Source organism: Cetorhinus maximus, unplaced genomic scaffold (genome assembly GCF_964194155.1).
Source record: "Cetorhinus maximus unplaced genomic scaffold, sCetMax3.hap1.1 HAP1_SCAFFOLD_390, whole genome shotgun sequence".
In the NCBI taxonomy this organism is placed as follows: Eukaryota; Metazoa; Chordata; class Chondrichthyes; order Lamniformes; family Cetorhinidae; genus Cetorhinus; species Cetorhinus maximus.
The window spans coordinates 34,002-178,180 of record NW_027596336.1 but is presented as its reverse complement, the minus strand read 5'-3'; the positions used below and the strand labels follow the sequence as shown (position 1 = coordinate 178,180).

The following is a 144,179-nucleotide window of genomic DNA, read 5'->3' as shown; positions in this document are numbered from 1 at the left end:
TTGGCAGAGAACTGAAGAAGAAAACATGCTGAGACTACTTCCATAGGAACAGAGGGAATGAAGAGAAGATTTAATAGAGATGTTTAAAATAACGCAAGGTTCTGATAGGGAGTATAGGGAAAGATTATTTCCTCAGATTATGGACTTGAGGGAGCCATCAATTTAATATTGGGTGGAATCATCCCAGATTTGCACTAAGTGCAGTAGCGGGCGGGTAAGACGACGTTTTACCTGTGGCCGCAATGGTGGGCTTTCACGCCTTATCATCCCAAACCCGCCACATTATTTATGCATTACTGGGAAACAGTCCATTTGCGTGGCGGGCGAGGTCTCACTCACCCGCCCGCCATCACCTCGTCACTTCATCACGCCGGACGATATATTAAAGTTCAGCCGCACGCACACATCTCAGCGCTTCTAGGCCCCAATTGCTGCAGGGAAGATGTCCACGAAAGGCAAAAAGACTGTAGCCCCCAGGTTTAATGATGCATCACTGGAATGCCTTTTGGTTGCCGTGGAGACCCGCTGCAATGTCCTCTATCCCCACATGCAGGATGGGCAGCGGCGTGACCAACCAGGCTTGGAAGGCGGTGGCAGTGGTGGTCGGCGCCAACACCCTTCAAAAGGGGACAGCCACCCAGTGCCGCAAGAGGATGAATGATCTACTCCGTTCCACCAGGGTGAGTCACACTTTTCATCACTCTCAACTCACACTCGCAAACCCATCACACATTCACAGGGATCTCGCTCACTGCCAGTTCAAGGGGCATCATCATTCATTCTCTCGCACACACCTTCATTGTCCTCATCCTGTTCATGGGACCACTCACCACCCACACATAAGATCACAAGACCATAAGATGTAGGAGCAGAAGCAGGCCATTCGGCCCATCGAGTCTGCTCTGCTATTCAGTGAGATCATGGCTGATAATCTTCAACTCCACTTTCCTGCCTTTTCCCCGTAACCCTTGATTCCCTTACTGATTAAAAATCTGTCTATCTCAGCCTTGAATATACTTAATTACCCAGCCTCTACAGCCCTCTGCAGTAAAGAATGCCACAGATTCACTACCCCCCTGAGAGAAGAAATCCTCCTCCTATCTGTCTTAAGTAGGCAACCCCTTACTCTGAGATTATGCCCTCTGGTCCTAGACTCTCCTGCAAGGGGAAACAACCTCTCAGCATTGACCCTGTCAAGCCTCCTAAGGATCGTATATGTTTCAATAAGGTCGCCTCTCATTCTTCTAAACTCTAATGAATACAGGCCCAACCTACTCAGCCTCTCCTCATAAGACAATCCCCCCATCCCTGGGATCAACCTAGTGAACCTTCTCTGGACTGCCTCCAATGCCAGTATATCTTTCCTTAGATAAGGGGACCAAAACTGTTCACAGTATTCCATGTGTGGTCTAACTAGTGCCTTGTATAGTTTTAGCAAGACTTCCCTATTTTTATACTCCATTCCCTTTGCAATAAGGCCAACATTCCATTTGCCTTCCCCATTATCTGCTGATCTTGTATGCTAGCTTTTTGGGATTCATGCACGAGGACCCCCAAATCCCTCTGTGCCTTAGCTTTCTGCAGTCTTTCTCCATTTAAATAATATACAATTCCTCTATTCTTCCCACCAAAGTGCATAACCTCACATTTTTCCACATTATATTCCATCTGCCAAGTTTTTGCCCACTCACTTAACCTGTCTATTTCCCTTTCACTTAACCTGCCTATATCCCTCACAGAATCTTAACGGCACAGGAGGCCATTCAGCATATCATGTCTGCACCGGCTCTCCAAATGAGCATTATGACCCAGTGCTATTGCCCTGCCTTTTCCTCGTACCCTTGCACATTGTTTCTATTCAAATAGTCATCTAACATCCTCTTGAATGGCTCTATTGAACCTGCCTCCACCACACTTCCAGGCAGTGCATTTCAGACCCGAACCACTCGTGTGAAAAAGTTTTTTCTCACATCACACTTGCTTCTTTTGCAAATCACTTTAAATCTGTGGGCCTCTTGTTCTCGATCCTTTTACGAGTGGGAACAGCTTATCCCTATCTACTCTGTCCAGTTCCCTCATGATTTTGAACATCTCTATCAAACCTTTTCTCAGCCTTCTTCTCTCCAAGGAGAACAGTCCCAACCTCTCCAATCTATCCTCATAGCTGAAATTTCTCATCCCTCTGTAGACTCTTTGTGTCATCCTCACAGCTTGTCTTCCCACCTACTTTTGTGTCATCCGCAAACTTGCCGATAGTACATTCACTTCCCTTATCCAAGTCATTAATTTATATTATAAATAATTGTGGCCCCAGCACTGGTCCCTGTGGCACTCCACTAGTTACAGGTTGCCATCCTGAAAATGCCCCCCTTATCCCAACTCTCTGTCTTCTATTAGTTAGTCAATCCTCTATCCATATCCATCTACTACCCCCAAAACCATGGGCTCTTATGGGTTCTTGAGCCTTATGCGCAGTATCTTATCGAGCGCCTTTTGGAAATCCAAATATATTACATCTACTGGTTCCCCCTTATCTATCTTGCCTGTTACCTCCTCGAAGAATTCTAATAAATTTGTCAGGCATGATTTTGACTTCATGAAGCTTTGCTGACTCTGCTTGATTATATTATGCGTTTCTAAATGCTCTATTACATCCTTTATAATAGACTCTAACATGATGGATGTTAAGCTAACTGGCCTATAGTTACCTGTTTTTTGTCTCCCTCCCTTTTTGAGTAAGGGTGTTACATTGGCAGTTTCCAATCCTCTGGGACTTTTCCAGGATCTAAGGATTCTTGGAAGATTACTACCACTGCATCCACTATCTCTGTAGCTACTTCCTTTAATATCCTAGGATGCAACCCATCAGGTCCAAGGGATTTATCAGCCTTTAGCCCCATTAGTTTCCCTAGTACTTTTTCTCTAGTGATAGTTATTGTATTTATTTCCTCTCGCCCTTTTGTCCCTTGATTATTTAGTATTTTTGGAATGCTATTAGTGCCTTCTACCATGAAGACTGATGCAAAATATTTATTCAACTCCTCTGCCATTTCGTCGTTTCCCATTATTATTTCCCCAGCCTCATTCTCCAAGGGGTCTATGTTCACCTTGGCCTCTCCCATTTTATAAATTTAAAGAAGCTCTTACTGCCCGTTTTTATATTACTTGCTAGTTTACCCTCAAAGTTTATTTTCTCCCTCTTTATTATTTTTTTTGGTCATCTTTTGTTGGTTTTTAAAATTTTCCCAATTCTCTGGCTTACTACCAATCTTTGCCATGTTGTTTGTTTTTTCTTTCAATTTGATATTACCCTTAACTTCCTTGGCTAACCATGGTTGGTTTATTCCCTTCCTCACCAGGATATATCTTTGCTGTGAGTCATGAGTTATTTCTTTAAATGTTTGCATTGTTCATCAACCATCATTTCTGGTAAACTCCTTTCCCAGTCCACCCCAGCCAACTCTGCCCTCATTCCTTTGGAATTACCCTTATTTAAGTTTAACACTGCTGTTTCCAATCCAAGTTTCTCATTCTCAACTGAATGTGAAATTTTACCATGTTATGGTCATTGCTTCCTAGGGGATCTCCTACTCTGAAATTATTTATTAAACCTGCCTCATTACACATTACCAGATCCAAAATAACCTGATCCCTGGTTGGATCCACAACATATTGCTCCAGGAAACTGTCCCGAACACACTCTATGAATTCTTGCTCGTGGCTACCTCTGCCAATTTGATTTTCCCAATCTACACGAAGATTAAAGTCACCCATGATTAATGTACTGCCTTTTTTACATGCCTTCATTATTTTCTGATTTATTCTCTGTCCTACAGTATAGCTACTGTTAAGGGGCCTATAGACTAATCCCACCAATGTCTTCTTCCCCTTGTTAATTCCTTACTCCAGCTATATGGATTCCACATCTTCCGATCCAAAATCATTTCTTGCTATCGTACTTATTCCATCTCGTACAAACACAGCTACCCCACCACCCTTTCCTTCCTGCCTGTCCTTTCAAACAGTCACATACACCTGAAAATTTAGTTCCCAGCTTTGATCTCCTTGTAACCACGTCTCCGTAATGGCTATAAGATCATGCTTATTAACCTCTATTTGTGCCAATAATTCACTTATTTTGTTCCAAATACTACGTGCATTTAAGAGCCATTCATTTTGCCTTTTTACCATTTTTCCCCCTTTGACCCTATTTGTTGCTTTTTTTAATGTTTGCACACTCTGTCCCTTCCTGTCACACTCTGGGTATCTACCTAAATAACTGCCCTGCAATGCTGCCATATCCTTCTGCTTTGTGAGCCTATGTATCCCCTCTCCAGAACCCTCCCCTCCTCTATTTAGTTCAAAGCCCTTTCTACAGCTGTAATTATTCAATTTGCCAGGACACTGGTCCCAGCACAGTTCAAGTGAAGCCTGCGCTAATGGAACAGCTCCCTTCTACCCCAGTACTGGCGCCAGTGCCCCATAAACTGAAGCCCATTCCTCCCACCCCAATCTTTGAGCCAAGTATTTAACTCCTTGACTTTTCCTTGACACACATGCCAGGCATACTTATCATCTGGCGTGGCAGGCGTCCTGCTTACACTCTCTCCATTTCTATTCATGCAGGACAGGCTGGCACACAACAACAGGGAGAAGTTGCAGACCGCTGGAGGGATGCCTGAAATCAAGGTCCTCACGGACTTTGAAAACAGAGCCATCCAGCTGGCCGGTGAAAATCTGGACCGTTCCTGTGCTGATGGTGAGGTCGGCGCTGCTCTACCAAGTGAGGATCCAGCTGTGTAACATCCATCAGACAACCATGCTGTGAATGATGTGTCCTCTTTCACAGGCCACTGCCTAACACTAATTATCTCCCCTTGCTTTCGCAGGCACATCTGGGAAACAGCTGACGGAGTGCACTGGGGCTCCAGTCAAGCCCTGAAGAAAGCTCTGAAGAGTAATCTGAATGCATCCTCCTTGAAGTCCCATCACAGAGCTCACCCACACCCTTCACTGGCGCAGAGACACACACTTCGGTGGGACCTAGCTTTAGAATAGCCTCAGGGTCACAATCTGGTGAGCACATTTGTCTCATCCACAGCAGGTGGAGGCAGGGACTTCCCAGGTCTCTGGTACTCAGGGCTGCTGGAGGCCAGAAATTTGCTGAGTCAGACGAGGAGCCTCTGGACTCGGTCATGTCACAGTTGCTGGAGCTGCAAAGGCAAGCTCGGGAACATCAGGAAGGGATGTCTGCTGCACTCCTCAGGTTGCAAGGCACGGTGGAGGAGTCGGTCCACCTTCAGGCTGAGGTGACAGCGCCGGCATTGCCAACACACTGAGGTCAACACTGGCAGGATGGCAGCCGCCATGGAGACCTTGGTCCAGGACTTCGCTTCTGCACTGCTCAACTCCATTACTGATGTCGTAGCTGACCTCCAACAGTGTACACATGAGAGGAGCATGGGGCAGCTTGATCTCACTCCAGCTACTCCTTCTCTGGGAGGGTGGTGGAGGCGGGTTGCCTCACATCCTTTAAAAAGTACCTGGATGAGCACTTGGCACATCATAACATTCAAGGCTATGGGCCAAGTGCTGGTAAATGGGATTAGGTAGGTAGGTCAGGTGTTTCTCACGTGTCGGTGCAGACTCGATGGGCCGAAGGGCCTCTTCTGCACCGTCTGATTCTGTGATTCTGATTCTCCTCCAGGAGTCAGCCTGGGGCCCTTGGGCACCCACAGGGAGGTGGATCTGCAGGTGCATACTCCGGGCCCATCCATCCAGGTGACTCCAATAGTATCCGGCCCATCCGACTGCCCTCTTCCTGTGGCCCCAGCTCCACAGGCTGAGGAGGGTGCCACTGCCACACAGCAGGACACCAAAAGCAGGCTAGGGCATTCCAGATCTCGGCCCTCCAGAGGATGCCTGCCAAAGTTGTCACTCAGCAGGTCTGACAGCATCTGTGGAGAGGAACACAGTTAACGTTTCGAGTCCAAATGACTCTTCATCAGAACTAAGGAAAAATAGAAAAGGGATGAAATATGTGCTGGTTTAAGAGTGGTGAGACAGGTAGAGCTGGATAGAGGGCCAGTGATAGGTGGAGATTGCCAAATGATGTCATAGACAAAAGAACAAAGAGGTGTTGACGGTGGTGATATTAGCTAAGAAATGTGCTAATGGGACATTTTTGTTCTAGATTTCCAGCATCCACAGTATTTTGCTTTTACCCTCTTGCATCCTGGCTGTCTTGGTCCCAGGCAAAATGCACAAAGTTGTGTGCCCTCACAAAGGTGGCAAACATGACCTCATAGATGCATTTGTGGGGGGAGGCTTGTGATATCCCACAGAGGTCACCTGTGGAGCCCAGAAAGGAGCCACTGGGGTAAAAATTGAGTGCTGTGGTCACTTTCTCACCTCTATGTCCCCGTGGTGCCAACTCCTGAAGTAGCTGGCAGATATGACTGACCAGTTCCCTGGACATCCACAGCCTTCAGCTACACTGGTTCTCAGTCATCTGCAGAAATGAAAAGCGGCATCTATAGACCCTGGGTCTAGCTAGGTGCTGACCAGCGATGGCTCACTGCGGCATTTGCAGGAGCCCCAGCCGCCCCTTCTTCCAGAGGGTGCAGCTCCTCCCTCTGCGCAGCCGGGTGTCTCAGTCCCTCTCTTCTCTGTCGTCTTCGTTCTCTGTAAGCCATGAGGCATACAGCTAGTTCACCAGGCTGCATGATCCTGATGTACTCCTCCTGCAGGATGAAAGAGAAAGACGTGTAGGTTAGCATGGGTGTACTAAGAACCTGTCTTGGTTAAGTCTGAAGGCCCCTTAATGCATCCCAGAGAGTGCTGACCACAAAGTTTAGTGTTCTGCATTGCTGCCTGAAACCCTATCCACCTCTGCCCCACTCCACTTGACCGATTGGCGGCAGCTTTGCCCACTGGACTGCATGCTGTGCTCTCAGCTCAGGTGCAGGCATTCTCCTAACCCGCACTGCAAGGCTGCCCTGTTAGCTTGAACCATGGGGGAGACTTGTCCAAACTGGGATGATGACATTGCAAGGGGCTGTGGGCACCTCCACCAGTGACTGCTCCACAGCCAACTTTAGCAAGGAGATTGTACAATGTGCCCAGTTATCCAACTGTTCCGCAGTCCACTAAAGCTCTCATTAGTTTGCAGTCTGTGCCGGAGGTGGTGAAAAGCTCTGGAGCACTTGGTGACACTTTGATGCCTCTGCGTTGCTTGAGTGGGCAGATAAACTAGAAGCCCGACTCCAATCATATCAATGTGGCTGCGCCTGAACTGTCTCAGCTGCAGAGGAATGGTCACTTTATACAAGGTTTCCTAACGCATGGCTGCTTCCCCCGCCCATCCTCCCACCTTGCACGTGCTTGTGCGCTACCTCCAACCACAGGGCAGCCCTTGCCCTCCCCCACCCAATGCGCCTCAGCCTTGAAGTCCAGCAGGCGATCTGGGTGAGCACTCTACAACGTTACTGTGGACTCACTCCCGAGTTCCCCTCAAAGTGCAGCCCGCCAAGTGCACACCTTTTATATGTTGTTGCAAAACACGATGGCGTGTAATCACGCTGACATGGGCGAATGATCCAGCAAGGGCGACGATTCCGGCGGGCTGGGCTTATAATGAAATGTTGACGTATTACAATGAGGTTCCCGACGTCCGATGGCGGGAAATGCGGCCCCGCCATCGGCGGGCAGAGCGGACGATCACAAACTGGTTTCAGGGTGTTGTGAAACCAATTTTTGGCCCTCTCGCCATATTGTCCGCTCACGCCACCAAACATGCCCGACGCCAGGGGACACAGATGCTTCCATCTGTAATCTTTTATGATTCAGACATGATTAAAAATATAGTTTGCTTTGCTTTTAACTGTTCTGGGCTCAAAATTATTCAACTGAAAAGAACCAGTTGTGATTTTCTATAAAACGTCAAACTGTTGAATTGTAAATTTGCATCTTCAAAAATATGGGGACTGCCAACCAATAAGATCAGGAATTTCTAAAGCACTTGGCAAAAATGATCTGTATTTCGCTCTCCTTCACCATTTTCCAACCTTTTTTAATCCTATCCAGCTTTCTGCTCATGACATCGTAATCAGGCCATATCATCCTCATAAAAGAAGAGTCTAAATAGGGCAGGGAAGCAAAGGGACCTGGGGGTACACAAATCTCTGAAAGAAGTGACATAAGTTAATAAGGCTATAGAAAAAGCAAGGAAACACTGGGATTCATTTCTAGAGAAATAGAATTGAAACTCAGAACAGTTATGTTCCGCGTGTATGGAACCTTGGTTAGACCACAACTGTAACACTGTCCTGGTCTACATGTTATAAAAACAATATGAGGATTCTGAAGAAGGTACACAAAATGATTTACAAGAATAGCAACTAACTAAGAAGTTATGCCTATCAGAAAACATTGGACAGAATATTTGGTGTTCTTGGCCAGGATTTGCAGTGGGACCGGGAGATCAGGGCGGCGGATGGGTGTGGAAAATCCCGCCACTTTTCTCTATCAAAGAGAAAGCTCTGATTGGTCTTTAAGATTATGATATAGAGAAGATCTTTCCACTAGCTGGGGAGACAAGGTCTGGGAGCCATCAATACATTAGGATATTCAGGAGAAATCTCTTTACCCAGAGACTATCGAGAATGTGGGACTTTCTACCAAAAGGAGAACTTGAGGCAACTCAATGTCTTTAAGGGGAAGCTAGATAAATACATGAGGAAGAAAGAAATGGAAAGGTATATTAATGGAATTAGGGGAAAAAGGTTGGGAGGAGGCTCATGTGGGGCATAAACACTGGCATGGATCTGTTGGGCCAAATGGCTCCTTTATGTGTTGCAAATAACATGCAAGGATAGGGAGATGTGATGCTGCAACCAACAGATAATTCCATATAGCTTAAAGGTACGATCAAGCACCACTCCTCAGCCAACCACAATATCTAATTTCTAGCCTATGAGTTTCTTTCTTGCTCAAAGATAGCCCTGACAAGATTGGCAAAACTCTGCTCCATTCCCACTCCCCAGAGAGCGGAGTTGACAATCAAGATTGTGATTTAAACACAGGTTTCACTGTCAGGAATCCAATATTTCAGCCTTGTAGATATTGGGCCACCCAGCCTCTTTTGTAAATTATAGAATATGTGTGCTTTACTTGTTGATTGCTGACGTTATTTTTAGAACTAGCCCAACCTTTTTAAGCCTGTTAGCAACATGTAAAACCATTTGCTCCAGCCACCACAAAGAACTCTGCCTTTCCAGACAAATACCTCACTATGTTGGGCATAGCCAATAGTAATGGATGGAAACTATTTCAGATCTCCTCAAAATCAAAAACTTTACACAATTAATTTGATATATAGTATGTTAGCTGCCCTGATTTTCATTGCTGTTGCAAAACCATCTGACTGAAACAGTCTCATGCAATGTAGAGGAAGCACTACTAAAACTTTCCATGACACATACAGATAGTATTATCCAACATGTGCACTAGCTTAGAAATCCCTATTGCCGAGCTTAGTATTTGATGCATTCTAATGATATTCCTCTGTCCTCCTTTCTAATGAAGGCTTGAAGCAGCTTAGAATAAACAGGTTAATATCACCAACAGTCATTTCTGGTCTATTTCTTACAAATAATTGGCTATTCAATTCATGCCCTGAAATTCTTTCAAAGTCATTTTTTTCATAAAAAGCCGTGTGAATATAATCTGAAATGCAAATATAAACAAATATACTGCATGCATAAACCAGTCTACTTAATGACAGTCTCATTTTTTGAATTGTGTTCAATCATTAAAACAAAATGCATAACAAATTTATCATTTCCCCCTTAATATTTTAAGTAATACAAGAAAAAATGTATCTTTAACTTAGACTTATTTAAAACAAATCATAAGATGTATTTTTGTCTGTGTATAGCATACATTCATAATGAACTCTTGGTAGCTATTTCAGCACAGAGCTGAAGGGGTTATAAGTGTTTGTGAGCTCAGTCACCAGAAAACTACGTCTTTCAGCAATAATAAGCCAATCTAATCTACTTAAAGTAAGCAATATTTACTAATCTCTGTAAAACATCAAGCTGTTGATCTTGCGTGATGATGTAGCTTTAAAGGCCAGGACCTAATTTCCAGAATGTATGTTTCCGCCTACCCTCCAATTCTACTAAGTTTAGGATTAAATCCAATGATATTGGATTGCCTTAAAATCATCAATAAATTTAGATGAGGGTTTCATTCCCTTTCAATGAGAAACTATCCTCACCTCACCATGAAAATGGCCATGATAAGGCACATATGGCATTTTCATACATCCCAAGGTGCACCAGGACTTTCACAAGATGATAGCCCCAGTCAGCCTATTAACTTTTATCTCTGGCCGTCAAGTATTAATGATCTGGTGTCTTCACCTTCACCATGTTTATCCTTGCCCTTTGGTTTCTCTTTAATCAAGACAGGACAGCTGAGCATTTTGCCTAAGTGTTAGCCAGAGAGCCCAGTTTGGAAGCATTATCTGTCAAAATATGAGAAAGTAATTCACAAATAAATAACTTTGGGCTGTTCATTAGCTGAGGATTTTTGTGTAATACACTTAAAAGATTTTTCCTTAAAACATTTTCTGAGTTCCAGATGATGGACTAGTATAGTATTATGTATTAGGGTATTAGATCATCAAAACCAACCTTTTATGTATGTGTTTTTAACAATTATATCACACAAAATAAAAGCATTCAGTGAACTTTTAAAAATTTAACTGATAATATTTTGCCACCTTCAGCTACAGTTCATCTTCTTTTTGCATTTCAGATCTCCACTCTCGTTGTCCCTGAGCTCTTGTACATTCTCAGCTTCCTTCACTCCATTATTGTTGGCCATGCTTTCAGGTACTAAAGCCCTAAATCCTGGAATTCTCTCCATAAACCTCTCAGTATCTTTCTCTCCTCCTTTAGGTTGCTACTTAAAACCTACCACTTTGACCAAGATTTTAATCATCTGTCCTAATATCTGCTGTGTTTCAGTGTCATGTTTGTCTGATAATGCACCAGTGCTTTGAATGTCTCACTATGTTAAAGGTGCTACATAAATGTACTTGGTGTTGTTGATGTCTCTGGGGTAGGGTTTCCACAGGAGATCCCCAATCTCCCATTTTTAGCTCTGAAGAAGAGTCATGTGGGCTCGAAATGTTAACTCTGTCTTTCTCTCCATAGATGCTGTTAGACCTGCTGAGTTTTTCCAGCATTTTCTGTTTTTGTTTAAGTGTAAATTGTTGTTTTCCCCTTATGCTGGTATTCTTGCGAAATGTCCTCATGAGTGCAAGACCAAAAACTTCAACATGTCTCTATTTTCAGCCATACTCAAGGCTGTCTTCACTCAGGCCAAAGAAAGAGATGGAAAAGAAGTAACAGGCAAACGTGGAGGAAAAGGAAATCCAACATACAAGCATAACTCGCCAGGTAACAGACTGAACAGCCCATCATCAGACACCAATTCAATGACATCTTGACATCTGAGGTGGAGGTGGTGCTACATGGTGTGATGGGAAAGAGGGAAGTCCTGTTTGCTTAGTCCTCAATGTATAAGCATAAACATTAACAAACACAAACAGCCCCATAGATCAGCATTGCAGCACAACTGGAAGGAGAGGGATGCAAGCTTGAAGTTGAAGCTGATTATTTCCTTATGCCAACCGCAGGTCACAATTCTGCATCCGATTACCTTAACCCTGTGTAGACATTTCCCATGGTAGTACTTTGGCCAATACTTTTCCATCACTAAAACAGATTATCTGGTCATTATCATGTTGCTGTATGTTGGACCTTGTTATGTGCAATTGAGCTGCCATGTTTTCCACATTATAACAGCGCTTACATTTCAGTAGTGCTTCAACATGTTTTGGGATGTCCTGAGGTCACTAAAGCTGCTATATAAGTTATTTTCTTTAATTTGAACTTTGAATATTATGATCACTATTTCTTGATTTATCCCATTTTTCCCCTTACACTTTTCAACTGGGGTGGGGGCGGGGGGAGTGGTGATCTCCATTTTGGACTTCGACCTTCGTCTAAACTTCTCAATTAATTTTTTTAAAATCCCAACAGCACTTAGCAGTTACTAGGTTTAAAGTGGAACCGGTTCCAGACTCTGACTGTCATCATCCCCAGTTGAGCATTGAGAAAGCATGTTCACACCCCATAGAGTTAATTCCTTCTAAATCTCTAAGATGTGCAAAAATTATTTTTCCACTAGCAAAGCAAATTTTGGCACAAGCTCAAGGATGATACTTCAACAAATTATCTAGATCAAAGAGACACTGTAGCATTTATGTAGTAGTGACGCACAAAAGCTTGTTCTCCAGCTGATAAGCAATCGTATCCAACTCATACACCCACCTGTCTTGTCTGGATTAACCTGGTGCCAGTCAAAACGTCCATCTCTTAATCAGTCAAGATACCAATGAGAATCTTTCAAATGCTAATTCTCTGTGCTGAAGCATTTTCAGCTCTCCTAATGCTTTTAATTTTCAAGAAGAAGAAAAAATTGTTGGGGCTGGTGTCGGCAACCTTAAAAACAAGAAGAGCCATTTTTAAAATTTAGTCAAAAAGGCAATAGCTTAAGGAGTTGTAATGCTGAGAGACATTTCAACAACATTTTAAAGGATTTTATAAACAAGTTGTTAATTGAATGATACTTTTCACACATACAATCGTAATTCAAGTTTAAAAAAAATGAAACAAGCCATTTAAGTATCATCAAAATGGGTTTGGTCAATCAAAGTTGGGAGCAGCACATGGATCCTGAATGAACTGTGTGTGGCCCTGGGGATTCAGGTTGTTGACCTGTGAGCTTGCCACCTGTTCAATGGTGTTCAGAGATTACAAACAGAATGGTCCAGAATTGATAGTCAACCATTGTACTGACTAACAGCCTAATATGAAGTAAGCTTTCTGGGGGAAGGCAATGGCATACTGGTATCATTACTAGACTAGTAATCCAGAGGCCAAAAATAGTACTCCAGGGACCTGGGTTCAAATCCTGCTATAGCAGATGCTGGAATTTGAGTTCAATTAAAAGTCTAATGGTTGCCATGAATCAATTGTCATAAAAACCCATCTGGTTCACTGATGCCCTTTAGGAGAGGAAATCTACTGGTCTGAGAAGTCTTCCTAGAAAAGCTCATTTTATTGTGTAATTGTAGCTCTGATTTTCAATTTGTCGTGCTTCATGACAGTTTAGGCTGAAGAATCTGTGCTGGATGCCAAAGATCAATGCCAGGCCCCTTTGTGATCAAATGCATGTTCCAGGAACCCAAAATCAGCTTATAAACGAATGTCAACACACAAATTAGCCGCATTGCGTAACTCCCTATATTGCATCAGGGACCGCACTTCATTAGTTCCTCATTGCTTGTAAAGTGCTTTGGGATATCATGAGGTGCTGTGTAAATGCCAGCCCTTTCATTTACATTAAGTTGTGACCACAAAATGTCATGTAAAGTGTGGTAATGTGAATTCTATATTACTTTGCCATCTCGATTCTCTGACTGATAGCAGGATCGTTAAATGCTTGGCAGTCTGAAGCTGTTGGGCTTGCAGGACGTACAATCCACAACCAGCTCTTCTGGACTAAACTTAGGAAAATGATGCAAATAAAAGAAACAAGCAAAAACTGATTTAAAGCCAACTCTAACCTTGCAGCTAGAGCATCAGTTTGGCTCATTGGGGCTGCTTTTTCCTCAAAGTCAGCAAGGGCAGGTTGCTGGAGTCAAGACCCACACAAAAGTTTCAGTGTGAAGTGAAGGCCAGTACTAACAAAGTGCTACATTGTCAGAAGCGCCGTCTTTCAAATGAAGTGGTGAACTAAGGCCCTGTCTGCCAATTCAGATGGATGTAAATGATGCTGTGGAACTGAAGAAGAGTAGAGGGTTTTGCCTTGGCCAACTATTCATCCTTTAACCAAACCAGATTAATTGACCAATTATCTTCCTGCTCCTTGCAGGATCTTCCTGTGTGCAGATTGACTGCTGCAATTTCCTGTGTAACAACAACACATCAAAAAATAATTATTGACTGTGGAATGGCCTGGGGCATCCTGAGGGTGTGAAAGATGTTTTTTAAATGCAAACCCTTTTTGTCCTTTATTGTCTCTCAGATTGCTCTAAATGGACAGAGACAGAAGAGTCATACAAATGAATAACCTTAATGAGCAAAGAAGAATCGTTGTATGAAGTGGTCACATAAAACATTCCATATATTGGGAATGCCAGTATTTGTCATAGTGACTACTTTCGATAAAAAAATTTTTTTTTAAATGTATCAATGCAGTGGGTGTCTGTTAGATGTGATGTATACATTTTTGTACCACAGATAACCTTAACCAATGTCACTAACTTCATTGCTCATTAATCCTGTGCTCCAGTTCCCTTACAGTACAAAAAGACAAATGACAGCTGGAGTCCACATGTCCTGTCTAAGTTAACAAAGAAGACCTAGTTCCATTTTTACAACTTCAAGACTGTAATCAAACAAAATGCACCTGTTCATGGGACTGGAATTCAAATCAACCATAATTTTGGTCAAAGTAGATTTCTTCACAGCACAACAGAAGTTTATTTATGTTTGTAGACTTATAGGTCTTGGGTGGTACTGCAAAATGAGCATTACCGCATGGGCTGCCTGTTATACACCTCACTTGACATGCAATATTGAAAAGGTCAACTTGGACCAAAATTATGGTTAATTTGCAAAACACAAGAGAAAGGATTTACAGTAACATAAGCGTAGAAATCAGCCCATGCCTCATCCAATTGCTGGACACTAAATAAATTTTAGCTGCTATAATCCCATGCCTGGTACCCTGGAAGGGCACTGGCTGCCAAAGTTGTAGCTAATGGTTAGGACACAACCTGAAACAGATCCAGCAGAAGGCGCTGGTGAGAAGTGACTGAAGCATTCTGGGAGAAGTCACTGCAGCCACCGCGACTCAGGAGGGAATCGAGGAGAAGGACTCTTGCACTCAACAGGAGGAAGAGCATCCAACAGAGAGCACCGGAGCGGTGAGTATAAATCTAGCTTACCTCAGGGATTCGCCGCCTTGTCTCCAGGGAGCAGACTCGGAGGGAGGAGCACCGGAGTGGTGAGTATAAATCTAGCTTACCTCGGGGATTCGTGGCTTTGTCTCCAGGAAGCAGACTCAGAGGAAGGAGCACTGGACTGGTGACCTCGGGGCACAGAGTAACTGTAGCCAAAACTGAAAAAGTGACATCACAGGAAAGCTGTGACCTGATTGGTTGGTAGGAAATCTGCACCAAATTTGAAACAAAAAACACTGCAAAGCTAATTAATAAATTAATTATCTAAGTCGAGATGGCTGGGCAGGTGATATGCTGTAGCTGTATGATGTGGGAGCTGGCAGATCCCATTGCGAGCCGCAGTAACCACATCTGCATCAAGTGTTGGTTGCTGGAGGAACTCAGGCTCAGAATTGATAAGCTGGAGTCCGAGCTCCGGATGCTGCGGCACATCTGGGAGGGGGGGAGTTACCTGGATGCCTTGTTTCAGGAGGCAGTCACACCCGGTAGATTAAGTACCTCAAGTTCGGTCAGTGGTCAGGGTCAGCAGGGTGTGACTGCAAGTGAGGCAGGTAGAGGGATCCTGTGTTCAGGAACAGAGGAGTCTCAGCTCTTGACCTTGTCCAACAGGTACGAGTTACTTGCTCCCTGTGTGGATGAGGAACAAGGCTGTAGGGAGGATGAGCCAGCTGACCACGGCACAGTAGCACAGGAGGCCATTCAAGAGGGGGGAGCAAAAAGACAAGTGGTTGTTGTAGGGGATTCTATAATTAGGGGAATTGATAGCATCCTTTGTAAGCAGGATCGAGAGTCCCGTATGGTATGTTGCCTGCCCGGTGCCAGGGTGAGGGACATCTCTGACCAGCTTGAAAGGATATTGGAGAGGGAGGGGTAGGATCCAGTTGTTGTGGTCCATGTCGGGGCAAATAACATAGGTAAGACTAGGAAAGAGGACCAGTTTGGGGATTATCAGGAACTAGGAACTAAATTAAAGAACAGGTCCTCAAGGGTTATAATCTCCGGGTTACTACCCGAGCCACGTGCAAATTGGCATAGGGACGCAAGACTAAGGGAAGTAAACACGTGGCTAAAGGAGTGGTGCGGGAAAGAGGGGTTCCATTTCGTAGGGGCACTGGCATCAGTATTGGAACAGGAGGGATCTGTACCGTTGGGATGGTCTCCACCTGAACCGATCTGGGATCAATGTTCTAGCGAAAGGGGTAAATAGGGTGGTCAACAGGACTTTAAACTAGAAAGTGGGGGGGAAGGGAAGGGTAAAACTCCAAGAAGTAAGACTAATGGGAAACAAAGCAGCAGGTTAGCGTGTGGGGGGGTGGATTCAACTTCATGGAAAATTATGAAAAAACTGAAAAGAAAGGAGAGCCCAGGAGAGACTATTAAAGTCTCTAGAACACAAAATAGAACAGAGTGTTTGGAAAGGGCTAGGAATCTAACTTCAAGCACATCAGATAAAGGGACGACAATGAGAAGGGGGACGGGAAATACAGGACTGAAGGTGTTGTATCTGAATGTACGCAGTATACGAAGTAAGGTAAATGAGCTTGTGGCACAGATTGAAATTGGCAGGTATGTTGTGGTGGGCATTACAGAGACATGGCTGCAAGGGGATCAGGACTGGCAACTAAATATCCAAGGACATACATCCAATCGAACAGATAGGCAGGTTGGCAGAGGGGGTGGGGTTGCTTTTAGTAAGAAATGAAATTAACTCGATAGCAAGAAATGACATAGGGTCAGATGATGAGGAATCTGTGTGGGTAGAGTTGAGGAACCGCAAAGGTAAAAAAACCATAAAGGGAGTTATGTACAGGCCTCCGAACAGTAGTCAGGATGTGGGACACAAGATACACCAGGAGATAGAAAAGGCGTGTAAGAAAGGCAAGTTTACAGTGATCATGGGGGATTTCAATATGCAGGCAGACTGGGAAAATCAGGTTGGTAGTGGATCCCAAGAAAAGGAATTTGTGGAATGTCTACGAGATGGCTTTTTGGAGCAGCTTGTGGTGGAGCCCACTAGGGAACAGGCAATTCTAGATTTAGTGATGTGTAATGAGGCAGATTTGGTAAGAGAGCTTAAGGTGAAGGAACCCTTAGGAGGAAGTGACCATAATATGATAAAATTTACCCTGCAATTTGAGAGTAAAAAGCTGGAATCAGATGTAACGGTATTACAGTTGAATAAAGGCAACTACAGAGGCATGAGGGAGGAACTGGCCAGAATTGACTGGGAGATAAGCCTAGCAGGAAAGACAGTGGAACAGCAATGACAGGAGTTTCCGGGAGTAATTTGGGAGACATAGCAAAAATTCATCCCTAGGAAGGAAAAGCATACTAAAGGGAGGACGAGGCAACCATGGCTGACAAAGGAAGTCAGGGACAGCATAAAAGCTAAAGAGAAAGCATACAATGCGGCAAAGAGCAGTGGGAAACCAGGCGATTGGAAAGTCTACAAAGACCAACAGAGGACAACTAAAAAAGAAATAAGGAGGGAGAAGATTAAGTATGAGGGTAAACTAGCCAGTAATATAAAAGAAGATTGCAAGAGTTTTTTTTAGATATATAAAGGGTAAGAGAGAGGCAAAAGTGGACATTGGGTCGCTGGAAAATGACGCTGGTGAAGTAGTAGTGGGGAACAAAGAAATGGCGGAGGAACTGAATAGGTACTTAGCGTCAGTCTTCACGGTGGAAGACACGAGTAACATCCCCAAAGTTCAAGAGAGTCGGGGGGCAGAGGTGAGCATGGTGGCCATTACCAAGGAAAAGGTGCTAGGAAAACTGAAAGGTCTGAAGGTGAATAAATCACCTGGACCAGATGGATTACACCCCAGAGTTCTGAAGGAGATAGCTAAAGAGATAGTGGAGGCGTTAGTGGTGATCTTTCAGGAATCACTGGAGTCAGGGAGGGTCCCAGAGGACTGGAAAATAGCTAATGTAACCCCCCTGTTTAAGAAGGGAGTGAGGCAAAAGACGGGAAATTACAGGCCGATTAGCCTGACCTCAGTCGTTGGTAAGATTTTAGAGTCCATTATTAAGGATGAGATTTCAGAATACTTGGAAGTGCATGGTAAAATAGGGCAAAGTCAGCATGGTTTCATCAAGGGGAGGTCATGCCTGACGAATCTGTTAGAATTCTTTAAGGAGGTAATGAGTAGGTTAGACAAAGGAGAGCCAATGGATGTTATCTACTTGGACTTCCAGAAGGCCTTTGACAAGGTGCCGCACAGGAGGCTGCTCAGTAAGATAAGAGCCCATGGTATTAGAGGCAATGTATTAGCATGGATAGAAGATTGGCTGTCTGGCAGGAGGCAGAGAGTAGGGATAAGGGGGTCCTTCTCAGGATGGCGGCCGGTGACTAGTGGAGTTCCACAGGGGTCAGTGTTGGGACCACAACTTTTCACTTTATACATTAATGATCTAGATGAAGGAACTGAGGGCATCCTGGCTAAGTTTGCAGATGATACAAATATAGGTGGAGGGACAGGTAGTATTGAGGAGGCAGGGAGGCTGCAGAAGGATTTGGACAGGTTAGGAGAACAGGCAAAAAAGTGGCAGATGGAATACAACGTGGGGAAGTGTGAGGTCATGCACTTTGGTAGGAAGAATAGAGGCATAGACTATTTTCTAAATGGGGAGAGAATTCAGAAATCTGGAGTGCAAAGGGACTTGGGAGTCCTTGTCCAGGATTCTCTTAAGGTTAACTTGCAGGTTGAGTCGGTAGTGAGGAAGGCAAATGCAATGTTGGCATTTATTTCGAGAGGACTAGAATTTAAAAGCAGGGATGTCCTGCTGAAGCTTTATAAGGCTCTGGTCAGACCACATTTAGAATATTGTGAGCAATTTTGGGCCCCATATCTCTGGAAGGATGTTCTGGCCCTGGAGAGGGTCCAGAGGAGGTTCACAAGAACGATCCTAGGAATGAAAGGCTTAACATACGAGGAACGTTTGAGGACTCTGGGTCTATACTTGATGGAGTTTAGAAGGATGAGGGGGGATCTGATTGAAACTTACAGAATACTGAAAGGCCTGGATAGAGTGGACGTGGGGAAGATGTTTCCATTAGTAGGAGAGACTAGGACCCGAGGGCACAGCCTCAGAGTAAAGGGAAGACCTTTTAGAACAGAGATGAGAAGAAACTTCTTTAGCCAGAGAGTGGTGAATCTATGGAATTCATTGCCACAGAAGGCTGTGGAGGCCAGGTCATTGAGTGTATTTAAGACCGAGATAGATAGGTTCTTGATTGGTAAGGGGATCAAAGGTTACGGGGAGAAGGTGGGAGAATGGCGTTGAGAAACTTATCAGCCATGATTGAATGGCGGAGCAGACTCGATGGGCCGAATGGCCTAATTTCTGCTCTTATGTCTTATGGTCTTATGGTCTAAGGTATTAAGTACTTTGAATATGCTGATCAAGGGCCTAGCACCTATTTCAGGACCCCAGTCCTATATTTGGCAGAAACTGTGCCGAGCTTGGGCCCTGCAAGTTTTGCTCAGCTTTTCTTGGTCTACTACAACCTAACATGTGCTCCTCTTTGTTCCACAATCACACCGTGGGCCACTGCTTAGCTGAGCTCATGGGCTCTACTATCCCAACTCCATCCACCCATCTGTCTCCCCTGTCCCAGGAGGTCCTACCTGTAGGCTTTCTTGGCAACCAAACCTACCTGTGGGAGACATTTAAAGAAATAATTCAAAATGCTCAACAAAAATATATTCCATTGAAAAACAATAACTCAGCAAAAAAGATCCATCTGTGGCTTACTCAGGAAGTTAAGGGTAGAATTAGATTAAAAGAAAAGGCTTATTATGTTCCAAAGAATAGTAGCAAACCTGGGGATTGAGAGTGTTTTAGAAACCAACAAAGGGCCAACAAAAAGTTGATAAAAAGATAAAAAAAGAAAATGAGAGTAAACCTGTAATATAAAAACAGATTGTAAGAGCTTTTTCAAGTATATGAAAAGGAAGAGAGTAGCTAAAGTAAACATTGGCCTCCTAGAAGCAGAGACAGGAGACATTATTGGAGGATGAAGAAATGGTAGGGATATTGAACAAATATTTTGTGTCTGTCCTCACAGTAGAAGACACAAGTGGCATACCAGAAATGGAGGGTAAACTAGGGGCTAGAAAGAGTGAGGAAGTTAAGGTAATTAGTATCAGCAGAGAAAGAGTATTGGAGAAACTCAAGGGACTAAAATCTGAAAAGTTCCCAGGACTTGATGGCTTACATCTTAGGATTCTAATAGAGATAGCTGCTGATAATGGATCCTCTGGCTGTGATTTTCCAAAGTTCCCTAGATTCTGGATTTGTCCCAGTAGATTGAAAGTTAGCAAATGTAACACTGCTACAATATTCAAAAGAGGAGAAAAAGAGAAAATGGAACTACAGGCCAGTTAGCCTGACATCAGTCATCAGGTAGGTACTGAAATCTATTAAGAAAGTATTAAAAATATACTTAGAAAATCATAGACTAAGTCAACACGGTTTTATGAATGAAAATCGTGTTTGACAAATTTATTTGAGTTTTTCAAGGATATAACTAATAGGGTAGATAAAGGGGAACCAGTAGATGTAGTATACCTGGATTTCCAAAAGGCATTTGATAAAGTGCCACACAAAAGGTTAATAGGCAAGATAAACGCTCATGGTGTTGAGGATAATATATTAGCATGGATAGAGAATATAAGGGCCAGAAGCAAAGAGTAGGCATAAATGGAGCATTTTCAAGTTGGCAGGCTGTGACTAGTGGAGTGCCTCAAGGATCACCCTGGGGCCTTAGCTATTTACAATCTATATAATGACTTAGATGAAGAGATCGAGTGCAATGTATGTAAGTTGGCTAATGACACAAAGCTATGTGGAAATGTAAGCTGTGAGGAGGACACAGAGAGGCTGCAAAGAGATGTAGACAGGTTACATGGGTGGGGAACAAGGTGGCAGATGGAGTATAATGTGTGGAAATGTGAACTCATTCACTTTGGTTGTAAGAATAGAAAAGTAGAATATTTTTTAAAAGGTTTGAAACTTGTAAATGTTAATTAGAGAGAATTGGTTGTGCTCGTACAAGAAACACAAAAAGTTAGCATGCAGGTACAGCAAGCTATTTGGAAGGCAAATGGCATATTGGCCTTTATTGCAAGGGGACTGGAATACAATAAAGAAGTCTTGCTTCAATTGTACAGGGCTTTGGTGACATCACAACTGGAATACTGTGTGTAATTTTGGTCTCCATATTTAGAAAAGGATATGTTTGCATTGGAGACAATAACCCAGAGGGTTGTGAATGCTCCATTGTTGAATATATTTATGGCTGAGATAGACAGCTGTTTGGTCTCTCAGGGAATCAAGGGATAGGGAAGGGGGCAGGAAAGTAGAGTTGAAGCCCAGGATCAGCCATGATCATATTGAATGGCAGAACAGGCCCGATGGGGCTGTATGGTCTAATCCTGCTTCTATTTCTTGTGTCCTTGTTTCAGTTTTGAGTTGGTCTCAAATGACAAATGCTTCAAGTGGTGAATGCAACTTTATGGAAGAGACACCTGATTTGGAACAAGTGTCTAGGTGACATTTGCAAGCGTGCATACCAGATTTGCCATCTATCTCATACCAATATCTGGATGGAACCAATTTCTGAACTGTAGCTATATATTCAGAAATATCTACTAGTGAAATCTCAAAGAGTGTATAATCTTTCATATAAAGCAGTTCTAATTAATTGCTTCTAACTTTTTTTATTTCCAGCCCAGTACTGAAAGGACTGCCTTTTGCTGGCATACAGTTTTGTTGACAACCATAACCCATCCAAGTGACCGATCTCCATGTGTGAAATTAGATGATGAATGTTGGCAATCTACTTAACAATAGAGACTTCTTTATGGGTCAAACTAATTTGATATCCACATATGAGCGCTATGAAACAGGGCTCACTGGATAGGAACCAAAAACTACAACTGTGGCTCATCTTCCCCTTCCCAGCCCAAGTATTTGAGGCTAATTCTAGCACCCAGCTCCTTGCCTGGTCAAGATCAGTTAACTCAGCCATGCCAAACCCGAAACTTTCTGGTGTAAAGGGCTCATAACAGAGATTATCTTATGAAATTACAATACATTAATTATTTACTGCATTTGCCACTTAGTTTCTAAACTAAAAATGGACTCTCGGTATCTAGGTTGCAAATTTATAATAATTCTTTGTGCCACATGTTAGTCAGATCTACCAGGTTTTGCTGATTGGCTTTCAGTGGGCCCTAGATAATGAAATATAGAGCCTTCATTTCCCCATTCATTGATCCCTCTACCCACCCTGAGAAAAATGCAGCCGATTTCATAACTTCCTACCAGATCTCCTTTAGTGGGAGTTGCAAGCCCTATGCTGAACCACCCAACCAATCATGGCTGCATTTACCTAAGTTGGAAACATAATTGAATAACCATCCTGATGCGCAATGTTTTTCCTCCAGTGAGAATTGGATGTTGAAAGGTGTGGGCATTAGGAAGGGAATGGGGTGATGGATGAGATACTGCAATTCATGAAAGATAATTTATTTGAGACAAGTACGGACAATAACTGGACAAATATTACAGCAGCAAAATATGTTTATTTAATCAGAATGTCATAACATTCTTTGTATTAATTTGCAGCTTTGGGAGTTCCATTTGAACAAATCGAAGGACTGTTTATTTTATTAGATCATTACCCTTGAATATAAATTTTGTATAATGCTGTCTTTGAAAGAAATGTTAATGTGTGTTATAAAGACCAGTCTACAGTGGATAGGGTGCACTATAAAGTCTCTCTCCTCATGACAGTGGCAAAAATATATTGTAAGGGACATTAGAGTGAAGATTTCCTATGGATATGAACTTAAAGAGTGCAGTGGATAAATGGTTTTTGGAAACTATTTTCTTTCTTCTATTGGCTTCTATGTGTAGCTCTTCAACTGCATTGTTTAGTGAAATGAATAACTTGCTTAATGCTACCACTTCCAGTACCTCCATTGTATCAACAGCCAGAATCAATTTATAAAAGCAAAGGTCAGTTTGGAGCAGCCCAAATTGTATGTTTTGTATGTTTTCCTCACGTGAGAAAGATCAGAGGTGATTTTAATTGAACACTGGCCCCAGAGGCCAACTTATTAGAATCCTTCAGAGTAGAGACCCCAATTCAGCAGCAACGAGCTCAACACAACTTTAACAAGTGATTGTTCCTCCCACGTCTGTAAATATTTTGCTATGCAAATCACCAAAGGTAAATTTGAATCTGAAAGGAATTAACAACACAGAGCATGAATCATGTAGATATCTGGATGCAACATTGCATGCAGGGGAGAATGGGATAGAACTGAAAAAGAAAAATGAAAGGTTGCCACATAACTGCAGGCCTAGGTCCTGTAAACACCCCACCACACGTCAGATACAATGAATTATTTTGAAATCCAGTGAAGTTCTATCAGAAATATCATTTTGCACATGACAAGACACAACGTGATGAATGGACAGTTAAACTGGTGCTAATTGAGCAATAGTGTTAAGCAGGACAGCATGAAAACTCAGAAATAAAAACAAAAAACTGCGGATGCTGGAAATCCAAAACAAAAACAGAATTACCTGGAAAAACTCAGCAGGTCTGGCAGCATCGGCGGAGAAGAAAAGAGTTGACGTTTCGAGTCCTCATGTCCCTTCAACAGTTCTGTTGAAGGGTCATGAGGACTCGAAACGTCAACTCTTTTCTTCTCCGCCGATGCCGCCAGACCTGCTGAGTTTTTCCAGGTAATTCTGTCTTTGTTCAGCATGAAAGCTCACTGTTCTTTAATAACAACATGGGATCTTTAACATCTACTTAAATGGAAGCAGATACATCGGTTTAACATCATATCCAGACATTGGTATATACAACCATGTAGCACTCCTTCATCAGTGCACAGACTGGTAACCTAAAGGTGAATGTAATATAAGGGTCTTGCACATACAGGGTTAATGTGGGACTGAGTACAGTGCCGCCCACACTGTGATGTAAGAAGGCACATGATCCAGGGGTCATTGTGGTGTTGGACAGGGATGTGTAAAGACCTAAACATGGAGGTAGTTCCTAGCCTATACTCATCATTGTACATGTGTAAATAGTTCTGGTAGTTAATAAAGACTTACAGTTGACCTACTGAAGACTACGAAGGCTTCTTTAAGAAACGCAATTCTGTAACTAATACCCTCCCAACATGGTGGCAGTTGGGGATCAAAAACCTTCAACCTCGCAAAAATGCTGAAACAAGTTGAAATTCTGGAACACTAAGGCTGGAATTTTCCAGCTCCATTGATATCGTGCGTCATGGCAGGCAGGGGGAGGGACAATATGCCGAGAAGGCCAAAAATCACGCTATTGTGAAACCAGTTCACGATCGTCTGCTCCAACCGTCAATAGCAGGCCACATTTCCCGCCACCACGCATCAGAAACCTAGGGCAGAATTTTACTCCTGCCGTGTGGGCGAGCAGCCGACCCACCCGTGCGTGAAATAAAGTGTGTTGGTGTCGGACGAGTGTCCTGGCATCGGCGTGCACTCTCGCGATATTTCGCTAGGCGGGCGTGTGATGAAGAAGGAGGCGCACCCACCATTAATTAACTGGCCAGTTAAGGCCCTTGAGAGACAAATTGTTTCCGTTCATATAGCCCATGCAATTTTCAGGCCATCGCACGGGCAAAACGGGCAGGCGGACAGGCCACAATTTGCAAAACCCCATCCAGAGGCAGGATAAGGGGGTCAGTGGGCTTCACAAAGTGAATAGTAAGTAGTTTTTGGATATCACTTGCTGCTGCTTGCTTCTGTGAACAAGGACAGCTTCGTTTCACTTCAGAGCTACATTCAGATATTTTAGAGGCTTCACTTCAGGGCTCAGTGTTGTCTTCCAGGTCCCCGGAGGATTCACACCGTGTGGGGCCTTCCAGGTATCAGACAGCCTTCCGTTACCCTGGTAATGGGGATTGTGGTCTCTGCTGGAGGCACCTCCTCTGACGAGGAAGAGAGGGGCAAAAAGGGGAGGAGGCCAGGTGCCCCTAATCAACTTCCAGGGGTGCGACCTGTGGGAGGAGAGGTGCAGGCACAACAGGAAGGCCAAGGTGGAAGGGGCTGCAGGAAATGCCACTATCCTGCTGCCAGGGTTTACAGGCGGCGATGCAGCTACCTCAATATGTCTGAGGTGCAATGTCGAAGGAGGCTCCGCCTCAAGGGAGACAGTGACCTCCATCTGTCAGATGATCGGCCCTGAGATCAGCTCTGACTGTCTGGGTGGACACCCCATGCCAGTGGCTCTGGAGGTCACGGTGGCCCTAAGCCTCTATGCCTCTGGCACTTTCCAGAGCTCAGTGGGGAATCTGTGTGGAGTCTCCCAATTAGCTGTCCACAGTTGTGTCAAGCTGGTGACAGACGCTCTGTTCAGGCGTGCATTGACTTTCATTCATTCCCGTATGGACAAGGCCAGCCAGGCAGAGCGAGCCAGAGGCTTTGCAGCGATTGTTGGGATCCCCGTATCCAGGGTGCAATAAACTACACACATGTGGCCATCAAGGCGCCAGCGGGTCAGCCGGGAGCCTTCTTGAACAGGAAGGGCTTCCACTCCATGAACGTGCAGATAGTGTGTGACCACAGGATGCAGATTCTGCAAGTCTGTGCAAGGTACCCAGGCAGCACCCATGACGCCTACATCCTCAGACACTCCCAGGTGCTGAGACTCTTCAGTGCTCCGGCCCAGCTTGATGGATGGCTGCTGGGTGACAAGGGTTATCCCCTCAGAAGGTGGCTCATGATGCCTCTCCACCATCCAAGAACAGAAGTCAAGCATCAGCACAACAAGAGCCATGCGTCCACAAGGGCGGTGGTGGAGAGAACCATCAGTCTTCTCAAGATGCGCTTCCGATGCCAGGACTGTTCAGGGGCCGCACTGCAATACCCCACCAGATCATGTGTCACTGAGAGTGGTTGCATGCTGCACTCTCCACAATCTGGCACTGGAAAGGGGAGGAGGCAGTGGAGGAAGAAGATGTTGACACAGCTGCTCTGGAATCAGACGATGAGTCCAGGAGTGAGTCCGAGGACGAGCACACTCAGGAGAACGCTGAGGGGATAGACACTGACCTGGGTAAACTCCAGGGAGCCAGGGATACCTGGGATGCTTTGACCCAATGCTCCTTCAGCTAGCCCACCAAATAAGAACCACCACCACATGCCAGGGCTGCAGGTTCCATACTCAATAGCTGACAGGACCAGGTCCTTGGTCAACAACATACACTATGTGCCACTACAATAAAGTTTAAGGAGACACACGTCCATCATAATATCATGGCTTACTCTGCACCCACAGAGCAAATGAAGCATCCAGAGGCCAGTTGCAAAAAAAAAATCTAATTTCCCTCTGAGTGACAAACACAGCAGAAATTAACATTCACCGGTGTTTCACATCACATCATTAAAAAAACCAGAAAAATGGGGGAAACAAATATCACCCATGATCAGGCCATGTTGTGCTTAAGGTGCTTTAAGTTTTCGCTTGCAAGTGCTCCATTTAGGTGCTCCCTCCTCGTTGGCACCAGCATTGGAGACAGCCTGCTGACTCTGCTGTCTTGTTGGCCTTGATGACCTTGGCGGGCGTCCCTTGGCAAGTGGAGCCTGTGCTGGGTCCGCCTGGGAGGGAGCGGCCAGTGCCATGGCTGGCATCTCCCCAGTCGCAGCAGTCTCATCAGATCACTGGCAAAGGGGCGGAGGAGTTGATGCCGTCATCCAGAGCGCCCTGAAAGGAGCCCACAGAGACGACAGGCAGCTCGTGCACCAACGTCAGGTCACTCTGGACTCCCTGCTCACCATTGATGGATGGGCACCTAGCTGGGATACTGGGTGTCACACATTGACACTGACCAGCTGAGGTCATCGCCGGTGTAAGGACTTGCAGCTCTGAGCGCATCCCCAGGAACCCCTGATTCTGTCCCTGGAGCAGCCTCTCCATGAGAGTCGCCGCTGTCTCCATGGAGGAGGCATTGCGCTTGGCCATGAGGGTCAACGCAGTGCTCACGCTCCGCATGGACTCCTCCACAATGGACATCATGGCACACATTCCCTCATGTATCTCCGTCAGATCCTCCCGCACACCCTGCTGGACTTCCAGCATCTGCAGCCTAATGGACGACTCCAGAGGCCCAACATCAGCCATCGACTGAGCATTGTCCTGGTCTCCAGCAGTCCTCCGACTGCTGGCGCCCTGGACACTCTCTAGCTCTGCCTGCACCTCAAGTGAGTATGAAGTGCCCTCACCAATGTGCGCTGAGACACTAGACGCCGATCTTATGCCCACCAAGGTGCTGGTATCTGTGCTGGTGCCTGCTTGACAGAGGGTGTGACGCTGGTGCGTGCTGAGCATGCTGGTCCTCAGGGGTCAGGGGTGGGCCTTCAGGCTCCTCACAATGAGGGGCTGCTGGTGAGCCTAAAAGGGAGAAGAAGGACATGTCATTAGTCTAAGTTGTTACACTGTCAGTGTGTATGCCTGGAACCCTGATGAGACAGAGACCTGCATCATGGTGCCCTCGTCTTTCCATTATCAATGGACATTCCAGGTCGATGTTCACATCAATATACAGACTACACTGCAATGGTTGCAAGAAGCCACATTCTCAGCTCAGTGCACTGCACTCTTACCTACCTCTGGCACCCCAACCTCACCGCAGCCGCTAGACTGAGGTGCATGGCACCCCTTCAGCTCCAGGGCCTCCTGCTCATATCTACTGAGGATGAGGAGGTGTGGGGGATCCTGCCAATCCACAACCTCTCAATTTCGTTATGGGATGTTTTCTCCTGGAAGGATAGAGGAGCATTGAATAGTCCACCCTCTACCTGCAGCGCCAATGCTGCCTGGCCAATCCCACCTGAGGAACAGCTCGCAGGGCTCAGCCGATTCCTGACCCTGGAGCCGCCAGGCACTCAGTCCAAGCAGCCAGGGCTCACCCCCTTGGCCATATCCTGCCTCATTGACCTTTGCCACTCACACTGTAAGACCTCTGAGGTCCACGGAGGGATGGGTAGCTCTTACCTGTTCTACAAAGTGACCCATGCCAACACGGTACTCACCCTTCCCAATCGCATGAGATGGTTGAAGCGTTTCTGGCACTGGACCATGTGCGCCTCACCACGTCGTGGCTGCTGACCCTGGATGCCACCTTCTCCCAGGCTTTTTTTGTGAAGTAGTGGGGGGCCTCCTCCTCCCATCCCTGGGGACAAGTGTTTCTCTCCTGGCTGCCACCTCCTTCAGGAGGGCACCAAGTCTCTTGTCTGACTGCTCCGCTGACCAGCCCTCAAGCCTGCCATGCCCACCTGCTATGGCATCCACGCATACGGCTTACGTGTCCTTTGGTGGCAGCCTTCCCGAAGCTGCCGAAACTGCATTTGAATCGGCTGCCGGGTCACCATTGAAACGCTGCGTCTTTAATATCTTTAGCACCTCATTAAAAGTCCTGCTTGTTGGAATCATCCCCCCTCCCCCCCACCCATGCTGGGTCATCCAGGCACATCAACGTGATTGCACGGTGACATGTTTCATGACTGTACACGAGCGGCGTGCACCTGGCAAGCTGTACTTCATTCGGGACTTCGAGGTTTGTTTGCCTTCCTTGCTTCAGGCAGCACTCGCAGTCATCAGCGCCAGGCTTCACAAGCAGCATCACATCACTTTTAGGGGGGCTAACAGGCAGGTCTCTACCTACCAGACCAGAAGCAGGGCAGGGGTGGCTTTTCAATGGCTGCAGGGCTAGGGCTTGCTTGGGGAAGGGGAGAAGTGGCCTCAGGCAAGAGAAGAAGCTGCAAGGTGAGGACTGTACTGGGGAAGGGGTTTAATCCCAAGGTGTGTATGGGGGCACCTGTTGATCTGTGCAAGTGACCACAAGATGGTGAGGGCTGAGGAGGTAGTGTCCAGAGGAGATGAGGCCAGATGGAGGTGTGATGGTATGTGTAAGAGAGTGAGTGGTGATGTCCCTTGAGTGAGATGCCAGTGAATTTGTAATGGCTTGTGGATGCGTGAATTTAGAGTGATAAGATGGTTTCTTTAGCCTGGTGGCACAGATGAGATCATTCATCCGTTTTCTGCACTGATGGTCAGCCCCTTGTGTGTAGCATTGGCACTGACTGCCTCTGCCACCACCTCCCAAACTGGAGTGGTGAGACCGATGGGCCTCCTGCGGCCAGAGCGGGGGTAGAGGGCATCATGGCCGGCCTCCATGGAGTCCAGAAGGCATCCCAGGGATGTTGCACTGAATCGGGGGACTGCAATCTTCTTGCCTTTTGGAGCCATGTCTTCTCCGGAGCAGGTCTTGGGCTGCAAGCATTGAGAAGTGTGCAGTTTAAATCTGGTACCCTGCGTGTGGAAGCGGGGAGGTAACGGTATGGTGGGTAAATCAGAGGCTGCCCGCCAACGTGACTGTGTGTTTCCTGTAATCACTGAGGCAGGGATAAGATGATATGGCGCAAAACCTGCCATTGCAGCCGGCGTGTAAAATGACATTTTTCCCACTCACTACTGCACTTAGTGCAAATCTGGGATGATTCCGCCCTCCTAAGAAAGAAATGAAAGATATGACCGGAGAGAAACTCCCAACAGAAGCTGAAGGCGCAGGGAAAATTCCCCAGGAAATACCCCAGAGAAGAAGCTTGGAAGCTGAAGGCAGAGATTTTTACTGCAGCAGAAGACTCGTTTGAATCTCCTTTGGAAGTCCCACTCCAGAGAGTGCAGAGTCCACTGAGCCGGCGAGGGTGAGATAATTCTTTTAGGGTTCCAGGCTGCAGTTAGTCCTAAGAACCCTTTCCCTGATCTAGTGCCAGAGTTGAAAGAAAGCCCATGGCTAAAACCCGATTCCCCAGCATGTGGCTTCCGAATTCGTAAGATGAGAAAGAAGAATTAATAATTTAAATCTCTCGGGAACGTCGCAACTATCCAGCTCGGAAAACAGCGAGCATAACTTTAAATTCGAACGCCTCGTTACCCGTCATAGCAAACTGCAGAACGAAAGGTGTTGGCACACAGACGGTCCAGGCAGCCATTGCTGAGAGTCTTCTCCAAGAAGTGTGCCATCACTATCTTGTGGAGTCCACCAAAACCGACAAGTGCAGGAAATCCCTTTGTCTTGGAGTCAATGGCAACGCAATCTTGAAAAGTCTATAAGCCCTTAAAGCTGCACATACAATTAAAACATCTTTAACGTGGATTGCAACTCAATTTGGACTAACCCAAGGCCCAGAACCGTCACAAAATTGTGGTCTTTGGAGGAAAGGATTTTTAAGATACAACATCGCTTCTGGTTTAAATAAAAAGTCAGAAGAAGAGCTACTTTACTCTATAGGCCCGATTGCAGACAACATCGCTGTAAGACATGGTATTAATGAGTCATCCACCAAATCCAAGGGTGTTTTAAAATCTTCTGACATTTATTTTAACTTGCAAAGCAATAAAATACTGGAGAGAGCTAAATTCAATAAGAGAGTCCAACTGCCAGGAGGACCCATCAATTCCTTCATATATGGTCTCTACAGGATGGCAGAGGCATGAGAACATAGAGAGTTAAAGCCTGAACTCATCAGAGACAGAATTGTGGTGGGTGTAATAGACGGTGCACTCTCTGACCTCCTACAAGCTAAAGGAGGCCTAACCCTGGCCAAAGCGATCCAGATAGTGAGACTGTCTGAACTCTTAGAGTTCAGGGAAGAGAATAGAACATGGGGCAGAAGCCAACCTTTAGTCCAGCTTATCCGGCCACAAAGACATGGGGACAATCCAAGTCAGCGAAAGCAATTCCATCTTACGGGGCGGGGGGGAGTCTGACTTCCAGTCATGGGCATGTTCATGGAACCACTGAGGCATGGTGGTAAGCAGATCTTTGAGCTGTGTCATCCATAATTACCCTTTCTCTCTCCTGAGCAGGGATGCCTGCATAGACCTGGATCTCCTTCAGACGGCAGAGGATGTCAAGACAACCAGCGTCGTTAGCCAACCAGATCTGCATGGTCTCGATTACTCAAACACTAAAGAGTATTCAGACTCGGACTTCAGCTCTGAACTCTCTTCTCCCTTTGTGGAGCAGCCTTGTCCATTCTTGTATCAGGTGCCAGAAAACCCCCATTGGTCAGGCCAGCCTGCCGCCCATGAGATAACCATGACATCTCCAGTGGAAGTGGTACAAGAGAGTAATCAGCAGTCTGAGGAGCCCCTGCCTCCAACTAGGACAATGGTACAGCTGGTGAACACAGCAACCACTGTGCACCCACTGCAGCTTCCAACCCGCATGCCATGGCCACAAGTCTTCCACCATTGACACAAAACACAGAGGTGAGCATTGCCACTAAGCCTTCTTCTCACCAAGGAATGGTCTTCCTCAGCCACAGAGGGCATTGAGATGGCCTACACATAGAAAGAAGAAAAGAAAGAAGCGACACGGAGATGAACGCGATGCTTGTCCACCCCACAAGAAACAATTTAGATCATCAGCAACCATTGATCAATGCAACAGCCGAACCGACCAAGTGCGGTTCAACGCAAAGGAATGGAAGAAAAGAATGAAAGCATACCCAAAGACCAGTCCAACCTCTAAGCCAACAGGAAGAGCCAGAACCAACAGAGCCTACCACTCCTTCAACAGAATGGAAGGACCATAAGGCCTCTAAATACCTGAACCTGTAAATTCAAGGACTTGAACGGAGGAAGACGGGATAGTTGGAATGTTGCAGTAGTGCTAATACAGTAATATCAATAATGTAGTAATAACAATAATGTGGTAACAACAGTGTAGATGCATGAGACTGATAACAAGATAAGGCGTGAAGTAAACTAGTGTAACTCCACATTCATCGGATAAAGACTTAAGGGGAGGTATTGTATAAGGGTCTGGCACATACAGGGTTCATGTGGGACTGAGTACAGTACCACCCACACAGTGATGTAAGAAGACACATTTTTTTCTTTGGAAAAATATGCTTTATCCATAAAATATCTGAAAGAACATTAAAAAACATTTCAAAATGGCCAGAACAAAAAGTACAATCAGATTCAACTTTTCCACATAGATCATGAGGTGCTTTAATACAAGCAATGAACATTACAGACATTTCAATATGGTCATTACAGACAGTCAGGCAGTGCAATGGTATTTAAGTTATCTAGATAGATCATGTTGCTCTCTGAGGTGCTTCAATACAATTGTGACACATTTGGTATTCACTGCATACATTCCTTCTGAGTCATACAGCCCAAGGGGCCTATACAGTTCCCAGCCCCTCGGTGCACTATGGCTGAACAGTCTTAGACAGCGACCTTTCCCCATTGTGCCTTTGCGGCGGCTGCCCCAAGCTTTAGTGCATCCCTCAGGACGTAGTCCTGGACCTTGGAATGTGCCAGTCTGCAACATTTGGTCGGGAACAACTCTTTACGCTGGAAGGCCAACAAGTTTTGGGCAGATCAAAGAGAATCTTTCACCGAGTTGATGATCCTCCAGCTGCAGTTGATGTTTGTCTTGGTGTGTGTCCCTGGGAACAGCCCGTAGAGCACAGAGTCATGTGTCACAGAACTGCTCGGGATGAATCTCGACAAAAACCACTGCATCTCTCTCCTGACCTTCTTTGCAAAGGCACATTCCACAAGGAGGTGAACAACGGTTTCTTCCCCACCACAGCCACCTCGAGGGCAACGTGCAGAGGGGGTGAGACTCCTGGCATGTAGTAAGGATCTGACGGGAAGAACCTTTCTCACCACCAGCCAAGCTACATCTTGGTGCTTGTTGGAAAGTTCTGGCGATGAGGCATTCTACCAAATGACTTTGACAGTCTGCTCGGGGAACCATCCCACAGGATCCACCCTCTCCTTTTCCGGTGGGGCCTCTAAGACGTTACGTGCCGACCATTGCCTGATGGATTTGTGGTCAAAGGTGTTTCTCTGCATAAACTTTTCCACGAGGGACAGGTGGTATGTCACGGTCTGACTACTTGGAGCGTTCCGCAGCAGTATGGCCAGACCCATCCTTCACAACGTTGGGGACAGGTAGAACCTAAGCACGTAGTGACACTTGGTGTTTGCGTACCGAGGGTCTACGCACAGCTTGATGCAGCCACACACAAAGGTGGCCATCAGAATGAGGGCGATATTGGGCATGTTTTTTCCCCCCTTATCTAGAGGCTGGTACATCGCGTCCCTGCGGACATGATCCATTTGTGACCTCCAGATAAAGCAAAAGATGGCTCGGATGATCGTCATCACACAGGAGTCTGAAATGGGCCAGACCTGCGCCACGTACAGCAACAGCGAGAGTGCCTCACACCTGATGACCAGGATCTTACCCGCAATGGAGTGGGAGCGTCGCTCCCACATGCCCAGTTTTTTTTGAAAAATATGCTTTATTCATAAAGTATCTGGAAGAACATTACAAAACATTTCTAAATCGCCATCACAAAAGTACAGTCAGATTCAACTTTTACACCTGGATCACAAGGTGCATCAACACAATCAATGAATATTACAGTCATTTCAATATGGTCATTACAGACAATCAGACAATGGTATTGGAGTTATCAACATACATTATGTTGCACTCTGAGGTGCTTCAATACAATTATAATACAATTAGTATTCAATGTATACATTCATTTTGAGCTGTACAGCCCAAGGGGCTCTCAGCAGTTCCCAGTCCCTCGGTGCACTATGGCAGAAAGGTCTTAGACAGCAACCTTTCCCCATTGCACCTTTGCGGCGGCTGCCCCAAGCTTTAGTGCGTCCCTCAGCACGTAGTCCTGGACCTTGGAATGTGCCAGTCTGCAACACTCGGTCGGGGACAACTCTTTGCGCTGGAAGACCAACAAGTTTCGGGCAGACCAAAGAGCGTCTTTCACCGAGTTGATGATCCTCCAGCTGCAGTTGATGTTTGTCTCGGTGTGTGTCCCTGGGAACAGCCCGTAGAGCACAGAGTCCTCTGTCACAGAACTGCTCAGGATGAACTCTGACAGAAACCACTGCATCTTTCTCCAGACCTTCTTTGCAAAGGCACAATCCACAAGGAGGTGAACAACAGTCTCATCCCCACCACAGCCACCTCGAGGGCAACGTGCAGAGGGGGTGAGACTCCTGGCATGTAGGAAGGATCTGACGGGGAGGGCTTTTCTTACCATCAGCCAAGCTACGTCTTGGTGCTTGTTGGAAAGTTCTGGCAATGAGGCATTCTGCCAAATGACTTTGACAGTCTGCTCGGGGAACCATCCCACAGGATCCACTCTCTCCTTTTCCCTCAGGGCCTCTAAGACGTTACGGGCCGACCACTGCCTGATGGACTTGTGGTCAAAGTTGTTTCTCTGCATAAATGTTTCCACGAGGGACAGGTGGTATGGCACGGTCCAACTACTTGGAGCGTTCCGCGGCAGCGTGGCCAGACCCATCCTTCGCAACATCGGGGTCAGGTAGAACCTCAACACGTAGTGACACTTGGTGTTTGCGTACTGAGGGTCTACGCACAGCTTGATGCAGCCACACACAAAGGTGGCCATCAGGATGAGGGCGATGCTGGGCACGTTTGTCCCCCCCTTATCTGGAGGCTTGTACATCACATCCCTGCGGACACGATCCATTTTCGACCTCCAGATAAAGCGAAAGATGGCTCGAGTGATCGCAATCGCGCAGGAGTATGGAATGGGTCAGACCTGCAACAGCGAGATTGCCTCACACCTGATGACCAGGTTCTTACCTGTAATGGAGAGGGACCATCGCTCCCACATGCCCAGTTTTCCTTGCACCATAGACATTTACTCCTTCCAGTTTCTAACGCATGGCCCAGTCCCTCCGAACCATATCCCCAGCACCTTCAGGCCATCAGCCCTGACAGTGAAGGGGACAAATGATCGGTCAGCCCAGTTGTTTTCTTTCCACACAGGGGTCAGCAGATTGTTGAGCTGAGATGTGTAAAGGCCTAAACATGGAGATAGCACCTAGCCTGTACCCTTTACTGTACATGTGTAAATATTTCTGGTAGTTAATAAAGATTTACAGTTAACCTACTGAATCTACGAAGACTTCTTTAAGAGACATTGTTTATAACCAACACCCTCCCAACAATGAAGTGCAATCTATTCTTAATGAAAAGTTGTTTATTCAAATAATCTGATAATTTAAGGTTTTTAGCACTAAGTTTCCCCTTTCATGTGTTACTTGTGTTGCTTAATTCAATAATTGTTTTTTGTGTAAAACACTACCTTGATTCTTTAGATGTATTTTAATCTTGGATGATATGTTTCTGTGGGAATTAATAACAAACTCTAACTATATAAATATTGGACAATCAACATTTGACACGATCTGAGTCTAATTTTGCCTTCCTTAACTCATGGGGAAACCCACCAGTGTAATCGTCTGTTAATGAGCTGAAATAATTTACTTTAAAAACAATAATATTGTTCCTAAATGCGATAAATTATTTCCAGAAAGCTAAGACATGATAAACATTTCAATGTTGTAATTCTGTGCAAAGGATATGAAGGAGTGTTGCTTAGCCAGATGGATGCATAGGTGTAAAGATCAACTTTCATTGTGTAAACCTGCCAATGCGCAGCTAAGACCAACAGATGCGATTCCCAACTGGACTTATTCAAATCTTAGACATTTTGATGTAAAGCGCTTGATGGATTGTGTTTTCACCTGTAGAATCGGACCTTGAATTTAGTTCAGACTGATAAGCTGAAAGTCTCCTTCCACTCTGTTGACGGCAAGGATGAGATTAATTTGGTTACCTCAACTCAATCGTTTGAAGTCCCAGGGCTCGTGCACAAAACTGATCCTGATGCAGCACTATTAATTCGGCAGCTTCCCTCAGGGGGTCAAGATAGACAGATGAGACAGCGAGAGGAAATCGTGTTTTGTAGGGTCCACACCTGTTGTCTGAGCTTGGAGCTGAGTTACAATGCTTTAGTATCTTAGATAGGGGTTTAGTCTGTAGTTTACGTATGCATATACATTACGTGCATTTGATAAATCCAAATACATCTCTTTAGGCCCAAGGATTAGGCCAGAACCTCCTCTTCCTTGATCTTACATAGAATTTACACCACTTAAACAGGCCATTCAACCCACTGGTTTATGCCAGTGTTTATACTCCACAGGAGTCTCCACTCACGGTACTTCATCTAACCGTGATAGCGTTCTGTTACAGTTGGGAGTTCAGAATCAAGGATTAAGGATCATGGAGAAAATATAATGGGACTCTCTGAATGCACAGACAAAACAATTTCGCATGATGTATTTTGCTTTAGTCATAGCAGAAAACTTCCAGGAATTCTGCTTTAACCTACATGGGGGTGCCAGGAATGGCTTAGCTAAAGGAAGATGCCTCGACATTCAACTCCTAGGTGATTTTCTCAAATGAGCTCAGCACCTTCACTAAAAACCAATACATTAGTATCAAGTTCCTCCTAAGTCAGAATATTGTTTAGCGTTTGGGTTCAGGTGGAATTTAGCCTAGACACCATTTTCTGAAATGAGATGGTAGGTTGGTGAGCATTATTTCTGCGGGAATTCTGCAACATTTCATTAGAAAGACAGCAGTGCAACATGATCTTAGAACTGAAATATTAGCCCTAACTGCAGATCTTTGACTTGGAGCTTGAATCTTCCAACTCAGAGGTGGGAATGCGACCATTGAGCCATGTAATCTGCTAGAACTCCTTACTACCTCCTTTGGCATCCACACTATAAGAACATAAGGACATAAGTACTAGGAGCAGGAGTAGGCAATTCAGCCCCTCGAGCCTGCCTCGCCATTCAATACGATCATGGCTGATCTCATTTCGGCCTCAACTCCAATTTCCCACCCTCTCCCCATAATCTTTCGACCTGTTACTAATTAAAAATCTGTCTATCTCCTCCTTAAATTTATTCAGCGTCCCGGCATCCACTGAACTCTGAGGTAGTGAATTCCACAGATTCACGACCCTTTAAGAAAAGTAATTCCTCCTCATCTCTGATTTAAATCTACCACCCCTTAGCCTAAAACTATGGCCCCTCATTCTAGAATGCCCCATAAGAGGAAACATCTGCTCCACGTCTACTTTGTCTATCCCCTTTAGCATCTTATATACCTCAATTAGATCTCCTCTTATCCTTCTAAACTCTAGCGAGTATAGGCCTAAACTGTTCAATCTCTCCTCATTAGACAAGCCCTGCATCTCTGGAATCAATCTAGTGAATCTCCTCTGAACTGCCTCTAATGCAACTACACCCTTCCTCAAGTAGAGGGACCAAAACTGTGCACAGTACTCCAGGTGCGGTCTCACCAATGTCTTGTACAGTTGCTACAACACTTCCCTATTTTTATACTCTATTCCTTTAGCAATAAATGCCAAAATTCCATTTACCTTCTGTATTACCTGCTGTACCTGCATACTAGCTTTCAGCGATTCATGCACGAGGACACCCAGATCCCTCTACACTGAAACATTCTGAAGTTTCTCTCCATTTAAATAATAAGTCACCTTTTTATTCTTCCGACCAAAATGGATAACCTCACATTTATCCACATTAAACTCCATCTGCCAAATTTCGGCCCATTCACCTAACCTGTCCATATCCATTTATAAATTTCTTATTTCTTCATTGCAACTTACTTTCCCACCTATTTAGGTGTCATCTGCAAATTTAGCTATAGTACCTTCTATCCCTGAATCCAAGTCATTAATATAGATTGTAAATAGTTGGGGCCCAAGCACCGAACCCTGTGGCACCCCACTAGTTACAGCTTGCCACCCAGAAAAAGACCCATTTATCCTGACTCTCTGCTTTCTGTTGGTTAGCCAACCCTCCATCCAAGTTAATATATTACCCCTAACTCCGTGTGATCTTACCTTGTGTATTATATATATATGCCAGCTCAAAACAAGCGTACGATTGTGCTAGGAACTGGTCCTAGTGGAAGTGGAACCCACTATTATTTCAAAGGTTATTTCACAGGTAGGAGTGCAACCATTGAGCCAAAGACTGACACTGAAATGCTTTAGGATCTAGAAGAGAAAATAACAGGTTAATGTTTCATGTGCAGAACCGTCAAGAGAACTGAAATTGGAAGAGGAAGTCTTGGAATCCTTGGAAGGACTGAACAGTTGGATGCAGCTTTATCCAACCTGTTCATTAATGTTGCTTATAAACAGTGCAGCAAGATATTGAAACCATATGGTTAAAGTGATTTTGTGTGAACCTGCTTATTAATATTTTGACATGTTATGGGCTTGTTTTAGTGGAGAGACAATATTTCAGATCATAAACTGATCTGGCAAGTGCATATTGAATGATTGTCATGTTTTAGTGTTGAAGATTGTAAGACTATTGGTGAGAACAGGTATGTTTTTAAATACAGAGGGCGATTGATAACAGATTTGCACAAAGTGCGGTAGTGGGTGGGAGAAAGTAATTTTACCCAGGTTTTTGTGCCGCATCATCCCATTCCTGCTTCAGTAATTATGCAGCCACAGGAAACACGCCATCTCGCTGATGGGTGGACTCCGACTTGCCCGCCATGCTGCTACCATGCCACTCCTTCACGCAGGGCACTATATTTAAACTGCAGCCATGTGCACACTTCTCAATGCTTGCAGCCCAGGACTGCTTTGGTGAAGACATGGCTAAAAGCCAAGAAGACTGCAGCCCCTTGATTCAGTGATGCGACCCTGGGGATGCCTTCTGGGCGCCATGGAGGCCGGCCGCAATGTCCTCTACCCCTACTCTGGCTGCAGGGGGCCCATTAGTCTCACTATTCTGGCCAGGGTAAGGCAGCCATCTTATCACACTCAATTCACACACTCACAAGCCCCTCACACATTCACTGGCACCTCACTGACTGCCAGCTCAAGGGACATCACTGTTCGCTCTCTCACACACACCCTCACATCACCATCTGGCTTTATCTCCTATGGAGGCTGCCTCCTCAGATCTCACCATCTTAAGGCCACTTGCACAGATCAACATGTGCCCCCACACACACACACACACTGGGATACCCTCCTTCCCCAGTACAGCCCTTGCCCTGCAGCCTCTTCCCTTGCCTGAGGCCACTTCTCCCCCTTCTCAAAGCGAGCCCTAGCCCTGAAGCTATTGAAAAGCCACCACTCCCTTACGGCTAGTCTGGCAGGTAAAGGCCTGCCCGTGAGCACCCCATAAAAGTGATGTGGTGCTGCCTGTGAAGCCTGGCGCCGATGACCACAAGTGCTGCCCGAAGCAAGGTGGGCAAACAAACCTCGAAGTCCTGAGTGAAGTGCAGCTCGCCAGGTGCACGTTTCTTATGTACAGTTTTGAAACACATTGGCATGCAATCACGCCAGTGCGCCTGTATGATCCAGCAAGGGGGTGATGATTCCGGAAAGCAGGCAGGGCTTATAATGAGGTGCCAAAGTATTGAAATTAGATTTCTGACATGCGGCGCTGGGAAACGTGACCCGCCGTTGATGGGTGGAGCGGACGATCCCAAACTGGCTTCATGATGCGTAAAGCTGATTTTTGGCCTTCCCACCGTATTGTCTCCGCCCCCACCCATCCACCCCCCAAGCCTGCCACAACGCCCAACACCAACAGGGCTGGAAAATTCCAGCCAAAATCTTTTGCTCAGTTAGCAAAGTGATCTTTTAGTGCCAGCTGGTGGAAATAGATGGCATTGCTTGCTTTCCCATGGCACATGTTGATTCTGAAACAACTACGATTGCCTCCATGAAAATAAAATGCATTATAGTGCTGGAATTCTAAATTGATGGCAGCGCAACTGTGTAGTCTCTGCCCCCATGATCACCCACTCCCCAGCCCAACTCGTTTCTTTGCAACAGTTTCAATACCATTAATATCTCCTTAAGGCCTTGGATTGGATTTCTCCCTTTTGAGGTGGGAATCTGGAGTCAGGCCATTTCCCAATGTTGTGATCCCGCCCCTTGAGTGGCAGTGCCCACCCTCTGTATTTTCACCCTGCACAGTCAAGGGCAGGCCAGAGTCACAGCTGCCACCTCCCTAGGCAGGAACCACAAATGGAGATGGCCAGATGTGAGGCAGGCAAGTTAGAAGGCCCACCTACATTTGCTGGGATATCAGCCCAGTTTTGTAGGTGAGTGAGGCCTCCTAATCCTCAACCCCATAATCCTCACCCACCCCTCACCCCATGCCCCTGTCATACCCATAACCCCTCTGTTCCCCACCATATACTGTCAATATCCCTATGCCCCCTCATCCTCCCTGCCCAGCCCTCCACCCTCCATACCCCCTCAACCCCCATATCTTCCCATCCTCCCCTCACCCCCAATGCCACTCACCCACCCCTATATCCTCTCACCCTCCCATGCTCATTCACCCAATATCCACTAGGTACAGAAATCTTGAGCCTTATAATAACAAGGGTAGTATTTGAGATACTCATAAAACTGTCAAGATAAACAAACCCACAATCCCCTTGATAGCTACATCAACAACTCCTGCTGAGCTGAATCCATTAGTGGGGTTTGGAACTTAGCCAAACATTCATAATGAGATTCAATTGCATAGCTGTATAAACAAAACCTCCAGAGCTGAACATATTAAAACTCCTGAATTCATTGAAGGAGCTCAGCCATCTGTTCAAGCTTTAAAGAAGGGAACAGATGTCTGAACTGTCAATCAAAGAGTCAGCCATCTGTTCAAGCTTTAAAGTATAGGAGCAGATGCCTGTGCTGTCATTCAATGAAAATATCAATGTAGAAGAGCACTTTATCCATTAGCTTATGTGCCCTGATGCATTTGAAGACTTTCCTGCCTTCACAAAGCTGATCAATTTAATGTTTTTTAAAGAACAAAGCTCTATTATTTATCATTGCATTAAAACATATTTAACTTATCATACAACATTATATTATGACATGTTAAGTTGTCAATACCTTTTGAATTTATCTGTCAATAGATTTCAGACTCCAGATTAGGGTTCTCCCACGGTTTATAACACTTCTGAGCTGGCATGAACCTTGTTGCCTTCTGAAGCTTGCCTGAGTACATCAAAATTGTGGAGAGCCTAAAATGCCCACTCTTTCAAGCTCAGGAGTGCTGCATGCAGGTTGGTAACACAACACCTTTTCCCTGCCACTAAAAATTGCCAGAATGGGGACAGGGCTTCTTCATGTAGGTCCCAACCCCTCTTTCTCTGCCCACCCGGTGCAGGTTTGTCCTGCACCGGGATAGGAAAATCTGTTCCCTTGAGCTACCCCACTTTCCCCACTCTGAACCTTTGCAAACAGGTCTTTTTGGTATTACAAAAGCATAATAATTTTCATTATATTATTCTGGTTTATTGTCAAGTAGGGTTATGGGTGTGAGTGTGTATGATTCTGTCTGTGTGATTTAATTACTTTTGGAGCCTTGAAATTGTCAAAAGAAGCTAGGTGTAGAAATGTACTTGAAATGCTAATGATAAACATGGAAGCTGTCTTAGCATGTAAGGTGTGAAGGGAATTTGCATTTTTAGATAAGTGATGGGATTGTTTGGATTTCAAAGGGATGTTAGTCTGTTTAAAACTAGCCAGATAAGCAAGGCTAAGGAGCATATTTATTTTTCCCCAAAGGTTAGTGACAATATTGTCCACATAAGAGTTTTTATATTATGAGAAAGGTACAGTTCCAAAGATATATGGAACAATGGAATTTACATATTAAAGAGAAACGTATATAAAGGAGAATGAAAGGCTATGTTGAAGGCCACGTAAGATCTAACAGGAATGTGTTAGAATGATGAAGCCTCCAGCCATTTGTGCATAAGTTGTTGTGTCCAGTAACTGAAGTTGGAGAAAACCCATTTGGAATTCAACTGTCAAGTGGGTACTGTGTTAACTTGCTGGCTTGTTTGTTTTAACTCTAAAAATCTATTTTGGGTTGCTGCCTTAAAGGGTGTGTGTAACTGGGAGTCAGTTTAATTAGGAATTTTAGGAGTCGTTATAGTATAAAGTAATTGTAGTCTTATGTATGTTCTTGAAGTCTTTGCGTAATAAATATTTTAATTTAATTTTTAAAATCTCTAAAGGTCTTGGGCTCATTACTTCTGAATTCAGTGCACACATCTTGTAATAAATACAAATTGCAAAACCATTGTGATAGCATGGCCAAATTTCCCTGGTGGATTAATTTGGTCGGCCTGGCACACATCATCTGCCACATCATAACATTGTACATATAGGGAATAAACAGCATTAACAACATGTATTGAGATTGTGTCACTGAAATTCCTGTGGTAGCCGCTTGAGGTTGGATCTGGAGTACAGCAGAACTTATGCTTTTCCACTTGATGCTTTGCAGGTTCCATTCCAAATCCCAGATTGAAGACTATTTATATATTTTGGGTAGGTTCCTGTACCTTCTTTGCTGTTACAGTGAAGGTGGAGTGGAGAATGAGGGTGAGGGTGGAGGAGTAAAGAATACTTTGCTGGAGCATCTAGGCATGTTGTTAGTGAACTAATTGACCAAGCTGAAGGCCAGTAGAAATATTTCAAAAGATCTCAATTTCAAAGATGCTACATTTACAATGACGCAATTCCTCTGTGATTGGTTGCTAATGGAATACCAACCTTTGAAATAATTCCACACTTTGAAATAATAACTTCCACCAGGATCAGGTCTTAGCATAATCATATGCTTCTTTTGCGCCAGGGCAGGCATACATAATGTGGAGGCTAAAGGAGGTGAAACTTTCAGGAGTGCTGACAGATTACGAGGTCACGAGCCCCGTCTTTTCCTCTGATATCCGCATGAGAGTGCGGGTACAAGAAGGGCCTGTCCCAATTCTGACAGAATTTTACAATACGGGAATCCAATATAACGAGTCCTGTTCCAAATTCCTCCTCCACTCAACCAGATTGCAGCAGTGTTATGCCTAGAAGAGTGGAATTTCAGAGCTTGTATCTTTAATGCGATAAAACATCACATGGAGCTTCACACAGGAGACCCCAGAAACTTAGCAGAAGTAGAAGAGTTACGGGAAATGGCAAAATCACGGTTGAGGAAGAGTTTTAGGTTGGGAAGAGAAGTGAAACAATGAATAGTAACAATGTCAATTGTATAAAGTATATACAGGCGAGGGGCATTGATTGGATGAATACTTGAGCACATATAAAGAGACACTACCCCTGGAAATATTTTAGTTTAATTGGCTATTTCCTTTCATGTTTTTGTTTTAGTTACAGTGCCCCAGCAGGGCTGTCACCCCATCTCATTCATTGATTTTTGTTTAATTTATTGATTTTTACTAAAAAGAGTATAAAGAGACACTTCTTGACACCAGAATACAGGAGTAATTAAGGGCTATACGCTTGTAATGTTTCACTGAGTAAATCTAAAACTGTGCAAAGATTAGCTTCTAGTCTACTTCATCAGCTGGATATCAGGGATTTAACAGCAAGGTTGCTAAAGAATCTTCCTCTAAAAGAAATGTCATGGAAAAAGGAAATGTATTAGAAGCTACAATCTTAATGATTATTGGTTTGGAGGAAATAGGGTGAAATCTGAGTGATTTGTAAATCATTTTGAATTCAGTGCAACAGGCAGTATAAGGCAGCAAGGACAGGCTGATACAGCAATGGGAATCTGTCCAACACAACTTGGATCGGAAGAGTTTTGGATATGTTAGTGTTAGGCTCGAGCTGGGAAGACCAGGGAGGTAGCTTTGGAAGAGTTAATGAAAGTATGGATATTATGGATACGTTACCACCAGTGATGGGAAGGGCAAAGCTTGAGCAAGGGAGTAATATTACAGAAGTGGAATTTTGTGGCCTTAATGGAATGCATATGGAGCTTGGAATTCAACTCAGGATTCAACAGGACACAGAAGGAACATGCATGCAAGTAACTATCCCAAGTTTAAAGAGGTTCAGACATGAAAAAGGCTAAAGCAGCTTAAATTTTATAGTCTAGGAAAAAATGTCAGGGCTCACCTCTTTGATATATACATTAGTATACTACCAATTATTCAAGCATTGTGGATATATATATTTCCCAAGGCAAAACATACTTCATGTGATACTGATGAACAGCTAACATGGTCCTCACGGATTAACAGATGTATGAAGTGCCTTTGGCATGATCACCACAGGCAAGTGACTTTAAAGGTGTGGCCTGAAGTGATTTTAAGGCCTGAACCTTTTCCTTGTTGGGTGCGCGCCATCAGCAGTCCCAGGAGCGGTCGGGGGCATGCTGGCTGGCCAATTAATGGCCAGCCAGTGAAACACATGCTGGAAAGCTCAGTGCTGCAGGGGTAGGGGTGGGAAGAGAGCGGGCGATGACATCATGGCGGGTGCAGCCGAGTGCTTCGAGAGAGCTCCCTGAAGACAGACAGCTGCCTCAGGGAACTGCAGATAAAATAAAGCACAAGACAGCTGCAAAAAAAAAGTCTATGCGCCACAACCAAGCATGCCTCAAAGATGCTGTCCCCAGATATTTTTTATTTTATTTCCTAACGGAGATTTCATGCCACCCTTGGATGAGGTTTCATCAAAAATGTAAAGCCCACCTGGCCGACTCACCCGTCCGCCAATCGGAAGGTTGGATGGGCCAAAAAAGACAATTGCGCCATTAATGGGCTTAATTGCCCGTGGGCGCACTTCCAACTGCAGCGTGCGCCCACCAAGCAAAATATCGTGCGATGACATCAGGACACTTGCCCAACATCATCTTGTGATTTTACACCCGTTCGGACTGGGTGCACACCCGCCTGTGGGACGTAAACCTCTGCCCTAATTGTCTGCCTGCAAAAGCCAAAAATATTTTCCTAAAACATTTCAGTAAACAGTGCCTCATTAAGTGTTTTTTCAAATTTTCTGCACTTTGAGAACATCACAAAGTGCTTCACAGTCAATGAGTTACTTTTGAAGTATAGTTATTGGTCTTAGATAGGCAAATATGGCAGACCATTTGTACATGGCAATGACTCGAAACAAGGTGCATCTCTTTTGGTCATGTTCATTGATAATACACGTTGGCTCAGATACTTGGAAAATGCCCCAACTTTTTGAATAATGCTGCAAGCTCTTTTACCTCCACTTGAACACTCATTAGGGCCTCAAACTACCTCCCACAAGGTACGACTCCGTATGACTCTCCTGAGTACTGCAATAAATGTAATTCTAGATTTTGTGCTCAAGTCTGTGGAACAGGACTTAAATCCATGAGCACTGACTCATAGGATGGAGTGTGACCACTAAGCCAAGTTGACTGCAATAACTCTTGCATGGTTTTAGTTTCTAATCAAGAACGGCTTCAATGTTTTTGTATTTTGTAACCTTAGATATGTGTGCGTATACAAGAGTGCGTAGCCCTAGCCACATTCCCAGTAAACATTCTGCAGCACGGAAGTCCATGGCCTCAACATGTTGCTTTATAACTGGAGTTTTTGATTGCACAGCAAATGGTCCAGACTCACATCTCTACACCAGACTCTAGTCTTGTGTATTAAATAAAGTGTGGCAAAAGACTATTAAGGCAGCGTTGCACTGACCAGAGAAATAGCCAAATTGCAAGTACTAAGTACTAAAAATATGGGTTTGACTTTGATTGAGGTCAGAATCTGAGACCCTGTTTACTGATTCAAATGGATTTATGGAGAAATAGTTTATCTACTAGAGTTAAGAATCATAAAACAAAAATGGATAAACACTTACAATGTATATAACACAAACATTTATTTTGTATATTCAAAAACAGGCAGGAAAAGGTTCCCCCACTGCTAACATATCCCTTTTAATCGGACAGTCTTCAGTAACTTGCAAAAGTACATGATTTTCTTTTCCTGCTTTTGATCCAGGAGATATAGCTGGTAATCCGTGCATAAATATTCGGCTCAATCTGACCTTTGCCAAAGGAAAAAAAATAATCCTTCAACCTCATTCTTTTTGAAAAACAGTGGATCAGCAGAATTCCCCCCCCTGGAAAATATACAAGAATGATATTTTAAAAAAATTATGTATAATTACAATAAAGAAAAATACTTCATTGACAACAATGGAGCCAAAAATAAAACACTGCTTCAGGACAGGATTAATTAACAGTTAAATTTATTGTAAATTTTTGGAACAAAACTTTGACAAAGCAAAAACTGCAGATGTTAGAAATCAGAAACATCTGGAGAAAACATATAAGTTAATAATTCAGTTGTAGACTGTCAAGACTGGAAAATATTAGAAGAACAGCATTTAAAAACGAACAGAATAAAGTGAGAAGGGAAAGCCACAAAAAGAATGATAGCTTTACGTACGATATTATAACAGACAGCAGGAGACCTGAAGAAAGAAATTAAAGACATTTACAAGATATAGAACATGTAAACAACCAAGGTAGTGGAGAGTGGGGAAGGTGCAGTGGGGTGGGTGGCAGGAGAAACAGAAAATTGCCCTGGAAGAGGCTCCACTTCTATGATACTATGGTGGCAGGACAATCTACATCTTTGGTGTCAACCTGCTTTTTCGCTTCTCTAAGGCTTCTGGGCAACTGGAGCTCACTCTATTCATCAACATTCACTTTCCATGACAAGAATAATATAAAAGTTTATAGGTGGGTGACAATGACACCATGGATTCAGTCTACGGTCCTTACAAAGGGCACTGCCAGTGGCATCGCAAAATGCAATGAATGTCTTCAGTCTTCATTTTTTCTTGTTTAAATAAAAACCAACAAAATGGTAGGACTGGATGAGTCTGGGTCAAACAGGAGGTCTGCACTGCAGTGCAGCTTTGGGCTGCATTAGAGTGCTTCAGTTGGAGTTTGGTGAGAGACTTTTAAGGGTGAATTTCTATCTAAAGTGATCTTTCTTTAATTTAGCAACGGACTAAAATTTGCTCTTTGGTGTTGGGAGAAGGCAAGCTTTAGTCCGGCTTTAAAATAAGGGTTTGCAGGCTCTGCTTGCAGCTGCAGCTAGTAAATTAGTTAACTTGCTTAAATAGGTTTTTAGAAGCTAGATTCATACAGCATAAAAGCAAGCCATCTACAGTGCTGCTTTTGTCTGCACTGGAGTGTTGCTTTGGGCTGCATTAGAGTGCTTCAGTTGGAGTTTGGTGAGACAGGGAGTTCGCTGAAGAGAGGTGATCCTTTCATTTTCTACCTTTCCTCAGTAAGAAGAACAGCAGCCTTTGTAAGTACGACCTGGTAAATATTTCTTCTGTCCTTAATATTCTCTAAACTAGAGGTAGTAAAAGTAAAGGGAGTAATTTAAGACTAAGTCATGGCAGGGGAGCTCAACCAAGTGGAATGCTACTCCTGTGCGATGTGGTAAGTCAGGGACACTTCCAGTGTCCTGGGCGACCATGTGTGCAGGAAGTGTCTCCAGCTGCAGACACTAGAAATCAGTATTTCGGAGCTGGGTCTGCACCTAGAATCACTGTGGAGCATCCACAAGGATGAGATCTTTGTGGGATAGCACATACAGTGAGGTGGTCACACCGCGGATAAAGAGTGCACAGGCAGAAAGGGAATGGGTGACCGCCAGGCAGACTAAAAGCACTAGGCAGGTAGTGCAGGAGTCCCCTGGGTCCATCGCCCTCTCCAACAAATTTTCTGTTCTGGATACTGCTGGGGAAGATGGTTTCTCAGGGGAATGCAGCAAAAGCCAAGTCCGTGGCACCAGGAGTGGCTCAGCTGCCGGGGGAGGGGGGAAAGGAGAAGAGAGTGGGAAAGCAATAGTGATAGGGGGTTCTATCGTAAGGGGAACAGGTAGACGTTTCTACGGCTGCAGACGTGACACTAGGGTGGTACGTTGCCTCCTTGGTACCAGGGTCAAGAATATCACTGAGTGGCTTCAGGACATTCTGAAGGGGGAGGATGAACAGCCAGAAGTTGTGGTCCATATCGATACCAACAACATACGTAAAAAGAGGGATGAGGTCCTGAAAGCAGAATATAGGGGGCTAGGAAATAAATTGAACAGCAGGTCCTCAAAAGGTAGTAATCTCAGGATTACTCACAGTGCCATGTGTTAGTGAGATCAGGAATAGGAGAATAGACCAGATAAATGCGTGGCTGGAGAAATGGTGTAGGAGCGACAAATTTAGATTCCTGAGGCATTGGAACTGATTCTGAGGGAATGATGGGGCCTGTACAAGCAGGATGGGTTGCACCCCAGCAAGACTGGGACCAATATCCTCACAGGGGTATTCGCTAGTACTGTGGGGGAGGATTTAAACTAGATTGGCAGGGGGATGGGAACCTGTGCGGGCAGACACAAGAGAGGGAAACAAAGATAGGAATGAAAGACAGAAAAGTAGAAAGCAAATCTAAAGGCACTGTATCTGAATGTACAGAGCATTCACAATAAGGTAGACAAATTAACAGCTCAAATAAATGTAAACGGGTACGATATGATTGCGATTATGGAGACATGGCTGCAGGGTGATCAAGGCTGGGAACTGAATATCCAAGGGTACTTGATATTTAGGAAGGACAGGCAAAAAGGAAAAGGAGGTGTCGTGGTGTTGCTAGTTAAGGATGAAATCTGTGCGATAGAAAGGGGGAGGATATTTGCTCAGAAAATCTAGATGTAGTATCAGTCTGGTTAGAGCTAAGAAGCAACAAAGGGTGGAAAACATTAGTGGGAGTTGTCTATAGGCCTTCAAACAGTAGTGATAGGGTAGAGGATGGCATTAAACAGGAAATTAGAGATGCATGTAACAATGGTGCTACAGTAATCATGGGTGACTTTAATCTACATATAGACTGAGCAAACCAAATTAGCAATAATACTGTGGTGAATGAATTCCTGGAGTGTATACGATGGTTTTTTTTAGACACTATGTTGAGGAACTGACTAGGGAACAGGCTATCCTAGATTTGGTACTGTGCAATGAGAAGGGTTTAATTAATAATCTTGTTGTGTGGGGTCCTTTACGGAACAATGACCATAACATGATAGAATTCTTCATTAGGATGCAAAGTGAAGTAGTCCAATCTGAAACTAGGGTCCTAAATCTTAAAAGAAACTATGAATTTAAAACAAGGAAATCGCAGCAGAGCAATTAAACGGCTACTTTAGTTCTGTCTTCACAGAGAAAGACACAAATAACTTCCCAGAAATACTAGGGAACCAAACGAGGAGGAATTATGAAAATTAGTATTACTAAAACAATAGTGCTAGAGAAATTAATGGGACTGAAAGCCGATAAATCTCCATAGCCCGATGATCTACATCCCAGGGTACTAAAAGAGGTGACCATGGAAATAGTGGATGAGTTGGTAAATTCTGTAGATTCTGGGAACTGTCCTGGCAGATTGGAGGCAGCAAATGTGACCCCACTATTTGAAAAAGGAGGGGGGAGAGAAAACAGCAATTGCAGACTGGTTAGCCTAACCTCAGTAGTAGGGAAAATGCTAGAGTCTAGTATAGAGGATGTGATAACACTTAGAAAATATCAATGGGATTAGACAAAGTCAACATGGATTTATGAAAGGGAAATCATGTTTGACAAACCTACTTGAATTCTTTGAGGATGCAACTAGCAGAATAGATAAGGAGAACCAGTGGATGTGGTGTATTTGGGTTTTCAGAAAGCTTTATTGATGAAGTCCTACATAAGAGGTTAGTGTGTAAAATTAAAGCACATGGGATTGGGGATAATATATTGGCATGGATTGAGAATTGGTTGGCCAGACAGGTAACAGGGTAGAAATATGTGGGTCTTTTTCAGAGTGGCAGGTGGTGACTAATGGGGTACTGCAGCGATTAGTGCTTGGGCCCCAGCTATTCCCAATGTGTATCAATGATTTGGATGAAGGAACCAAATGTAATGTTTCCAAGCTTGCTGATGACACGAAACTTGGTGGGAATGTGAGCAATGAGGAGGGTGTTAAGAGGCTTCAAGGCGATTTAGACAGGTTGAGTGAGTGGGCAAATACCTGGCAGATGCAGTACAACGTGGATAAGTATGAAGTTATCCACTTCGGTAGGAAAAACAGAACGGCAGAGTATTATTTAAATGGTGATAAGATTGGGAAATGTTGATGTACAAAGGGACCTGCGTGTCCTTGTACACCAATCACTGAAAGCAAGCATTCAGGTGCAGCAAGCAGTTAAGAAGGCAAATGGTAAATTGGCCTTCATTGCAAGAGACTGGAGTACAGGAGTAAGGATGTCTTACTGCAGCTGTACAGAGTCTTGGTGAAGACACACCTGTGCAGTTTTAGTCGTCTTACCTAAGAAAGGATATACTTGCCACAGAGGGAGTGCAGTGAAGGTTCACCAGGCTGATTCCTGGGCTGGCAGGATTATCATATGGAGAGAGATTAGGTCGACTAGGCCTGAATTCACAGGGGTTTAGAAGAATACGAGGAGATCTCATTGAAACATAAAAATTTTGATAGTGATGGACAGGCTGGATGCAGGGATGATATTTCCTCTGGCTGGGGGGTCTAGAACAAGGGGTCACAGTCTCAGGGTAAGGGGTAGGTCATTTAGTACTGGGATGAAGAGAAACTTCTTCACTCTGAGGGTGGTGAACCTATGGAATTATCTAACACAGAGGCTGTGGAGGCCACGTCACTGAATATATTTGAGGAGGAAATAGATAGATTTCTGGACTCTAAAGGTGTCAAGGGGTATGGGGAGTTGAGATAGAGGATCAGCCATAATCATATTGAATGGCAGAGCAGGCTCGAAGGACCGAATGACCTACACTCCTGCTCCTATTTTCTATGAACTACTGATTTGAAAAATGAGCACAAATCACATCTGTAATGCAGGTGAAAATAGAGAACAAAGTGAAAATAAAAATGTGCAAGTATGCTTACCATACAGAAATCATTTGTCCCCATTAAAATCATCAGCACATATCATTGTATCCTTCACCAGAAGATCAAACAAATGCAAGCTATTGAACTTTGCACTGTTGATTATAGTTAGATTCATTTTTTTCAGTTCTTCAGGGTATTTTCCTCATCATCCAGTTTCATGGCATAAAATTCCATCACAAATATTTAATTAAAAAAGATTGGTGGTTTTCAAAAATTGCCAGGGGCCCTTTCTTATTAACCTGCAATCAGTCACAACACATAAGAAATATTAAAACAGTAAGCTTGCATTTATATAGCACCTTTCAAATCCTCAGGACATCACCACTTGGTGTGGTCACTGTGGTAATGTAGTCAAACATGGCAGCTAAAATGAGATAAATGATCTGTTTTAGCAATGTTGGTTCAGGGACAAATATTGTCTATGAGTCCAGAATTCCCCTTTTCTTCTCTAAATAGCAGCATATAATCTTTTCCTTTAGGTACATTAAAATGAAGGAGAATTTAACTAAGCAGTTGACGAAAATTGGTTTATTTTAAAATACATTCAAATTACTCCTGATAATTTAAACTCCTGATAATTCCAAAATATCCAATGCTTCAAAACAAGCAATCTAAATAACAAAGTGGCAATTTAGTGCTAGAAATCAAAATTATTCAATAATTTGAATTAAACTACAATAAATCAAGAACAGACTTTATGTTGGTAAATTGCTAGGTTGCTAGGAGAAATGCTAGGTTTTCTAATTCTTACACTACCTTGGGAAGCAGGTTGTTGTTTATTTTTGTGATGCTGTTATTTTCCAGGTATGAGGGTAACCCTGAATTATTTTGCTTGTTCATCTTTCTTTCGAAATGACCACAGCCAACACAACCTCAAATGGCTATTCTGATCTGTTAGAAAACCAAAAAGAAATATTATCCATTATGAACTGCAAGCAGATCTTCAGTATTATCCATAATTTAAGCTTAATCTTTGAAAGCAGAATGCATGTATTTGATCCTTTAGTTCTAAAGTATTTTTGAGTCTTACTGCACGGCAAGAAGAAATCAAAATAATTCCTCTTAGCTTATGTCACTTCCAAATTAATTGAACACTTCTCCATTTTTACCTCTTCTCCAAGTGTGATCATTGGGTGTGATCTTATTGGGACCTGGAGTCATCCTATGCCACACTGATGCTTATTTTTCACATCAGCACAAGCAGTGTGTACTGAACTGCACAGAATACTGCAGCTGAGTCATGCCTATATCTGGTACGCATACATATGCCTCCTGGCAGAACTGATCCCTCCCCCTATACTACCCCTCACCAGCCCAGGCATACCAAGGTCAACAGTAGCACTTTACAGCTACCACAATTTCAAGGATTTAGTGGTGAGATCAAAGCTCTTCCATTTTCATTTTTTCCCTCTTCACTTATTTATGACTACCTCTTGGTTCTTGGAATTTTTCTCAATTGCTGCTGGTGTGAAGCTACAAGCAAAAAAACTCAACTACAGGGGACTCAACGTTTAGAAGCTAAATGCAATTTTCGTAGAAGTCATGTGATCAGGCATGACAATACATCAGATAATCAAACCTTTGGGAACGCCTCCAGTTGAGAACTCTATTTACAGGTTCACTTGCTTTCTCAACTTTCAATTACAATCTAACCCTGACTATTCAGCGTTTGTACTAAAACAAATCATCCAAATCACCTGAATTATGCAAGGTGGAAATAAGTGTTCAAGAAAAAAAAACATGACCAGATATTTAGAATAGCTTCAAATTAATAGGAGACGTCCTGTTCAAGGAAGCAAATGGAAAACAAGATCGGAAATACAAATGTACAAGCGGAATAGAGAGGAGTAAATTACAAACTAAAATAACAATGGAGGTGGATGGAGAAAAGGTGGCAGAGGAAGTAAGTTGAGGGGCGGGGCAAAGAAAGAAGGGAGGAGAGAAAAAACCACTCCAGACCAGGTTACGAAGCAGTAGTCTTCACCCACCAGCAGCAAGGCGAGTATCCACCTTCACTGCTGGACAAGCACCTGTAAGGTCCAGATGCAATTAGTAGTACATACAAGCTTAGCTCCAGCTCACCCAAACAGCCTAAAAAGCACAGCGAGTCCAATGCATGGACAATGAAGGCAGGATTAGACAATGTTAACCCTCCCACTGACCGAACAGCCTGCTGACATTCATTGCCTAGAAAATGGCTGCTTGTGTCTGGTGACAGAAGGCAGCCAACAGCTGCAGAAATGAAGTCTCTGCCTGTCAGAGGTACAACAGATGAGGAAAAAATTGAAAGAACATAAAAACAATTCCATGGCAGCAGTTTAAAGCCCAATTCATGTTTTAATAACAATATTGCTATTTTTTTTAAGTTCTCCCATCCATCCAAAAATGAAAACTTATTTACCTTCCTGCAAGAGGCTTTGGTAGAGTAAATTGGGAGAAACAATTCAGGATGGCAAAAAAAAATCTAAGGAGAAAATGAGAATTTTTTGGAAATGTAAGTTATGATCTGGAATGCAAAGTCTGGAAAGATGGCGGAAGCAGATTCAATCGTAACTTTCAAAAAGGAACTGTATAAATACTTGGAAAGGAGAATTTTTTTTTAGGGGTGTGGGCAAAGACCAGCAATAATTGATTCAGAGCACTGGCAAACATGATGGGCTGAATGGCCTCTTTCTGTACTGCAAGATTCTGTTCTACATTACCTAGGGCTACAGAATAAAATGGTGAATATCTTCAAACTGAAACCATCTGCAATTAAAAGTTATATTCAGATGAATTAGCCCAATTTCTCATTCTTCCAGGATATTAACTTTCATTTCCTCCAATTTCAGAACCTGGCTATTTATTTAGTGCCCAAAGTACTAATTAAACATGAAGCACTTTGAAATGCTGTGCAAGTTTAAGTCACTATTTAAATACAATTTGCTTTTTGGGTTTCAACCGTGCTTTCTAGCAATAACAATGAGTCAGTTGAGGATTTATTCAACTGAAGTGAAGTAATTTCACGCACTACCTTGGCTTTAACTGTATACTAGAATTCAGTAGAGTGTAAAATAAGAAAAGGTAAAATGCTGGGAATAAAATTTAACACTTGTTGTACTTTATCATGTTACCAAGAAAGGTCATAAACAAGGAAGTCAAAAGCTAGAAAGGTAATTTTTCCCATCAAATTTATTCCTAGGATTTCAAATCATCCTTTGAATGGATGTATCTGATCCATTACCTCATCGAGTTTGATCATTTCAAATGCTTTTATGATTCAAATAAAGATGATTTCCAAGAATGATTTTAAATTTACATGGTACTAAATTCAGAACTATTTTGCACTTACGTAGCGTTTTACCTTAAGTATTTTACATACAATGGATTACTTGTTTTGAAATGTAGTCACAATTGTATGTGTGCACAAAGGTCCCATTAACATTAAAACAAATGAGGTCATATTTTTATTGTCGTGATACAAGGGGGAATGATACACAGGAGACAAATTCCCTGATCTTCATATAGTGGTATCTTTTATCACCTGAAAAGAGCTTTGATTTAATAATATTTGAAATAGGGAACATTTGACATAACATCAGTCCCTTGTTATCTTGGATATCTGGCTAGTAAATGCGTGAGTCAATATTGGGGTATGATCAGACAACATTCTGACTGGAGGTGGGAGTGCTACTAAAATGAGTCAAACTGATTTTAATAATCGCTCTGGGATTATTCTTGTTGCTTTTCTTTACACCCTTTCCAATACATGCATCTTCCTTTCAAAGCATGGTAACCAGAATCAGGGAAGTGTTCCAACCTGATGCATTAAACCGTTTTCAATTTTAGACATTGATAAACCAGTTGTATATTTCCATAATTTTCTGCTTGAACTCATTTCTTTAATTTAGTTTTGCCTTTTAGGTTCTGCCTATGGACATACACATTTTGCAACTGCCACCAAGAGGTGCAAGTTTACCCAGAGATAGTGGACTAACCATCTTAGAAGTGCACTATTGTAAATGAGTATATCATCTTTTTAATCAATTGTTAAACAATTGAGACAGCCTGACAAGTTTCTAAAATCCACAGTATTATCTCATGTGCGCAATGCAGCAAGGCTGGAATTACACACAGGGAAGAGGGTGGCTGAAGACAAAATGCTCTGAAAAAATTGAGACACAAGGAATCACGCATACATTATAGTGCAAAGTGGCAAAGTCACTGCAGCATGATGGGTTGGAAAATTGTAGCACTTATGGCCTGAAGTGAAATGCAAATATTTCTAGGCCACTTCAAATGGGTGGAATTATTAGACTTCATGTGGGTAAAAACATTATTTTCCCTTTGTTTACCTTTTATTGCTGTCAAGAACATGAACCAATGCATTTGTATAAAATCACCAAAGTGACCTCAGCATTTCAACGTTTCAGCTTTTCATTCAGTTAGTATATACAAAACTGGAGTCAATGGGAATCAGGGGGAAAACTCTCCCCTGGTTGGAGTCATACCCAGCACAAAGGAAGGTGGCTGTGGTTGTTGGAACACAGTCATCTCAGTTCTAGGACATCACTGCAGGAGCCCCTCAGGGTAGTGCCCTCTGCCCAACCATCTTTAGCTGCTTCATCAAAGACCTTCCTTCCATCATAAGGTCAGAAGTGGGATGTTCACTGATGATTGCACAATGTTCAGCACCATTCGCGACTCCTCAGATACTGAAACACGTCCAAAGGCAGCAAGACTTGGACAATATCCAGGCTTGGGCTGACAAGTGGCAAGTAACATTCGTGTCACACAAGTGCCAGGCAATGACCATCTCCAACCAGAGTGTCTAACCATTGCCCCATGACATTCAATGGCATTACCATCGCTGAATCCCCCACTATCAACATCCTGGGAGTCACCATTGACCAGAAACTGAACTGGACTAGCCATATAAATACTGTGGCTACAAACAAGGGCAGGCCAGAGGCTAGGAATCCTGCGGCGAGTAATTTATCCCCAAAGCCCGTCCACCATTTACAAGGCACAAGTCAGGAGTGTGATGGAATACTCTCCACTTGCCTGGATGAGTGCAGCTCCAACAACATTCAAGGAGCTTGCCACCATCTAGGACAAAGCAGCCTGCTAGATTGGCACCCTGTCCACAAACATTCACTCCCTCCACCACCGATGACCAGTGGCAGCAGTGTGTACCATCTACAAGATGCAATGCAGAAACTCACCAAGGCTCCTTAGACAGCACCTTCCAATCCCACGGCCACTACCATCTAGAAGGGCAGGGGCAGCACTTACATAGGTACATCACCACTTGGAAGTTCTCCTCCAAGCCACTCATCATCCTGACTTGGAAATATATCGCTGTTCCTTCACTGTCGCTGGGTCAAAATCCAGGAACTCCCTCCCTAACAGCACTGTGGTGTACCTGCACCACAGCAAGTGTAGCAGCTCAAGAAGGCTGCTCACCACCACCTTCTCAAGGGCAATTAGGGATGGGCAATAAATGCTGGCCTAGCCAGCAACGCCCACATCCCATAAATGAATTTTAAAAAAACTAACAACTAACAACAGAACATGACCTTTGTTGGATTATGCACATCATGGGCAAGGAAGCTTCAGTAAGGGGAGACAATGTCACCATCCTTAAACTAAGGCTAACATCTGAAAAGTCTGTTCATCACCTATGAAAAAAAAAGGTGATTCAATCCCAGTCAAGGAGTTTAGGATACTATTCTTCCTTAGTTACTTGGTATTCGCTCAAATTTGGATTCTAAATACAATTCCCAATTTACAATAATAAACTAGGATCAGATTCATCTCAAATTCCAACAATTTGATGCAATGAAACAGAAATCAGGCAGACATTAGCAGTTTATGTGAACTAGTTACAAACCCAAATGAATTTCTGCATGGTTAATCATTTCTCTTCGCCTCCCTACTCAACACCACAACAGGGATATTTACTTAAAAGGTAGCAGTCAAGATCCCAAAAAACCTAGCAACCTATCCAGTAGTCTCAAATCAGGAAGTGCCCAGGTTCAATTGCTTATCTCTGAACTGGCTGATCTTGGCTGATTCAGTGGAAATATGCTGCAGTCAAGAATCAACAAATTCAAGTGTCAGCTTGATTTAATGCCATGGGAATGAACGTCGCCTAATCCAATATTCCCATATCATCCCTCACTTTATAATTTTGAACACAACGAGGCTGATTCTGCCCAACTCCCAGCTTGCACTCTGGGTTTCTGGTCCCCTCCTCACTCTTTTTTCATTTTCTGCTTCTTCTCCTCAGCCTCCCGATGAATGTCAAATGCATTGGATTCATCATCCAGCAGTTGGTTGAAGTGCAGCCAAATGTCCCTTGCATGGCAGCAGCAGGACTGGCCAGAATAGCTGCTCCTTGACCTCCAATTACAGATTCTGTCTCTGGAGGAACAGCAAGAGTGGGAAAGAACCTGTGATTGGAGGAGTTGGAGCAGCGAGCGAGGGATACAAAATCTGTGATTGGAGGAGCAGCTCCTCAGATTGTCTCTCCCACACTTGCCGTTCCTCCAATCACAACTCTGCATTATTTTCTCACTCTGCCACTTACACTTTCAATTGTTCAGCACTGTTTGGACTAGAGGTTCGAGATATATTTAAAATGGCAGAATTCAAAAATGTCGGGAATCCACCAACAGTGGAAATCTTTCATCCCTGTATATTGCGTGGAGTGCAAACTCAAACCAGTGACACACACAGATGACAGCTGATCCTATTAATTGATCACCAGGAGATCGCAAATTTAATACCTTGTAAGTGAAATGATCAATATTGCATGCACATAGATTTCCAATTGTATTCCCCAGTGAGTAAAATACATTGTATGATGGGGAAAGCATGACATGTCTAAGCACACCCAATGCATCTCATCTCATCCTCATACAGACATCTCTAGTTCCACATGGATGTCATTTCTCAGTCTTCATCTGTACGCTGTCCCTTGAGGACATCATCTACTGCTACAGCATCAGCTTCCATGTGTTTGCTGAGAACATCCAGTTCCTCCGTAACTCCCCCCTCTGCGGCTTCCCTTGACCACTCAAGTGCACAGACTGACCAATCAAGTCATGGATGAATCAAAATTTCCACCGAATAAACAATCAAGAAGATCAAAGCCACAGCTTTAACCTCTGGATTATACTCAGCTCCACTAGCATCAACTCCCAATGATTTCCTGTGCCACTCAAGTACCACCAAACTGCACCCCAGGTCTTTATCCATCAAGAAACGTCACTGCTATGACTGCAACACTGCTCAGCTTGTCACTACCTCATTCTCACATAAACCCTTACCCATGCGCTTTTGCCACCTCCTGGTTCAATATTTCCTGTCCTTTTTGCTGACATTCTATATTCCAGCCTCCACAAATTCCAACTCAGCTGCCTGTAAATCATGCTGTACTATGACTCAATGATCCCTATCATCACTGACTTTATGTCCTTAAATGCATAAAAATCACCACCCTCAAAAATATTTTCATGGTTTTGCCTCATCTCTACAATATTCCAACTCCACATATCCTTCACTTCTACCTCTAGCCTACCATACACGCCACCACCTTCTATAACTCCTTTGCTAAAATCTGCTTCACCACCTTTATAAACCTTTGCAAAACTCATCTTCTCCATCAACTTTTCAACCAAGTTTTTTTGTTCCAAAATTGTTCCTTTAACTTTTGCATTTATTTCCCCCCACCTCTTCCAACTTCACAAAGCACCTGGGGATATATGCTACAATTAAAGCTTGTTTGCTGATGCAAACTGTTATGGACTTAAAACATACGTACTGTAAGAATTCTACATATGAGATCATCACTTAAGTAACTGAAGTTGTATCAGTATATATTGATGAAAAAGTTAGTTTACTGAAGCGTCAGGAACAAGATAGGCAGCAGCCTTAAAGCGTTGTATGCAAATATCACAAACTTAGGATGCAAAGTAATGATCTGTTACATTATTAATGTTTGATAAAGGTGGTGTTCACTATAGTGTTGAACGAAACTGATCAAAGTAGAAATAATCATCAGATGCCAGAAGAGGAGAGGAAGATCTACAAGATGCACACAAATGAAAAGCTTTAGAATTTCAATGCCTGAACTGAGGCTGTAATAGCAGAAGGGAAGCTGTTATAGGAGTATCAAAAACCTAGCTGACCCAAAGTCCAATGTAATGATAATAGAAAACACATGGTTCAGCACCCAAGAAGGGCAGCAATGTTACTCTATGGATCAGGGGTACTGAGGAAATTAAATTAAAATCTCTTGGGAGATGGATGGTTACACAATTTTGCTATTCAGGTTGGATATTTTTAAAGCTAACACTACAGGGTTAATAACATAAGAGTACATGGCTGTGACAAGAAACCATGTCCACAGCCAGCACATGTGCAAAAACAACTGTAATTTTCCATCCACAGATTTCAATAGACAAAATTGGAGGCAGCACACCCACAATTTTCCAATATATGCTGACAGTTGGCTTGCAGCTAAAAATTTGGCATAGATGACAACTACAGATTGCCAGATCAGAATGAAACGAGAGCACACACAAATGAAGATCAAGATGGGTATGTGCTAAGATAAAAGTTATTTTATTGGGGGCTTCAATTAATCAAACAAAAAACTGGGACTACACACATGGCTCCGAATCGGGAGTTGGTGCAGCATGGAGTCAGTTACTAAACATATTTTATGACCCACTGAAGCCAGGAAGCAACTAGAGGCAATGCATTTCCTGGCTTAGTGATAATTGACCCAGATAACATGCAGGAAGGTAATAACAACCACAAAAAGCTCAAATTCAGTATGAACTGGACTTCAGAAATTGAGAACTAGGGAGCACATAGATTGAAGAAATGAGAGAACTTAAATAAACTGTTGGCTGGAAGCATTGTTTAACAATACATCAATAAAGAGCAAGTGGTATACCTCTTCAATGCATAATGCTAGAATGCGAGATGAACTCATTCCAGCATTAGCGGGTATAGATTTGAATACATACAAAAATGTATTAAGATAGTGGGCAGAAGGGCAAACAAAAGCATAGATGTAGGTGGAAAGCATAACAGTAAAGAACCTCTTCAACATCGTAATAGTAAGAACACAGCTGGAGAAGAGACAAGGATCTCAAAATGAGGCTGATGGGGCATTATATAGTTAATACACAATGAATATATCCTCCAAGTTTTCATTAGGGAACAAATAATTTGTCATGCTAAATAACATTAATCTAAGTAGAATTAATTTGTATAAAAAAATTTTAAATTCCAGATGGGTTTCAAAACAAATATAGAGAAGGGTAGTAATTGTGTGACAGTATAAGACAGGCAAGGGATATGATTCAATGACACACTGAACTTTACTACGAGGGAATTGTTCAACACTGGAGATTATGCTAGGTTAAAACTAGTTGATGTGATACCAGTTTTCAAAAGAGACAAAAGCAGACACAGGCAACTACAGGATCATTCGTCATATCAATATCAAGTAAAATAATGGAATCAACTATAAACTTGATTATCTGCATGTAGTATAGTAAATAGCAATCAAAGAACTTGACCAACTGCTGAATTTATTTGGAGGAAGTAAGATTCAAATGGTCTATGGAAAGCCCCATGATGTGGTGTATTTGATCTCTAAAAAGCATTTGACAAAGTTCTGTATGAAAGACTAATATTTAAGCTTAATGCTCAAAAATTGGCAATAAAGGATAGAAGGCAACAGGTCCATGTAAGAAGAGTTGTGCAATGTCCGAGTCTAATCAGAGATAACAATGTCATTTAAGCTCTCGAGGCAACTGGAAGATCCATGAGGGCTGAATTGTGAGGAAATAGGGATGGAATTGTATGCTGCAGCCTAGAAAGAAGGCAACTGACAAGCATATAGTCACATAAAAGTTAGGAACTGATACAAAATTGATCCTGAACACTACCTAAAACAAGAGATTAAGGCATGGGAGCATGGGTTCAAACTGCTGAGATAAATTTAGGACCAAAGTCAACCAGTTTAATTGCACATAAAATGACAAACTTTTAGAAAGGGTAAGAGCCACAAACCTTAGAACATTTAAGAAACAGTTGGATACCATGATGGAGTTGGGAGGGTTTTATGATTTTTCTGGAAAGATGAGCTAGTGGGAGTGTAAGCTTTTCTCATTTTATCTATCTTGCGCTCTCAAATGTCTTCCATTATTTGTCGCCAACTAGCCATGAGGCTATGTAAACAAATTCTACAAATGAGTGAACAAATATTACAATATTACACTTAATGGTCTTTATAATGCATAAAAATACAATTTAAATAAAATGAATGGATGCAGCATGAAACACATGAACAGTTGGCTCACCTTGGAGTACACTTCAGTTCACTATATATAGGGCATTTAGAATTAGTGACTTCATCTTTTTCCATGGTCTATTTACTGTTTTCCATTTCTGTTCTTTTGCTTGTGTGGCACACGGCCTACTTCAGTTCCATGTGATTAGGCATAATGAATATCAGTATTGATTTTACTGGCTGATAGAGGATTACACTACATTCCTCTGTGATCATCTAACAGCAACATAATCTCTCTTGAGATTTGAAATCCAGTCAATGAATATCTTAGATTTCCAATCTGCTTTCCAATCAGATGGCCAGTTTTTTTTGACAAATCCTGTGTCAGATTGTTAAAAGCTTTAACCTTTTGTTGTTTTGCTATAAATATATACACATTTTAAATAACTGCTTGCTGCAGTGTGTTACTTTATTCAAAATAACACATGCTGACACCATTCTAATAACGGTGGCACTAGGCACAATCCATTTCTCAGCAAGGTTTCCTAATCCTAAAGGCATGACTAATCCAAAGATCATGTAACAGCTAAAAGTCTTACCATATAGTGGCTGCACAGAGTAGTACTGAGTCATACAGATGCTTAAATACTTGGGTTGTGTAAAATTAGTGCTTGCATAGAGTATTAATGAAAATGTGCAATTTACCCCAATGTTTTCCGAATTGGGGGAAACAAAAACAAATATGGATTCTTGCTTTTCTCCAGCCAAATGTGCGAACAGTGACTCCATTTTTTAAAAATTCTCATGAGGCTCGAGGTTTGACCCATTTTCTTGCTGAGCATGTTTTATTGAATCATATGTGAAGCAGATGGCGGAAGAAGTTCTCATCAATATGTGCACAGTGAATACTTTTAGAATGTAACAAATTGTTTCCTCCTCTCCATCAACAGTTAATTGTTCAAACTGGCAAAATTAAGTAGCTCACCCATGTAGTTTGTTGATTTATATGATCACATCAGACTGCTTAGCACAACCTGCAATGCACAATCCAAGATGGAAAATTTGGTAGACTAAATTCCTCATCATCAAATAAAAGTTTGTTCCAATCATCCACACTCCTGATCTGCTATTAGTTTTACAAAGAAACAAAAATCTAGTGGCTATTGTCAGGAAGATATCATTTTCATGTTATTGGAATTTATTGTAGAGTAATCGTGGGGTCTGTCTATGGGATCTGTGTGCATGTGTGTGGGACTTAATTGAGTTAAAGGCAGCTGGTCTGAAGGCTTTGATGTATAAGATAAGCTAGGTTTGAAATGTCAAGTAGGTAAATGTGGTGGAAGTTGCAGGATGTGAGGTGTGAAAGGAAAATGATCATTTTTAAATAAACTAGAGAAGCTTGAATTCAAGAGAGGGTGAAATGTTTCAACTAGCCAGAAGTTAAGAAACAGTGTTTCTTTTTCCCAAATATTACTGGCAAAATTGATACTATGATAGATTTTTATTATTGGGGGGGGGGGGGGGTAAAGTCCAAAGACATTGTGAAAAAATGGGAATCTGCATTCAAAGGGGAAAATATGTAAAAAGAAGGCTGTGTGCAAGAGCAGGCATTCAAAGGTCTAACACAAGTGTGAAAAGCCTCCAGCATTTAAGTCTCAAGCTGCTGTCTACAAGGAACTGAAGCGGAGAAAAACTCACTTTGAATTTGACTGTTCAGGGTATTGAGTACTACTTTGCCTAGGTCTTTTAAAATCTGTCTTACTGTTGCCTTAACGGAGATGTAACTGGGAGTAAGATTAACTAGGGGAGCTAGGAGTTATTATAGTAGTAATTTGTAAACCTATGTACGTGCTTACAATCATTTTTTTTTAATTAATAAAGGTTTAATTTAGTTTTGTAAGAAACCTATAAGACTTGGTGGTCTTATTACTACTGAATTCAAGGCATGCATCTTGAAATAAATACAAACTGTGAAAATAGTTGTGGCAGTTGTTTCAAATTTCCCTCTGGGATTTGAACAGCTCAGCATTTACCATCCACTGTGCCATAACAACATTGGGGGCTCTTTGTGGGATATATATGATATTCCTCGATTAGTTTGGAGTTGGTGATTCTTAAGGTTACGAATGCGAGAAGCACTTTGAATTCAGGAGGTGGTGAGAAGTTTTTTTTTGAAATGGAGAGACTGTAAAATGGCTTTGATAGTTGCTAAGACTTGTCTGGGAGTTTGACTGGTTTACAAAAGGTAAATAAAGTGAAGTTAATGAAATTGACAGACCAGTTACAATTGGGATTACCTGCAGGGGTAAAGAAATCAGACATAATTGAAGGTATAGCACAGCATTTAAAATTGGAAGGAATACCCAAGAGATCGAATTCTCCAAGGGATGGGTCATGGGAATGGGCTTAAATTCAGTTGCAAATGAAAAAATTGGAAGTAGAGGCAGCAGAAAAAAAGAAAAAGCACTTCAAAAGGGAACAGGAAGAAAGGCAGGAGCGAGAAAGAAAACAGGAAAGGGAATTAGAAACGGCAAGGTTAGAAAAGGAGGAAAGAGAAAAAAGAGAGGATGAGAGAATTCCAACTTAAAATGCTGGAGGTTAAAAAAGTGTCAGTAGGTCAGGGAGGACTTATTTCCAGATCAGAACCCAGTGGAGAGATGTTTAAATTTGTACAAGCTCTTCCAAAGCTTGAGTAAAGAGGTGTTGAAGCATCTTTTATTTCATTTGAGAAGATAGCTAAACAGATGAAACAGCCACAGTAAAACTGGACATTGTTGTTATAATCCAGATTGGTGGGTAGAGGAGAGATTTATGCTTCATTGGCAGAAGAAATGTTGGTGAACTATTATGTGGTTAAAAAAAGACTATTTTGAATACATACGAGTTGAGTTGGTTCCTGAGGCATACAGTCAGAAATTTAGGAATGTGAGAAAACAGCCTAAACAAACTTATATTGATAAAAGCAAAATACCATAGATGCTAGAAATCTGAAACAAAAACAAAAATTGCTGGAAAAACTCAGGTCTGACAGCTTCTGTGGAGAGAAAGACAGAGTTAACGTTTCAAGTCCGTATGGCTCTTCTTCAGAACTAAAGTAGTAAAAATGTGGTGAAATATATACTGTTTAAGGGGGGTGGGACAGGTGAAGCTGGATAGAAGGCCAGTGATAGGTGGAAGCAAAGGAGAAATTGCAAAAGATATCATAAACAAAAAGGTCGAAGGGGTGTTGATAGTGTATTATATTGAATTTGAGAAAGTAAAACAAAGTAATTCTGGCTGGTGAATGCGGGAATTAAAGATAGAGACAAGATATGCAGCTCTTAGAGAGGTAATTCTTTTGGAAGAATTTAAAGATTCAATTCCTTCGGTAGTGAAAACTCATGTGGAGGAAGAGGGTTGAAATGGTAAGACAAGCAGCAGAGGTAGCTGATGCTTTTGTTCAGAGAGCTAAACCATTTTAAATCAGAGAAAGATAGAAAGTGGAAAGGTGAAAGGAAGGTGAGTAGTCAGGGAAGAGGAGTAGGTGGAAATTCCCAGGAAGTTTTTTCTCAGAATAAAAAAGGTGCTGAGGGTAGAGGTGACACCTGAAAACAGTTTCATTGTAATAAAGTTGGACACAGGAAGTCAGCGCGTTGGAAATTACAGGGAAATTCTGTTGGAATTATAGGGGTGCAAAAAAAGTACTAGAAATAAAAGTACTGTGGGTTCTGAGGTTTAGGTACAGGAAAAACCAGTGGTTTATGTAGAGGTAAAACAAGGAGAATCAGTGATAGGTAAAGAAGTGGGAATGTGTTCTGAGGAGCAGATTGCAGAAATGTTTAAAAATTTTGTATGTGAAGGAAATTCTTCCCATGTGCACAGGGTGGAGTAAGTAAAGATGTTAAAATTTTAAGAGACATAGGGGCTAGTCAATCCTTAATGTTGTAGGAGTGATATTTGTTGATCAGAGGAAGTACTGCAGGTACAGGGGTTCATGGAGATGATAAACCTATTCCATTCTGAAGGTAAATTTAAAGAGTAAGTGGAAAACAGGTGAGGTGATTGTTGCACTGGTGGAAAAATTGCCCATTGCAGGGGTTCAATTTATTCTGGGTAATGATATAGCTGGGTCCCAGATGTGGGTGTTGCCTATGGTAGCTGAGCAGCCTGCATAAATGTTTTCAACAGAGTGTTGCAGAGAGCGCATCCTGAATTGTGTCCAGATTGTGTGATAACAAGGTCACAGACTCATAGGTTGAAAGAACAGAAAATTAAAAGATAGAGAGGTGTGGAAATCCAATTAGCTGACTGTGTTTAATAAGATTATTCAGGAAGAAAGACTGGAAGACAATGTAGCTGAGGTGTTTAACTCAAGGCAGTTTTGGAGTTACAGAAAAAGGATACACAAATAAAACAATTACATCAGGCAGCTTACTTAGGAAGAGAGCCAAAATGTATTCCAGAATGTTATTATATTAAATGTAACGTTTTAATGAGAAAATGGAGGCTGTATCATGTTTTAGCAAATAAAAACTAGAGGGAGGTGCATCAGATGGTAATACCATTTGGATATAGAAATGAGATTCTGGGGCTAGCTCATCAAATTCCAATGGGGGAACATTTAGGAATTAGAAAGACACAGACGAAAATAGAAAAATATTTTTATTGGCCTGGATTGCATAGGGATGTAGGCAAATTCTGCATAACATGTTACACATGTCAGGTGATAGGGAAACCATAAGCAGTGATTAAGCTGGCACTTTAATTCCCATTCCAGCATTTGAAGAACCTTTTATTGGGTTATGATTAATTGTGTAGGGCCCCTCCCCAAGACTAAAAGTAGAAATTAGTACTTACAGACAATAATGGATGTGTCTACCAGGTTTCCTGAAGCAATACCTTTGAGAAATATTACAATAAAGAAAACAGTGGAAGAGTTGACAAATTATTATTTTTTTTTACAAGATATGGTTTACCTAAAGAAATACAATCAGATCAGGGTTCAAATTTCATGTCACAGCCATGAACAATTTTGGGGTAAACAAATTAAGTCAACACCTCATCATCCTGAGTCATAAGGGGCTTTGAAAAGATGGTATCAAATTTTAAAAACTATGATGAGGGTGTATAGTCAGGATTATCCAGAAGATTGGGTTGGGGAATTTCATTCTTGTTATTTGGTATTAGGGACGCTCCTAATGCATCGACTGGTTTTAGTTCTTTTGAACTAGTTTATGGTCATGAGGTAAGGGGACCACTGAAATTTATTCACGAGAAATTGGTAGGTCAAAATTCAGAAACTAGTCTCCTGGATTATGTATCAAACTTCAGAGAGTGAATGGACAGAGCATGCGAGTTGGTTAAGGAACATTTAAAGATATCACAGCAAGTAATGAAAGTGAAGGCAGACAGGAAAGATAGAGCTCATAGTTTTCTTGCTGGGGAGAAAGTGCTAGCTTTGTTACCAGTATAAGGTGACTCATCAAAGGCAAGGCTTAGATGGGCCTTACAGGATTGAAAAGAAATTGAGAGAAGGAAATTATTTAATAAATATTATAGAAAAAAGCAGAGGACGTGTCATGTAAATATGCTTAAAAAGTACTTTGACAGGGAAGAGGGGCCAAAAGGAGGTATTAGTCATGGTACATAATGAGGAAGATAGAGATGAAGGATTCAAAATTGATTTTCCTCTAATTAAATTGGACAATGATGGGGTACTTGAAATTTTAAATATAACATTGAGTTACCTTCCAGACAAGTGTCAAAGTGATTTGGGGAAGCTATTGAGGTCACACAAAGATATTTGTGGGAATAAGCTAAGATGGAAAAATTTAGCTATACACGATGTATGTGTAGGAGTTTCATTTTCGATAAAGTTGCATCCTTATAGATTAAATCGACAAAGTTATCACAAATACAGGAAGAAATTGAATTCATGCTTTAAAATGATATTGAGTCTAGTTGCAGTAACTGGAGTTCGCCTACTGTGCTGGTACCAAAACTGGTAGAACACAGACTGTGTGTGGATTATCGAAGGTGAATGCAGTAACAAAAGCAGATTCATATCCGATACCATGGTTAGAAGATTGTATTAGAAAGTGGGATAATCAAAATTTATCACAAAGATTGACTTGCTAAGAGGATATTGGCAAGTACCGTTATTGGAGGGAGCAAAGGAGATATTGGCTTTTGTGATGCCAGATGGACTATGTCAGTTTATAGTCATGAAAAATGCATCTGCAACATTTCAAAGACAAAGTAATTGCAGGTCTGGGCAATTGTGCTGCGTATATTGACAACTTGATAGTTTTCAGTCAGATGTGGGAGGAGCATTTACAACATCAAAGAACTATTTACTCGATTACAGGAAGCTAATTTGGCGGTGAGCTTGGCTAAAAGTGAATTTGCAAAAGTGCAAGTTACCTATCTAGGTCATACCATTGGACATGGTAAGGTGGCTCCAAGAGATGTGAAAGTCAAGGCTATTGTAGATTTCCTCTTGCCTACAACAAAACGAAGTTTTGAGATTTCTGGGCATGAGTGGGTTTTATCAGAAATTTGTACCAAATTTTAGTAGTGTGGTTGCTCCATTGATTGAACTATTAAAAAAGAACAGGAAGTTTCAATGGACACAGGAATACGAGAAGGCACATGACAGTTTGAAACTGTATTAACTACAACACCCGTTTTAGCAGTACCCAATTATGCCAAGCAATTTATGTTGCTTGCATCAACAGCCAACTTAGGCATTGGGGCCGTTCTGTTAGAAGGTAATGACACTGAAATTGAAAAACTGATAGGGTATTTTTCACGGAATTTGAATATGCAACAGAGAAGATATTTAACCATCGAAAAGGAAACTCTGGGGTTCCTGTTAGCATTGCAGCAATCTGAAATTTATATTGCAAAACCATTTGTGAGAAACAATTGTTTATACAAGCCGCAATCCTCAAGTTTCTGGACAAATTCTGAGACAGAAATGCAAGGCTATTCAGGTGGAATTTATTACTGCAACCATTTAATCTACAAATGATAGATGTGGCTGGGTAGGAAAATTTGATTGCAGATGCACTGTCAAGGGTTTGAAGCTTAAAGGGAAAATTGGACATTTAAAACCTAGACACTGGACTGGAATGCTTTCAGTTGATACCAAGGATTTGTATATATATTGTTCTGTTAATGCAGGCACCTGGTAATGCAGTCACGTCATAAGTATAGGAGGTAATGTAAGATGGGTTCAGAAAATGAAGCCATCTTTTTAAATTATGACGGCTCATTTTTTTCAAAAAAGGAGGGGGATGTCAGGAAGATACAATAATTTTCATAATGTTATTGGAATTTATTGTAAAGTAATGTGGGGTCTGTGTCTATGGGTGTATGTGCATGTGTATAGGACTTAACTGAATTAAAGGCAGCTGGTCTGAAGGCTTTGATGTGTCAGAAGATAAGCTAGGTTTGAAATGTTAAGTAGGTAAACATGGTGGAAGTTGCAGGGTGTGAGGTGTAAAAGGAAAATTTGCATTTTAAAATAAACTAGAGTAGCTTGAATTCAAAAGAAGGGGCGAAATGTTTCACCTAGCCAGAAGTTAAGAAAGTGTTTATTTTCCCCCAAAGATTACTGGTAAAATTGGTACTATGATAGATTTTTATTATTAGAGAGGTAAAGTCCAAAGACATTGTGAAAATATTGGAATCTGCATTCAAAGGGGAAAATACGTATAAAGGAGAGAAGGCTGTGTGCAAGGGCAGGCAAAGATCTAACACAGGTGTGAAAAGCTTCCAGCATCTAAACTTCAAGCTGCTGTCTATAAGGAACTAAAGCTGAGAAAAAAATCACTTTGAATTTGACTGTTCAGGGTATTGAGTGTTACTTTGCCTGGGTCTTTTAAAATCTATGTCTTACTGTTGCCTTAACAGAGGTGTAACTGGAGTTAGATTAACTAGCGGAGCTAGGAGTTATCATAGTAATAATTTGTAAACGTGCTTAAAATTATTTTTTTTATTAGTAAAGGTTTAATTTAGTTTTGTAAGAAACCTATAAGACTCAATGGTCTTATTACTACTGAATTCAAGGCACGCATCTTGAAATAAATACAAATCCTAAAAATAGTTGCAGCAGTTGCTTCAAGTTTCCCCCTGGGGTTTGAACACTTAGCATTTACCATCCGCTGTACCATAACAGCTTGGTGACCAAATTGGAATGAAGTGTGGATAGACCAATGAATTGTAAATCCTTGGTGTTAGTTCTTTAAATACAGCAATAAACACTAACATAAATTAGGAGATTTTCCATTCTCCTGTTTGGCTACATACTCTAACATTTTACTGCCTTTACAAAAATGCTTTGCCACATTATCTGGATTTTGGAAGTGACATTCACTGTTTCTCTCAAGTCCCAATCTCACTTTTGCCAAATCTTTTCATCAATAACCTGTACTTTCTCTCACTCTCAGCTCACTTTTATATTGATGATTCCCCTCTACATCATGAAATTACTTCTCATCAAGCACCCTCTCAGCTCATAGGAAAATAACAGCAATTTGGCATTTGGCTCCTTGCCATTTGATTACATCGATGATTATTTGTATCTCAACTCCACTTACCTTGATTCCATCAGTTATAACCTTTACAGAGAAAAATCTATCAATCTTAGCTTTGAAATTTTTGATTGATCTCACCAGTTTTTTTGTGGGGTTGCAGGTAGAATAATAATTTTACATTTCAACTAGCCTGTCTGTGAAGTAGTACTTCTTGACATCACTCCTGAATGGCCTAAGTCTAATGTTTAAGAACATGCTCCCTTACTTTGGACTCATCAGAGAAAATAGTCTCTCAATGACATAATCAAATCCTTTAATCATCTTAAAACACCTCAAAAAAATGGGGTACTTCTTAATTTTCTACTGTCAAGAGAACACAAGCCTCCTAAAGCAAATTATTACAGATGCTGAAAATCTGAAATAAAAACAGAAAATGCTGGAAATACTCAGTAGACAGCATCTGTGGAGAGAAACAGAGTTAATGTTTTTGTACTATGGTCGGAGGCCTTAAATGAATACAAGTCTAGTCTATGCAATATACCCTCGTAGCTTAATCCTTTTAGCCTCAGAAGCTTTCCAGCAAACCTGCACTGCACCCTGTGGTATAATAAACAGAAGAGAACACAGTACTCCAGATGTGATCCAACTGGTGCTTTACATAACTGTCGTATAACTTCCAGCCCTTTGAAATAAAGGCCAACATTTCAATAGCCTTTCGTACCTGTCCATTAGATTTCAATGATCTCTGCACACAAATCCCCAAAACTTCTTGCTTCTCCAGTTCCTAGCTTTTGATTGTTTAGAAGGTACTCTGATATTTTAGGTTTGCCTTCTAGCTTCCCACACAATTCCAGCTGCCAATTTACACACTCACTATGTTCCTTTGCAACTTAATTCCTTTATATACCACCTACTCTGCCACCTAACCTAGTGCCATCAGCAAACTTTGATATATGTCTTTGTCATGGATAAAATATAATCTCCATTATATAAACAAACTCCTTAAGAATTCCCTACCAATGTGCCTTTATTTTTGCTGGAAGTGGAATTGTGTGAAATGTCATCTTAAAATCAAAATCTATATAATTAACATCCTTAGAGATTCCCTAGCCTAGCACCTTACTGAACCAACTAGGTTATACATTATTTTCTCTTTACAAATCCATGCTGAGTTTATGATCAGTTCATAATTTATCCAGTCAGTCAGCAATTCATGTAACAGATATGTCCGTAAAAGACCTATAGCTTTCTCGTTTCTCTCTTCCACTCTTAAATAATGGAGTGACATTAACAATACTCCAATCCAGACTGTCAATTCTTAACTCAAGAGATTCTTGGAAGGGCATGACTAAAGCATCTATAATTTCTTCACCTCCTTCTTTTAATACCTTGAAGGGGAAGAAATCACAAGGTACTGGAAATTTGTCAATCTTCAGCCTCATCATTTTTGCCATTATAGTTTTCTTCTCCATCTGCATTAAATTTCTCCATGATTTATTTTTTTAAGATTGCCTCATATTTTAGGCACTTTCTTAGTCTTCCTCTATTGTTAAGACCAATACACAGTAATTATTCAGCAAGTCCACAATTTCCTTTTCAATTACAGTATTACATCTCTCTTTAAAAACTAAATCACTGATCTCCATATCCTTCAATGGAAAATAAATCTCGTTTTACAATCCTTCAGACAGTTCCTTCAGCTTGCTCAAGTTTAACTAATAGCTATTGTCTTAGTTTCAGAATGGGCCAATAAAAGCTATCTACCATGATTTCACCAACTCTTCCACTTGCTACTAATGCTGTGGCCAAGATGTCTATTTTCTTCATTCAAGAAAATAATTTTCCTCTCAATATTTCTTCAATGTCCAAGTGTAAGCAACAGTTAAATACTGACACAATATCATAGGGTGTTCTTTTTCTTCACAGGATAAAAGAAAACATTTGACAATTGATAAGTGATCCTTCTTTTAACTTTGGCCTCAACTCCTTTCGCTACAAAGTTCAAGCCAATTCAAAATTTGAATATGCATAGGGCACTAACTCATGCTGACTAACACACTCTTGGACTCCTATGCAGGATACAAAAAATTGACAGGTGATCTGTCTCTCATCTCAAGCTTCACAGCTCTGCATGACAATCTACTGTATCTCTACTTATGATTTTTTTTTGGAGTTAACTCCAAGCTGACAACATCTAGGACCAAGGGACACAATCTCAGAATAAGAGGTAGGCAATTTAGGACTGAGGTGTAAAGGAATTTCTTCACTCAATCTTTGGAATTCTGTCCTGCAGAGGGCTGTAGTGGCTCAGTCATTGAGTATATTCAAGACAGAGATATGAAGGGATATGGGAATAATGCAGGAAAATGACGTTGAGGTAGATGATTAACTATAATCTAGCTCAATGGTGGGCAACCTATGCTGGTGAGTGGATCACATGAGAGGCCCTCCTTCATCTCAATGGGCCGCAAGATTGAAATTGGGGGCATGTGCACTAATCATGGCCCCATGAACAACATTAAATACATGCCGAATATTTCATAACGTGTTATAGAAAATATTTCCATGGCTTCCTTCAGATTTGGAAGCTGTCGAGCATGTTGGACAAAACCTTCCGTAAATTTTGCTATGTGAAGAATGGCGTGTTTCATATTGGTCTCCTAACATTGTATTTTTTTGGAACTAATATCACCTCATTGCAAATTAAGCAAAATGGTCTCCCTTTCTGTTCAATAACAAAATAATCCAGCTCCCAACCCTCTTTTACCATTCTGAGCTAGTTATCAATTTTTGTCTTTTTGGCTACTACTTATTCCTCTGTGATTTTTGATTTTGCACGATTCTCTTCCTTTATCACGCCACTTCAACACAAAGCGATCCATTATATAAATAGGGGCAAATAAAATTAATGGCAAAAGTAACGCAAAAAAAAAAGCGCGCAACTTCTCACATCCACCTGCTTCGTAACCAAGACAGTCTCCCGGGATAGGGTAATTTTGCATACCTAGAACTTGCGGGGCGTCCTGATTGAACCATAGCAATGCCTTGATTGGACATTGACTGGACACGGCTCTCACAGTCAATGTTGTGTGCAATCAACACGCACCTCACTTCACATGCCCTTACTTTGTGTGCGTAATGCCGGTAGGAAGCAAACTATGTGGGCGGAAACCAGTGGAATCTGGCAACCCTGTGCGTGAGCAACAGTCCACACAATGTCTCACGGGCTGCACTCAGAACCCTGATGTGCTACATGTGGCCAACAGGCTGCCCACCACGGATCTAGTTGAATGCCAGACCAGACTCAACTCCTGCTCCTATTTCCTTTGTTCTAGAGACTGAAATGGAGTTGATCCAGTGCAGTATCTGTCAGAAACCAGTCATGAATGTTTGCAGAACTCCAAAGAACTATTAATTAACTGACCAGCTTGGTCCATGTTTATTATTTTGTTTAGAATGTTCAGAATCCAAGATTGAAGCTAGCCTTCAAGAAAATAAATTCACATGTTGAGTCCTTTATCTGAGTTGAAACAAAACATTACAATTGAACAGAGCATATAAATAGCAGTCACTGAAATGAATCCATAAGCCAATACAAATTTGACCTGAAGAGTTTCTTTGCTCCCACAACACAATATATTTATATATGCAAGCATACAATTACCATTCCATTAAGTTAAAAAATGTACCACTTTCATTACTTTTTTTTTTAAATTAAAAAAAAGTACTGCAGTCAGGTTTAAGTTATCCGATGCCGTATACTATATCTAGTCGGACTGAACAATTAAAAGAATGTGACCGCATGAACTGTAGTAAACGTGGATTTCAAAGTTAAGGGTTGCATGATTAGGAAGTAAATACCAAGTCTTAGTACTGTCAATTATAACCAAACAGCTGTTAAAAGCACTTTATTGAACCAAAGATATAAGAACAAAAAATATTGGAAATTCTCAGGTCAAGCAGTATCTGTGGAAAGAAACAGAGTTAAAAGTTCCAGATCGATGATCTTTCATCAGAGCCGCTGGACCCATTCCAGCATCTGGAGTATTTTGCTTTTGTCTTATAAAAGAAAGGACAGCTTTGTAATTCAACAATTTTCAGATATTCCTTAGGCTCCAGAAATCATGTCTTGCAGTACTTAGTGTTTTTAGGCTATCCTCAGCCAGCAACCTTCCTCCCCCCACCCCCCAACCAAACACACAATGATGCAGCAAATTTATCAAGTAAGATGCTAGACAATACAAATTAGAAAGGCTCAAAGATGTGCAAATGTTTTGCTAGCACTGGCCTTAATACATCTGGGTTAAGATAAATAGCATGATACACTTTTGATTACTGAACAGTGTTTCATGCTGGAAGTGCATGCCTGTAAACAATGGAAGAAGAAAAACATCAGGTTTAGTTGCAATAATCCCCTTGCAAATAGTCAGCTGCCATTCACCAAAAGAACATAAGAAATAGGAGCAGCAGTAGGCGTTACAGCCCCGAGCCTGCTCTGCCATTCAATAAGATCATGGCCAATCTGATCTTGGCCTCAATTCCACGTTCCTGCATGTCCCATAGACCTCAATTTGCCTATAATTCAAAACTCTGTCTACCTCGACCTTGAATATACTCAATGACTCTGCCTCCACAGCCTTCTGGGGTAAAGAATTTCAAAAATACAAGATCAGCATTGTACAACTTGAATGATGATGAATTGGGAAATGCGCTGAAGGGCAACCATCATCTGAGAGACTAAATAATGGGTCAAAGTTTTAGAGAGACAAAAAGAGGCAGGAAAATGGGGGACGGGGAAGCCTTAAGTCAAGTCTATCTCTCATTTTTTAAACAAGTCAACATAATGGAACAAGACTACACCATTCAAGACACTAGAAGCTACAATGGATTATGGTTTCCAAATATGACCATAATGCATTGCAAATCCAACACCATTGGCTTAGCATAATCTACTGGAGAACGTTAAGAAATATTGTTAGGCTGTTTATCTCAGTTATTTTAACATATCCCTAAAGTTGAACACACATGTAGTTACTGTGGTAAAAATGACTAATTCTGGTACTAATATACTGAATACCAGTATTTAGTACAAACCAGTTTCTGGTGTATTAAAAAGGAGTGTCTCTGGAACAGTTTTGAATTTCAAAGCATTCCTTTGGGTGTCTTGCAACTACATTTTTATTTGCCTGGCTCAGTGGAGCAAGACAATTCATCTCTTATTTAAGAAATCTAAAGGTGGCAGCTGTAGGCACAGCAAATAATTATATTACATAGCAAGTGGCTTATTTAACTAAGTGATCACCTATACTAGTTTTAGCCTTAGATTAAGTGAAATACAGTAGATGGGCAATTTAGGAGTCAAAAATATTTACAGGATGTTTATTCATCCACAAGCTCTTAAAGTTAAATTGTAACCACATATTCAACAGCCTACCGCAAATGTGAAGTCAAACATACCACATATGCTTTCCTCTGCCTTCAGTGTCAATGGGCAATCAACATCATTATTCACTAATGAAGTCATCACTCTGTTTCATTCTGCAATATGAAAACAGACCGTTAGTTAGGTTTGGATATTTGAAGCACCTCAGCAAAATATAAACTTTTCAGGCTTAAAAATGTGATTACACTAACATGGCGAGTTTTACAATTTTCAGAAAACAGTCACTAACAGGCAAATCCTAGTTAAGGGGACAAATTGTGCCGCTAACCGCACAAGATCTAATTTTCTTTTCTTGAGGGGGGAAAGAGTGCTCACTTTGTTATACATCAATGGAGTAGAATACAGCAAGCAACTTAATGAATAGGTCAAGGAATGAAGCTTTATAGTAAGGTTTGGTGTGGTGTTCAATCTTAAGAGTTGGATTCTGCTAGAGAACTAACCCAATAAAATAAATGAAATTTCACAAGCATATTATTTCAGAAGCGTTTTGAATGAACAGTCAACGCAAACTGCCTATGAGAGTAAAAGGAGTTACCTCAAATCTAGGACTATATCCACATATGCACTTAGCCATGTGCTGTTTTCATCTCAGGTTTCATTGAAGAAGGCACAGCACTTCGTTCTCCATGGCCATTTCTTTCCAAATGTTAGCAAAGATCCTTAGGAGTTGTGAAGCGTTATAAAACCTTTAATGGACTTGAACACTTTTCTGAAGACATTTGCACCAAATTTAGCTGTGCCCAATTATTTTGTTTTTAAAAAAATTATAGCAACAAAGACAGATTATTTTTGAACTGCTGGTAACCTTCATCCTGATGTTTCTGATGATTGAACTCCAAAAAACTATTGCAGATCATCCAGCTGCTAGTACTAAGTTTATCACTTCAGCTATACAGCAGCAAGTTTTGGAACAGAATTTTTCCATTTTGCTATCAATTACCCCATGTGTTGTCAAAGTCATTATAAAGCTACCCGTTTTTGAGAAATGGGGAGAAAGGATTTTTTTTAATAGCAAAGTTTCAAACAGAAACTGATAGCCTTTTGATATCTGACATTAAAAATAATTATTTTCAAGCCAATTTGGTAAGACAGAAAACTTCCACTTCAAAATTTGCCTTTCTGCACATCTGAAGTGATACAACTTAGCACTACAAACTTAAGTTTATATGCATTGAAAATGGCTGATCTAAAATAAAAGCCGAGGAGGAAGGTTCAAAGTAAAACCTAAGGAGTCATTTCGAATAAACACCATCGCTGGCAATGACCTCAGACATGTCAGCTACGTGGGAAAACAATGTTACTAGAATTCCTACAACTGTTGCAAAGGGACAGTTGAGATTTCAGTTTAGATCAATTGGTTAATACCCTTTTGACAGTACTTTATAAAGTATACTACAAAATCATGACAATAGATTGTACTTGGAAAAACTTTTGCCATAGGTTGCTGATTACTAAGCTAGCAATTTGGTCACATAACTAAGCTGTCAAGGTAAGTGGGGCATCAACTGCAGTGGCAATACATCTACAACTGAATAGCGATACAAGGCTTAACTGCTAGGTAGAATCAGTTCCTAATATCTCCCAATTAGTTATTTAAAAAATTATCTTCTTCCATCTAATTTTACCTTTACAGATTGCGGAATTAATACCTACCTATACCCTTTCTACTACATCCCATCCCACAAGAATCCAACTACAGGAAAATCAGGGTTATGAGTCAAGTATTTAGTTTAATGAGGCTTCGTGAAGCCTGTTTCAGTACAAAAAGGTCAACTCTAAACCACTTGAACATACAACACAAAGAAAGCCATTTCCAAATATTTCTCATCCAATACATGTCAGCTTATAAAGATACATTGCTCAGGACTTCATTTGTAAATTTTGAATTTGGAACATGATTAACTAGTTATTTACAATGTACAGAGCTCTTGGAACCACTGAAAGATGCACAAATGTCCAATTGCAAGTTAAAAATGAAGCCTTTTATCTTCAGCAGTATCAAGGCGGTTTGTGAGGCAGAGAATATCTTCTGTTCCCGTGTTGCTTCCCTACCTCGCTACACTAAAGGAACGTTTCAGTTGACAATTTTTACAAGAATAAGTGGCTATGAAAGCCTTTATTTTAAAATAAAGACCACAGCTTGTTCAGCTTCTATAAAACATCAGTTTGCTTAGCATAAAAATAGATTGAGAACACACTATTAACCCCTTTTACGTTTGTTTTACTAGAATTCCAGTCAACCCCGCAACTTCAATTCAGAAAAAGCTAGACTTTATGGGAAGCATTTGAGCAATGTTAAGACAAAAAAGCAGATCTAAAGTGAAAGAAAACCTCAAAACATTACTAAAAAAATATTGAGGGCTCTGCCAACTGCCTGAGAATGCTTATTATTCGATTGTTTAATTCCAAAATTACTGAGCCAACACTTAGTGTGCATCCTCATGTCAGAAGCTGTCAGGCTGTGATTAACAAGGCCAAACTGAATTACTACAAGTCAGTGAGAATACAAGTACACAATACGATTCCACGAAGCTCCGAAAATCTTTATAAATACAGCCATAGGAAGGACGATCTTGAGCCAGGAAGATTTATTTATTCGTTGTGTGTAGCTGAGAACAAGAAGCAGGTACAATGTAAAAAGACTGCAACAGTAATCATAGCTTCCTCTTCCTATTGCTAGATCAGTGGTATGGACTGACTTGGATCATGGTTTAGAGCTATCGGGGTTGGCAGAACATTACCTGATGCATCATGTAACATTGAAAATTATTGCATTGACATTGATGGGAGTGTAAATGCAATCTCAATGAATATATTATGGGAAGACACCAGGGAACTGGGCTTGAGGTTTTTGATACAAAGTCCAGGGCTGAACTTTTAAGATAGCTTCAATGCTTTAGAAATTTAGAATACACTGCTGCTTTCTTGGTTTTGGTTCAAGATGGGAATACATATAAATGGATTTATTTAGGAGAGGGCAAATCTGTTCAGCTACGTAAATAGTGGGCGAAAAGTCTGGCATGCAGAATAAGAGCTAAAAGCATACTAGTCCAAGATTTCAATGCAAAAGAATGCATTAAACGATGGCACTATACAATTAACTTCAAGATTTGTAATCCATTTCTCAATATTGCACTATTCCAGTTAACTTATAGAACTTAGTAGCAGGGATCAAGCACTGTGGTGCAGCACAGACCAAGAACCTGTTCTTTCCGCCTGGACCCAACAGAACTGCAAGGCCAGAACCTACCATCAGTAGAACTTTCCGCCCCCAGAGGTGCACTGTTGACTGGTACTACAGGAAGAATAAATATTACATTGTACTGAGCTTTCAGTATTCAGGTTATGGTTACTCAAATCCACATGGATAATGTTGACATGCAGATACACTGCTTATTAGCAATTCATTTAATATAATTTTTCAGAAATCCATTACCAAGATAACTATATCTTGTCAGAAGATCAGAGTTGCAACCCCAACCCCCAACCATTTTTCACTTAATTTCCATTTTTAATCACACCTACCTTAACTGTCATAACTGTCCCTGTAGGAACCACCGCCGCCATAGCTCCCTTGACTCCTAGGAACAAACAAAATCCCTGTAGTGTTTTGCATATCATTTCAGGGCAAACAGCTAATTATAACAACATGTACCCAAACATAAATTGAACATAAAACCAAACTAAATAACAAAGAAACATCTTTACCTATCTCTGTTATAGTAGTCTCTTGATCCCGAGTAACCACTTCTTGAATCATAGCGTGCAATATACCCTCTATCTCCTCCACCTGTGTAAGAATCCAAATAATGGTGTGAATACAATCAAATGGACAAAAGTGCATTAGTATTCAAGTAACCACATGAAATGGTTAGAAAATTCCAGTAGTGGTTCCACATCTGGGGAGGCAGTGTCATAGTGGTTTCCAGAGACCCAGGGTAATGCTCTGGGGAACCAGGTTAGAATCCCACCACAGCAGATGGTGAACTTTGAATTCAATAAAAATATGGAATTAAAGTTCTGATGATGACCACGAAACTACTGCCAATTGCCATAAAAACCCATCTGGTTCACTAATGTCCTTTAGGGAAGGAAATCTGCTGTCCTTATCTGCTCTGGCCTGCATGTAACGTCAGACATACAGCAATGTGGTTGACTCTTAAATATCCTCTGAATAAGTGTAATTAGGGATGGGTACTAAATGCTGGCCTAGCTAATGACACCCACATCCCACGAACGAAAAAAAGGGCTTCTAGTACTGCTATGCAACAACATATTACATAGCAAAGGGACCATTGGCACTCTACAGAATCAATCCTTTTAACTTTCATTGTGCGTAGACGAAATTCTTTTAAACCATATCCGTAACATTATATACCTCTGGAAAACCCACGAGCTCTACGTCCAGACCCTCCACGGAAAAATCCACGACTGCTTGCATTTCCACCCCTGTAGCCTCGGGATCGGTCTCCGGAGGATTTTCCAGCTTGATCCACCCTAATCTGACGTCCATCAATAGACTAGAATCAGAGGAAAGTTAAAACATAAATTATTTGTTAAATAATTTAATTTCTAAATAAGATAACCTGCATTTATACTATGCTTTTCACAATCACTAGACATGATGTGCTTTATACAGAAACACAAGCAGGCCATTCAGTTCCTAGAGCTTGTTTCACCGATAAATAAACTTATGGCTGATCTTACACTTTTAATAAAAATGCAATTGGGAAACATGGTAGCTGGCTTGCAATTATTCCACCAACAACCTGCATTTATACAATACTACAACAAAAGTCCAAAGCCACTTCACAGGAATTCAATAAGGCACAAATTGACACCAATCCAAAGGGAGAGATAAAACAGGTGAGTAGAGCATGATCAAAGAGGAAGACAGGACTCTTGGCCAAAAGAGCATTGGTCAACCGGAGTTTGGAATTAAAAACAGCAGGTAACAGAAGTCTGGAAATAGTTTTAGTCGGTGGCCTGAGGAATGGGTAGTGATAGGTGTTATTATGGAGATGGAAGTAGAAAGTCTTGATGTTGGATATGGGGTTGAAAGCTCAGCATCAAATAGGATGCTGAGGTTGCACACAGTCTGGTTCAGCCTGAGACAGCTGCCAGGAAGACTGATGAAATGGCCAAGGAGTGGAGTTTTTTCTTAGTAATGTTGATGGTTAGCTATTAGTTAGGACACCAGAGCTCCCCTATTCTTCTTCCAATCGTGCCATGCGATCTTTACATCCACCAGGGGAGAGAGAGATAGGGCCATATTTAACATCTTATCGGAGGTTGGCACCTTTGACATTACTCTCCCAGTACTGTACTTAAGAGTCATCCTGAATCATGTAGTCAAGTCTCTGGAATGGTGGGAGACGGATGGCATGAACCCATTACTTTCTCACGTTGAGGCAGCAGGTACCACTTGTGACACCTAAACTATAAAGCTTATAGAACTGATGGGTATTTAAAATGTACCTTTCCATTCATAGCTAACATAGCATCCTTTGCATCATCAGGATTTTCAAAGGTGACGAAACCAAACCCCCTCGACCTCTGCGTCTCTCGGTCCTTAATTACAATAACTAAAGCAGATAAGGGAAAAATTGTTCAAGTTATGAAATGCCACCTCACAACTGAAAGAGTCTGTAAATAATTTTTTGGCTACTATGTAATTCACAGCATAGAAATGGGCCACTTGGCCTAAAAGGTCTATGCTGGCGGTATTTATGCTTCATACAAGCCTCCTCCTACTCAATTTATTGCATCCTGCCCCAATTACTGCTGCCCTCCTCCAATTATCTGCCTGAGCACCTTTATAAAGTATTAAAAAAAAATTTCAACCCATTTAAAACTGTGAAATTATAAGGAATCGATAGGCTGAATCTTTTGTGGAGTGGCAATCACCGCCAGATTGCCACTTTGCTCCTATTTACTTACCTTAGACTGGAGTTCTGCATTTCTTGCCTGGACTTCCAACCCGGGCCTGCTGAGAAACGCGCAGCGTAGCAGCTCCTGGAGGCTTTCAGTGTAGTGTAGGATTGTTGGGAAAGCAAAGCCATGTCCCCTTTTAATAGCACTAGCTGCTGCATTCCGTTAAGTTTAGATGTCTCAGCCCAAGTGTGTAAGGTATGTGGGTGAAGGGGTAGTCAGATGGGTAGTTGGGGTATGGGTCAGGAGGTAGTTGGAAGGATAGTCATGGGGTCAATAGCATATAGTTAAACAGGAGTTAGAAAGGGTTTTAAACCTTCTAACATTTCCTGGGTAACTATTCTGCTAAGTGAGTTGGAACAATCCAAAGTCTAACTTGGTGTTTTGGAGGATTCCAGATGCAGGGTAACTGCCCAACATAGAAGTTGAAACTTCCTGGGCAATTCCCGTGCAGTCCTCGCATGGGGACTTCGGAGGGGTCCCCCAGCGCATCTTCTGGGGTGCCACCATCCGGAGACCTGAAAATCTGGGCTGATGTGCACTGAACAGTAAAAACAATCAAGTGCTTAATTACAAGCTGAAAACGGAGAATGTAAAGAAAATACCCATTTCAAAATAACCTTCCAGAGACTCAGTCACAATTAAGCTGCTGTGGTCCTGAAATCGTGCACTGCATCAGCGTGGCTGACATGGGCGGATTATATTTAGATGCCACAACAGATACCAACCTTCAGAGATCTGTCCATATTTGGAGAAGACGGATTCCAGGGACTGCTCGTTAGTGTCGAAGTTAAGACCACCGACAAAAAGCTTTCCTTCGTCAGACATTTTGCTTTACCTATTCGGAGGGGGGGTGGAAGAAAAAGAGAATTTCGTTTGCTGGGGGGATGGGGATGGGGTTTTTTTTTCCCCCTATAGAGACGACTTGCAACCAACCACAGGGTATGAAGATGGAAAAGCAACACCCACCCCCCTCCCCCGATAGAGTGGACAGCTTTGCTGCATGGAGCCCCCCCCACCCCTAAACTGAGCCCCTCGGGCGGCTGGGCCAGCCGGCCGGCTCTCTCTCTCTCTCTCTCCTCGCAAGCAGATGGAGTGCCGCAGTGCGGCAGGATCCGGGTCCCAAGGCAGTGGCCATCTCGGTGCCCGGCCCCGGCTTCTGTGGCGCTGCTGCTGCTGCTGCTGCCGCCGCCATTTTACAGGCCACCCGCCTCTCATCTCCCCCCGCAACCCCTACCACAAAACCGCTCGGTCCCCTCCCTCCATGTCTTCACAGTCCGCCCACCTACAACATAGCATTTTTGCATCGAAGCCAACCGTAGGTCCAAACGCAACAATAGGGTGAAAAAAAAAACGTTCAGAATGAATTATTTTTGCAATTTTCTGCAGCTGATCGAATAAAACCCATTTCTAGTTGGGTTATTTCAGTTATCCGAGGCCCGCCTGTTTTTTAAAAAATAATTACTTGGCCCCACCCCTCGGTCGGTTCAAAGGGAGCCGCTCGGCTGACCACACCGACTGGAAAGCACATCAGAGTCGTCTCTTCCCCCAATCTCTGGTCAACCGGGAGCAGGAACCGCTCACAAACAACCCCCGCCCCCAAAAAGGGTCGCAAAAGCTTCGTGGCGGCATTTGCGTCGCATTCCTCACTCACTTCACACAAAATTGCTCCAACAATAACACCAGCAGCACCGCCAAACTCCAGGGTGAAAATGGGAGCAAGTCGAACACCGGCTGCTATTTATAGCTACAGACCCCCCTCCCCCACAACCCCTCTCCATGCCCCGGATCCAGAGGCTCTGCGCATCCTCCAACAGCTCCAGACCTCCCCATTGATGGATGAGACCTCAACTCAACACAGCCACACTGCCAGCAGCAGCTCCAGCACCTCTCAGGTCACAGGTACCACCACCACCACCACCAGCAGGAGGGGAACCCACAAACAAAGCTACATCGCCCGGTCGTTATTTTTAACACTTATTTACTTGTTTTTGCAAGGCAAGGAAGGGTCGAGGTCTCTCTTATCAACAAGCATTGCACACCTGAGGTTGTTAAAAAAAAAACACAAAAGCCCCACACACAGCATTTCACGGGAAGGTTAGCAAACAAAATCTGCTAGTCACATCAGGAGATAGGTGGCCAAGGAGCTTCGTCGAACAGGTAGGCTTTATAGAACGTCTTTATATATAAAAGGGGATGGAAGCGACAAATTTTAGGGAGAAAATTATGGAATTTTGGGCCTAGGCAGCTGAACACAAAGCCACCGGTGCTGGAAACACTCAGGTCAGGCAGTATGGAGAGAGAGAGAGAAAAAAAAGTGTTTAACGGAATCAGAAATCCTATACTCACCGTTCGCTCAACATCAGAACAATTCTCCAGCTTAGTCGCAAATTGTTTCGGGGTGGCACAGGTTGACACAAACTATACACAAATACAAGAGCAGCTTGTCAGATGCATTTTAAATTGGTGATTGGTCAAACACCATTTTATTACATTATGTTCAGTGATCCGGCAAGCCATGTCAAGGGTACTGTATCCAATATATTTTATGCTGTGACACCACGAAACATCTTTTTTAAAGTAACTATGATAATTATTAAGAACAGCTCCACCACCGATATTCACTATTGCAGGACAGCATATATCTTACTCTTAAAATCAACAATGCCAGCAAGAAGAATGTTAAAATACAGGATTCTTTAAAATCAAGTCTAATGTGAAATTCAGGAATTTTACTACATTTCAATGTGAAGCATAGGCAGCTCTTTGCCTGGCAGTACTTCATCTTCAATTGAAATAGTACACTTACTTCCTTGTAGATGAGAGCAGAGGACCAATTTATAGTAACACTTTTGTTTACTGTATTTAATATAGTCCTGCAATCTCCTACATTAGCAGCAGGGCTTTGTGTGAAGCATCTTTCATAATAGATATTAGTTGTAATTTCACTTTTTCCACTTCAAGTTTAGTTCTCCATCAAACAGGATTTGCTGAGAATTGTCATAGGTATACACAAGTTCCAAAGACCCCCGCCCACCCTAGCTTGCTCTTTTAAAGTACTCATGTTCAGGTGCCAAAATCAGTACTTTGGGAAGTTCAGATTTAACTGAGACCAAATTAAACAGCTCTCTGATTAACAAAGCAGACTCTGTAATGAATCAAATATATCATACCTAAATTGAGTCGGAGAGGCCAAACTCAGTTAAAGGACCTATCATTGACCTGAAATGTGAAGTCTGTTTCTTTCACCACTGATGCTGCCACACTGGCTGAGTATTTCCAGCATTTGCAGTACTTTTTGTAGAAACTGCATATCAGTTACAACTGCAGTCTTTAATCTATTAGAAATTATTCATATATGCACATGGTCTTGGAATTTGTAATGGAAACTTCACATGTGAACCAGTCAGGTTTTAATTTTGCATATTACCAATGGAGGCACAACACCACTTTAACTTGCAGGAGGGTATAAATTACCTGTGTGACAATAATAATGGAAAGAAACTTATTGGCTATCCCTTGCTAGTGAGGGTGATTGTCTTCCATGAGTCCAATTCAGGATCTGTAGACTTTATAGCACATAGGGCATTTATTGTCATATGGAATGTTAAGTCATGTTCAGGTCATGGCATATTCCTTTTGCTTTTCCTTTTCATTTTGTTGTCATCGGATCTCAGAATGCTGGAATCCTTCTCAGGCTCTGCCATCACCTGAATTGGTCCAAAGCGATGATCTCCCAGGAGTTGATGTCAATGTTGCATTTTTTCCATGTTGGTTTCAGCACATCCTGTTCTCGCACTTAATATAAGATCTTCCACAGGCAGCGTTGATGGTATGACGCAATGCTTTGAAATGTCTCATATACATGGTCCTTACTGTATGGGGCTGAAACATGAACATTGAGCCTAGTTTCAGTTTTGATGTTATCTTCACTCGCTTCCTCAGGTGGTTAAAGGCTGCACAGCAGATTTCAGGCAATGCTGGATTTCTTCGTCAATATCAACCTGTGAAAGATAACTTGCAAGGTCCTGGAAGTGCTTCACATTTTCCAGGCACTCATCGTGCATCCTAATCAATGGGGCTGGGAGTGTGTATTTGGAGCTTGCTGATGGACAACTTTGGTCTTCTGAATGTTGTGTGCAAGTCTTCTCAAATGCTCCTGTAAATAAGTCAATGATTCTCTGAAGATCCATTTCCGATACTGCACTTACTGCAGCATCAGTGTTTTGGAGCTCAACGACAGAGGTCAGAGTGGTCTTAGTTTTTGATTGGAGTCAGAAGTAAATAGTTTACCGTCCATTCAAATAAGCTGCACTCCAGCAGGGAACTTGTCTCTAGTCAAGACGGAGAATGTCAGCAAGGAAGGTCAAAAAGAATTGGAGCGATGACACAGCCTTGTTTGACTCGTGCCTCAACCTTAAGAGTCGGTAATAGAACCATTAAGGTTCTTCACTCATCACGAAACAGGTGAAAGATGGTAACGAGTTTTGGAGGACATCCTTATTTCAGCAGAATCTTCCAAAGTGCCTCATGATTTAGAGTTGAAGGCCTTTGTCAAATCAAAGAACACTGTGTAGAAAGAGGTTGATATTGTTCAGAACAATTTTCTTGTAGTTGGCGAGCTGTAAAAATCACATCAGCCACGCCTCTTGATGGCCTAAACCCATATTGAGATTCAGGGAGTAGCTCTTCAGCAAGTGCAATAAGTCGATTCAGAAGGTTTCTTGTAATGGTCTTTCCTGCAATGGAAAGCAGGGAGATGCCTCTAATTTCCATAGTTGGATTTGTCCCCTTTCTTGAAGATTGCCACAATCACAACGTCCTTGAGATCATTCATGACTCTTTCATTCCGGATCTATAGGATAAGGGCATGGAGCTGTAATGTTAGTTCATCTCCTTGGTGCTTAAAGATTTCAGTGGGGATTCCATCACCTTCTGTTTTGTTGTTCTTCATTTGAATTATGGCTTTCATAACCTCCATAGGCATTGGCAGAGCTGGTTGAAATTATTGTAGGTATTAGCAAAAGCTCTCAATACTCCATTGTTAATAATAATAATAGATTCTAGGATTTTCCCTTCTAGCACTATCAGGCTAACTGGCTTTAGTTGTTTTCTCCCTCCTTTTTTGAATAGAGGTGTCACATCACATTTGCTACCTTCCAAACCTGTGGGGACTGTTTTAGAATAGAGAATTCTGGAAAATCAAAATACCCCTTTTAAAACTTTAAAATAACCCTTCAAGTTGTTTATCTCAATGCTCAAATTCATACAACATATCTTGGAGGAGATGACAGCAGCAGTAATGTCACTGGACTAGTAATCCAGAGGCCCAGGCTAATGCCTTGGGGATATGAGTTTGAATCCCACTATGGAATTTAATTTAATGAATAAATCTGGCGTATAAAGCTAGTCTCAGTGATGGCGACCATGTGACTATAATTGATTACTGTCAAAACCCATCTGGTTCACTAATGCCCTTTAGGGAAAGAAATCTGCCATCCTTACCTGGTCTGGCCTACATGCGACTCCAGACCCACAGCATTGTGATTGATTCTTAAAAGCCCTCTGAAATGGCCTAATATACCAGTTAGTTCAAGAGCAATTAGCTCTTGCGTAACAAATGCTGGCGATGCTCAAATCCCATGAAAGAACCACCAATGCATCTCTGTACTTTCCTTCTGTTGTTAAAGACAAAAATAGTGTACCAATGTTTTCAGTGTGCGCTTTACATCTTCAACCACTGCTTACTGGTTGAGTGTTAAAATCCATAACATGGGTAAAATAGCTGCATATCAGTACCATGGAGACACCATCAACATCCTACAGGGGAGTCGTAACCTTTGATTAGCACAACTATCAGAATAACTATTCCAGGAAAGCAAGCCAAACGAATAACCAGCAGCTTCAACCATGTGCATCTTGGCTAACTTCAAGCAGCATCCAACCACTGTTGAGAGCAAAGGGTCTATCACATCTCATTGCTGAGAATGTTGACTCAGTCACTCTAAAGTCAAGCACCACTCAAGTGTTAATAAAAAATGTAGATGCTACTATGTGCTATGTCTGAGTTCCAAACTTTGGTGAGAGACTTTCTAGTTTCACTGAAAAGTGGCAGATGCGTGTTATGTAAACATACACATGAAGCTCAACCACCTAATTGTTACTTCCTTCAGCTTCTTTGCATTCAAACATCTTGCCCTCTTTCACATTTTTCTAGATCCTCAAGTGCCTTACCAATTCTGTTCAGTTTACCTTCAGTTGCTATATCTCTCAACCTCCACCTCCATTTGGTTATCCTTCCCCACTTCTAAAAGTGAGAGAAAGCAAAATGTTATGCTTAAACCTCTACCTTGTTCCGTCTTTAATTCTGTCCCTTTGGCTAAGCTTTTGCTCACCTGTCTTAATACCTCAACTTGGTTATCAAATTTCATCTGACCATGTGAAGTGTCTTGGAAAGTTGGACCATGTTAAAGATGCTATATAAATTCCAATAGTTGCAATTTCATTTCACATAGCTCCCTTCATTGCCAGTCCTTCTGGACTTTATTATTCTGCAGATGTGCAAACTGCGAAAAGTTGATGCACATTTCAGTGGACAACAAATCAATGCTGATAGTTTTACCATAATTACCACTACAATATTTGGGCCATTATGAAGACACAACCCAAGACTCCTTTCACATTGCCTGAATTAAGTCAAATATCATTGTTTTAATTGGCAGTTTGGGATTTTAAGTGTTTCAGTTCCTACACCTCATGAGCGGTTCCAATCAGCAGCTTTGATCAATTTGCAGTTTTTTTGGGCAACTAGTGAAATATGTTGGGAAAAGATCTTCCCATAGGTAATTTGTTCTGAATGTGCCAAGACACCTCAGATTAGAGACAAAAACTAATTGAGCTAACATTTATAGTTGATCCAGTTTACCCCAGAGATAAACCATTGTGCAAACATGTTGACTTTTCCTGACAAACCCAGATTTGAACCTTTTGAGCAAGTGGACATCTAAGGGTGGTGGCAAAGGTAATTTTCAACAGCACCTTTCAGAAATCTGAGCATTGCTGGGACAAAAATAAGCAATTAGCACCAAATTAACTTTTAGTGATGGTCAAACATAATACTTATGATCCATCCAATTAGCCCCAGAGCATGTTTTGCCATTTTATATCATGGCTGATCTGTACCTCAACTCCCTACAACATGAAAGAGATCAATTAAAAGCATCAAGGAATATAGATAATGGATATTAAATGAATGAGGTACAGATCAGATGGAGGCACAGGTGTAAGGGAATAAATACCCAACTCCTGTTTTTATACCCCTATGACAGTTATGCATTTCCACTATTCTTGAGAGAAAAAGTGGGGCCTTCTGCACAACAGGTGACATATTTAAAAAGGACAATAAGTTCAATCACTGGGATAATAAAAATACCAGCACAGACAATGGGACAAATTATCTCTTTCTGTGCTCCAATTCTATATAAATACTTGGAAGGCAGGTTTGAGTGCACTCAGGTAACCTTCTAAACTGTAACTGGTCATCATGACAAAGGCAGTCTCACAAACAGAAGCATATCTCAAATTCTTGCGTATGGCACAGAAATAAATAAACAGGTCAATACAGCTCAGTCTGAACAATTATGCTCTCAGCCATCTCTAAAAGAGACTTTAGATAACAGCCTGAGAAGTCAGGTTTATTTTCAATTTAGATAATTACACAGCATGGAATTAACATTGAATATCATATGCAACTCAAAACGACAGATTGTCATTTTTCTAATAGCTTTTGATTGTCAGTCACACAAATAGGTAGTATAAAGAGATCATAGGGCAGCTGATCAATTACATATTTAGCTATGTTGAACTTCGCTCAGTTGAAGACAATTTCCTGATCATTCAGAAGTTAAGATTCGCCGTTTATAGACAATTAAGGCATCTACTGGACATCAGGTGGTTCATTTACTTTTGCCACATGGCCATATTAGAAACTAAGTAAAATGTATTTCCTTACTATCACAACTAATTCAATTATCTCTTTGGAGCAAACCTTGTGTCTGGCCCTTGCATAGAATTATTTACAGGTCTAAAACAAAGTCTTCTTCAGTCAGTAAAGGGTTAGCTTCTCTGTTTAAGAATCTTTACAATGGGGATTAAGATTTACATAACTTTTCTAATCCAGTTCAAAACCCCCACACAAACTTGTGTAAAGTGTTTCCAGGAAGTTACATTTCTTGATAATTCAGCATAAAGCGTTAAATTCCAACTACAATTTTACCCTACTTTACCCAGTTACATCTGAATACCAGCAAACATTAAGAGTTTGAGATTGTTGTATGATATAGTGATACAGCAGGAGCAAAGAGAATGGAAAAGCCAAAACCAAGGATAATGCTTTAAAAAAAATACTTGCAGTTCAGAGATAACACAAAAGCAGAGGAGCGTGACCTAATATGGTAATGACACTAATTTATTATTGAATTGCAAAATGACTTTTCTGCCTTTATAAAGAGCAGCACTATCCTATTTGTGGGTAACAAGTGCGGAATGTCACTTTCAGGAAACCAAATGGCAAAGCACCTTTTAAATACTCTACTTCAAAAGCAGAACAGGCTCCATTCATCTTATCTACAAAGTGCTCAAAAGTAACCAATTCATTTCAGAAATGTTTTATTATGCATATGCACATGCATAGTGTAAATTCTCAGTTAAAACATTGTTTAACTGACCAAAGTTGCCACCTGCCAATGATGTGATTTTTATGATAGCTGAGTTACTGCAACTAGCAATTCCCACTCAGTCAGTACCTCATTACTTAGCGCTAAAATAGTTTGGAAATGAAATGCTGCAAGGACAATCTTTAGTGTAATGAATGTCAATTCAGATAATGTAGCTTTTAAGTGTCCTGTCAGCATCTGCCATCCATTCAAAGCAGTCTTACTCTAGACAGCAAATAGGCTTTTTTTGTAGCAGCACAGTAGATATTTCAATTGTAAAGCACAAAAATGGGTCTTGACCAGTTAACAAGTAAAAACACTAACCACATTCAACAGAACTACAACATTTAATTGACAGTTTTGAAGTACATTCTATAATTTTTTTTTTTTACAGTACAAGTCCTCATTTACAGTACATTTTAATTGTTTCTTAAAGTAACCAGTGATGCAGAGTCAGGATTGGTTTGGTAGTGCTCAGCTAGAGATGGAATTGGACAGGATTTGGTGCATAAGAGATTGAAGGAAAAGTTCATCATTTAACAGTGTGCACAGACACAACTCTTCAGATCAGCATATTGTGCAACAACTGGCATAGTTTTTTTTTAGACTTTGGGGGGGACTTGGAGCACTCAATATGTTAATTATAATGCTTTCAAGAATGTCATCTCCACAATTTTAATGTCTAATGAAATAGGAGGAGAAAACTGTAGGCTGGACACAAACAATTTAATCCAACAAAAGTATTGGCCAGTTACCTGAAAACATTAACTGCAACTATGCTAAAAATGTTTTTCTTTTTTTCTTCCTTTTCTTTCAAACAGAAGAATCAGCCTGAAATGAGTGAACACAGCATTAACAAAGAGTGAACAATCAAATGTGCATCAGACCCAGATCCAAGAATTTGCTGACATACTTTCAAAAAACTTATGACAAATCTTACGGTATCAAATATTGAAAATCCATATTTACAACTGGTATTTACGATGGTGAACTAAGATCTTGCTTAAATCCAATTATATTTTGTTATTAGATGCAATATTCTACAAACAATAGCTTGAAGAAACCATTCAAGGATCGACTCATTGACCCCAATACACTGCTGGAACACATGGAGGGCTAAAAGAAGTGGGAAATAGAAGGAACTCCCATGTTTACCTGTCAGAATAGGTATTCAGTAAAAAGCAAACTTATAGAAGCATTCAAAATCTTGGATTAGGCTAAAACAACATCGTTAATCACTACTTAACAGTAACCAATGTTGCATGATGAGCAAAATGTCACTTTTCCCCCAAAGGTGAAATTCTCTTCTCCCTCCCCAATCCTGATTAATTTATACCAACATAATGAACAAAACTCCAAGATAAGGTTGGTCAAGAGGCATAGGCATTAATTAATTTTTGATCTCCACCTAGTAGGGGATTCCTAAATCTGACAATATCATGTAAATAGTCACTTGATTGCATGGAAAAGACAAAATTGAAAGAGGCAAAAGCTTAATTGCAATTAATATCCTAGTTTTACAATTGAAAAAGTGGAGATCTCAAAATTGTGCCCTTTTCTCTAAATTTCTATTGTCAAATGCAGATGTGAGCAAAAAAATTAATTTACTAGTAACAAACTCACTTGCTGTATGAATTTTATTTTAAACTAATGAAAGTACAGGGTACTTACATTACATTTCATGAGATTTCACCTCTTCCTCTCCAAACTTTTAAACACAACAATCTTCTTACTTCAGCTTTGCTCATTCTACAACAGAAAGTCAATAAGTTAACCTTTTCTTACATGTTATTTCAAATATTAATCCATTAACTAATTCTCTAACCAGCACAATTTCTAATTCTACTTCAGCACAAAAGTTTAAGCAGGTCATCAGAAAGCTAATCAAAGACTTTCTATAGTCCTTGCTTTCAAAATGTGTTTAGCAAATCCAAAAATTCATGCATAGTATTTGCACAATTGAGAAATTCAAGCATGTTCACAAGTACAACCCAGTATGAATTAAACATTAAATGGGTTAGTTTTCCAATTCAAAAAGTTGTGGGGAGAATCAAAGTCTGCATTTTAGAAAAAACTGAAGTGTCCACTCATCACAATCTACAGGTACATTTCCAAATTATGTGGAGACTCTGCAATATTCCAAACCCTAACAGATCCTCCACTCCAATTTCCTGTAGAGATTAGCTACCCAAAAGGGAATAGTGGTAGAATTGCAGAAAACAATACTATTCAATGATAAACATGCAACTAAATTAAATACAAAGAAAACAAAAACAGAATTCGAACCATTGCTTGTGGTATGCTGGGCCCCAGACTGAAATCTGGGGACCTTGCGAACCCCAGTTTAGAAATGTCTGCTGTGTAATATTGGGAATAACTTGTGAACTGGGATATTTGTAAAAATCACTCAAGGCACAAATTCCTCTCCCTTCCACTTAACAGCACAGTTGACCTTAGCATTCATATTGCTGAATTTGACAAGTTAAGGTCCAGGGTATGAAGTGGACAGTTTCACATCAAGAGTCCTTCATTGGTTTTTTCATCCAATGGCAACAAGCCAACTTGATTTGGGTGTATTTTCCAAACAAGGGAACAGTAGTTTGCTTGAACTGAATATATAGAGATGTACACATTAAGGAGGCCAAGGAGGAAATCCACTCAAGTTTATTCCAAGTACATCACCAGAACATTTAAAACGGATCAGCTTAACGAAATGGGAAAGTGGACATTGTACGAGAGCAAAATGAGTTACCTCAAGGCTATGATTATGTCCACTGATGCATTAGCCATAACCAGCTGAAGTTTCCTTGCAGGAGGAACACGTCATTCTTCAATGCCACTACCTTCAGCAAAGCTAGCAAAAATCTTGATATTGTGAAGTATATGACATCTTTTTGACAGGTAATATGGGCTGTTATCTTAATTCATGTAATTGTTGCACAAGTTTTGACTATTAAAAAGGACAAAACTAAGCAGGAAGTGCTTTCAGATAAGATGGTCTGAGAAAAAGTTTCACTTAAATGCCTGGTGAAACAGGATTCTTGGGCAGGGAGAAAGAGAAGGGAAGAATCTACATTCCACATGAGAATTGCTTAATTTAAAAAAAAACACATTAGCTTTGGGGCTAGGGTTGTAACTTTTCTGAGATCAATGATTTTATCTAAAAGCTGAATTCTAGGATGAAGTGTCATTTGGACTCCTTTCAGGACTGATTTATATGTCCTTGAACAGTTATGTGAATTTAGTTTGGCATGTTTCAATCTCAGCAAGCTAGCTTTCCCTACTGAAAGAAACATGTCGGTTTTAATCTATGACTACTAATTTTAGTTACCCAGAAAAATTATAGTATTATTCATACAACTCGGAATGAAGACGGTTTAAAAAATACATTTAGGCAAGCCATTCAAAGGAAAGATGGAAATGGATTACCACATTTGTATTGAGCTAGTGGACCAAACCCTAAATTACACCGCACTAACTACGAATCAAAATTACTTATTCATGCCTTTTCAAAAATAGTCTAGAATGATGCAGATTTATCTTTAATCTAAAAAAGAGAATCTGGTTTGCTGGGTCAAAATAAGAAGGATGGGGACCTGAAGGAAGGAGGAAACCACTGAAAATGAACAAGATCAATATAATTCATCGCCCCTACATAACTGGATTCCAAAGTCCATCACTCACCCCCCCCACTTCAAGTTTGGATCAAAACGTCATCAACGTTTTAAAAAAAAGTTAGTGACTTCAATTGCAGAACACATTATAGAACAGGATGTCTGTCATCTCACTTGCACTTTTAAACACACAAGAATGATGCACTACATATTTCCCTTCAAATAGGTGAGTATTTTTTTTTATAAGAAGTGCTGTTTCTAAAAGCACTTATTAGTTATAAAAGTTAGCCAGGAAACAAAGCAGTCTTGTTTTTCTGGCAACCTCCATTACACATTAAAAAAAATTGAGCTAAGAAATTATGTAGCATGTAGTTATTTAAATTATAGGTAAAGATAGAAAATGGAGTTCTTTGTCATGAATTCAGTATTTAGAATTACAGAGGTAAATAAAGGATACAATAATTAGAATGTCACATGTTTTAAAATGGAGAATTCAACATCCAATTTCAGTTGCTACATTTTATCCAAATTGGATGAACTTCAGTTAACAGGGTTCACTGTGACACTTAAGGTCGATTAAAGGCAACAAGAGATCTTTGGGCAAGGTTCTTTAATCAGTTTCCAAAAAGCCAAGTTTATACAAAAAAAAGTGTTTCATCCTTGCACATGAAATACAGCATGAACAAATGGCCAACTTTACCAGTATATAATTTTCCAAAAACAAGCCTCCTATATTAGATTGAAAATGAATGCATTTTTTTTTGCAAATTGTATCTTAACAGGATCAATGCAAAATACTCAAGATCCAGCAGTTTGAACATTCCACTGCAAGTTAATTTTTAATGACAGGCAGAACGACTGAATGCTGATTTACCATCAGGAAAGTAATCTGCGTAAAATTGTATTTCAACAAATAAGCTCGAAAAAGTCAATACTCTGCAACATGCACAGCTTTTGTGATCTAGCTCAAACTGGTCTTTTTATGGCCAGCAGAGGGGAGAGAGAAAAAAAGAGAAATATCAAAATTCTGCAAAAACTGTGGGTTGGGAGAGGAACAGATGAGGATTTCAACAAGATAAAAATAAGACCAAGTCTGTTCTTTACAGGTGTAGGCCTGAAAGTGAAAACTTAAAATAAATAGGCTCAATAGGTCTTTTTTGACCTAAAAGTAAATGCACATTCAAGTCAGAAGCTATCAGACTGTCAATAATTTTGATAATGTTAAAACAGACAACAAGTTCAGAAGATAACTGCTTTCTGTAGTTCCAAAACTCAAGAGCCAAAAGGAGGATGATCTTGATTCAAGGAGATTGATTATTCATTTGTAGCTGGAGGAGGAGAAGCAGGCACAATGTAAAGAATTTGTAATACATTTTTAATTCAGCTTCTCCATATTCTATCAGATTGTAAAAATAGCAACTGATTGGTACACACTTTCCTTCTTTAACACCATTAACTTTAAGTACAAACTGCATGAGGTGCTAGTACCAGTAAGGCTCAAACTTAAGTACATTCAAAACAAGCAACTGGGCAGACAGCGCAAAATTCCAATTTGGGGATCTATTTCAACTGACAAGCTCTAATGTTTGTCAGAATCTTGGATGAATATTTCATTCCAAGTCTCTTTCTTGGGGTTATAGATATAAGTCAAAAGGGGAGGAAGGAGGTAGAGAAGAAAGAAGGCTAGCATATGAAGCACCCACCTCTTAATACTTCATACAGAATGCCATTGAAAGATATTATGGCAACATCCACAGCCAAGACAATTTCCTTTCGTTATAGTAATGTTGTAGACAGAAATTGAGGTACCAAGAGAAATATCAAAGCTAAAGGATCTTTCATGATGTTGCCCATTGAAAATCAGGACAAAACAAATGCCCTTCGAGTGCATTAGTGATGCTGTAGGTACAAATGCGGATAACCTGGAGCTTCCGAAGCTCCTTCTAAGTGCAGAAGTATATAGCTGCAGCACTGTAAATGCCCAAATAAAGAATGTGCAACATGCATTGCCAATTAGATAGACAGTTCACTGATAGGGCTGGTAGACCCACTCCTAAAGCTCTGTGAACAAAACTCAGCAGCCAAAGCCCCAGGGAGCATAATGCAGAAGAGGTTATTTCATGTCAGTCATCTCCCTCTCCTTCAATATACTGCTGATTAAATAGTGCAAAGGGAGTTCAAACACCAGTAGCAGAAGCCATGGTCTCAAAAATAATGCACTAGAAAATAGTGCTTCAAATTTGTCATCAAGACAGGCAATACATTCATAATTTCTTCAGTCCTGGAGGAGAGTTGAAAACCAAAATTTCATTTGAATTTTAAGCTGATTTGATACATTTGCTTTACAAATGTGCAGCAAAAGGACTCTAGAAAACAATAATTAAGGGTAATCAGCACTTTTTTTGTAATCAGGAGCGCTCCATTTATCCAGTTGTTAGAATTGAACTTAACTGATCAGAGACAGAAAACAAGTGATAACGGAAAATTTAGATCCGTAAAATCCAGATTATCCAATCTAGATTTTAGATTTCACGTTTTGAATCTAAAAGAAGTATGTTGAGTTAGGCGATTACATAATTATAGTCCTATTATAAACACTATTAAAAACGCTTTAATAATTGAAGGGTTACAATTCATCATAGAATTTTATAAAACATCAGGTTCTTTCATATTAGTTTGTAAAGGAAATTGCTATAGTAAAATCCTAAATTACAATAACATCTAAAATGCAGCTTCTCATCAGAATTCCCATCTCTTCCTCCTGCTTAGTTTTGTTTTCATCTAATTCACTGTAGCCTTTTAGAAGTTTTGTCCTTGCTCTCTCTCCTGGCTTCTACTTCCAGGTCAAAGGAAGGACTACATTTCAAAAACTTAGATATATGTGCAGGGAGAGGTTGAAAACAGCTTTTCAGCTACTTGAATCTCCAAGTCAAAAGTCGACATTTGTGGCAGTAAAATTTCCAAAGAGTAAAATATGCCCAACAGCGGTGCTACACATTAGTAATCTTACAGGTTTAACTCCTTCCAAAAATCCCATACCAAACACTCCTGGCTGGCACATATTCATTTCAATACCGAATTTTGGCAGCCCGTACTATTGTTCACTGGTATAAAAGCTTACATTAAGCTTGATGTATTTAAAAATAACTTCACGTCAAGGCATTATTATCGCAGTTAAAACCCAACATTGCAAAAAGGTGAAAAAGGAACTTACAACTCCACATATCCCATTTACCCCAAGTGAGATATTAAGAAAGCATGAATTTCATAAAGCTGTATGTAATTTTTCACATTAAGTTGAAGCTCATGTGCTAGTCGGCACTAATTTTTCAGTTGGATGGGAAATCTGTGTCCCAATAAGATGAGGTTCCAAGATTTTGTGGAACAACTGAGAACATTTTAAATACAAGATTAAATGATAATCCACATAGCCACAACTACACTGTTCTAAGCTTATGATTTTCAGTGTTCCAGTGCAAATTGCACTGGAAGCTTAACAAGAGGTTTATACATGTACTTACCATAACTATCATAGTCATCCCGGTACGACCTTCCAACTGAACTGTTATAGCCATAACTGCTAGAATTTTGACTCCTACAATTAAAAAAATGTAGTTACCACAATGCAATACAAAATATAGACTTACTGATATGCAGGAATGCAATTATTTACCTATTATAGTCATTTCTGTAATTGCTTCGTCCACTTCTGTCACCATCTATTGAAAGATTGAACAAGTTAGCCTTTAAGTACATGTTGCAGGTGGCGGGGGATGCTTAACCTCTACCGTATATTTTATTTGCCTATTGTATACAATTGAAAACAAACATATGGTTTCAAATTTTCTTACAAATGTGGGTGGAACCATGTGTTAAACTCTGCCATGCTGAATGTCACTGATCTCCCAGACATCCTGTACAGAATCGCATCCAATACTAGCATCAAAAGTTTATTGTTCGCCATTAGCAAAGCAGTATTTATCACCTGCCCCTAGTTGCCACAAGGGCACAGAAATTACATGTAGGCCAGTTTAGATAATGCTATTACCTAAAAGACTCAGATAGGGTTTCGGAATAATCTCAATCTACTTGTGCCAATTGTTTTTTGCAGCAAGCCCACAAAATACCAAATTTATCAATTTCATCTTCACAAACTGATTGCTGGGATTTGAACTCATCTTCTGGTTTACTAGCCCAGTACCATAAACAATAAGTTACCATCCCCGATTACATTCACAAATCAGCAAGCTACTTTCCATCATTAATCACCTCTGTAAAATCCACGGCTGCTTCTCCCACCACGGGATCCATAACCTCGTGATTGCCCACTTTGGTAATTCCGTGATCGCCCCCCGGAGCCTTTTCCTGCCTGGTCTACTCGAATCTGCCGACCGTCGACTGACTGAAAGTGTCAAAAGAAATGAAACAGATGAATTGCCATACTGGAGCACTATCGATAGTATAAACTGAGTACAATCACAATACTTCAATTTGTTTTCCTCCAACTTTAGAATTCAAAATGAACCCTTGTTCCATTCAAGTAATCTTTAGGTGTAAGGAAGGAAAAAATGAAATCTGGAAACAGGCTAACCAAGTAGGAGATAACTAGTCCACTAACCTAATTACAGGGAGAAGGCGGGAGAATGGGGTTGAGAAACTTATCAGCCATGATTGAATGGTGGAGCAGACTCAATAGGCCGAATGGCCTAATTTCTGCTCCTATGTCTTATGGTCTTAATTCACTGGTTGAATATCTGAGTAAAGTTATAAAGTTACTTCAAAGAAATTAGAACGTATGTAATTAGATAGGTTCAGACAGTATACAATGGTGTAAATGATGTTTGTTCTATGGAAAATGAGGCTCTATGGTACAAAACACTTTCATTACTTTGAATATATCCCAGATAGACAGTTTAACATATCTGAAGTAATGCCTACCATTTAACCTTTAAAAGACCCTCATCTAGAAATATATACCTTTCCATTCATGGCCAAGGCATCTCTTGCATCATCAGGGTTTTCAAAAGTAACAAAACCGAATCCTCTGGATTTGTGTGTGTCTTTGTCTTTGATCACAAGGACTGAAAATGGGCAAGGAGAAAAGAAAACAGCATCAGATGAAGTGCTCAAGTTAAAAATATATTTAAATTTTCAAATTAAGCATCTTGCATATATTTATTGACCAGTTATTATTGTGGAGTTGTATTTTTTATTTTTAAAAATACACAATTTAAAGGGCCGCGGCCCAGACAAGATTGGTTGACTTGAGGACTGATCATACCAGGAACCATTTTCTGTAACAAGGAAGCCTGCTAGCCTTCAATCGGAGCACAAGATTTGTCAGTAGTTAACCAGATTTTATTCACTACCCTGGCCATTTGCTCAAGCCAAACCACATCTAAAAATCTTCGTGCCATGCCTGAGCCACAGCTATGCTTCCCACATCCCATTTCTAATGTCACCCACCACCCTACCTCTGCTTTGTAATTTCTTCAGTGTCCTCTCTTTCAACATGCCATCCACCACAAATTTCAAGTTGCTGAAAATGCAACTGCACAAATGCTGTCCCACACTAAAGCCTACTTAGCCATTACCCAACCTCACAAACTGACTTTTGGCAGTCTGTGCCACAACGCATTAAATTTGAAACATACCTCACAATCTTCCAGGGGTTCATCCCAACCTACTTCCCTCATACTCTTCAGTGCATCATTTGAACAGTTCAAATGTTCATATCCTTCACATCCCTTCATCCCAATACTTGAAGATACCTCAACCATCTTGAATCACCTCTTCCTTGCCTAAACCCTTTTGCCTGCACTTCAAAAAAAAGGCTTGGTGAAGGTTATCTTTTCAAACATGATTTCAGTCACCTCTCCTAACGTTCATTACGGCTCAGCAATTGCAGATATCATTTATTCATTCTCTCTTTTCTTCTCAACACCCCCCACCAACAAAGCGCCCTAGATTGACAACACAGTATAAACAATGTAGAAATAAACACAGTATAAATAACAAATCATTATTTTTCAGTCTTGATTGAAGAATGCAGGCTAGGAGTACTCTAGACATTTCTTGGGCTTCGAACATCTGCAAATAGCACACAAGGGGAATTTTTTTTCTTTTAAAGTAGGCATTATAAAACACACCTAACTTGCGCTCCTTGGCCTGACCTAGTACACTTGCTTAAAGAAACATGTTTAAGGTAGGAAGGGGAGTATCTTCAATTGGGTGTGAACCTAAACTTGTGTGCTAGGAGTGGGGCTCGGACTCAACCTTTTTATTCAGAAAAGAATATCAACAGAGAATCTGGTGAGAATTATAGCGGTTGGGTATTAATCCAAAATAACCAGCTTCGGTACATGACTTCTCCAACTTGAGGGTGTTAAGTTTTTCCACAAAAACTGAAGTAGTCACCATCTCATTTAAAAATGCTGGTAGTATATTGCTGCCTCAATATGTTCAATCTTTTGAGCCCTTCTGCATTCCAGGCAAATACCAGCCAATTCTGACAGTCTCCTTTCCTGGTTGTCATCTCCTTCAGCACATTATTTTCGTTAATATACCAAATGCTATCAACCAGTGACAAAAGCATATTTGGCACAGGCCTGCAATTCTTTTTCTTAGTAAGGGAATGGCCACATTAAAATTGTTTCAAATGAACATACTGTACATATTAGCGCCTTACCATCACGAACCTCTCCGTACTTAGAAAACAGTTGCTCCAGTGATTGCTCATCTGTATCAAAGTTGAGTCCACCAACAAAAAGCTTTCCTTCATCAGACATGGTGTTTTCTGAGGGATACACAGACCACTTAAGAACATAATACATTTACAATCTCAATGAAAAATACTGCAATAATTGAATTGTATTTTGCGAGGGAGAATCTATGCAAAATTAAAACTACTTCCTGTTCCTGCCCACTTAATTGGAGCATGTTCTTTTTAAAGAAAGGAATACAGCAGAAAAGTCACATCACACATGCAATTAAGTTTTGCAGATAAATTCTGGAGACTAAAATTATAGCTACAAAAACAAAAATTGCTGGAAAAATTCTCTCCACAGATGCTGTCAGACCCGCTGAGTTTTTCCAGCATCTGCAGTATTTTGCTTTTATAAAATTATAGATACATGCTTCCTACTCCTGCAAATAGTGATGTATTTGGGAGGCCTAATTCAATTCTTAAACACGTGCCATTTAAACACGTGCATTCGGTATGGCTACAGAAAAGGCAACTTTTGTACTTAACTACACTGTGCAATGGCACTTAAGAGGTGAGAATTTTCCTAAAGAATGAGGAAATGAAGACAGTTCATATATGCCTCAGTGGGCAACATTAAAACAACCTGACCTGCAAGCCAGTTCTCATTTTCACATCCCAAATATTTAAATGACATAAAACATTTAAAATAAATTAAAATGAAGATGTTTTTAAGAGGAGGCAGTATAAGTAAAACATCTAGATTTAATATTAAGTTTACAGATTTCATGAGTTTTCGATGTTTTAAATGTAGTTTGGGCAGGGTCGAAGATCAGAGGGGATAACCCTCATTTTTCTTAAAAATGAACGTCTGGAAAGTTTCTGAAAATATTAAAGGGAAACATTGCTATACTTAAACAATTTTCCTCCGTTAAAATTAAAACAATGGTCTGTCAGAAGGGCAGGGAAAATTAATATTGCACACTTTAATGTTGTACTTATGAAAGTGTTTAGATTCGAAGTTGTGTATGTACTTCCCTCAGACTGAGGATGTGAACAGTTAATAAAAGGAGCAGAGACGTTGTGTAGCTCTTATATATAATCTAAACATGGATTAGTTAAACTAGCTTAAATGCCACCGAGCCAAAACTTCAAATGACAAAAGATGTTTCACTGTTTGGAGAGAGGGCGGGGGATGCATTATTGTGCAAGAGGAAGGGGAGGGGAAAAAGGCAGAATGAACCAGTTTTAATTCCAACTACGACACGAAAGATGGAGGCGGCTGCCCTGCCCACCCGCCCCCCCACCGGATCCTCAAAGAGTCGGAGACACCCCCTCTCTCCATCCCTCCACTCTTACCCATTTACCCCTCCACCCCGAGTCCTCAAGGAGCTGGTGGCAGCCCCCTCGCCACCCTGCCCCACCCCCTTCCCCGAGTCCTCAAGGAGCTGGTGCCACTCTCCACCCTCCTCCCTCAAGAGGCTGGTTGGCAGCCCCGCCGCTCTCCAGAGGCTGGCTGGCAGCCCCTCTCCACCCTCCCTCTCCCTCAAGAGGCTGGTTGGCAGCCCCTCTCCACCCTCCCTCTCCCTCAAGAGGCTGGTTGGCAGCCCCTTTCCGCCGCCCTCCCGAGGCTGGTTGGCAGCCCCTCTCCATCCTCCCTCTCCCTCAAGAGGCTGGCGGCAGCCCCTCTCCGCCCTCAAGAGGCTGGTTGGCAGCCCCTGTCCACCGCCCTCCCGAGCCCTCAAGAGGCTGGTTGGCAGCCCCCTCTCCACCCCCTTCCCCGAGTCCTCAAGGAGCTGGTGCCACCCGCCCCCCCCCCCCCACGCAGCCGCCGCCATTTTACCACCTCGCCGCCATTTCAGAAAAAAAAACATCACCGGACCCTGGCGACTTTCAACGTTCACTGGCGACTTTCAACATTCACCTTCGCTCGCCTCCTGATAATTTTCCGACAGCGCACCTCAGAGCGCAGGAACCGTTAACAAATGAGCGCCTTTCAGCGCAAAAAAAAATTACTTCACAAAGCGGGGCTGGGCGGGGTTGTCGTCCGGGCTTCGCAAAATATAAGCATTTAAGTCACTTTTTAAAAAAAAATGAACCTCCCTTCCTTAATTTCGATCGCAATATCTTAACCGGCAGCCTCACTCACCGTAATATTTATGCACAAACGACACACAATATGTTTATTCCCCTCACCACCCTGTTTCCTCTCTCCTTTCCACGACGAACAACAGGACGGAAGACAGAGAGAAAAAAAATCCGCCCGCCCTATTTCCTCGATACTGCGCAGGCGCGGCGCCTTGATTTTTCCCATCCCCCACCAACCACCGGCGGTGCGCAGGCGCAGCGAACCGATTTTTTTTTTCCCCAAAAAAAACCGTCACCTGGGTGCCCCGACTCCGATTGAGGCGGGCGGAAGCGCGCAGGCGCAGTGCGCAGACGCAGGCGGGGCTCCCGCCCAGGTTTGTCTCCCTTGGACATGTTCGGCAGGTAAGGCTGCGGAGTGGGGAAGGAAAGAAGGCGGCCCCGAAGAAGGGTCAATGTGGACGCGAAGCATTAACTCCGCCTCTTTCACAGATGAGATTTCTGGTTTTGCTAAAAGAACACTGACAAAAAAAATTCTCCACTCACAAACTTTAGATTTCCAGCATCCGCAGTAGAAACATAGAAAATAGGAGCAGGAGTAGGCCATTCGGCTCTTCGAGCCTACCCCGCCATTCATTATGATCATGGCTGATCATCCAACTCAGTAGCCTACTCCCACTTTCTCCCCATATCCTTTGATCCCTTTTTGCTTTTAACTGAGGAAATATTCATCCACCTCAAACTCTGCTTCTCTCTCTCTCTCTCTCTCTCCCTCTCCCTCCACGGGTGCTGCCTAACCTGAATTCCAGCAATTGCTGCTGCTCTTATTTAAGATTTCCAGCGACCAAAGTATTTTGCTTTTCATTGACTGATTAAAAAGGTGGCCGTTCGGCCTGTCCTGCCTGTGCTGGCACTTTGCAAGAACCTTCCCCCACCACCCATAGCCCTGCATTTTTTTTTCTTTTCAGGTAATTATCTAGTTCCCTTTTGAAAGCCTCGATTGAATCTGCCTCCACCACACCCTCTCAAGCAGTGTGTTCCAGATCCTAAACGTTCATAAGAACTAGGAGCAGGAGTAGGCTGTTCAGTCCCTCGAGCCTGCCCCACCGCATATAAAAGCTTTTCCTCGTGTGGCCATTGTTTCTTCCGCCGATTACCTTCAATCAGTGTTGTCTGGTTCTCGACTCTTCCGTCCATGGGAACAGGTTCTCCCTGTGTACTCAAGTCAAGACCCCTCATGATGTTGAACACCTATCAAACCTCTGATTATCGAAGGAAAGTAGCCCCAGCTTCTCCAGTCTATTCACGCAACTAAAGTTCCTCACCCCTGGAACCATTACAAATTTTTCCGATGCATTGGCATGCCTCCTGATTAAGTTGCTGTGAACTGGGATAGAAACCCATGTGAGGCCAAACAAGTACCTGACTTAACAGGTAAGAGCGCTGCCACCTGGTGAAAGCTGACACCCAGGTCCCCACGTCGCATTCATTGTTGTGAAACAATCGCAAATAAATAATGCATACTGTTCTTAACAAATAAAAAGCGTTGTTAGCTGTGTAATTTAATTCCCAGGACATTGGGAGCATTGTTGTATTATTAATATTGGTGGAAACTGAACTCTATTCTGGAGGGGAAAAGATGGCTCATGGCTTTTCATATAAGCTAATCAATCTCTCCTGTTATCACCTCCATACACATGGTAATTTTAAGAACAAAATAGAAGAAAGATTTGCATTTTTATTTAATCCCTTTCAAGGCCCCAGGATATCCCAAAGCCCTTTACAGCCAATGAAGTACTTTTGAAGCGTAGTTACTATTGTAATGCAGGAAATATGGCAGCTAATTTAGACACAGCAAGCTCCCACAAACAGCAGTGTGACCATGACCAGATCATCTGTTTTATTTATATTGGTTGAGGGGTCAATATTGGCCAGGTCACCTGGAGGAACACCTCTGCTCTTCTTCAAAATAGTGTGGTCAGATCATTTACATCCACCAAAAGGCAGACAGGGGGTGAAATTTAATGTACATGATGCAGGTTTAGCCCACTGGTGGAGAGTGACAGGTCTCCCACAGAATTTAGTCCTCAAGTCGGTCAAAAATCCCGCCCCTGGGAGCTGTCGGCTGATTAGAAGCCAGCAACTCAACATTACAGACAGCACCTTTGGGAGCAGTGGCTGTTGCTGGTAATTCAGTGAGGCCTTCATCAGAGATCATTGATGGATCACTGGAGGCAGTTGTAGGCGGGTTGGGGTCACGGGGAGGGGGGTCGCCAGTGAGGGGAGGTCAAATGAAAGGGCAGCAGGTGGCTCTACAAGGCACTCCCCTTCCCAATGCCGGATCGCTCGGGCACTAGTGCCTTTGAAAGAGGGGCCCCTGGGCGACTGCTGGCAAACCCAACAGACTGGCCTTCAGAAGGTCACGGGAAACTGGCACGAGTTTGGGAGAATCTCTGCGCCACCATTAAATCTGGTGGGCTCAGGGATAATGGCCTTTAAGTGGCTTGATAATTAGCCTAATTAGTTAGCAGGTGGGTTTCCTGCATTGGCCCATTCCCGCTGCTGAATAAATGGGGGTCAGTTTTCCCTCCGGCGGGAATAGGACGCGTGATCTCCCGTACGATTGTGAGGGCTCACCTGCCACTTAGTCCACTCTGGCGGACTCCATTAAATCCGGTCTGGGCCTCAGTTTAATATCTCATCTGAAAGGTGGCCCCTCTGATAGTGCCTCACAACTGCCCTTGAGTGTCAGCCTAGGGTTTGAGCTCAAGCCTATGCAGTTGGATGTACTTTTGACGAAAGGTCACTGAACTGAAACATTAGCTCTGTTTCTCTCTCCACAGATGCTGCCAGACCTGCTGACCTTTTCCAAAAGACAGGTCAGATATAATGGGCAACATGATTTGCCATTGCTCCTTCTAAACTACTGCTAAAACAATATAATACATTACGTCTTACTTATTGCTTAAATAACAACAAAATCACACTTTGCAAATAAAGATATTTTGGAAGGGCAGAAGAGACCACGCTCGAGGCAGGATTTTTTTGGGTGGTGGAGCCCAGGACTGATAATGTCAGCAGACGGCAGGGAATGCATCCCCACTGAATCCGCAACCCCTCAGCCATTTCGGTGGATGGCTGAGGTGGGACTTCTGCCCTCTCACTCATGAGGAAGGCCACCTCCACCTGATTGTCTGGCAATGCCCCGATTCTAAGTACCAGGACGTGTTGGGGTTATCGTGATGAGGATAGGAGGGGACGCTCCAGGGTTGGTGGGTAGGGGGGAGGAGCAGGGTGGTCAAGGGGATTTAATTGGAAAGGCCAGATGGAGGAGGGAGCACCTGGCAGAACTTGGGACGGGGGGGTTCCCGATTATGAAAAAAAAAGCCCCTAAGGGAGGTATCCTCTCTTTCCTGCCTAAGCAGGCTAACCTGCCAGGCCTTACCCTGCCCCCACCCACCCACCATCCATGACCTCCTCCTGCCACTTAAGGGTCTCAACTGGGGTGAGGGCAGGTAGCCCAGCCTAGGCCTCACCCGCACCTCGCCGCCGCCCCACCCCCCTACCCACTGGTCAAATTTCAGACAGGTCGGGGGCCAGTAAGTAGACAGTGGAAAGGCTATGTGGGAAACTTTTCAGGCTCCCCCCCACAGTAGAGTAATAGAGTGGTCAGGACTGAAGGGGTTAATGTGGGATTGAAGAAACAGTGCCACCCACATGATGATGTAAAGGGAGTCACATGATTAGTAGTCTGAATGGCGGTAACTCATGGCTTGGACTGAAGAAGCCTACTTACTGTCTTGTATATCTGTGCATAGTAATGCTCTACAATAAATAGTTACTCTATGCCTCGGAACCTCTTCCTTAGACAACAGCACCTCCTACCTGAAAACTCATTAGTGGAGCTCTGTAAAATTCTGCCCTGGGTTTTTTTGAGGAGGGTGTAATGGCTGAACTTTTTCAAAGGTTGGGGGAGAGTAACTTGCCTCTTGTGTCAAAATCCTGTAAGGGAAACTGGGCATTCATCACTTTAAAGGGAATTGGGTCATGGGTGTAGGAGGTAGAAAAAAAATGAACTCAAAAGAGGACATGAGGAAAGATGGAGAGAAAATGTCAGTTCAGGACTGGCCTGGGGGTAGCGGTTTGACTTTCTGAAAACAGTTGTGATGAGGTGTGTGGAATCAGCAGGGACAGTTAGATGGATGATCTTAATCTCAGTGATAAAGAAGCCCATGAGCTTCTTACATTTATTTTTAGGTATGATGGTGGAGGTGGAAGGGAAGAAGTGATGTTTGGTCGTAGAGAAAATTAGTCAGGGGGGTTAGCTTTGCTCTGCAGTGGGCCTCTTTGGCAAAGGAGGTTTGGTATTGCTTGACATAGTCTAGGCCTGATGATGGATGACTGAGCCAATTGTGCACCAGATATGTTCGAGTTTGTGCCTCTTCATGGACTTGAGAATGCAATGACGCGTGTCATAACTGGGGATGGGAGAGTGTTAAGGCTCACCCTTAAGAGTAAGACCATCAAAGGTGGAGGTGAGGTAGATATTGAGAAAGTCGATGGCTGCAGAAGTATCACAGAAAATGTTGGGCTGATAGGAGTTTAAAGGTGCAGTATGTGTCTAGGGGAAAGTTCTTTCCAGAGCCAATGCAGAAAGAAAAGTTGGGGGGAGTTTAACGGGGCCACCAGGAGAGGAAACTTTGGTGGACAGGCTGATTTAACCAGGTGGGAGCCGAAATCTTGACTTCTTGGCAACAGGTTGCGTATAAGGGATTAGTTCAGCAGCATTTCAACAGCAGGTTGGGACTCACGGTGTCCAGTGGCAGGAACATCTTTTCCCTACGCATGCATTTCACGACTACTCATTAAATTACAACTTCTCCAAATTAAGTCAGACCTTCAAGGTTAAGTCAGCAGCGAATGGGAAACTTGTGCCACCTGATTTACATCTGGTTAAAGATGGTGTGCATCAGGCGAGGTGGTCCATTCAGATCATAGGTGAGTGGTTGCCTTTGTTGAATACCGAGGAAAGGGAAGGGGTGGTTCAGAGGAATGTTCACAGACTTGGACTGTTAGTAGTGGCAAGGATAAGCAGGGTTGGGGGAGGGTAATGTGGGGCGGGGGGCAGGGGGTTATTGGACTGAAGGGGGGTTGGGAATGATGAGGGTTCCTAGGGGCAGGATTTCCCAGTCGGTGTGCGATGGGGGAAGGACCTGCAAGCCGACGCAGGATGACGTTGGGCAGAACTCCCAAAGTCACCCCATGTCGTTTCAATTTTCAGGTCGGCAGGGGCGCAGCTGAATCAGCTGTGCGCCCGCCAACCTGTCAACGGCCAATTGAGGCCATTTAAAAAGTAATTGCAGTAGTTAAAGGACCTGTCCGTCCAACCTTAAGGTTGGTGGGCAGGCCGGGAGCCCTGGCGGGCTTCAGAGAAAGCATGAAACCTCAACCACGGGCGGGATTAGGTTTCATGTAGGTTTTTAAAAATTTAATAAAAGTTTAACTATAGTGACAGTGACACATGAGGGGACATGTCAGGGAAATTTTATTTTTCTATTTTAAACATTTTTGAATTTGGCGCCGATCGCCCTGAGGCAGCACTCAGCCTCAGGGAGATGAATGCGCTTCTTCGCACACATGCGCGAAAGAGCACACTCTCGGCTTAGGGAATCCCTCCCTGCCCGCATAAGGGAGCACATAGCGCTTCCTGGTGGACGTCACGCTGGGCAGGCCTTAATTGGCACACGCACGTAAAATGGCAGCGCGCCCCCGATTGGAGGTGCCGATCGCAGGTACGCCCACTCCTGAACTCCCCCCCCAACGAGGGGGGGGGGGATTCTGCCCCAAGATGTGATTGAACTGCAGGAGTAGGGTGTGAGTGATGGGAGGGGAGTGGGGGGGCTAGGCCAACATTTATTGCCCATCCCTAATTGGCCTCTAGCCAGTGATGCCCACATCCCATGAATGAATAATAAAAAAAAATGAATTGAGGGGATAGAAAATTTAAAGTGCAAAGAGGGATGAAGGCTTCCAGAAGGGATGATATCTTTCCAAATCTGCACATGTTGTCCTCCAGTTGACCTGTTCCTTGCCTGCAGAGCCTGCAAGGCTAACCCTTGGGGGCTCTCTTATAGTCTGCACAGAGCTGCACCTCAATCTCTTACCCGCCCCCGCCGGCTCATCGTTCGTGGCCGCCGCCCGCCCTTTGAAATGAATAGTGAATCCTGTTCCCGCAAGCGGAAAGTGCGAATGCTTCCACCACTGGGACCCGCGCCTCCTGGGTTAAATTCTACCCATTGTGACTGTATGTGGATGAGGAAGGGTCTAATGTCTATATACAAAAAAAAAGTTTGATTTATTTTGTTTCCTAATTTTGGCTGTTCAACTTTTTTTTTTATATATCTCGCTACGGGCCCGATGTCCAAAATCCGGCAACTTCTGGACCGAGTGTGTGCCAGCCAGATCTCGTATTTTCCCTGATGTTGGATCATCCGTCGGTAGAACAAGCAGCTTTGTGTTCAGGAAATAGGGAGGGCCAGGGGGTGGGGTGGAGAGGCGGATGTTAAAGAGCTGCAATGGACTCAGCTCTGAGTTTGTGAACTAGAACACAGCACAGAGATAAAAACAAAAAAAAAACTGCGGATGCTGGAAATCCAAAACAAAAACAGAATTACCTGGAAAAACTCAGCAGGTCTGGCAGCATGCTGCCAGACCTGCTGAGTTTTTCCAGGTAATTCTGTTTTTGTTTTAGAACACAACACAGCCTGACACAGAAGAAAGACACCGGACTTCAGTGCTTGTGTGATAAGCAGTTACGTATTTGAACTTATTATACAAATGCTGTTAAATTTTAGGGCCCATGTAATATCCTGTATTTTCGCTCCAATTATAATGGCCATGGGAGTCTATTGAAACCATTCTTATTTTGGAGGGTGATGCTTGGGAAGTATGTATGTCATGGGATAACGAATGAGTGGGAAGAATGAACGAACAAATGGTTGAATCACTGTTCTTTCTGGGAGCAGCGCCCAGGTTTCCTGGCCGGTGGGGGGTGGAAATGTCTGGTTTTCGGACAATTGCAGTTTTCGGACAGCGGATTTCGGGTAATGTACGTGTCTACCTATCTAAAGGTATTGTATCTAGCAAGGTCTGTCACACTTAAGATGTCACGCTTCAAAGTGTCAAAAGTAGAAAAAGAGCGGCAGAGGAATTTACATCATGCTGAGTTCCCTATTGGAAATTTGGACTCATCTGTAACCTGCAAACATCCCTTTCCAACGGCAATCTTCCCCCCAAGCATTTGCAGCAATGGGATTTTGTCATTGTAAAGGCTCAGTTAGCCCAGGGGAAGGGCAGCTGCACTTTAGTAACAGAATTGTACATGATGTGTATGACATTACAAAACATATCCACCTGACTTGCCATGAGCCATGCGAGGGTCTGCTTATACATGCAATACATTATTTGCAACCATGTATGGACTGAGCCGAATGAATGAAGTTTGGAGCATTACATATTAGCCATTAGTAGAGGCGCAAGATGAGTCAATATGAATTTGGAAATTTCCAGAGAAAAAAAAAATGAGAGCATGGGACATCTTAAAATGGACAAGTAACAATGCAGCTTTTGAAAGAGAAGCCAAGGATTCTAGTCTCTCAGCACAGTTACCGATGTCAGACAATTCCAATGAGATAGGTTACAAATGAATAGGAGTGTGTTTATTTTTTTTTTCAGTACCTTACACAGAAATGGGTTAGATGAAAGTAAGAGAGACTTGGCAGGTGAATGGGATATTTAACTTCTTTAACTATGACTGGATGAAGATGAATGTTTGGCACACTTCTATATCTGTACATTTTTGCCATTCAGGACAAGAAGTCCTTTGATTACTCTGCATCACGGAATAAGACATATTGGAAACAAAGGGCCCTTGAAAAGAATACCAAGTGCAAAGTTTGGCAATGTGGCAGGCCAAACTGGAATGGTCTCAGTCAGAAAGTTCCTACCTTTGACTGCATCTCATCTACCAGTCAAAAGATCCAAGACATCAACTAAGTTTCTTCAAAGTAGATTATATCTTGCACTGAAGAAGGTCACATCCTTTTCAACTACAGGTACTATCTTAAAACCCTACTTTCATGATCAAGTCGGAATGCATCGGTAGATGAGAAAGATCAAGTACCAAAAAGACAATGAAACCTCCCTCCATTTCATGTCCCAATATGTAAAAATATCCTCTCATCAACTTATCAGAGATGGAACAAATTCTAATTGAGTGATTCTTGACCAGGCTACAAACACTGGCAGAGGACAGTAAAATCTTTATTCAGTATTAAGTGCAACTCCAATATTATTGTGAGAAGAATTGAGATAAATGTCATAATCTGTATAAATCAGACAAATATTTTGGATCTATACTTTCTGAAAAGTTGTTAAATCAAGTTCATATACCAAAAGTTCAATTTAACATGGCAACCCAGCTAGCCAAATCAATATGAGTATTAAATGCTTTATCAAAAGCATAATTTGAATTTTGCTTAAAAGAGAGGCACGTAGATGAAACTTTTTGTCTTGCACTCATCAGAACAAAAGCCAAATTTCAAGCCTTGTGCCTTTTTTGAATTACCCAGGAGCCTGGAAAGCCTATAATTCCCCATTGCTTTTGCCATGGCATCGCCTCAGCCAATCAGTCGACTTGCCAGCCAATCAGCATCCTTTTCTCCTGTAGCATAAATTGTGATTATATGAAATTTGGCGTTCTTGCATTTGTCCTGATGAGTGCAAATGAAAAGCTTTGAAAACATGTCTTTCTTTTCAGCAATATTCAGATCTGTACTACCAACTGACTGTGTGTGTATACAAAAGCATAATTCCAAGAAAAACATTTGTTACAATCCCTGGAGAGACCAATAACTTTTAAAAATAGACATGTGCTCGTAACTTCCGGATTCCGGAGCATTGTAACTGGGGGACACCCCAAAGATGCTCTGGGAAAACCCACCACTCCCCAGGAGTCCCCAGATAAGGATTGCACAGCAATTGCCCGGGAAGTTCAAACTTTGCCCTGCAATGTGAGCCATCTGAAAGTATATAAATCACAAACTTCGGATGATATTGACTGTCTCACCAGAATAATTACCCAGGAAAAGTTAGAAGAATTAAAACCACTTCTAAATCCTGGGTAACTATAGTACTGAACATCCCGTCCCCCGCTAATACCCTCCATGAGACTCGGCCCCATGCTCCTCATCCCGCCACTGAATGCCGTTCCCGACCCCCCACAGGACTCCCACCACGGGACTGACCACCCCAACCCCCCCAACAGGACTCCCCTTTCTCCAACAACTCCCCCAAACTACCCCCTAATCCCAGGGGATTCCCCCCACCTCCTTGAGCCCTGAAGGGACCACTTGATGCCCTATGGCACTCCCCCGAGCCCCCAAATCCCACTCATTAACCATCTGTGCCCCACACCCCACTGACAACGTGACCCCTCCCACTGACCACCCGACTGCCATCCTCTCACTGACCACCCAATCCCCACCCTCCCACTGACCATTGGACCCCCACCCCTCCACTGACCGCCCAACATTCATCCCCCAACTGACCACCTGACCCCTACCCCCCATGACCACCCAACCCCGCGGCCCCCACTCCTCCTGACTGACTGACCCACCCACCAACCTACTCCCCCCCACAACTAACCGATCCTCCCCGACTAACCAAACCCTGCATCAGCATCCACCCACACCCCAATCCTACCCATTTAGCTTGCAAACCTACCTTCTCAATGGCTTCTCAAAGTGCCTTGGCCTTTAAACTTACCTGCTCCATGGCAGCTATTGCTGTGATAAAGGGGGCGTGGCTTCCTTCCCTCTGGCTCTCCAGCCCTCAGCACAAGGCCTTGGGCACCCACTGCACTAGACAGTTCTTGCCCTGCCTGAGTCAGAAGGTCAGGCGAGAAAGGAACAGTTGGATTTTAAGATAAGAAACTAGGAGCAGAGTGGCAATCCGACTCTGATTACCACTCCATGGAATTCAGAACAATGAATTTCCCAGTGACCAATGCAAAGAATTGTATGACAAGACTTTTACTGTAACAAAAACAAAAATCAACATCGACTAAACATTACTTAGTAGGCAACCCATGCACTAAACTACAGAAAAGGTATTCCCCATTAAATTCTAACATAACAGACAACCCCACACCATGTTTATACATTACACTGCAATCTCAGCAGAAATGTAGTTTCGTATATAAAGTCCCAAGCTCCTCCTGGCTTTAACAGGACCTCTTCTCCCTTCCCCAGCAGGGTGTATCTTACAGTGTCCTTTTAAACAATGTCCCTTCACTCAATCTTCTGAGTATAATTGAATGGACTTCCAGTAGCAAGTCTCCCTCTGGTGACTCCTTGGTCTTTAATTCTCCACAAGTCTTGGTTCTTTGAACTGGAAATCCATTCTCAACAGCATGCTGCTTGGTGGTTAACCCAAAAACTGGCATAGCAGTACCTGTTGTGGATTTTCTTCCTCAAACCTCTCTTTGAGTATGTGCACAGCAGGTCCAGCTGCTTCATCCTTTGTGTTCCATTGTTAAAACTTGCACCAAACTTTCAATAAATTTCGGTTTGAGTTTGTGTCTCCATAGCAAGCAGGTCACATGGGTTTGTCTCCAGGCAGATTTCACAGAGGTCACATCGCCCTCTCCCAACCACTCCGTTTTACCTTGAATTAAAGGAGACAGTTTAAAGCTTAACTGTCTTATAAAGTCCAGTGTTCTTAACACAGGAGAACGCAGTATAATGGTAACCCACTATGAGGAATGAAAGCCAAACTTCCCAGGACCATTTCTAACGCTGTTTATAAAAATGTTCATAAACATATAATGAACCCGTGGCATCACCTCAATTACAACAATCTTAACAATCTCCATTAATAAAGTACCTTTCATGTAACAAACAACCCAAGTGATTTATGGGGTTTAAGTTCCAAGCAGCCATCCAATTAGACCATGCACCTCAACTCAGTTTCCCTGCCTTTGATCCATGTTCCTTGATACCCTTGATCTCAGTCTTGAAAATTGGAGCATATTTGAGATTTACCCCATCCTTTGTGTTAAAAAGTAGTTCCTGACTTCTATCCTGCATCACTTAGCTCTTATTTTAAGATGGTGACTCTTTCTTCTGCATTGAGCCCTGTTCATTCACCATCCTGGTGCACACTGACCTACATTGGCTCCCAATCCGGCAACATTTAAAATTCTCATCCGTATCCTAAAATGCTTCCATGGCCTCACCCTACCCTGTCTCGCTGTGGCCTCCTCTTCCTCTGAGAAATCTTCCAGCTATGTTATAGAGGGGCTGGATTTTATGCCTCTCCACCCCCCCCCCCGCCCTGCCAGCATGTTTGAAGGCGGGGGAGTTTGTAAAATGTAGTGCGTGGCCTTCCCGCCACCTTCCCTCCTGCCCCCAAACTGTCTCCCATTTTATGGTGGGTGGTGGAGGCATTGGGCAGCCTGTCTGTCCTTGGCCCTATTGAGGCCCTTAAGTGGCAATTTAATGGCCACTTAAGTTCCTCATCCCATTCTACTGCTATTTTACCCACAGCGAGGGGAGACCTATGTCAAGTGGGTAGCCCGATAGCTTTAGCTAAGCAGGCTGGTGTTATGCAAGGGTGGGGACCTCTTTTGGGCATCCCCTGTGTCCATTGGGGGCACCCCCATACTCACCCCCCCCCCTTTTTAACCCTCCCCACTGGGCTTTCAAACCCAGCCCCCACCCCCTCACTGGGGTCTGCCAGCCAGGCCCGGCCGATCTGGATTTACCTTCAATCCGGCCTCTGTAACCTCCTCTTCTCTGGGGATTGCCTGTAGTCCCATCAGTGGTCACCACTGGAACCCGGCACTGCTTGGACTTCAGAGCTGCCAGCCAATCGGATTGGCGGGACTTCCTCCCCAGACGGGGGAGGAAATCTTGGCCTGAGCCAATTAATAGCCCGCCGAGTATAAAATGGCTGTGGAGCAGCGGCTTCTTTGTGGGCGGGCGTGTTTTAGTCGGGGGTTGGGGAGGGGAATGAGGAACACAGCGCTCCGTGGTGTTAACACTCTTTTCACCATAAGTTTTTTCCTGAACCACAGAGAAACAGCCACCACTGAACAGTTGTGAATCTTTTAATTTTCCACATCAGTGGATAGTTTATGATTCAGGCACCAAAATTCCTTCACTGGGGAGGGATAAAAGGATTTATGTAAGATTACGTAGGATATACAGTGCAGAAAGAGGGCATTCAGCTCAATCAGTCCATGGAGGTGTTTACATTCCACTCGAGCCTCCTCCCATCTTTTCTAAATTTATCATTGTAACCCTGTAATCCCCTCTCTCTCAAATGATTGCTCAAATTCACCTTAAGTGCACCCAAACTGTCTGCTTCAACCACTCCGTGTGGCAGAGTCTCACCACTCTTTGGGCAAAGAAGTTTCTTCTTAATTCCCTATTGGATTTTTTGGTGACTTATCTTATGTTGATGACCATTAGTTATGCCCTTCCCCAGAAGAGGAAGCATTCTCTCTGTTTCCACTCCATCAAAACCTTTCATAATTTTAAAGACCTCTGCTAGATCGCCCCTCAGCCTTCTTTTTTCAAGTGAAAAGGGATCCACATTGGGAGCAGAAATTGGAATAGAATCTGCTTCCACCAAGATTCTGTCCTAAACAAAGTTCCAGAGACGTTTTGGAGTTTTCATTCTATGATGGAAAAATCCATTGCCCTTATGACTTTAATTCTTGTTAATGTTACCTCTCTCCAGAGTTACAAAGGAGATAGTGTGGCACAGTTGGTAGATTCCCTGCCTCTGACACTAGAAGCTCTAGGTTCAAATTCCACTCCAGCACTTGATGACCGCAGAATGTGTGTTCATAATGTGGCCCAAACGGTTTGATTGGCAATTTGTAACTTACGGCAGGTGGTAAGAGCAGGAGGGACTCCTGGTCAGCCATGCTTGATGTGAAGTAGTGCCCTATAGGCTTCAGGATAGTCACCTATTCCAGGAAACGTGAGCTATGAAAACAGGCATACATGTGTGTGCTTTGTCTGCCTCATGTGTTTCCAGATGTGGGAAGCCTAGAAATATCACCACTCTGGTATTGAGTTTTTTTTAAATAAAAAAGCTTCAAATTAAAGTGAGCAGTATCTTTCTTTTTGCCCCTCACTTTTAGTTATTTCATCCTAGCCTTCAGCCAGTCATCATTTTTACACTGCGACAATCACAAAGAATGTCACAAAATCGCAGAATTGTTACAACGCAGAAGAAGGCCATTTGGCCCACCATGCCTGCACCAGCGCTCTGAATGAACAGCTCGCCTAGTTCCATTCCCTCGCCTTCGCCCCATAACCTTGCATGTTCTTCCTTTTGAGATAACAGTCTAATTCCCTATTGAATGCTTCAATTGAACTGCCCTCCACCATACTTCCATTGGAAAATAGCTAATGTAACTCCTTTATTCAAAAAGGGAGGGAGACAGAAAGCAGGAAACAATAGGCCAGTTAGCTTAACATCTGTCATGGGGAAAATGTTAGAAGCTATTATTAAAGACGTTATAACAGGGCACTTAAATAAATTCAAGATAATCAGGCAGAGCCAACATGGTTTTGTGAAAGAGAAATCATGTTCAACCAATTTATTGGAGTTCTTTTAGGAAATAACAGGTGCTGTGGATACAGGGGAACCAGTGGACATACTGTACTTAGATTTTCAGAAGGCATTTGATAAGGTGCCTCATCCAAGGTTATTACAGAAAATAAAAGCTCACGGTGTAGGGGGTTACATATTGGCATGGACAGAAGATTGGTTAGCTAATAGGAAACAGAGAGTGGGCATAAATGACTCATTTGCTGGTTGGCAGGATGTGACGAGTGGAGTCCCACTGGGGCCTCAACTCTTTACAATTTATATAATTGCTTTGGATGAAGAGACCGATGGTATGGTTGCTAAATTTGCTTAGGACACAAAGATAGGTAGGAAAGTAAGTTGTGAAGAAGATATAAGGGGGCTACAAAAGGTAATAGATAGGTTAGGTAAGTGGGCAAAGATCTGGCAAATAGAGTATAATGTGGGAAAATGTGAGGTTGTCCATTTTGGCAGGACAAATAAAAAAGAGGCATATTATCTAAACAGTGAGAGATTGCAGAGCTCTGGGATACAGCAGGACCTGGGTGTCCTAGTGCATAAATTGTATAAGGTTAGTATGCAGGTGCAGCAAGTAATTAGCAAAGCAAACACAATGTTATTGTTTACTGCAAGGGGAATTGAATACAAATGTAGGGAGGTTATGCTTCAGTTATACAGGCCACATCTGGTGTACTGTATACAGTATTTGTCTCCTTAATTAAGGAAAGATGTAAATGCATTAGAAGCAGTTCAGAGAATGTTTACCAGATTAGTACCTGGAATGGGTGGGTTGTCTTATGAGGAAAGGCTATACAGGCTAGGCCTGTAGAAGAGTAAGAGGCAGCTTGATTGAAACATATGAGATCCTGAGGGGACTTGACAGGGTGGATGTGGAGAGGATGTTTCTTCGTGGGAGAATCTAGAATTTAGGGTCACTGTTTCAAAATATGGGGTCACCCATTTAGGGCAGAGATTAGGAAAGTTTCTTTCACTCAGAGGGTTGTGAGACTTTGGAATTCTATTTCTCAAAAGGGGGTTGAGGCAGATTCCTTGAATATCTTTAAGGCAGAGGTAGTTAGATTCTGGATAAGCAAGGGGGTGGGGGGGTGGGTAAAAGGTTATCGACAGAGGCAGGAATGTGGACCTGAGGTTAAAATTAGATCAGCTATGATCTTAATGAATGGCGGAGCAGGCTTGGGGGGGCCAAGTGACCTACTCCTGCTCCTAATTCGTATGTTCATATGTTTGTATGTGCACTATCAGGCAGTGCATTCTAAACCCTAACCACTCGCTGTGTTAAAAAGTTTCTCCTCATATCACTTTTGCTTCTTGTACTTAATGGCTTTTGTTCTGTGCATTCTCATTCACAATCCTTTCATGAGCGGGAACAGTTTCCCCCTATATACCTTATCCAGCCCCACCATGATTTTGAATACCTCTATCAAATCTCCTCTCAGACTTCTTTTCTCTAAGGAAATGTACAGCACAGAAATGGGCCATCCAGCCCAACTAGTCCATGCCCAATTTGTCCAACGTTTATACCGCACATGAGCTTCTCCTTGCCCTACCTCATCCAGCCCAATCAAATTTTTTTCCTTTACTCTTTCATGGGATGTGGGCATCACTGGCAAGGCCTGCATTTAATGCTCATCCCTAATTGCCTTGAATGTGTGGCTTGCCAGACCATTTCAGAAGGCAGGTAAGGGTCACCCACATTGCTGTGGGTCTGGAGTCACACCTGGCCCAGACCAGGTAAGGGTGACAGATTTCCTTCCCTAAAGGACACTGGTAAACCAGATCGGTTTTTCCAACAATCATAGTTGTCATGGTCACCATTACCAAGCATAGCGTTCTGTTCCAAATTTAGTAAATTAAAATTAAACTCCACCAGCTGGGGTGGTGGGATTTGAACCCATATCACCAGAACACTAGCCTGGGCCTCTGGATTACTACAGGCACCGGACCCCTTATCCAGCGTCCCAAAATCCAGAAAGACCCAAAAACTGGCTTCTTTCGAAGCTGGCGCCCTGGGTAGCAATTTGAATAAAACCCTTCTATTCTTTATTTTTCACACTCCATTTTATGTATTTTTAGTACAAACTAGGATCAGGACCCAAAACTCATAAAATCCCCAAATCTGGCACGTGTCCGGTCCTGAATTTCCCGGATACGGAGTCCCATACTCATAGTCCAGTGACATTACCACTACGCCACCGTCATCCTAAATCCTTCTATTTCTTTCTCCCTCATGTGTCTATCTGGCTTCCCACTGAATGTACCAATGCTTATGGTAACGAGTTCCACATTCTAAACACTTTCCGGTTAAATAAATTTCTCCTGAATTCCCTATTAGTTTATTCATGACTACCTTATACTTAAGGCCCCTAGCTTTGGTCTCCCCTACGAGTGGAAACATTGTATGTACATCGACCCTAACAAAACCTTACATATTCTTAAACCTCTATTAAGTCACTCCTCAATCTTTGCTTCTCTAGAGAAAAGACCCCCAGCCTATTCAATCTTTTGACTTCATTCATTGAACAGACTCGCTGTAGCGATAGCCTTCACTCGCTAAACGGAACTTCTCTTTATTCCCTCTATTACTATCCTGAGGTAATGCTCCCTAGTTTTCTCTGTGTCGCACAATAAACTGGCAATGCCAGGTTAGCTTTTTGTGTTTTGCCATTCAATTGGACAAGCATGCATTAAAAAGAGTGCACTTAATGGTAAATAACAGGTGAAAAAAATGCAAATGGAAAGGAACAGGACAAATTTAAGGCTGAAATTGTTATTCTAACATTGCACATTGGAGCTAAAAAAAATTAGTAAAATTGCATTAAAGGGTATGATTATCTACACTGTCCTCTGGTGGCCAAAATGTGAACAACTACCACAATTGTAATAAGAACACAAAATGCTCAGGTGGTGGGATTGCAGCCATGAATTACTTATGGGCATATTGAACTTCTTAAAGAAGACATGTGTGTTTTTAAAGAAATACAAGCAAGGACACTGAGCAAAAGATGGCTCATAATGTAAAGTGACAGCTTTGTGAAAAAAATTCCCATGGAGATTATATTGACAGACCTGTCCTGAGAGAACATGGAGTGTCGCACCTTAAAGGTGCCAATGCCTTCTTCAAGCAGAGTCCCTTGAAAGGGAGATGGGAAAGATACAGATGATTTAACTTTAATCCCCTGTGGTTGCAGAGGGAAAAGACTGATAACCACACCTCAGCACTCATCTAAAACCCATCTCCTGTTGATTCGTATCTCAGAATGTGTAAAATGGCCGGAGATCAAAGAAAACAGAAGCTGGACGCACGGCATGGTTCTCTTCCCTTACAGGAACACACAGAGAAAAATGGGTTTAAGAACTAACTGCTCAGCGGTGCAGCGTGTGCTGGTGTGCCGTGTGTGCGACAGCAAGAAGGAGACCAACTGGTCACCCCTGGGTTGCAGGCGAAGTCTCTGTGTTGCTGGAGGCAAGGCTTTAGTGGAAGCCACAATCAAAAAGGAAATAAGACAGCTTCTTCAGCTATCATGTGGAACCTAGTGCCTCCAAACCTACTGCTAAACTGCCAAAGTCAGCTTTACCAGAATCACCCAACTTAACGGCCGCAAAACTTCACCATCTACGTCTCACAGACAAACCAAGGACTGATTCGTATATCTTTTTTAGCTTTTATTTGGACTCTTTGATCTGTGTGTATGTGTGTTGCGTTTTTATTATTTTTCTCGGGCTTTTCACAACTAATAAACTTACTCTTCCTTTGACTCAAGAAAGCCTGGTTAAATTGGCTCCTTCACAAAAAAAAATACCTTTGGACTGGGAAAAGGTATCTACAGGGGAAGGGAATCCCTTTTAAATTAACCGTGTTGCGAGGGGGTTGAATAAAGAAGGGGAACCAGCTCATCCCTCCTCACCCAGGAGCATAACAAAATTGGGGTCCCGTTCGGGAAGTTAACAAATTGCCTGGAGTCATAACCACCATCACAGTGTTCACCTGCACCCTCAACCAGTGCAGATACATTCACCTCGGTGGGTGCACGTTCTACATTAGGCTCGGGGTCACAATCTGATGAGCACATCACTGACATGGGGTCCACAGCTGGGGGAGGAAGTGACAGCCGAGGTCTCTGACTCAGAGGACTGCTGGAGCCAAGGCCCCTGCTGACCCCCAAGCAGGCGACAAGCCTCTGGACTCAGTCCTAAGAGACACGTTGAAGATACAGTGACAGGCAGGGGAACATCAGGCAGAGATGCCAGAGGCCATGCGCTGACGGGGCCGAAATCCGGAGGAGTCCATTCATGTTCTGTCTGCTCTCGTGGCTCCGGCGTGCAAGCGCTTGGTGGCCTCCATGGAAAGGGTGGTGGTCATCTTGGAGCCCCAGGTCCAGCAGGACTCACGGTTCCTGCTGGAGATGCATTCGGAGCTGCACTCTGTCGTGGTAGCCATGGGTGCAGTGCATCAGCGTCTAGGCGAGATGGGATGGGGCACCTCCACCTCACTCCAAGTGCCCCTTCTCCTCATTGAGTCAGGGAAGTGCTATTGGGCACCACAGGGTGGAGGAGCACCAGCCAGGCACCCAGGGGGCTTCAGCCCAGGTCACTCCAAAGGTACCCTGCCGCTCCACCTCCCGTCTGTCAGTGACCCCTTCGCCTCCAGCAGGTCAGGCCCAGGAGGGTGCACCTGCAGTTGAGCAGGAGACTCTTAGCAGGCCTGGGCCCTCTAGGCCTTGGGCCACCAGAGGTTGCCCGTGTTGTGGTGTCTTTGATGAACGGACCACAGGAGACTCAGGTACAGGTTACGATCCTTTATTCGAGCAATTGCAAGGAGGGCACCATCTCAATGCAGCTTGAGACAGTACTCTGCTAAACTACAAGTGTTCATCATATTTATACATTATTGGTCACGTACAAGAACAGTTCCCAGATTTCGATCTTGTCAACATATAGGTTTACATTAAACAGACAAGTCTCTGGTACAAAGGTACATACACCATCTGACTCCACCTACACCCAGGCAGAGACCTGCCTTCCTATCTAAACTGGGACCATCTGTTCTTCCCCTATCTGTTGAAGAGCACACTTAATCTATGTTATTGCCATTCTCTGACTCCAGTCTAACTCCTCTATCATATTTACATTCTTCTTCGTCCAATATGGCCTTGCTGATGCTCGCAAGCCCTGAGAATGTACAAGGTTCAGTATTCTCTCTGTCCCAGCCTGAACTTTAAATGTTAACTACTTAGCAATTGTGGTTTTGCATGCTGGGATATTTTAAGTCAAGTCCCTTGACCATTACTGTATTCCTTTATTTCCCCCTTACAGTCCCCCCTTTTGCCCCTTGGCTTAGCCCAAGGTAGCCAACTACAGTGGTGTTGTCCGCTCCCCCCTTTACGCACCGCCACCCATTGATGCTGGCCAGTCATCCAGCTTTGGCACGTAAAGGGTACGGGTATTGGTCAAACCATCTGTATCATCTGGTCCTTTAATCCGAACCTCTGGCTTAGCAGATTCCTACTCCATCTACTAAAACTCCCCCAACGCCACCTTTTCTCTGACTTCCGGGTGCGATGAATCAAGTATGTTAGATACATAATCAATATCAGCTGAAGTATGACTAGGGCAAGGGAGATAATCCAAATCCAGGGGTATGTTGGAGCCTCAGTTTCACAGATCCTCCCACCATGTGGAAGAATCTATTTGTTCAATATCCGTCTTTAAGGCTCTAACTTGTTGCTGCGGTGTATAGTAAGTTCTGTATATCTGCTGAGCCTGTCCCCGAATCATGGTGAGATGCTCTGGTAATAGGGGAATTTCATAGGAGAACTGGTTCAGATACTGTGTCAGGTTATCCTTAAGGCTTTCCATGACCTGAATAGTAGTCGTTCCTCTCTTGTATATTTCGACCAGTTCCACTTTCCCTACCCTTGCTGGCACCTGTGGGTGTAGGCACACTGAATGATTGTGGATGGGGCATATCCGGTTACCCCCATACTGGATTCTTTCCTGCCACGTGGTGATACAATATCTCCCATTCCCTGTATATGCAACATGGGTCAGTTCTTTTGCAGCCCATATAGTTTCCATTGTACAGTTTGCGGCTGCTTTAAATCCACACTTCGCATCCTCCGTGTCATATATCGGATGTGCACATACTACTGCAGTGGCTTCTACGCTACACCCTTCTAATGTGGTGCTAACTATATTTCCTTCTATGTCTACTGCATATGGTGGAATATCGTGATACCTAATATAGTAATCCCCCCCGTATAACCCCAATATTTTCTACTCTATATAATGTCCTGCCGGGTGTTGTCATAGGTATGACAGGGATTACAAATACAATGCCTATTAGCATATTACTATTCACTATACATTCAACATTCATTCTATATAGGCGTGTTAAACCTCTGAGCTGGCAACCGGTTAATTCATGATCCTTGTGTCGTGAGAGATTCAGTAAATGCTCATTAGTTAGCCATAGAGGAACTACCCCTTCATTAATCTGTCTTAAATTCCCTCGGGCTTGTTCCAGTGCCCAAGATCCATAGGTGCTGCAAACATCATTTCTGCTCGCTTCATCTGAAATATTTTTCCCTGTTCCAATTAGTTTATTGACAGTCCCTGCATGACTATCGAGCACAGTAGCCAGGCTTTGAATTAACCGTGTCACATCCTGGTCCGTATCTAATTGTGTATCCTGGATCCGCCTTAAAATCTCCTTAAGCTTAAAGCTCAGGGTACGGACCTTCTGATCGACAGTTGCTAGGTTGATGGAACTAACTATTGATGTCCCTGTATTGAGTAACGTGGCAGCGTCATTTATCAGGCTGCGCTTAACGTGGTTCCCTCCCAAGCCTGGTCACATCTCGCCGTTGAATTGAGATGCTTCAGCCACCAGCTGACCCATTCGAGCCGTATAGAGTGCTCGAATATGGGTTGAGCACCACTGGGGCGGGGCAATTCTGGATATGTTCAAGACTCTGGGTACCAGCTCGTGGTGTACGTCATCATAAAAAAACTTCTGATTAACCAGCACCAAACCATTCGTCGGTCCTGGATGCATAGTCGGACAAGGTGGGTCAGTCGGTGTGGTTTGAGAGGCTTCAATTATCTCTACTCGGACTGTGAAAGTAGAGGTGGGAGGTGGCTGGATAGTGGAGGACCTCCCACACCCGATCTGAAGCAAACCCTTACTACAATTCGAAAGCACTTGTTCTCCTACTGTTATATTTATCATTCCCCGTTGCGTGTCGCATTCGGCACTGTCCGCGCTGTACCAAAGTTCCTCCTGCAGTGCGGGATGAGCAGTGATGATCCCCGACCTTGTTGCCAGTACTGATACGCCCACGACCAGGATCGTAGATCTGTGGAGACATTAACATCGGCTCCCGTTCTCCGGGTTACCGCTTGGTCAATTGTCATGTATCTTTAACTGTGTGTAATGCCTCCATTTACTTCCCGTTCTCATATCTACAAGTGCACATGTATCACCTGTCATAATTACCTCGTATGGTCCATTGTTGCTCTTTGGATTTGCCTGTTTCCATATCATTAATCATCTGTAGGTCTCTGACTTCCTTCCTTAACTCATGCAATCGCTTAATTATTTCCCTCACATAGTCTCGCATCCTTCCTTTTAGTGGTCCTACATCTCCCACTACTACTATGATTCCCTCGGGTAACTGCAAAGCTCTCCTTGTCATTATTTCAAATGGGGTGAACCTGGTGGTTCTGTTTGGGGTAGTCCTAAGGCGCATCAGAATACTGAGCTGTTCCCTGTCTCTTGAATTGGTTTTGTGATTGATGTTTTTTTCAGTTCATCCTTTCCACCAACCCCGAGCTCTGTGGCTGGTAGGGAATGTGGAATTTCTGTTTATATTTAAATGTCTTTGATGACTCTTCCTATGAAATGAGTTCCCTGATCTGCATCCATCTGGATAGGCACCCTCCACTCCTTCCAGTCTACTGTCTCCTACTGCTGTCCCACGTCGGACCTCAATTCCTTAAACTACCAATACAACTCTACAATGCACCTTCTTATCCTATCTTTCAATGGCTCAGTATCTTCACTTCCAGTGATGGTTCTCTCTGGGAGCTGCTTAACTGTCTGTCATCATAGTGTTAATCCTGTGGCCTTACTTTTTGTAGCTCGCAGGCACATTAATACAATTAGTAATACATCTATTTAGCCTTTTTCCAGCTTTCCCTTTACCTATATACATCTTGTGGTAAATTGTTGTCAAGTATTACTTCTTCTTACATTTTAATTCATGAACTACAGATTCCACATAGTTTTACCTCTACTTTTTTTTCCCCCTGACCATAATCATCCTAACATTCTCTTGAGTTCAGTTTCTCTATTGTCAATGAGGATCTCTGACTCTAGATCTTTGCTTATCTCCCCCTGTGCGTTTCCAATGTCTCAGTTGATGGCCAGATTATCAAATTCACTTCCCTTAAAAAGTTTGTATATTGTGTCCTCTCTCCCTAACTCATTCTCCTAATTGCCTCATACCATTTTAAACATGCAACAGCTACCATCTTATCTTGTTCAGGTTGTCTGGAGAGACTTTACAGTCCAATAAAGTATTCTCGTCACAGTTTTAAAAACAGAAATCAGGTATTGATGTGTTTTGCTTCTTCATCTTCTTCTCAAACATTTTATTGTCTCAAAAGTAACCCACTAAATTGTGTCTGACCCGTTTCTTTTAGGCTTATCCCAGATTCATTAACTCGGCCAAAAATTGGATTTCTGCCAAACTTTGTCAAGGTCTTGAGTTTAGCTTCATATTTTGGGAACAGACTTACAAATATAAAAGCTTGCAGCATTTGAATTAGTGCCAATTGTTGTCAAACCTTTTAAAATGAAACTTCCCTTTTGAGAACTTTATCACGAACCAAACCTCAAATTTTAAACTTTGTAAGAAATGTAATTTATGCTATCAAAATTAAAACTACCTCTTTCTTATGTGAATTGATTTGTATCCAAGTTATAATTCCCGTATGTTTATCGACACATTCTTTATCTTAGATAGCATCCTAGTGATTCAAGAGTAATTTTCTAAACTACACTGCACTTTACATCTCAAGCCTTGTCCCAAGTTCAAATAAAAGTGCTGTTGGGATGCAGATTTCCTTTCATATTTAATTCATCTCTTCATAAGAAACCCCTTTTTATCCATTGGAACCACCTAGATCGTGTGTTTATGTCTTTTGGTTTTCCTAGAATCCCTTGAACTTCAGGTAATTTTCCCCCTCAGAATTTTAGAGTACTAACTCGTATGTGTTAATGTAACTTGTATGTGTCATTCCCAATCAGCTTGGAAGCTGGTGATGCTAGTCTGCAAAGGGGTGGTACAAAGGTTGGTTCATCTATGAATGCTTCCTTGCACACAAACAAACATACATTTAGAAGTATGTCCTTATGTTCCTGTATCCTTAACTTAACGACTTAAAACTCTCATATTCTAAATGAAACTTCAAATAGCAGTGGGGGAAATAAAGGGATCTTGAAGGCTCCACTTTCTGGTACAATCAAACTGACGAATGCTCACATTTCCCCTGCCTGTCAGTGCTTATTAACTCCGCTAGGGATACACCCCTTTTCTCTCTCTCCAGCACAAGCAGCTCTTGTAACTTAGATCAATCCTTTTTTTTAAGTTACAGAAAATTGAGTAGCGGACCTTTCGGGTCCCAATCATCCTTCCGCATTTTCAGGAAAATCTTGTCATCCCACATGGGACATTATACGCCCCCAATTTGTTTCTCCCTCCCCCAAGGCTTCCTTGACTGCCCTCTCAAACTCCCTGTGCAGGGCTGTCGCCTTCTCCCGATCTGGGACGTCCCCAGGTTTCGCCCGGTCTCCCCTCCTAGACTGCAGGGGTAATCTTCCCCAGATATCCCCTGGGCATTTAGCCTTCACCAGTATGTGATTATCAAGGGGGTGCATTGCATGGAAACTTGCATTTCCCGCAGTTTGGTCCAAAAATCTGGGTTGCTATGCCGAGTTTTAAGTGTCAGCAGTTCTTTAAACAAAACCTGCTTCTCCCCCGGGCTGAATGGTACCTGCTTAACTTTCTCCGTAATTTTCTCTATCTCCTCATCCTCCTCCTATTCCTCAGACCCCTTTCTCCCTTCGGGTTTCAATTCGCCTTTCCTGACTTTACTTTTCCTAACGGTTATTGCGATAGGGGCCGTGGGATTCAATGGGCACAGTGGGGCGCTTGGTTCATATGAGGGTGGAACTGCCTCAGCTCCTTCATAGGTTTCTCCCTTGGAGCTTTCCCTCTTGATCAGTGTCACTGCAGATTGATGCTGCTGCTGCTGCTGCTGGCCCCACTGTTCTGATCTGTCCTGGATCTGACTTTGTTTCTCTCTCTCTAATCGACTGGAATTTAGTATTAACCCTTTTGCACAACTGTCGGTACAGTGTTATCATAACCATCATCCCTTTCTTTTGCTTATTTTTTTTTTTCTCTAACCACCACCTTTTTTGTTCCCCGGGGGTTCCCTGTGGGTTCCACCCCTCCTTCTGCATTTTAGTGATTAATTTTGACTGTTGTTCCGCTATGAACCTGGTAATGGAGTCCGCGGCTCCCCAGTCGAGTTCCATAGCGCTATTTTGTTTCCCTGACGGCATTCGATTCCTATTTTGTCATCTATCTCTGCGCGGTACATCTGCACGGTCCTAACAACTTAGTTATCTGAGGTATAGTATGTGCGGTTTCACTGGGGTCCGGCCTCCCTGCGCGGCTTTGGCTACAGTTATATTTCAAACCCTAACCACACCAGCACGGCTCCGCCCTCCTCTTCTCAGGGGTCCGGCCTCCCTGCGCGGCTTTGGCCCCGCTAGCCGCCTGCACAGCTCCGCCTCTTACCCCTGGCGTCTCCTATCTCCTGTCCTGAGTCCTCCTCTTGATTCTTTGATACTTGACCGGACCATTCTCGGGTAGGCTTGCTGCACTAACTACGGGTGGTAAATGAATATACTCACCCAGTTTGCAGAGCTGTCCTGAGGATCCAGTCCAAGTACCCTGCTCACAGTGCCAAATGGTTGTGGTGTCTTTGATGAACGGACCACAGGAGACTCAGGTACAGGTAACAATCGTTTATTCGAGCAATTGCAAGGAGGGCACCATCTCAATACAGCTTGAGACAGTACTCTGCTAAACTACAAGTGTTCATCATATTTATACATTATGGGTCACCTACAAGAACAGTTCCCAGATTTCGATCTTGTCAACATATAGGTTTACATTAAACAGACAAGTCTCTGGTACAAAGGTACATACACCATCTGACCCCACCTACACCCAGGCAGAGACCTGCCTTCCTATCTAAGCTGGGACCATCTGTTCTTCCCCTATCTATTGAAGAGCACACTTAATCTAGGTTATTGCCATTCTCTGACTCCAGTCTAACTCTTCTATCATATTTACATTCTTCTTCGTCCAATATGGCCTTGCTGATGCTTGCAAGCCCTGAGAATGTGCAAAGTTCAGCATTCTGTCTGTCCCAGCCTGAACTTTAAATATTAACTGCTTAGCAATTGTGGTTTTGCATGCTGGGATATTTTAAGTCAAGTCCCTTGACCATTACTGTATTCCTTTATTTCCCCCTAACACCCGCCAAAGTCATCACGGTCAACAGGGCATAGCAGTCAGTAGGCTGCCTCCACCCCAGCTGTGGATGTCAGGGCTGCACCTAGACACAGTAATAGGAAAAGAAAGGTAGAGAAGTTTGAAGGCACACAGCTGGCACAGGTGTACAACCATTGTATATACTTTTGGTAAATATATGTTCACGTGCACTGTTTGGAAGTTTCCTAGATTTTATCTTGCTGCTAGTTGCTTCAGTGGTCACGGGCATTTAATGGTGTGGAATTTGGACCCCCATTAGCGTCCGATGATAAACTTGTATAGATTCGCTTCTCTCACATTACTCAATAATTCCACGTGTGCATAATTAAGCACTGGCCATCAGTTGTGAGCGTGCTGCCTGGCCACTCCTCTTGCAAGCCATTATTTGTGGATCACCATGCTAATCATTGACTCTTGACGTTTACAGCACAGAAGGAGGCCATTCAGCCCATCGTGCCCATGTCGGTCAACAAAGATCTGACTATACTAATCCCATTTTCCAGCACTTGGCCCATAACCCTGGAGGCTATTGCAATGCAAGTGAATATCTAAATACTTCTTAAATGTTACGAGAGTTCCAGACTCCCACCACCCTCTGGGTGAAAAAAAATTCTCCTCAACTCTCCTCTTAGCCTTCTACCTCTTAACCTTAAATCTATGCCCCCTGGTTATTGCCCCCACCACCCCCCCCCTACTAATGGAAGTAGTGCCTTCCTATGCACCCTATCTATGTCCCTCATAATCTTATACACCTCTACTAGGTTCCCTCTCAACCTTCCCTGCTCCAAGGAAAACAACACCAGCCTATCCAATCTTTCCTCATAGCTCAGACCCTTCAGCCCAAGCAGCATCCTGGTAAATCTCCTCTGCACCCTCTCCAGTGCAATCACATCATTCCTATAGTGTGGTGACCAAAACTACACGCAGTATTCCAGTTGTGGCCTAACCAGCGTTTTATACAGTTCCAGCATAACCTCCCTATTCTTATACTCTATGCCTCAGCTAAAAAAGGCAAATATCCCATATGCCTTCTTAACCACCTTATCAACCAGCCCTGCTACCTTCAGGGATCTATGGATATGCACACCAAGGTCCCTCTGATCTTCAGTACTTTCCAGGGTCCTACCATTCACAGTGTAATCCCTTGCCTTGTTAGTCCTCCCCAAGTGCATTACCCGTCACACTTTTCTGGGCTGAATTCCATTTGCCACTGCTCTGCCCACCTGACCTGTCCATTGATATCTTCCTGCAGTTTACAGCTATCCATCTCACTATTTACCACCCTACCAATTTTCGTGTCACCGGTGAACTTCTTGATCATACCCCCTACATTTAAGTCCAAATCAGTTATGTACACCACTAACAGCAAGGGCCCCAGCACCGAGCTGTGCATAACCCCACTAGAAACAGACTTCCAGTCACAGAAACATCCCTCTACCATCACCCACTGTTCTGACCTCTGAAAATATGTTCAGCGAGATCATTGCACCTCTTGTTGTTGTTGTCCTGATGTGAGATGTGGCAGATGCCACGAGTGCTGAAGCAGAGTTAAATCTGCTATGTGAGTGGCAAGGAACACTGTAGATGCAGTTTCAGGGCTGGGAGCGTGACATTCTACACTGTCTTCCCTACATGTCTGGAGAAAGCTGTGGTGGGCACATCCAATCATCAATGGCCTTACTTGGAGATTTGTCATTTTGAGCTATGCAGGTGGCAGCAGCAAGTAAGGAGGCAACAGGCAAGTTAGTCTTGACTGCAAGAGGGATTTGAGGGTATGATTGAAGGGGTTATGTGCACAGTTGACTGAATCCTTTGTCAGACCTCACATGGAGATTTGTTTGGCCTGCCCATCTCCTTATCAAGGGTCGCATAAAGGGCTTGCAACCAAAGTGCATCGGACATCATTGAAGGACCGGAGTCTTAGTCCATGAGGTGAGAGAGAGTAGAATTGGTTGTGGGCTGGACCGTGCCGAGGACTGTGAGCCTTTCCATGTGAAACATCAGCAGCTCTAACAGGGTTCTGCAGGGTCCAGGCAGGAAATAGGTTCACCTTGGCTGGAATGTCCACAATGACAGATCACAGTCTCGCACTAGTAAGGCCATCTAGGACTGAGGCTTGTAGGAGTCTCAGCAATTGGAGGGTCCGGAGTGGTTGCAACTCAACAACCCACAGTGCAGGCGAGGAACTCTCAGTGAGTGGACCCTAAAGTAGCCTTGAAACTTTTTGGCATGATAAAGATGTCAAGGGATATGTGTTTACTATAAGTGAGTGGCGATCAAGGGGGGCGGTGGTGAGCTGCCTTCTTGACCCGCTGCAGTCCATGTAGTCTAGGTACACCCACAGGGCTATTAGGGAGAGAGTTCCAGGATTTTGACCCAGCAACAGTGAAGGAATGGTGATATATTTCCAAGTCAGGATGGTGAGCCGCTTGGAGGGGAATTTGCAGGTGGTGGTGTTCCCATGCATCTGCTGCCCTTGACCTTCTAGATGGTAGTGGTTATGGGTTTGGAAGGTGCTGTCTAAGGAGCCTTGGTGAGTTTCTGCAGTGCATCTTGTAGCTAGTAAACACTGCTGCCACTGTTCATCGGTGGTGGAGGGAGTGAATGTTAGCGGATGGGGTGCCAATCAAGCGGGCTGCTTTATCCTGGATGGTTTCAAGCTTCTTGAGTGTTGGAGCTGCACTCATCCAGGCAGGTGGAGAATATTCCATCACACTCCTGACTTGTGCCTTGTAGATGGTGGGTAGACTTTGGGGAGTCAGGAGATGAGTTACTCACCACAGGATTCCTAGCCTCTGATCTACTCTTGCAGCCACAGCATTTATATGGCTAGTCAAGTTCAGGGGTTCAGTTTCTGGTCAATGGTAACCCCGAGGATGTTGATAATGGGGGATTCAGCAACGGAAATGCAATTGAATGTCAAGGGGCAAGATTAGATTCTCTCTTGCTGGAGATGGCCATTGTCTGTCACGTGTGTGGCACGAATGTTATTTGCCGCTTGATAGCCCAAGCCAGGATATTGTCTAGGTCTTGCTGCATTTGGCTATGGACTGCTTCAGCATCTGAGGAGTCACGAATGGTGCTGAACATTGTGCAATCATCAGCGAACATCCCCACTTCTGACCTTATGACGGAAGGGAGGTCATTGGTGAAGCAGCTGAAGATGGCTGGGCCTAGGATACTACCCCGAGGACCTCCTGCAGTGATGCCCTGGGACTGAGATGATTGACCGCCAACAACCATAGCTATCTTCCTCTGTGCTAGGTATTACTCCAACCGGTGGAGAGTTTTCCCCCCATTCCTATTGACTCCAGTTTTGCTAGGGCTCCTTGATGCCGTACTCAGTCAAATGCTGCCTTGAGGTCAAGAGCAGTCACTCTCACCTCACCTCTGGAGTTCAGCTCTTTTGTACACGTTTGAACCAAGGCTGTAGCACTGCTGATGACCACTCCCATCACTTTACTGATGATCGAGAGTAGACTGATGGTGCCGTAATTGGCCGGGTTGGATTTGTCCTGCTTTTTCTGTACAGGACATATTTGGGCGATTTTCCACATTTCTGGGTAGATATCAGTGTTGTAGCTGTACCGGAACAGCTTGGCGAGGAGCACAGCAACCTCTGGAACACAAGTCTTTAGTATTATTGCTCGAATATTGTCAGCGCCCATAGCCTTTGCAGTACCCAGTGTCTTCAGCCATTTCTTGATATTAAATGAAGTGAATCAAATTGGCTGAAGACTGGCATCTGTGATGCTGGGGACCTCTGGAGGTGGCTGATTGGATCATCCACTTGACACTTCTGGCTGAAGATTGTTGCGAATGTTTCAGTTTACCTTTTGCGCTGATGTGCTGGGTTCCCTCATCATTGAGGATGGGGATATTTGTGGAGCCTCCTCCTCCAGTGAGTTGTTTAATTGCCCACCACCATTCACAACTGGATGTGGCAGGACTGCAGAGCTTAGATCTGATCTGTTGATTGTAGAGTCACCTAGCTCTGTCTATCACTTGCTGCTTATGCTGTTTGGCATGCAAGTAGTCCTATATTGCAGCTTCACCAGGTTGACACCTCATTTTTAGGTATGTCTGGTGCTGCTCCTGGCACACATTACACTGTGCATTGAAACAGGGTTGATCCCATGGCTTGGTAGAGTGTGGGATATGCCCGGCCATGAGGTTACAGATTGAGGTTGAGTACTATTCTGCTGCTGATGATAACCCACAGAGCCTCAAGGTTGCCCAGTCTCGAGTTGCTTCTGTCTAGACACGGCATCCCCACCCCACTCCTTCCAGGTGAAGGACCTCTGGGAGGAACAGAGAGTGCAGATTACAAGCAGAGTGAGCTGATACAGGTTTGGTGAGTGGGGAGTTCAGTGAGGGGAGAGGAGTTGCTTTTTTTTCTATTCCTTTCTTTCTTTGATGCAGTGGAAGGAGCTGGTTGGCTAGTAACTGGTAAGCCAATTAGGAATTAAGAAACGTAAGGTGGTACTGGAATTTAATAAGTACAGTAACTTATAGAATACATAGGAATTATTCTAAGTTAATTAGGAAAGTATTGAAATCCAATTAACTAAATAACAAGTAAAAATGGCAGGACAGGTGTTGTGTTGCAGCTGTGGAACGTGGGTTGTCCTGGATGCCAATGCAGTCCAGAACCAACATTTCTGCAGAAAGTGTAAGCAGCTAAAGGAATTCTGGATCAGGATTATTGACCTGGAACCTGAACTGCAGACACTGCACAACATCAGGGAGGGGGAGAAATACCTAGACATTTTGTACCAGAAGTTGGCCACACCTCTTAGAATAGGGCTGTCTGTTTTGGTCAGCGGTGAGGGACAGGAGGGTGTGACCGTGAGTGAGACAGATAAAGGGATTGAGCAGGCAGTAGTGGAGGAGCCTCGGGCTTTCGGTTGTCAAACAGGTTTGAGGCGCTTGGAACCTGTGTGGATGAAAGTGAGTTCTGCAGTGTGGATGAGCAGACTGGCCATGGCACCATGGTACAGGAAGCCATTCAAGTGGTGGGAGCAAAAAGGAATGTAGTGTTAGTAGGGAACAGTTTAGTCAGGGGAATAGACACTGTTTTCTGCAGCCGACAGCAAGAATCCAGAAGACTGTTTTGTTTGCCTGGTGCGAGGGTTTGGGATATCTGCTGAGGACTGGAGAGGAACTTGCATGGGAAGGGGAGAATACAGCCATTGTGGGCCATGTAGGCACCAATGAGATAGATAGAACCAAGAAAGAGATTTTGTATAGAGAGTAAGAGAAGCTAGGCATTACATTAGAAAGCAGAATCTCAAAGGTACTAATCTCTGGAATATTAACTGAGCCACATGCAAATTGGCATAGGGTAAATAAGATTAGAGAGATGAACGCATAGCTCAAAGACCGGTGTGGGAGAAGTGGATTCCAGTTCATGGGGCACCGGCACCAGTACTAGGGAAATTGGAGGCTGTACTGGTGGGATGGTCTATACCTGAATGTGCTGGAACCAGTGTTCTACCGAGCCACATAACTAGGGAAGTAGAGAGGGTTTTAAACTAAATAGTGGGAGCAAGGGATCAAATTTGGGAAGATGCAGTAAATCAAAGAGTTGAGACAAGGCAAGAGATAAAGGTATTAATATGGGAAATGATAAACAGACCATGACAGTAAGGAACGGAGAGTATAAATCTAAGAGGAAATCAGCAGATAAAGCTAGAGGTTACAAAAATAATAAAAGGTCAAAACTAAAGGCTCTGTGTCTGAATGTACGTAGCATTCAAAACAAAACAGATGAACAGTATGATCTGATAGCCATTACAGAGACATGGCTGCAGAATGACATAGACTTGGACCTGGATATTGAAGAGTACATGACATTTAGGTAGGGCAGGAAGCTAGGAAAAGTCGGAGGGGTGACTCTGCTAATTAATGATGGTATTAGCACAATAGAGAGGGAGTACCTAAGTTCAGGAAACCAGGATCTAGAAGCAGTTTGGGTAGGGATGAGAAATTATAAAGGCAAGAACTCACTTGTGGGTGTGGTGTACAGGCCTCCTAACAGCACCCATGTAGTAGGACGGGATATAAAGGAAGAAATAATAGGAGCTTGTCAGAAAGGTATGGTGATAATCATGGGGGATTTTAATCTACACATAGGCAAAGGTAGCCTAGATGAGGAATTCATAGAATGTTTTCAGGATAGTTTCTTAGAACAGCGCATTTTGGCACCAACCAGAAAGCAGGCTATGCTAGAGCTGGTGTTATGCAACAAGATAGGATTAATTAATGACATAGTGAAGGTGCCCCTAGGTAGCAGTGATCATAATATGATTGAATTTTACATTCCGTTTGAGGGAGAGAAAAGTGGGTATGAGAATAGTATTTTAAACTTAAATAAGGGCAACGATGAGGCATGAAAGCAGAGCTAGCTAAAGTGAACTGGCAAATTAGGTTAAGGAATAGGTCAATAGAGATGCAATGGTAGACATTTAAAGGGCTATTTCAGAATACACAGAATATTCCAAAGAGAAAGAAAACTTCCAAGGGGTGAACCCACTATCTGTGGTTAACTAAAAGAAAATTCAAGATAGTATCAAGCTTAAAGAAAAAAACATTGAAAAAGGATAGGTGGCAGGTCAGAAGATTAGACAGAATATAAAAATCAGCAAAGAATGACCAAAGATTAAAAAGGAGGGAAAAATTAGGATACAAGAGAAAGCTAGCTAGAAATATAAATACAGTTAGTAAGAGTTTCTATAGATATTTTAAAAAGAAAAGAGTTAACAAAGTGAGCATTGGCTCAAAAGAAAGTGAGGCCGGGATCTTCTGGCCCTGTATTTTGCATCGGTCTTCACTATATATGATACAATTAACATCCAGAAATAGCTGTAAGTCAGGAAATGGAAGGAAAGGAGAAACTCAAGAAAATGACAAACACCAGGGAAGTGGTATTGAGCAAATTGTTGAAGCTGTGGGTTGATAAATCCCCGGGTCCAGATGGAATTCATCCTAGGATCTTAAAAGGAGTGGCTAGTAGGATAGTTAATGCGTTAGTTATAATTTTCCAAAATTCCTTGGATTCGGGGAAGGTTCCATTAGATTGGAAAATAGCAAATGTAACTCCTTTATTCAAAAAGAAGGAAGATAGAAAGCAGGAAACTATCGGCCAGTTAGCTTAACATCTGTTATAGCGACAATGTGGGAAGCTATTATTAAAGATGTTATTGCAGGCCATTTAAATAAATTCAGGGTAATCAGGCAGAGTCAATATGGTTTTGTGAGAGGGAAATCATGTTCAACCAATCTATTGGTGTTCTTTGAAGAAGTAACATGTGTTGTGGTTAAAGGAGAACTGGTGGATGTACTGTACTTAGATTTCCAGAAGGCATTTGATAAGGTGCCACATCAAAAGTTATTGTGGAAAATAAAAGCTCATGGTGAAGAGAGTAACATATTGGCATGGACAGAAGATTGACTAACTAACAGGAAACATAGAGTAGGTATAAATGGGTCTTTTTTCTGGTTGGCAAGATGTAACAAGTAGTGTGCCACAGGGATTGGTGTTGGGGCTTCAACCTTTTATAATTTATATAAATGACTTGGATGAAAGGTTCGAAGGTATGGTTGCTAAATTTGCTGATAACACAAAGATAGGTAGGAAAGTAAGTTGTGAAGAGGACATAAGGAGGCTACAAAGGGATATAGATAGGTTAAGTGATTGGGAAAAGATCCGGCAAATGGGCTATAATGTGGGAAAATGTAAAATTGTCAATTTTGGAAGAAAGAATTTTTAAAAAGCATAGAGAAATTGCAGAGCTCTGAGATGCAGAGGCACCTGGGTGCCTGAATTGCAAAAGGTTAGTTTGCATGAACAGCAAATAATTAGGAAAGCTAATAGAATGCCATTGTTTATTGCAAGAGGAATTGAATACAAAAGTAGGGAGGTTATGCTTCAGTTATACAGGGCATTGGTGAGACCACATCTGGAGTACAGTGTACAGTATTGGTCTCCTTATTTAAGGAAGGATGTAAATGCATTGGAAGCAGTTCAAAGAAGGTTTACTTGATTAATACATGGAATGGGTGTGTTGTCTTATAAGGAAAGGTTGGACAGGCTAGGCTTGCATCTGCTGGAGTTTAGAAGAGTAAGAGGCAACTTGATTGAAACATATAAAATCCTGAAGGGTCTTGACAGGGTGGACATGGAATGGATGTTTTCTCTTGTGGGAGAATCTAGAACTTGGGGTCATGGTTTAAAAATAAGGGGCCATAGTCACATGCCCGCCCAACCTGACCCCTCCCATTATCCGAGCCAACTGTTTCATCCATTTCCAGGATCCCCCCTTGAAACTTTCAGCTACCCGACTATTACCCTGGACCTGCCACCCTGTCACATCTCACTGCCCCCCTCTCACTGTGACTGTTCCCTTGGCTGCCCAGTATCCTCAGTTCAATCTCCAGGACCCCACTGTCGACAGCACCAACTACCCCCTCTCTAAGAGCATCTCACCACCACCCTTGACTGGGGAACCTCCATCCTCCTCCACCCAGCCCCAGGCCCCCAAGACCCAAGGAAAAGCCCTTCCCTCCATCACACATTCCTGCACCCTCGCATTCCCTCACTGCTCCCTCCCTGCCCTGGACAGTCTGCTTTCCTTCCCCGAACAGCCTCCCACCTTTAGCCTGCCTCCCGTGTCCAGCCTCCGCTGCCCGCTTCCAGTGCCAACCTCCGCTCCACCGTTTCCCACTGGTCTTACCCCTCATGTCCAGCCTTTGTGGCCTGGTCTCAATCAAGAGGCTGACATTTGTAAGTGATTCCCAAGAAGGCCAAAGCAGTGGCTACTCATTTCAAAGCCATGGAAGAAGTCAACCCCACCTGGTGCACACTACTGATACGCAGTTGCAAATGTGAACGTTCTAATTTCTGACTCGCGGGGAACTTAATTCTGGCAACTTGGCTTCTTAATGAGCGTGCATGACTTGCTAATGTACGCAAAAGGGCTTCCCGCCATTGTTTGTCAGGAAGCTCAACCCGAGAACATAATTACAAAAGTCCAGCCTGCCGTCGGGAAACTCATTTTTGGGCATCGCGCCACATTAATTCCCCCGGCCGCCAAGTTTGCCGCTGGTTTTGAGACCTGAAGATTCCACCCAACATTCCAGGTTGATGACCTTTCATCAAATTTCTAGCACTCGCAGCATTTTGCTTTTGCGCCACACTTGTTATATTGTCTTCTCAGTTTTCCTTTCACAATGAAACTGGACAATCTTATTGAGTACTCTAACATGCATTTAAGAAGTAGATAACATGAACCATGGGAATTACTCTAATTGTAAATTGAAATTATTTTCAGCAAATAAAAATCCTTTGAATTCCCTTCAGTAAACAAGATCCGGTGACGCAAGTCATTTTTGCAGACTGAGTTTAGTCTAAGGCAAGAGTAAAACAATTAATATTCTTACAAATAACTTCACTGAGGAAATTTCTATTGCTGTTCTTGTTACAAGATTTGGCCCAGTATTTTGTGCACAATTCCTTTCGAATTAGGGAACCCTAAAAACTGAAAATCTGTCCTATTTTGATACTTTTAAGATGATTTACCCTATTTTACTGCAATAAGATTAAACAATGACGAATTCAGTATCAGATATCAGCAATATAGGCCCAATTTTCCAATTGGATGTGTACCTGGCTGGAAATAGGTAAAACATAAATCTTTCCCCCTCAACTTCACAACCATTGACCCTACCAACTCTTATTAAGTAAAATTTGACACTGAACCACATAAGGAGGTATTAGGACAGATGACCAAAAACTTGGTCAAAGAGGTAAGTTTAGGAGGAAAGAGAAGTAGATAAGTGGAGGGGCTGAGGGAGGGAATTTCAGAGTTTAGGACCTCTGAAGGCAAGGTCACCAATTGTGGAACAATTAAAATTAGGGATGTACAGACGACTGGAATTAGAGGAGTGCAGATGTCTTGGAGAGTCATAGGCTGAGATTACTGAGATAGAGAGGGCCGAGCCCATGGAGAATTTGAAAATAAGGATGAGACTTTTAAAACCGAAGTGTAGCTTAATCGGGAGCCAACATAATTCACTGAGCTGTGTTGAGTTGGATGAATGGGACTTGGTCCGAGTTAGAATATGGGCAGCCGGGTTTTGGATGATCTCTAATTTATAGAGCGTGGAAGTCGAATAATGACCAAGAAAACATTGAAATAGTCAAGTCTCAAGGTAAAGCCATGGATAAGGTTTTCAGCAGCAGATGAACTGAGGAAGGATGTGGAATCGAATGATGTTACATAGGTGGAAACCAGCAACCCTATTGATCACGCAGATATGAGTTTGAAAGCTCATCTTTGGGTAAAATATCTCATTAAAATAGTTCAGTGCAGCTCCAGGTATTGGGAACATCTCTGATTTGGGACTAGGTGCACTAAGGCAGAATTTAAAGGCTGACAGCAGCTTAGAGGGCCAGGCATCACCCAAATCGATATTGCCAAGCAAATAATTTCCCAAGAAAGCTGCGTGCGATCAGCTACAGAAAAGAGAGACCTTGCTTCCCAGGTGCAGCCTTGAAGTATAGGATCAGGTGGACAGGCAGAGGAAAGAGGTCCTGTTGGAAAAGTGCAATACAGGACCCCCGGGAGAGCTGCTCAGGAAGGAGGGAATCAGGAGAGTGCCAACTGCAACAGTTCATTCAAGATCAGAAAAGTTAAGTGCTTTGTCACATCTGATAAGATGAGCTATACTTTCTAAGAATGCATCATATTAAATAGCTCTACCACTTAACTCTCCTTTACTCTGTATCAAAGTGGTTGACTCACACTACATCTCTGCATGATCCACTCTGCCTTATATACCCTCAGCTTTCACTTGCAAGTGTGCCTTCACTCATATCCCTACTTGCTTCCCCCTCCTCCCATAAAAGGTCTTGTATGTCCTATAATTGTTTCATGCAAGCCCCTATCACTACAGTTATTATGGGCTGCCTGTTGCCATTTGGGTTTTACTGCAGGCCATGGTAGTAAAGAGCAATGAACACTTATTTTTTTGCTTTCTTTTTCAAGGACAAGACAGCCTGTAACAGCCTAGAGAAATCTGCAATGGTATGGTCGTTCCCCTCAACCTTTGTAAGGAGGAACGACTCTTTACTAGGAAAACTATTGAGGATGTCAAAGATGAAGAGCTAAGGGCATATGCAACAGCTATGGGCTTGTGATGATATTTCCCTTCTCTTCAATCCCTTCCTGCCTGGCTTTACCCCTCACTGAACCATATCACTTGTTCACTGAAAGAGACATGGGAGTAGCAGTCATTAGGAAACCATTCTAATCATTCTTCACTTCTCTTTTAGGTGTCCTTCTGGAAGAAGAGAGAGGCATCCCTGCATCATCTGCAGTACTACAAAACCCTGTCCCCAATAAGCATCAGCTCAGGGGCATCTACCTTGGGGGAGTTAATGAGTGAGCCAGAGGGAACACATGTAGTATGAATGTCCAGGAGCCTAGTGTCACATGAGGAGGAACACATTGCTTGTCAGAGGGCCAGTATACATTTTGTATTGCATAAACAGCCTGGGGACCCACAGCCCATAGGTCGGGCAGCAAGTGTTGGTGCAGGCCTCAGGGAGGGGGTGTGGGGTGGCGGGGGTGGCGGGGGGGCTGGTGGTGGTGGTGGAATGGGGGCCATTGCTGCATCAGACACTGTGAGGTAACCGGTATTGCTGGCAAGGCCAGCATTTGTTGCTCATCCCTAACTGCCCTTGAACTGAATGTCTTGCTGGGCCATTTCAGGGGGCAGGTAAGAGTCAACCACATTGCTCTGGGTCTGGAGTCGCATGTAGGCCAGACCGGGTAAGGATGGCAGATTTCCTGCCCTAAAGAAGATTAGTGAACAAGAAGGATGTTTACTACAATCGATGCTAGTTTCATGGCCCCTTTAAAAAGAGGTCATTACTGAGACTTGCTTTATATTCCAGATTTAATAATTGAATTCAAATTCCACCAGCTGCCTTGGTAGGATTTGAACCCATGTCCTCAAAATGTTAGCCTGGGCCTACTGAATCCCATGACATTACCACTATGCCACCATCTCCCCCAAATTTATGCTACATGTTTACAGTCAGTATTCATACTTAGCTCCAACAGTTTAAAAATAATTGGCACTTCGGAGGCTCCCGGGGGTTCCAGGGACTGGCGGTGAAACAGAGTTGGGAGTTATCAGCTCCCCTTGGTGAGCTATTGAGACCCTGCCTTAAAATCAGCCCGACCCTGCGTCCCCGGCCTTGACAGTTTATTTGATTTCAGCCTCCCTGCCTCCCCATAGCCACTAGGGCCAAAACATGTTGATTTGCATCCTGCATCTGCACACTACTGCTCGGCACATGTTACTGATGCCCGCAGTGACAGGCTGCAATGAATCTCAGAAACAAATGGGCATCTGTCACCTTTACAGCCACTGAAATGTGATGTTGATCGGAGAGTGGGGCTGTAGAGTGGATTTCCGCAATCGGTGTGCCTCAGTGGAGGCTTCCTTTTGTAAAGGGAGAACTTGCATTTATATAGCGCCTTTCACGACCTCTGGACGTCGAAAAGCGCTTTATAGCCGATGAAGCATGTTTGAAATAGAATGGCTGTTGCAATGCAGGAAACACAGCAGCCAATTTCTTCAAAGCAAACTCCCAAAACAGCAGTGAGGCACTGACCAGATAATCAATATTTCCATATTGTTGTTTGAGGGATAAGTATTGGCCGGGGCACTGGGGAGAACTTTCCCGCTCCTCGTTAATAAATGCAAATCTTACTGCACCCAATGTCTATCTCAAAAGTTAGATTTTTTAGCTGGGCCACACCAACAGGTTGTTTCCCTTCTCAGCTCTACAGTCAGTCTTATTTTATGCACATCTGATTATATGTAATTATTTTATTCACACTTTTGCATATGGTAGGATTCAACTATATTTTTATAATCTTACGCATCAATAATGAACATAATAATAGTGTTATAAATGCCTACAAATAGAAAGCTAAAAACCTTAAACAACAAAACATCCAAGATCTATAACATACAAAACCAAACCTCAAGAGGAAGCAGAACTTGACGTGGGCACTTTAAAAAGAGGTCATGTTTGATCATATCAAAGACAGGCGCCTACTTTTTCCATGCCTCTGTGTAAAGACTCTGGCTGAGGAATGCTCCTCCACTGAAGATGTGTCACCTGCTGTTTACCATCTATCTCTCACCCACACCACTTCATCTCTTGTCAGGCTGACAAATGCTGATTCCCTTGTCCACCTTCACAAACGCCAACACACTGCAGCGAACTGGGCAGATCTCCTGCGATGCAACAATACCCAATGGGCAGAGAGTAGGCCGCTGCAAGAGAGAGGCAGTGAAGGCTGTAGGTGTGGAATCATTCTGGCTTTTAAGCAATTTAATTCTGCAGCAATTCGAGGTCTCATCACTTCCAAGGAAAGCGACACAATGCCTTCAGTTATTGTGCCAGAGCTGCTTCTTTACCCTTGGGTGCACAGCCTTATTGCCTTGACCACAATTAGAATTCAGCTTTATTCAGTGGCTGTGCTTTAATAGCTTCACCTAATTACTGTATCATGCTATGATCATTGATTTACTGCCAGCCCTATTGCTATGTACATGGTTATTGTTTTAGGCCTCCTTTATTGCCTGATTTCCATTTATTAATTTAATCCAACATTTTCAGTTATCCACACAAACTCACAAAATTCCTTTTGCAATGATCTTCTTAATGTCTTTGATATTCAGACCACTTAAATAAATCATCCAACCTTTCAACTACTGTGAGGCATATTTCCTGTACCTCAAACAGTGCACAGCTCAGACCATTTGTAATGCCCGTCGGTGGAGGAGTTGTTAAGATGTCGATGGGTAGTCCTGAAAGAACATTGATGTAGAAATTAGCCTGGGAGCTTTATCGGAAGCCAGAGGCCTAAGGATTGGTAGAAATTGGTCCTTGGGCCTTGTCTGAGGAGAGAGCTGATCCTGCTTCCACAGGCAGCTTGCCTGACAAGAGATGCCAGTTTTGGCAGCAGCCCTCCGGTAAAAACATAAGTGGGATTGTGGGGGGTAGTGGGGGAGGGGTGGAGGGGAGCAGAGGGGGAAAGTGGTCTAATTTATAGGCATGGGCTGTATTCTAAAAAAACAATTTGACATGTGGCTAACAAGCGGTCTCTTTAAGGATGTTTTTGCCTGAATGTGGAGTTGGGAGGAACATAAGAAAGAGGAGCAGGAGTAGGCCATTTGCCCCATTGAGCCTGCTTCCCCATGCAATAAGATCATGGCTGATCTGATTGTAGCCTTAAGTCCACTTTCCTGCCTGCCCACTCCCGTAACCCTGCGGTCCTTTGACAGGAGAGCTACTCCTGTCACCATTTTCAGAGCAAACATGGAGCCGCCGACCACTAACCTCTCAACCTGATGATCCAATCGTGCCCCTTTCTGATTGCTGGTCCCTAGTCCCTTTCTGAAATATTGACCTCCACATGCTTTAAGGTAATTGTGCAATGAATGTTGCTGCACGCCCTGGAAGCGATGCAATTTATTTGGCCCGAGGTTGTGATAGGGACTGGATTTTGCGATGGTATGGAGCTGTCCTGCCTACAGGTAGCCATTTTGTTGCCTTTTCCAGCCTATATCAGCTGTTCCACTCGCTGTAACTTATACATTGGTAATTTTCTCATTTTTAAAGTTTAACTAACACTTCTCATCCCCTTTCTCCCATGATAGTTTGGCAAAGGGTTTGCATGCAATTCATCTACAATACCTTTCTAGCTTGGGAACAACACCATTAGCATACATTTACATGTATTAGCATGCAATATGCAAATTTAGCATAAATTAGAACATTCCTTGATTGCACAAAAGATGTGACAACTATCAATTAAAATTTCACAAATCCATTATACCTTGGCTACAAAATGTGAACAGCATTTATTAAAGACTGTAATTTTCCAAAACATTTTCTGTATCAGGCTTAATGGAAAGATTAAGGTTAGTGAATGCCGGAACCTCAATTCTGATTTCATCCTTTTCTCCCCTGTAAGTTTAAGCTTGCTTTACAATGCAGTTACTGAAGTGTATACAATGAGCTGGTCTATTGGGATAAGTAGGGTGCTAAAGTAACTTCCATAAAATAAAATAACTATTAATTCTTAACATTTTGTATAACAAATATAAAAGGAAGGAGATGAAAAATGAATATGCAGTCATTGTCTTACAGTCCTGGGGTCATTTAGTCGAATGGTGTGTAGGCGGCAAGCTGCAAGAAATGCTGGTAGTTGAGTCAGCTCCCAATGTTTGTAGATGTAAGGCAACATTAAAGGAGCTGATGCAAAATCACTGCGCCGTATGACACCAACTATTAAATCGACGAACAACCTCAGGTTTTTCATGCAGAGATAATGGGTTTCAATTGAATTGAATTGAAACCGATCTAGATTTAAAAAAAAAACTAATCTGAAGTGCCGACCTTGCCTCAGTGATAGCACTCTCCGGAGGTTCTGTGTTGAAGTCCTATTCCAGATACCGAACACATAAGTCCTTCCTGACACTCTGATGAAGTGCTGAAGGAGTGCTGCACCTTTGGAAGTGCTTTTTCTCAATTCACGTTGCACGAAACAAAAACAGTGGTAGCCTGCGCACAAGGATATAAAAGCCCATTCACTTCTTATGCTCCCAAATCCACCTTATTGTAAACAATGACTTTATAAGTACATTTTAAAAAAAAATGCTTTATTCGTAAAACATCTGAACGAACATTACAAAACATTTCTAAATCGCCATCACAAAAAGTGCAATCAGATTCAACTTTTACACATGGAGCACGAGGTGCTTCAACACAATCGATGAATATTACAATCATTTCAATATGGTCATTACAGACAGTCAGACAGTGCAATGGTATTGGAGTTATCAGCATACATCATGTTGCACTCTGAGTAGCTTCAGTACAATTATAATATAATTACTATTCAATGCATACAAGCTGTACAGCCCGAGAGGTCTATACCTTCCCCGGCCAAAAAGTAAAAAGTACATTTTTAAAATCACAAATAGATTAGAGTGACTGTTTGGTGTTATGATAATGCCCCCAAAAAAGCAAACTTTCATTTAAATACCTCATATCTAAAATGTAGTCGTCTAACAAATAAATTGATAGCCTAAGTCTTTTGTAGGTTTTGAACATCATCAGCATCGGGTCTTGCTCAATCGATCAATATCTCAATTTAACTGGACTGGGACTGGATTACCTTCACTGTCTCATGTGACCAAACTGAGACTGGCAAACATGCCACTCCCAGGAAACGAATGATGAATATCAGCCAAGAAACCAATGGAACGTTAGAGATAATAATGCAAATTAAAGTTCTTAACAACTGCAAATGATCCACTTGACCTTTTACTAATGACTGTGACTTGTTTTATGCAGGCAGTGACTGAAGCAAAATAGCTTATTTAACTTGACAACGACATTAGCAATGTTTCAGCCAGCGTGAGATTCATAGCTGAGTGGAAGAATTTCTTCTGAAAAAGGACATTTTGAGCCAATTCTTTTTTTTTTGCAACCATTGCAAATGGATGCTGAAAAGTCAGGATTAAAAGTTACCTCAGATGTGCATTCAAATCTCAAAAACAAAGGGCT

The 144,179-nt window shown here is 42.6% G+C and overlaps 2 protein-coding genes across 6 annotated transcripts; both read right to left on the bottom strand.

Annotated features, from left to right (window-relative positions):
* Positions 1-45,791: 45,791 nt before the first annotated feature.
* LOC144673586 (cold-inducible RNA-binding protein-like) lies at positions 45,792-91,555 on the bottom strand. Of its 5 annotated transcripts, none has more exons than XR_013574386.1 (12): positions 91,473-91,555; positions 90,557-90,632; positions 83,437-83,508; positions 81,816-81,925; positions 80,635-80,741; positions 79,535-79,676; positions 78,865-78,946; positions 78,682-78,737; positions 75,171-75,251; positions 51,657-51,791; positions 50,898-51,139; positions 45,792-46,051 (listed from the first exon to the last, which is right to left on the bottom strand). XR_013574386.1 is itself a non-coding variant. In XM_078535340.1 (9 exons), exons 4-8 carry the CDS (start codon positions 81,913-81,915, stop codon positions 78,683-78,685), a joined length of 483 nt encoding a protein of 160 aa, XP_078391466.1. In that variant the 5' UTR covers positions 81,916-81,925; positions 83,437-83,508; positions 90,557-90,632; positions 91,473-91,555; the 3' UTR covers positions 76,867-77,765; position 78,682. The 5 variants fall into 5 exon arrangements, 2 of the variants coding, with proteins under 2 accessions (XP_078391466.1, XP_078391465.1); XR_013574387.1 differs by having other exon boundaries at positions 78,682-78,734; XR_013574388.1 differs by having other exon boundaries at positions 45,792-45,976; positions 78,682-78,734.
* Positions 91,556-94,010: 2,455 nt separating this feature from the next.
* Positions 94,011-100,257, bottom strand: LOC144673585 (cold-inducible RNA-binding protein B-like). Its single transcript, XM_078535338.1, has 6 exons — positions 100,104-100,257; positions 98,393-98,496; positions 97,685-97,817; positions 97,089-97,134; positions 96,937-97,010; positions 94,011-94,743 (listed from the first exon to the last, which is right to left on the bottom strand). The coding sequence occupies exons 1-6, from the start codon at positions 100,246-100,248 to the stop codon at positions 94,730-94,732; spliced, it is 516 nt and encodes a 171-aa protein (XP_078391464.1). The 5' UTR covers positions 100,249-100,257; the 3' UTR covers positions 94,011-94,729.
* Between the last annotated feature and the right edge of the window lie 43,922 nt (positions 100,258-144,179).

Bases quoted from the DNA above. Each gene is read 5' to 3' on its own strand.
- LOC144673586 (XM_078535339.1), bottom strand. From the start codon at position 81,915: ATGTCTGACGAAGGAAAGCTTTTTGTCGGTGGTCTTAACTTCGACACT. The intron at 80,742-81,815 runs GTTGGTATCTGT...TATCTGCTTTAG, and splicing joins ATATGGACAGATCTCTGAAG to TTATTGTAATTAAGGACCGA. The intron at 78,947-79,534 runs GTATATAATGTT...ATTCTTACACAG, and splicing joins AGCTCGTGGGTTTTCCAGAG to GTGGAGGAGATAGAGGGTAT.
- LOC144673585 (XM_078535338.1), bottom strand. From the start codon at position 100,248: ATGTATTATGTTCTTAAGTGGTCTGTGTATCCCTCAGAAAACACCATG. The intron at 97,135-97,684 runs GTGATTAATGAT...ATCTTTCAATAG, and splicing joins CAGCCGTGGATTTTACAGAG to ATGGTGACAGAAGTGGACGA. The intron at 97,011-97,088 runs GTAAATAATTGC...TTTTAATTGTAG, and splicing joins TACAGAAATGACTATAATAG to GAGTCAAAATTCTAGCAGTT.